The sequence below is a fragment of the Trifolium pratense genome, linkage group LG3, assembly GCF_020283565.1.
Source record: "Trifolium pratense cultivar HEN17-A07 linkage group LG3, ARS_RC_1.1, whole genome shotgun sequence".
Classification (NCBI taxonomy): domain Eukaryota; kingdom Viridiplantae; phylum Streptophyta; class Magnoliopsida; order Fabales; family Fabaceae; genus Trifolium; species Trifolium pratense.
In genome coordinates, this window is record NC_060061.1 from 36,762,980 (window position 1) to 36,892,431 (window position 129,452).

At 33.3% G+C, this 129,452-nt stretch overlaps 10 protein-coding genes across 16 annotated transcripts in view; 6 read left to right on the forward strand and 4 right to left on the reverse strand.

Annotated features, from left to right (window-relative positions):
• Positions 1-255, reverse strand: part of LOC123917450 (VQ motif-containing protein 9) — a 1,576-nt gene extending 1,321 nt beyond the window's left edge. The window contains exon 1 of the mRNA XM_045969177.1: positions 1-255. This exon is cut by the window's left edge and continues 1,321 nt beyond it. Coding sequence (XP_045825133.1) covers positions 1-43 — 43 coding nt within the window. The 5' untranslated portion in view covers positions 44-255.
• A 17,079-nt stretch (positions 256-17,334) lies between these two features.
• Positions 17,335-22,148, forward strand: LOC123918736 (alcohol dehydrogenase-like 2). Of its 3 annotated transcripts, XM_045970874.1 has the most exons (10): positions 17,335-17,554; positions 17,648-17,790; positions 17,996-18,042; positions 18,143-18,468; positions 19,422-19,504; positions 20,271-20,346; positions 20,794-20,858; positions 21,231-21,326; positions 21,442-21,603; positions 21,917-22,148. In XM_045970874.1, the coding sequence occupies exons 1-10, from the start codon at positions 17,497-17,499 to the stop codon at positions 22,031-22,033; spliced, it is 1,173 nt and encodes a 390-aa protein (XP_045826830.1). In that variant the 5' UTR covers positions 17,335-17,496; the 3' UTR covers positions 22,034-22,148. The 3 variants fall into 3 exon arrangements, with proteins under 3 accessions (XP_045826830.1, XP_045826832.1, XP_045826831.1); XM_045970875.1 differs by lacking the exon at positions 21,442-21,603 and having other exon boundaries at positions 17,392-17,554; XM_045970876.1 differs by lacking the exons at positions 21,231-21,326; positions 21,442-21,603 and having other exon boundaries at positions 17,390-17,554.
• Positions 22,149-28,352: 6,204 nt separating this feature from the next.
• Positions 28,353-37,257, forward strand: LOC123918688 (alcohol dehydrogenase-like 1). Of its 3 annotated transcripts, none has more exons than XM_045970806.1 (10): positions 28,359-28,555; positions 28,638-28,780; positions 28,952-28,998; positions 29,082-29,407; positions 30,206-30,288; positions 31,180-31,255; positions 32,767-32,831; positions 36,274-36,369; positions 36,485-36,646; positions 36,940-37,257. In XM_045970806.1, exons 1-10 carry the CDS (start codon positions 28,498-28,500, stop codon positions 37,054-37,056), a joined length of 1,173 nt encoding a protein of 390 aa, XP_045826762.1. In that variant the 5' UTR covers positions 28,359-28,497; the 3' UTR covers positions 37,057-37,257. The 3 variants fall into 3 exon arrangements, with proteins under 3 accessions (XP_045826765.1, XP_045826762.1, XP_045826763.1); XM_045970807.1 differs by having other exon boundaries at positions 28,363-28,555; positions 28,651-28,780; XM_045970809.1 differs by lacking the exon at positions 36,485-36,646 and having other exon boundaries at positions 28,353-28,555.
• A 2,329-nt stretch (positions 37,258-39,586) lies between these two features.
• Positions 39,587-43,983, forward strand: LOC123916400 (serine--tRNA ligase, chloroplastic/mitochondrial). 2 transcript variants are annotated; one of them, XM_045967850.1, is made up of 10 exons: positions 39,587-39,886; positions 39,972-40,120; positions 40,720-40,813; positions 40,901-41,049; positions 41,176-41,268; positions 41,516-41,695; positions 42,022-42,188; positions 42,657-42,791; positions 42,879-42,972; positions 43,425-43,983. In XM_045967850.1, exons 1-10 carry the CDS (start codon positions 39,658-39,660, stop codon positions 43,698-43,700), a joined length of 1,566 nt encoding a protein of 521 aa, XP_045823806.1. In that variant the 5' UTR covers positions 39,587-39,657; the 3' UTR covers positions 43,701-43,983. The 2 variants fall into 2 exon arrangements, with proteins under 2 accessions (XP_045823806.1, XP_045823807.1); XM_045967851.1 differs by lacking the exon at positions 39,587-39,886 and having other exon boundaries at positions 39,984-40,120; positions 40,713-40,813.
• Positions 43,984-44,203: 220 nt separating this feature from the next.
• LOC123918053 (O-fucosyltransferase 7-like) lies at positions 44,204-48,927 on the reverse strand. Of its 2 annotated transcripts, none has more exons than XM_045969989.1 (13): positions 48,735-48,927; positions 48,384-48,619; positions 47,885-47,959; positions 47,250-47,349; positions 47,095-47,162; positions 46,875-46,963; positions 46,608-46,788; positions 46,373-46,501; positions 46,124-46,257; positions 45,815-46,028; positions 45,530-45,714; positions 45,322-45,417; positions 44,204-45,003 (listed from the first exon to the last, which is right to left on the reverse strand). In XM_045969989.1, the coding sequence occupies exons 1-13, from the start codon at positions 48,754-48,756 to the stop codon at positions 44,841-44,843; spliced, it is 1,692 nt and encodes a 563-aa protein (XP_045825945.1). In that variant the 5' UTR covers positions 48,757-48,927; the 3' UTR covers positions 44,204-44,840. The 2 variants fall into 2 exon arrangements, with proteins under 2 accessions (XP_045825945.1, XP_045825944.1); XM_045969988.1 differs by having other exon boundaries at positions 48,729-48,908.
• A 5,319-nt stretch (positions 48,928-54,246) lies between these two features.
• On the forward strand, positions 54,247-57,205 carry LOC123915033. The gene is made up of 7 exons (XM_045966192.1): positions 54,247-54,900; positions 55,284-55,531; positions 55,724-55,843; positions 55,982-56,086; positions 56,269-56,394; positions 56,476-56,712; positions 57,034-57,205. Exons 1-7 carry the CDS (start codon positions 54,247-54,249, stop codon positions 57,203-57,205), a joined length of 1,662 nt encoding a protein of 553 aa, XP_045822148.1.
• A 1,306-nt stretch (positions 57,206-58,511) lies between these two features.
• On the forward strand, positions 58,512-71,251 carry LOC123915034 (the record flags this gene model as incomplete). Its single annotated transcript, XM_045966193.1, has 4 exons — positions 58,512-59,639; positions 60,833-61,522; positions 70,125-70,244; positions 70,763-71,251. Coding segments are annotated over 4 exons (2,427 nt in total), but the record flags the coding sequence as incomplete, so codon positions are not given.
• Positions 71,252-72,476: 1,225 nt separating this feature from the next.
• LOC123915035 (protein FAR1-RELATED SEQUENCE 5-like) lies at positions 72,477-75,407 on the reverse strand. Its single transcript, XM_045966194.1, has 2 exons — positions 74,502-75,407; positions 72,477-74,050 (listed from the first exon to the last, which is right to left on the reverse strand). Exons 1-2 carry the CDS (start codon positions 75,385-75,387, stop codon positions 72,477-72,479), a joined length of 2,460 nt encoding a protein of 819 aa, XP_045822150.1. The 5' UTR covers positions 75,388-75,407.
• A 15,376-nt stretch (positions 75,408-90,783) lies between these two features.
• Positions 90,784-91,479, reverse strand: LOC123916369. Its single transcript, XM_045967821.1, has one exon. The coding sequence runs from the start codon at positions 91,346-91,348 to the stop codon at positions 90,839-90,841; it is 510 nt and encodes a 169-aa protein (XP_045823777.1). The 5' UTR covers positions 91,349-91,479; the 3' UTR covers positions 90,784-90,838.
• A 15,819-nt stretch (positions 91,480-107,298) lies between these two features.
• Positions 107,299-121,076, forward strand: LOC123913761 (isoamylase 3, chloroplastic). Its single transcript, XM_045964607.1, has 24 exons — positions 107,299-107,632; positions 107,859-107,925; positions 108,017-108,079; positions 109,324-109,481; positions 109,904-109,997; positions 111,445-111,681; positions 111,935-112,039; positions 112,152-112,256; positions 112,663-112,797; positions 112,937-113,023; positions 113,974-114,025; positions 114,734-114,797; positions 115,114-115,213; positions 115,405-115,505; positions 116,129-116,180; positions 116,441-116,503; positions 117,130-117,219; positions 117,299-117,371; positions 118,284-118,363; positions 118,955-119,059; positions 119,133-119,231; positions 119,340-119,401; positions 119,608-119,716; positions 120,489-121,076. Exons 1-24 carry the CDS (start codon positions 107,514-107,516, stop codon positions 120,600-120,602), a joined length of 2,334 nt encoding a protein of 777 aa, XP_045820563.1. The 5' UTR covers positions 107,299-107,513; the 3' UTR covers positions 120,603-121,076.
• Positions 121,077-129,452: the final 8,376 nt, after the last annotated feature.

Consider the following 129,452-nt stretch of genomic DNA (forward strand, 5'->3'; position numbering starts at 1 on the left):
TAGTAGTAGAGTCTGAAGAGGATTGTTGACAGCTTTTATCCATTACACTACAAAATAGGATGAGGATGAGGATTACTACAGAATGAATAATACTACTGCTATACCAATTTTTGATGAGTGAGGGTTTGTGTTTGTGTGTGTGGTGATGAATTTTTCTTTCTTTCTTACTCTTATCTCACCAGAGACCGAGAGTAGGGACAGACAATAGAAGATTATATAGAATATTAGGGTGCTTTGTTTTTTTTCAAGGGTTTAAATATCAACTGAGTGGGGAATGCGAACACACATTAATTAACTCAAAAAAAAAAAAAAAAAGATTACTGTACTATTGAGTGAGGTAGTCAATATTTATTAAGAAAATGCTAAACAGTGTCCCGGGGCACTAGTTAAGGATACAAATATAGAAGTTTTATCTCGTAAATTGTGTATTCAATGTTTTAATGATGTGAAAAGTTATTCTCTCTCATCATTAACTTTATCATTTGTTTCCTTTTTTAGTATGCTTAACTAGTGCCCCAGGGGCACTGTTTAGCATGACCCTATTTATTATTGGATTTGGATCATCTTCGGTACTTTGTATTCGGTCCTATTTTTTCCCCTAATTTAACGGTTGTTGATCAATAAAGGAAAAAATGTATGATGTAGAAGAGAGAGAAAGAGATGAGTGAATGACCGAATAATGGTAGGCAAAAAAAAAAAAAAGAAAGAACCGAAGAGGATCCAAATTCATAGTTATCCTTTTGATGAAAAAAAAATGATGAATTAATCAATTTAAGTGGGGACTATTTTGGTTCTTTTAAATATGTAATTAAGGGAACATAACTCATTTGGTTTGGTATGCTGATATTGGCTTGAGACTTAAGAATGACTCCTCCTTAAGGTTTCATGTTCGATTCTCTCTGGTGCCAATTTGGGTGAGGTAACTTAGTTTCTTCAAACAAAAAAAGTAATTAAGAGTACAATTTATGACTCGTGTTGAAAAAATTCGATTGAGAGAAAAAATTGTACCCTTAATTACTATAGGTTTTTTTTAATGTAGATTAATCATTATTGACTACGGTAAAAATTCTGAATCAATATCTTAATAACGTAAAGAAATAAAATGATTAATTATGTATTTTAATTGAATGTTAGTATAAAATAATTTTTTTTAATTGTGTCTTTTAATAATTATTGAGTCAACGTTTATTTGATTTTTATTTATGGTAATAATAAATATATTATATTTTTTTTTGGGTTACCATATTAATAATTTATTATAAATTTATAAACACACTTTATATGGTTGATTTAGTAAAATTATTATTTCTTTTTTAATTTTTTAATTTTTGAGGTAATCTCATTTTTTTTATTTATACATCGTGTTTATCACTAAATTTTACTTTTGACTAAGTTAAATATGAAACCATATTTTTGTAGACCTCGTATATACTACCCTGATCACTCCCACAAAATCACTAAATCAAATTTAATGAATTTATTATATAGTGTTGTTTTTAGTTTTGTACATCTCTTTCACTTCTTTTAATATTGTTTTCTAGAGTCTATAGTTTATTTAGGCTAAAAAGAAGAGATCAGACAAGAATCGCAAAAGAAGGAAAGCCATTGCACTCCTATTTTCTTTTCTTTTCCCTTTTATTTTATTTTTCTCTTTGGGTATATAGTAATAATTTTTTAATATTAGAAAATTTAATTCGGTCTTATCTGCTAGTAGCCTAGTAGTTTGTAGTTTGTACATGTATTAGATTTTCGCTCACATCATATAAAAAAAACCACGTCATCATTAGAATTAAATTATGTAACTTAAATTTATTAAAAAAGATTTAGACAAAATGTTTTTATATCTATATATATAATTCCTAAATAGTTCTCCTAACCCTAATCCACTTAGACCAATCAAATTATTTCATTTAGACACATCATCTATTTAAATCCAATTAAATCACTCTACAATGCCACATCATTTCTACTTATATTATTATTATTATTATTATTATTATTATTATTATTATTATTATTATTATTATTATTATTATTATTGTCATCTCTATACTTTTCATATTCTACATTTATATACTTATGGCTTTTTAATATACACTCACTCAAGCCTTTACTTAGCCTTTACTTTTTTTGGGGAATATAATAACTTTTGCTTATTAAATTATAATAAGGAGAATTCAAAAATACACACTAATTAACTTTGTAACTCCCGGTAATATTTTTTCATCTCTTAATTCACAATTCAATTTTCATCCCTTTGACTCTTCTACCAATATTTTAATATATAGGTTACAATTGTTTTAATTTGAATCTTATTCATATTTTCCTAACTAACCATTACGAATGTTAGAAACAAATATTTTCATCCCCTGATAATTACCATTTGTTTTTTCGGTTAAACGTGAGAATAGATTTTTTCATATCTTATATGTGCAATTTCTCTTTCCATTATCTTGCCTCTTCATCTTTTGTGCATCCGATATAAATACTTATGTTATTTTCTAAAACCATGATTTGTTGTAGTTATTTTATTTTTTTGCAAAAATTAACTTTTTTCATAACAAAAAAATTTAAGAGAATTTGACATTTTTTGTTTGTTGCAGATCATACATTCAACTTTTGTGTTGCACATCCATTTATATGTTTAGTTAAGTGTTACTGTATATGTGTATTCATATTCTATTATGATACAAATTAAATAATATATACTTTATTTTTAATTGAATTATGCAATAGTTGTTTTACTTTCCTTTCCTTTACTTTTTTATTTATTCATTTTTTTATTGATATACTTATTTTTATAATTTTTTATTTTAGGCTTTGGGTCATCATCTCTTACTCAAAAGAACTGAACTGTGAGGTTGATGCTCTTCACATATGTCCCTTTGGAATATTTTTAAAAGGTATGTACCCTTTAATTTTATTTGTTTTATTTGAGTTTTTCTAATTCTGTCACTATTTATATGCCAATTGTGTGACTTAAATTTTGCCACATCTCTTTTCATCCAATCATTTGTGTGTTTTGAAATAAATTTATATGTTGTGCGGAGATATATCTTATTACTCCTGTATATATAAATTTTAGATAGTTATTCTGTTACTCAGGTAAAGTAAACCATAATCCTTAAACCAATAATATTTCTTCATTTAACTACTCACTTACAATGTCACATCACTTCTTCTTGGAAAATAAATCTTTTGAATCTCGGATTCTCTATTTTATTATTATTATTTTGATAATATTTAATGTTTCAGTTTTATGCAATTGTAAAATTAAAACAATCGCATCACACCCGTGCATCGCACGGGTAAGGGTCTAGTTTTAAAGAAGTCAACGATAAATATCGATGAATCTGACCAACACAACAATGAAATTTTAATTCGAATAAGAATACCTTGGATGTTAGGAATCACATAATCTACTTGAACGCCATGATCAGAATATGAATTTCAATTTTTCTATTTTATGCGTGTACATTTTTAATAATTTACCATTTCATTAGTAAAAAAAAAGTACATAATCTTTTTTTTTTCTAAGCAAAAAGAAGTACATAATCTAAAGGCAAAATTACATCGAACGTCCTTCATCTTATTTATTTATAACATTTTAGTCCTTTATCTTTTTTTTATCACATTTAGATCTTTATCTCTTATAAAATGCACATACAAGTCCTTTTTCTAATTTTTTATTAAAAAAACATTGATGTGGCAAGCCACATCAGATAATTTATTTTTTATTTTTTAAAAATTATTAAAAAAAATAAATAAAAAAAAACCAGGAAAAATTATGAACTTCATTATCTTTAACATCTTCCTTTAATCTTCATCCTTAGATCTTCATCTTCTTTCTTTAATAAACAAAAAATGTCTACTAAAATATACTTCTAAACATCATCAATCTATATTATGTTCATATCAATCCTCTTTTAAACACAAAAATAAAAATCCTCAAATTGTCAATAAACCCTAAAATCCCAAATATCATGATTTTACATGGTTTAAGAGTTGGATCCGTTGCGTCAAAAGAAAAAAGTTGGATCCGCTAAAAAATTGTATAAAATTTGACTTTGATTTGAATCAGTTCAATTTTATTCGACATTCTTATTATTTTATTTTTTACAATTTGTGGCGTTTATGTTTGTTCATTATTATAGCTTATCAGTGTTGCTTTAGTTTTTTTCTTAACTGCAAATTTCTGTTGTTTAGTCCTAGATTGTTCTATTATTAGTTAGTTGTGTGGTGCGATAGTTCTTGGTTACAAATTATAAGAATTATACATGAGTGTTTGGTTTTTTTTAATGCATGTTGATGTAGGGAGTTCTGGAGATGATTTAATAATTAACAAATCTTGAAGATGTATTTGTCTGGACAGCGTACAAAAATCATGATATTTGGGGATATGGTTTATTGACAATTTACTGATTTTGAATTTTTTCATTATAACATAACATAAATTTACGATGTTTGAAAAGTATTCAAGAAAGAAGATGAAGATTTAAGGATGAAGAATCAAGGAAGATGTTGAAGATGATGAGGAAGTTCATCATATTTCTGATTTTTTATTTTATTTTTAATAAAAATATTTTAAAAAAATTAAATTATCTGATGTGGCTTGCCACCTCAGTATTTTTTTTTATAAAAAATGAGAAAAATGACTTATATATGCATTTTATAAGAGATAAATGATCTAAACATGACAAAAAAAATAAAAAATTAAAGTGTTACACATAAATAAGATGAAGAACCTCTGGTATAATTCTACCTAATCTAAATGTATCATGCAACTTAAATACTCACAGGAGAGCATAGTCTTGAAAACTCTTTTTTTTTTATTCACTGAAAAATGATTATATTGAAGAAAAAGAAAAGTGGATGTTGAATTGTATAATAAGAGGGACAAATCACGTGGCAGATTTGAAATTGAGTCGTGGTCACTTATGGCTGGTCAAACCTGTTACGGGGTTGCTTTGGCAGTTACCTCCAAAGTTGGCCATGGCACAGAATCTTAAACCATTTCTGTCCAAACTGAATGATGGCACACCCAAAAATAGAAAAACCAGAAAGAGTTTAGCACTTTAGAACAAAACAAAAGAATGAAAAGAAAGCAAAAACACTCTAGTATATGTAAAGTAATCCCTCCGGACATAATTATAAACAAAAAACCACATTTTAGATTCATTGAAAAAGTAATGTATTTGATCAATAATATAGACTGAATACATTATTTTTTCAATGAATCTAAAAAGTGTTTTTTGCTTATAATTATGTCCGAAGGGAGTATTATTTATTATACTCCATCCCACAATGAGTGACCCATTTTAAAAATGTACATTATTCGTATCTTGGTTTGACCATATTTTTTCTACTAATAAATAAAAATAAATATTAGCATGTAAGATGTTGTTGGATTTGTCTTGATGAGTATTTTCAAAATATCAAATTTTTATAATTTTTACTATTATACAATTAAAAATATTAATCGTCAAAGTTATGCATCGGCATACATGAAACAATCATCTAGATCACTCTTTTTGAGACGGAGGGAGCATGTATTATAAAGACATGTGTTAAGGCTAGACAATGTCACACTCACATTTTCAGTTATTCAATTATAGTAGTCCTTTAGAATCATGCGCTAAGTCTAATGTTATAATTGGGATTCGAATAATAATCTTTCATTTTGTGCGTGTTGAATTTTCAATAGTTTGTCATCTTATCTTATCTATCTACTCTATCTGTTCTAATTTGATTGACACAGTTGACTGTTGCGCACTATTCACACATGTTGTTTTGACCTTATTTTTCTACTAATAAACAAAAATACATATTAGCATATATAAGATGTTGTTTGATTCATCTCGATGAATATTTTTAAAATATCAAATTTTTATCATTTTTACTATTATACAATTAAAAATATTAATCGTCAAAGTTATGCATCGACATGCATGAAATAGTCAACTGTGTCAATCAAATTGGGACGAAGAGAGTATTAAAAAAAACATGGGTTAAAAAAATTGTTGATAATGTTCCATTCTCATGAGTTTATAAGTTACTTTTTGCTATTTTAGAGTATCTTTAATAAAAATATTTAAATAAGTTTTGTAGAATAATTAATTGTCCCTGAACTATAATGTAGTAATATGGGTAGTAAATAAGAGTTTGACGCGTGAGTATAACTAAGTTGGTTTGGACATTGCACGTAAAATGTAGAGACCAATGTTCGAACTCTGATACTCATATTATTTCACTTTAAAATGTGAAATTCTAGCCATTAGACTACTTGAACAAAAAAATAAAATAAGAGTCTGACTTTCTCCACAAGTTTAACTGAATTGATAAAAATATCATACTATATAATATAGAGGTTGAAGTCCGGACATTCTATTTATTAATTCAAACAGTATAACATAAAATTAAAGTTAATTTATTTCTATACCACGATTATTATTGATATAGTATCAAACAACAGTATTCTTTATGAGCCATATTTCCGGCGTTGGTTTATTTGTGGTTGTGAGCATTAAGCATTTTAAGCATGCAATTAAAGGGTTGATCACTATTTCCAAAACCTGCTTAAGTAGCTATTCTGGTCAAAAGTTCGTTATTCTTCACTGTATTGTACATTAGTCAGTGATTCTATGAATGTTTTCTTTTTCCAAACCTTTTTTGACCACATATCCATAGGATTAGGAAGTGAAGAAAAATAACATTAAAATCAAATTAAAAGCCGCAAAACCTGATCGATGACCTTATAATAAGTTTTCAATCACTAAATATAAAATTCTTTTCTTTTCTTTTTTGTAGATTTGTCCAACTGTTTTAAACTATTTTAAAAGATCTTTTAAATAGCTCATTACTGTATATTAATTATTTTTATAAAATACTTATTTATATAAGACACTAAAAAACGGTTAAATAATGTTTTCTCCATTATAAATATTTGATCTTAGTTCATAAAATTAAAAACATATAGTGGTTTTTCTCTTCATATTATTTTGTTCCTAATGACCTATTTATATTAAAGTCAACATTTATTTTATGTCCAAGATATATATCCATCTATTATGTCAAGTTATGTCCATATTATGTTCCATAAATATAAAAAAAATGTCAATATCATGTCCATTAGGATGAAAGATGAAATTTTATGAGAACAAAAATATTTTGTTTTTATTTTTAGAATGCGACTAGCACAAAAATTGTTACCCTAACTAAAGTATGAGTCACATTCGTTTGTCATTTAATAAACTTTACTTCAAAACTCAAATGACAATTTAGTGACAATTTAATCGAAGAAATAATAGAGTTAAATTAATAAATTTTAGTAAAAATTATTTCAGCATAAAGAGTACCGTTAAATAATACTATGTTAATAATATGTCAACTTATATGTATTTTCGATGTTATATTGAATGAAATGAGATAAGTCGTTTACAGTAAAAAAAATGTCAACTTACAATAACTCAAAAACAAGCATACTTTACGTAAAAAATAAAATAAATACTTAACTAGAAGAATAAAAATAGATTACAAATTAGGTATCCTAAGATAAACCTGTTCGATCTGACCTCATGTCCACATTTCCGATAGATTGTCTGCTTTGGAGTTAACCCGTCACGGTTTTGTCCTTTGTAGAAAAGGTGTCTCGGTGGTTTGAAAGGTGTGAGTGTTGTATATAAACACTCCTTAGCCTCGATTACCAAGCGATATGAGACTATTTTGGTGTATCCAAAACAGTAGCCTCCAGTCGAGGCTAAGGGGCTATAGGGTGTCGAACCGCGAGTATGTGCGGTTTCGTTTCCCACAGACGGCGCCAATGTTCTGATCCGACCTCAAGTCCACATCTCCGAAAGATTGTTCGTTTTGGGGTTAACCCATCATAGTTTTGTCCTTTGTAGAAAAGGCGTCTCGGTGGTTTGAAAAGTGTGGGTATTGTATATAAACACTCTTTAGCCTTAATTACCAAGCAATGTGAGACTATTTTGATATATCCAGAACAAAACCAACAAGTTTATGCCACCAAGAGTACAACTCTAAAGAAGAATGTAAACTCTTTGTTTCCACCACTAAAAAAAATCATCTACATTTTAGCCAACAAATGTCCAAAAGTTGGCTCTTTATATTTTAAAATTCGAACATTTCTTTTTCTTTTTTTTTAAATAGTTCAAATACAAGTTGACCAAATCAAATGTAAGTATTATATATGTAAAAGTTGAAGTTCGAACATGAAATTTTTAACTTATTCGTTTTAAGGGGTGAATTTTTAATTATTAAACTACTTGACAAAACAAATTTATTTACATAAAATAAATGTAGACATGAAATTTATAGTACTTCCTCCGTCCCATTTTAAATGACTTATTTGACCATTTCACACACTTTAAGAAAAATGCATAAATAAAGGAGAGAGAGTTGTACAATTACTAAACTGCTCTTACCTTTTTCATTACTAGTACTCTAGTAGTAATGATTAAATTGGTTGAGTATGCCACACATAAACAAAGGTCCACATAAAGGGTAAAATTGGAAAAAATGACTTTAAAAGTTGTATAGGTCATTTATTTTGAGACAAATCAAAGTCAAAAAAATGTCATTTAAAATGGGACGGAGGGAGTAGTAATTAGCACAAAACGCTAAAAAATTAAGGATATAGTTATTTTAATACTAGAGTAGTATATCCTTAGTTTTTTTTACTAGTAGTAATCTAGCACTAGGGGTGATCGTATCCGAACCCGTCCAAAAGTAAAACCGCAATCCGAACCAATTCAAACCGAAATCACAAAAAACCGCGTTTAGTTTTAACTGCACGGATCATTTTTCTTCTAAACCGCATGATTTGGTTTGATTTGCGGTTTTCATTTCACAAAATCGAACCAAACCGCAATACTTAACTTAGCTCTATCAACTATTAGCAATCAACCCAAATCGAGTCCATAAAACAATAGGTTGTCAAAACATATCATTTCACGCGATCTACAACTATATTGTTGGTATTAAAAATAAGTTACTACGTATATGCAATTTCTGTATATGTATATTGTATCATGTAAACAATAAAATAAATTAAAATTTCCTATGTTTATTTTGTAACAAGTTGAAAATATTGTCATATTTTTTATATGGTGATAATCGCACAAACCGAACCAATCCTAACCGCATTGGTTTGGTTTGGTTTGGATGACTTTTTAAAAACCAACCGAACCAAACCAAACCATATACATTTTTATCTTGTGGTTAGAATGACTTTTATGCTCAAAATCGAACCAAACTCACCGAAACACCCCTATGCACAATAGTTTAGTCAACAAAGTTTAATAGGAGCTGGCCTATATATCTATGACCAATGACCCATTAGCTAGATTACGCTTTATAATCCGTTAATGGCCACTAACTCTATCAAAGCGATATGCACGAAGAAAAGATTAAGTATATGGGAGCACTTTATATAGACAAAATATTTTTTCTTTTACTTTTTCACTCCTCGTAATTGCTATCTACCGTCTAAAAATCTAATTTGGCCTTATACCAAAATTATAAAACTAATTTGGTCGCTTGCGGGGGAACACTTCTAAATCTTAAAGTTTGTACAGGAATGTTATGTTTTTCAATCTTACTTTTGCCTTCTAATTATGTTAGAATCTTGCATAAGTGAGAATCCATTATTTTTACGAGACGAAATAACAAACGATTGAAAATTCACACACACACATAAAGTGGATGAATCATTGTTTGAATTCCGATGATGATGTTCAACCTGATAATTTCGATATTTCTGTCAATTGAGTTAGAATTTATGGAATAGTGAATATTCATTTTAATAACACACAAAAATGAGACTCAATTTAGACATTTAGTAAACGATTGATCAAACTAAACGGTGCATGTTTTAATTTTTTTTTTAATTATACTAATCCCATTTAAAATTTGGTGAATGCAGAATCTCAATCCAACAGTATGACTGACTATATGAATGCAGAATCCGGAGTACTAATCCCTCCCTCAAATATTTCAAGAGAAATTTGTTGTGGATGAACTTGTTAGTTGGCCCTCTCTATGTGTTGGGTGCCCTTGCTTTTTGGGACTATGATCCCACCATAGATGCATTACATTCACTAGGCAAATGATTAATGAACCGCAATCGGAAATATCTTTTGTTAAAGGTCATGGTTGGTGGGTGGTAATGTTTCTTTATGGAATTAACTCTCATTTCCAAAGCTTTTTGACTGAGAACTAAGAAAGCAACTTACTCCTATACTATTACTACTATTTATTTATTTATGAGTGTTAAAGGTTGCAAGAGTGTTGGAATCTTAGATATGCCACTATTGTGCTTTTTATATTGATTGGTCTATCTAATATCTTTGTAACGACAATGTTGTTTGAACACATTGATAAATGACGTGAGGTTTATGTAACCAAAAAAAAAAAATGACGTGAGGTTTATCTGTCGTTTTCTTCTAAGTTTGGGATCATAAGATCTTAATTTCTTCTTTTTCTTCATGGACCGTTTTGTGTGGTAATGGACTTTTATTGGATAGGCATTCACATAATACACCTAATTAACAACGATATTATAACTTATTAAGAATAAACACTTCTTTCTACCAAATAAAAAAACAATAAACACTTCTAATATTCGTGTAAACTCATATGCAAGCAACGACAGTCTTTTTGTGGAAGGGATTTTATTGTGTTTTTTTCTTTCCCCTTTTCTTTAACCTTTGAATTCTAAGGAAAAAGGTGTTCTGGTTCAAAAAAAAAAAAAGGAAAAAGGTGTTCAAATAACATGGAGTTCGGTTAACCTTTGTTTTAAGCCGTAAATATAGTTTAGTTGTTAATTATTAAAGATATTATTTATAAGAGCTGATATTCGAACAAATTTTCTAACCTTCTTCATATTTAAAATGTGTGAATCAAGTCACCAGATTATTAAATAACCAAAAATTGTTTTAGACATAGTTTTTATTTTTATTAATGAGAAAATAAACAAGAAAAAAAGAAACAACCTAAGGTCTAGTTTTTAATAGACCAATAGCATCGCTCAACAAGGTAATTGATAAAGCAGAAGAGCAGGATTCTCAAACCATTAAACCTTGATCCATGTTAGAGTCATACTTAGCAAGTCAATCAACACAAAAAATTGACTTTTCTCAAGGTATGTTAAAAATAAAAAATACCAAGCATAATTCTTGTAATTTCGAATTGCCTTCTCTCATAGTTTAAGTAGTCAAGTGCTATTCTCAACTAATATTTTTATACATATAAATAAGTATTTAAATCATTTGCTTCAAGAATTTAAATATTTTTCTTTTATTCTCAAAAGACAAAAATATTTTTCTATCATGTCTTTGATTTTTTTAATATAGGATCTCTTTAATGGATGTAGGAGTGAGAATAAGTTGTGTCGAGTTAGACATTGCACGACTCAAATTTTAAGGAATAGATTTAATTTTAGTTTTTTTTTGAAAGACTAGTATAATTCGTGACTGAAAGCGTATTTATACTAATTTTTTCTTAAATTGACTAAATAATTAATAAACCATCAAAATTAAGTGTTACAAAAAAAAAAAATCCAAATTAATGAAATTAGGCTTAAATGCATTTTTGGTCCCCCTATTTTCAAAAAAATGAAGTTTTGGTCCCCCAATTTTAAAAATCAGTTTTTTAGTCCCCCTATTTTCATTTTTTTTTTGAGTTTTGATCCCCCATCCTATTTTGGGGTTAATTTTGTTGATGTGGCCTTGTAACTAATGATGTGGCAACATTCATGTGGACAAATTTAATATCCATGTCATTATATATATTTTTAAATTCAATAAAACTTTATTTATAAAATATTTTCATTATTAGAATTATATATTCAACTGAAATAATAATTGTTAAATCTTATAAAATATGAAATTTGAAATCCTAATTATCAAACCTTCAACTACTAGAATTTTATTCACCGTCAGAGAGAATCCTTCCTTATGGATTTCATCAATCCTATGGTTTCCGTTCAAACTCAACAATTTCTGAATTTTTAAAAACGAAAAGAAATTAAAGATGATTTTGTGTTTTAATAGAAATTACTCATACTCCTTAAAATATCTATGACTTTGGATGAGTTTGAATGAAAACCCAAAAATTGTTTTAAGTTTGAAGTTGAATTCTAGATTTGTTTTATATAAAGTTGGATGATGATGATAGTTGGAGGTTCTTGAAACACAAAACTTGTTTTCAATATGCAATTGTTTGATTTGAATCAAAGAGGGACCATGTCCATGTTGTGATTGTTTGTTTTTTCTTAGGTTTAATAAATTAGAGGTTGTGAATTTTGGAATTTTTTATTTTAACGAGTTTACGATGATGATATGATGATGAAACATGATTATTTTGTTTTCTTGGTTGGTAAGAAGAGTAAGGATAACTGGATAAGTGGATGATGATAATGAGAACTATGGATTGTTTGGTGTGATTTTTGATGTTTTTGAATTATTTTTTGATTGATTTCTTTTTAAAAAATACTATAATTTTAATAATTAAATATTTTATAAAATAAGTTTTATTGAATTAAAAATAAATAATGACATGGATATTAAATTTGTCCACGTGGACGCTGATATGCATTAGTGGCAATGTCACATCAACAAAATTAGCCTTAAAATGGAATGGGGGATCAAAACTCAAAAAAAATTAAAATTGGGGGACTAAAAAGTTGGTTTTTAATATAGGGGGACCAAAACTTCATTTTTTTGAAAATAAGGGGATCAAAATTGCATTTAAGCCATGAAATTAAGTTTCAATTTTATAGTATTTAATATGATATTTTAAATCGAACAAATCACCATTTTGGTCTTTAAATGCATGAGACACTGTTATTATAGTCTTTAAATGTATTGAAATTGCAAACATGTTCCTAATGTATTATTTGTTAGTCATTTTATGGACTGTGTTGATCAACAAAAAACACTCTCAATAACTAAATTGAATAAGTGGAGTGTCTGAGGTTCAAATCCCGACTCTTGCATATATAATGTGATGTCCCTACCAACTGAGTTAAACTCACGAGCACAAGACAAAATTTTATTCAAGCTAACTCCATATATACTCTAACCTTAGTTATCTCATCTCATCTCATCTCATAAATTTTAGTGCTGGTTATATCAACCCTAATGATCTCTTACATCCTTCGGTGCAACATAAACTAAATTCTCCATCATATTTTTTGGTTGAACTATATCTATACTCAATCGTGTTATTCTGGTTATATTTAACCTGCTACTTTTTATATCTCTTTGCATGTTACATGTAGTATTAAAATGTTAGACTTGAATATAGAATCCAATAATATTCACTTCCAATATGATGGAACTCATCAACTCAATGCCTACATAGTCCATCTGTGAAAATTGGTATCTCAGTATCATGTGTGCTACAAAATTGTGAGGGTGTGAGGACCAACTAAGGGGATATAGAATAGAAGTACAAATACAAATAAATAATGATTGAAGGAAACCCCAGGATCAAAGAAACCGAACTGTTGGGCCCATTTGAAAATCGAGAAAAGTTCTTTTTTGGAAATTTTTTTTTCTACCCTAACAATTGTCAATCTACCCGAACATTAATTTTAAATGGACGAATTTACCCTCATATATAAACAAAAACCCTGAAGAAAAAAATTTGGTTACCGAAACACTTTTAAGTGTTCTGATATGTAATTTCTTTTTGTTACCGGAACACTTTGAAAAAAAGTGTTCAGGTATATAAAATTTTTCAAATTTTTTTTAATTTTTTTTACCTGAACACTTTGAAAAAAAGTGTATAGGTATGTAAAATTTTTTCAAATTTATTTTGTTACCTACGCACTTTGAAAAAAGTGTGTAGGTATGTAAAATTTTTCCAAATTTATTTTGTTACCTACACACTTTGGAAAAAAGTGTTTAGACATGTAAAATTTTTCAAAGTGTGTAGGTAACAAAATAAATTTGGAAAATTTTTACAAACCTACACACTTTTTTTCAAAGTATTCAGGTAAAAAAAAAATTAGAAAAATTTTATATACCTGAACACTTTTTTCCAAAGTGTTCCTGAAACCAAAAAAAAAATTTTGAAAAAAAAATTAGAAAAATTTTACATACCTGAACACATTTTTCCAAAATGTGTAGGTAACAAAAAAAATTTGGAAAAATTTTACATACCTACACACTTTTTTTCAAAGTGTTCAGGTAACAAAAAAAATTAGAAAAATTTTACATAACTGAACACTTTTTTCCAAAGTGTGTAGGTAACAAAATAAATTTGGAAAAATTTTACATACCTACACACTTTTTTTCAAAGTGTTCAGGTAACAAAAAAAAAATTAGAAAATTTTTACATACCTGGACACTTTTTTCCAAAGTGTGTAGGTAACAAAATAAATTTGGAAAAATTTTACATACCTACACACTTTTTTTCAAAGTGTTCAGGTAAAAAAAAAAATTAGAAAATTTTTATATACCTGAACATTTTTTTTCAAAGTGTTCCGGTAACCAAAAAAAATTTTGAAAAAAAAATTAGAAAAATTTTACATACCTGAACATTTTTTTCCAAAGTGTGTAGGTAACAAAATAAATTTGGAAAAATTTTACATACCTACACACTTTTTTTCAAAGTGTCCAGGTAAAAAAAAATTAGAAAAATTTTATATACCTGAACACTTTTTTCCAAAGTGTTCCGATAACCAAAAAAAAATTTACATATCAGAACACTTTTTTCCAAAGTGTTCCGGTAACCAAATTTTTTTCTTCAAGGTTTTAGTTTATATATGAGGGCAAATTCGTCCATTCAAAATTAATGTTGAGGTAGATTGACAATTGTTGGGGTAGAAAAAAATTTCTCTTTCTTGCTAGTGAAAATATATTGGGCCTGCGTATTTGTTTTGCATATTATTATTCACAGCCCAATTCTTACTTATATTGTTCGCTGTGAGCATATTTTAGAAACATTAATTAATGAGTTATGTGGAAACCAAAATAATATAGCTAGCCAATTTTTTTTTTCTTTAAATAGTTTAGTGGCTAAAAATTTCAACTTAAAAAAAAATAAGTGTAGTGTCTGAAGTTTAAACTTTAACTTCTGAATATATAATATGATATTATTACCAACCGAGCTAAGCTCATATAGACAATACATCTAGCCACTTTTTATTATGCGTTTCAAGTTCACATCATGGTTTTAGAAATAATAACTTTCTTCATCTCAGTCATACAGTGAAGTAATAATTCCTTTTACTTCCCCTTGGCTTTTTCCATTATTGGTAAGATAAAAAAAATTAGTTTATGACTTATAATTTAAAAGATATTTTTGGTAATAATATTTTTAGTAAATTTTTTTTATAGTTTATCATATTTTTTTTCGTCTTTACACTTATCATCTTTTTGTATAGTTCGTACGTGGACCGCTTCGTGCTGACAGTCGGTGCATACACCTCAAATTACTAGGACTTCTATTTTGTTTTTAGGATTGAATAAGAGTCGGTGTGCTTAATTTTTCATCTTGTTTCTATGGGGTAAGACTTAGTTGCCCCTTGTAATTATCTTATTTTTCTTTTTTATTAATAACATGAGCTATAGGTGGAGAGTGGGAAGGATAGGGTTCCAACTTCATTGGGACGTCTATCTCCACCTTGATATTTAGATGCACTTAATTTATAAAAAAATAATTGTTTTATTAATGAGGGAGTTGTAATTTGTTTAGTTCCCACTTGGATTTCGATCACTCCCCCCAAGTTTTGTATTCATTTTTTCCTCTTTTATATTATTTGTGTGTTGACTTACTCTTTTTTTCCTCTTTTTTTTTTTAAGCAAAAGTGAAGACTCTAGTAAGTTAAATAAAGACATTTCAACTATGTTGTCATCCTTTCATAATTTATATAAATTATATATTAATAAACAAATCTCATTAACTAAATAGGTCCAATTGTGAGTGATTAGTCTCACGTTGCATATGAATAAAAAATGTTAGATATATAAGATATATGACTCATATAACTAATATGTTAAGATTTTTGTTGATGTAATGTCTCTTTCTCTTATGGCCCTAAGCTTTAGCTCATTGTCACTCACAATGCTATTTCAGACTTTCCGACAATTAGTCATGGGTTGCACCTTTGAACTCACGATTTTTACAAATTTATGATTTTGACCCCTTAACTTTTAAAATAACACTTTGACCCCAAGCTCTAGCCCCTTTCGTAAAAGGTCAATATCTCACTATTTTAATCAAATCAACACACACGTGGACAGTGAGCCTAACATTTTTAATAAACATGTCAGACAAGTCCAGACTTAAACACGCCAGGCCGAATGTCCATGTAGGCCGTCTGATCTATTTCCAACCCTAAAAGCGACTCACGTATCATGTTAGTATAACTTACTATATATGCTAATGTGACATGTGAATCACTCTCATGTTACAACCCCCTTACTATCATGTTACAACCCCTCAATCACTTATAGCATCGTTATACATTATCACATGCCTACTTTATACACTTGATGAAGTAACTCGATCTCTATCACCAAATTTATTCAAACCAATTTAACCAATGCTGACACATTACCACATAGTATAGTCATCGTCACATAAAAAAACAAACAAATAATTATAATTTAATATTCATAACATTTCAATTTTATTAAACCTTATATATAACAAAATGCTGCTATTTTTACTAACTACCACAAACATAATATTAACAACAATTTACCAAATGTTAATTGGTTCAGTGGTGATTGATGCTGAACTTGGTAGGAATGACTATAGTTCGACCCCCGCAACTACATTCGGAAGGGGATTGGAACCACTTGATGTTAGAACTCTCCCCGAATTCTGGACTACTACGGCCCCCTTCCCTTAGGAATCAGAAGGTGAAAAAAAAAACATTTTGCATAAAAAAAAAATATTAACAACATTTACCCCTATGGTATAATTTAGACATGTGAAGAAATAAAAAAATAAAGGCTAATTCTTGCGCTTTTATGAAAATAACTCATTTAGAAGTTTCTTAAATACGCTTTTATGATGTAAAATTTTTAATAAGATAGTATGGCTCATTTAGAAATTTTTAAGAGGTGCTGGGTTGGAGGATTTTAGTGCTTATTAAATACTATTATTAAAAAAATTATAAATGAATAATGTGCACACATGAAACTGAGTTAAATATCTCAAAATGAGTAGTTCCATTTTGGATGCTCTAAGATTCCTCACTTCTACTACCTAAAATATGTAGTAATTCTCAACTACTAGCCAATTTGACAAAAAATAATAATAACGTGGTTATATTTTAATCAAGCAATAATTAAACCCACTATAGGAAAAAACAAATTAGTATTACCTATCATCCCTTTTTAAGAGGTCATTGGCAAGACCACTCTAACTCTACATCTACAAAAGAAAGGAAGAAGGATCAACAAATTTACAGAATCGAGATTTTCCAAGCCATCAACAACTGAACTCATTTAATTTGTTGCTATGCCGATCAACAGAAGCATTACAAGAGAGTATATTGGCAAGCCAATAAGATGCAAAGGTACAACTCTTTTGTATATATTATATACTTTAGTGTTTAATTAATACATAAATTATTAATGTTGACTTAATAATTGTTCATGAAATGGAATAGCTGCAATATGCAGAAAATCAGGTGAACCTCTTGTTATAGAGGAAGTTGAATTAGACCCACCAAAATCATGGGAAGTACGGATCAAAATTTTATGCACATCTCTTTGTCACTCTGATCTCACCTTTTGGAAAATGGATCCTTCGGTAAGCACAAAATCACAAACTCAACATATTAATTGTTTTCTTTTGTGCCAAATATTATAAAGCGGATAACAAGTTGCGCCATTAGTTTAGATATTACTATTATAATTGCCAATTATTTATTATAGATTACCAATTTATCAAATAATTATTTGATTATGCATTTTATTAATTACTAGTCTCAATTGGACATTCATTTCTTTTCCAGGTACCTTTTGCCGGGTTTCCTAGAATTTTAGGACACGAAGCCGTGGGGTAAATTTATTTATTTTTAAAAAATTATTATTAATATTTGTAATATGTATAGTTATTTTACATCTATTTATAAACGAAATTTAAACTTCGTCCCTTACAGAGTTGTGGAGAGTGTAGGAAAATATGTGGAAGAAGTGAAAGAAGGCGAATTGGTGGTGCCGGTGTTTCTTCCAAACTGTGGAGAATGTAGAGACTGTGAAAGCACAAAAAGCAACAATTGCAGCAAGTTTGGGAGCAAACCATTCCTTGGCATGCCAAGAGATGGAACAAGCAGGTTTAAGGACATGAATGGAGATGTTGTGCACCATTTGTTGTGTGTCAGCAGTTTTTCTGAGTATACTGTGGTGGATGTAACACATTTGGTTAAAATTGCACAAGATTTTCCTCTTGATAAGGCTTGCTTGCTCAGTTGCGGTGTTTCCACAGGTTAAACTTCTTCTGCATATTCCTCTACTGCCCTTTATATTCTGCCATCTCTGTTGTTCTTCATTTAGTGACTCATAATAAAAGTAACAATTTTAAAGAGAAAGAAAAAATATAAATGGATGGTTGAGATGATGACAACACAAACAAAAGAAGAGAATGGACTGAAATGGATCCAGATCCGAAGGCGAATTTTATCCAATATCTTTAAGGTTGAATTGTACTATCTCCGTCCCTAATTGTAAGACTTTGTTTGACTATTGCACGTACGTCAATGCATAATTTTGATCACTAATATTTTTAATTGTATATTAGTAAAAATTATAAAATTTTAATATTTTGAAAATACTCATTAAAACAAATTGAACAAGATCTTATATACTAATATTTATATTTATATATTATTAAAAAAATACGGTTAAAACAAGATAAATGAATAATACATTTTTATCGAATATGGTCTTATAATTAAGGACGAATGTAGTATTTGACGAGAAATACTTGTGTGGTCTCTTAAAATTTGGTCTCAATTTGGTCACACACACATTGTTGAGAAAAAAGTTAAAGCTGTAAAAAGGGCCTTAAGGGGCCGGCCCTTTAAGGGGCGGACCCACTTATTCCTGATTATTAATTTTATTTAAATTTTAAACAATTTTTTTAGTGTCGTGAACTTATTCTCTTTTTCTTCAATCAGCACTGTCCACGATCGGCACCCTAAAAAAACTGTGTTTAAAATTTAAATAAAATTAATAATCAGGAATAAGTGGGTCCGCCCCTTAAAGGGCCGGCCCCTTAAGGCCCTTTTTACAGCTCTAAAAAAAGTACAAAGAAAAAATAATTAAATAATATGTATTTTATTATAATTAAATGATATATGTTATTATGTGTGTGATCAAATTGAGACCAAATTTTAAGAAACGTATTTCTCGTATTTGACTATTTGTATCTTGTTGTAGGGGTAGGGGCAGCGTGGAAGGTTGCTGACGTAGAAAAAGGGTCCACGGTGGCTATTTTTGGCCTTGGTGCTGTAGGCCTAGCTGTAAGTTTTTTTTTTTTTGAAGGAGCCTCTGTAAGTTATATTCTTATGTATTTGGTTAGTTTATTTAAGAACATTTATAAAAAGTTGTTTATTATTTAATTATATTAAAAATATATATTATTTAATTCAATTTCCTTTCTATCTTTTTAAAATAGCATGTATAAGTACAAAAAATAGTTAGATGAGATAATACGGATATTTTTTAACTTAACTAAGGTCCCAAGTTCAAATACTTTTAGAGAGAATTTGTTATACATTTAGCTCGCACAAAATTTGAGAGGTTAGTCTATACAAATATGTGCAGACGATATCCAATTTACACCAACAAAAATAATATGTAAGAGTGACTCATACATAAGACCATACAAGAATATCTCAAAGTCTAACTTTAGATTAGATTATCCACTCCATTTTTATGCATTAATAATAATTAACAATAGCAATATCATGATGCAATTACAATATCCAACTATAAAAACAAAAAAAACAACACTTTCACTTCTAGAAACATGGTATTTACTGTATTTAAGATATCTTTTTCTTTGTTAAAACATGGAGTTAATCAATAGTACTAGTAGTATTTTATTATTTTGAAAAAGATGATGTAATATAGGATCCAGATCCGCTCCGATATTTGGATGATTTTGTACAATCTCAGTCATTCATCTATAGAGTCAACAACTAAGATCAACACAAGGTGTGTGATAATTTTAGTGCAGAAAACCTATTGATTTAACTAACCTCGAGTTTTGGATTGCATATGCAGGTTGCTCTAGGAGCAAAACAAAGAGGAGCATCAATGATTATAGGCATTGATCTAAATCAGAATAAATTTGAAATAGGTTTTTGTCTAACCTTATTTTTGGTTATATATATTTTTTAATTAAATAGGGAATTTATTATGAGTACTTGGCGCAGGATGAGGGTCTATGAGGGGTACCAACCTAGTTGGAATTCCTTCTAGATCCTTTGTCATTATGCTTTTAGTTCAAAAAAAAAGGGGAATAAATAAAAAATTCACCCATGAAATGACATCGAACATTTACACCATAAAATTTTCAAATAGATAATATAGCCCAATTTTAAATTATATTTATATCGAACATCATTCTAGTAATTTATACTTCATTTGTCCCTAAATTATAAGTTTTCTAATGAGAGAAAAAATATGTCCCTAATTATAACTTATCATTCTCCTCTTTAATGGGTCACCAAACCAACTTTTTATATCCCTAGTATATTTTCCCTTTACTTTTTTGAATCATTGTTATCTTGCTCATCACACACAGGAAAACAATTTGGAGTAACTGATTTTGTGAATCCCTCCACTTGCAAGGAGAAGTCGGTCAGTGAGGTAATTATCAAGTATTATTAACACATGAAGTCATGTTTGTTTAGTTAGTCAACTTAGTTTCTGTCCTTAAAAATGGTTCTTAACTTTACAAAAAAGCTGATGTGTCATTATTTTGCGACACGAGACACGTTGAGTGGACACATCAGTGAGACATGTGGACTGATCAAATTGACAAGGATTGGAGAGTAGGAAACTATTTTGTATTTTGCTTGGAATCATGGACCATGAGACCAAAGTTATTGTTTCCCTTAAGTGATATCTACGTGCACTTAAGTATTAAAATATCAAGAGCTACATTGTATATGCTCTTAGATTCTTAATGTGTGCAGTCATTGACAACAATTAATAGTATAGTTTTTTCCCCTCCATCAGGTGATTAAGGATATGACAAATGGAGGAGCTGATTATTGCTTTGAGTGCATTGGCTTAGCATCACTAATGGAAGAAGCTTTCAATAGCAGCCGAGAAGTTTGTTTTCTCTCTGTTCTAAAACCAAACATGCATTATTTCCACAATGTAATTAATAAATAAATCAATTAAACACTCGATTAACATTAATCAACGGTTGGTATACTATGATCAGGGTTGGGGAAAAACAGTGATAATAGGGGTGGAAATGCACGGTTCACCACTGACTTTGAATCCTCGTACCATGCTAAGAGGCAGAACTATCACTGGATCACTATTTGGAGGCATCAAACCAAAATCTGATCTTCCCCTCCTTGCTCAGAAGTACTTAGACAAAGTAAGTGCTTTCTCAATATAGTCACCAAATAATATGTTCCGCTGCTGTTAGCTCAATCGTAAGAATTTGAACTTGTAAATTTAAGAGACTAAACTCAACTATTGGTTCAAATTCTTTTGATTAAGTAATTCAGTAGTCAGAAATTCCAGCTTCTCTACATATAATGCGATGTCTCTGTATATAATGCGATGTTCTTACCAACTGAGCAAATTGACATAACCGATAGGAGGACAAAAAATTAAACACTTGATTGGTTATATTAAGAATTTACTACAGCAATATGATTAGTTATTGCCATATATTTGTGTTACAGGAGCTTAACTTGGATGGGTTCATAACACAAGAAGTGGACTTCAAAGACATTAACAAAGCTTTTGATTATATGGTGCAAGGAAAGAGCATTCGTTGCATTATAAGGATGGATCATTAATTAACTAATTTATCAATACTAATATTTTCTTGGTTAATAATACTGGTGCTATAAATGCAACATTGTTATTCTGCAAGTGCAACATTGGTAATAATACATGTGTTTTTTTCTTTCCCCTTTTCTTTAACCTTTGAATTCCAAGAAAAAGTGTTCAAATAACATTGAGTTCGGTAGTTATTAAAGATAGGGTCATGTTAACATGTGCCCTAAGGGCACATGATAAGATACCTAAATATAGAAATTTAGCATTTAATGATATAAAATATTAAATGTTAAAAAGTTATTACACGATTTTCAAGAGCATATTTCCACATTTATCTCATTAAAATGTGCCTTAAGGGCACAAGTTAACATTTTCCTTAAAGATATTATTTATAGGAGCTGACATTCGAACAAATTCTCTACTTTTTCATATTTAAAATGTGTGAATTATAAGTCACCAGACTAGTAAACTAAAAAAATTATTTTAGACATAGTTTTTATTTTTATCGGTAAGAAAATAAACAAGGAAAAAAGAAACAATGTAAGATCTATTTTTCAATAGACCAATAACATCACTCAACAGGGTAATTGATAAAGCAGGAGAACAAGATTTTCAAACCATTAAATCTTGATCCATGCTAGAGTCATACTACCTGGCAAGCCAATCAACACAAAAATTGACTTCTCCGAAAGTATGTTAAAAATGAAAAGACCAAGCATAATTCTTGTAATTTCAAATTGTCTTCTCTCATAGTTTAAGTAGTCAAGTGTTATTCTCAACAAAAATATTTTTCTTTTATGCCTTTTTAATATAGGTTCTCTTTAATGGGTGTAGGATAAGTTGTGTCAGGTTAGACATTGCAAGACTCAAATTTTAAGGTATATATCTAATCCTAGTTTATTTTTTTGAAAGGCTGGTATAATTCGTGACTGAAAGTCTATTTAAAAACTTATTTCATATCAACGGTCTTAAATAAATAAATTGACTAACAAATTAATAAATAGGGGTGGGCAAAAAAACCCAAAAACCAAACCGAATTGCCAAACTAGACCGAACTAAACAAAAAAAAACTGAACCATAACAAACGGTTTTAAAACTGAACTGAAACAGTTTGGTTTGGTTCATGATTATCAGTTTGGTTTGGTTTGGTTTAATGGTTCAGTTATTTTTAGTGAAAAATTAGTTATGGTTTGGTTTAAAACCATAAAACTGAACCACTTTAACAGTTTGGTTTGGTTCAGTTCGAAAGACAAACAGTTCAGTTCGGTTCAGTTACTGTGAATTTTGAAAACAGTTTGGTTCAATTCGGTTCGATTTTCTTTCAAAATCGAACCATGCCCACCCCTATTAATAAACCATCAAAATTAAGTGTTACAAAAAAAATCCGAATAAAATTAAGTTATGCTATTTTTTTTATGCAAGTTATATGATATTTTAAATAGAACAAATCACCTTTTTCGTCTCTAAATGTGCAGGACACAGTTATTACGGTCTTTAAAAGTATTGAAATTACCGTCTTTTTATAGTAGGAACTAAAAACATTGACCAAAAAAACTTGAGGGATTAAGAAGTGTGAAAAAAATTTTCAGGGACTAAAATGAACATTCCAGAAAATTATAAGGACAAAAAACATATTTAACCCTAAATGTTTTATTTTCACTTTTAGAAATGAAGATGATTTATCCCCGTAAGCTTAGCTCAATTGGTAGGGATATTGCACTATATGTGCAGGAGTCCGGGTTCGAATCCGGGACACTCCACTTATTCACCCTTTAAGTGAATTTTCTAGCTACTGGACTACTTGACAAATAGAGGTGGGAATAGGCTAGGCCGAGCTAGGCTTTGCCAAGCCTGAGCCTGGCCTGTCAAAAAATCGAAGGTCTGAGCCTGGCCTGTGGCCTATCATAGGCTTAAATTCTAGGCCTGAGCCTGGCCTTTTGAAAGTCTGATGTGGCCTGTTAGCCTGTTTAAAAGTCTATTTCATATGAACATATTTAAATAAATAATTATATTTATTTTGAAATATACTTATGAACTAATAAAATAATGTTCCATTTGATATTTTAGAGAATTTGACTATATATGTCATCATATTTCAATTCTAGTTTATAATAATACATTTATATATGTTAAAAACTAATGTAGATTAATAAACTTAAATTACTTAAAAAGTTAATAGATTTATAATTTAATCAAAGTATAAATTTTAATATATAAATAATAATCGTAATAAAAATATTATTCATGTTAACTTAAATAGGCCGGCCTAGTAGGCCTCAAAGGCTTTTTTAATGGCCTGCGGCCTGGCCTTTTTAGCTAAATAGGCTTATAAAAAAGCATTGGCCTGCTCTATTTAAAGAAATAGGCTGGCCTGGCCTGAGCCTATATAGGCTAGACCTTAAGGCCATGTAGGCCGGCCTGGCCTGTTCCCACCTCTATTGACAAAGAAAGAAAAGAAATGGAGATGATTTACGGTCAGAAAAAGAAACGAAGATGATTTGAACTCGTATTATTGAGTATCACAACAATTATACGTTGTATGTATATGTAGTGACAATTCTAATATAGTATATTGGCTTGATTAATTATTTGCCTTTAAGTAAATAATTTTCATGTTTTTTTATTACTCCATTAAAAAATAATTTATATACATCCCTGATATAAAAAAAGGTTTAACATGTGGATATAATAAGTGTGTACGAGAGGTTATGTATTTTTTTTTTTTATTTTGTTTGTTGAGAGGTTATGTATTTATTTAGTATTTATTTACAACTCATCAAATGATTTGTTGGATCAATAATAGATATAAATATATCAATAATAAAAATATTTTTTCTAATTACACCCTTAAAGCATCCGGTTACACCCAATATATCAAGTTTTTTATCGTAATACCTAAATTGCCCTTAGTCTCAAATTAACTAGAAATCTTATATTTTCATCTTCCAATTTATTCACTTCTCTCTGGCTGACATTCATCTATTGAAGGTTAACAAACTTTTGATAAAATGTTAAAGGTTGAAGTACATAATTTTTCCATTAAAATTACATTGCACAGTAAAGTGAAATTTTAAGCAATTTCATGTATTTTTTTTTTATTTTGCTCTATGCCTGCAAATCACATGTGAATTTAGGTTTTTTTTTTTTTTTTTAAAAATTTAACATACATAAACTTAATTTACGTATGTGTAAGTGAATTGAATTCACGTATAATGTTTTAAGTTGAATTTAGAGTTTTATTACATCTAAGTGAATTAAATTCACGTAAGGAATTTTTAACTTCCTTTGTTCATGTTTGCTACCTGGGTTGTTTTTCCTATTTTACTATGAAGGATTTCGACATGGACACCGCGACACGACACGGACACAGTGACACCGCTAATGTAAAAAATATAAGACACCGACACTGCTACGTATTTATAAAACATATAAATTTAGAATCAAAATATATCCATGTAAATCTAAGTTGAGTCTTAAAAAAAAGTTTTAAAACAAGATATAATAATATTTTACCTTTTATTTATCCATCTACTATCGAAAAAACTAAAAATATTGATCAATAAAAGGTAAAATATACATATTTTACCTTTTTCTTTACCTTTTCGAACATCTTTAACTCTTGTAGATATGTTTGTTATGTGTCTAAAGAGAATATAAGTAAAGAAAAAATAATTTTTTGGGACACTTGTCCGACACGTGTCCTATGAGTGTCTTACAGGTGTTGGACACCGATCAAAGGAGTGTCAAAGTAAAAGAAAAATAAACTTTTTTGGACACCGGTTTGAGCTATCCGACACGTGTCGTAGGAGTGTCATACGAGTTTCGGACACCGACACGTGTCGGACACCGCGACACGCCTAATCATAAAAGTAGGTGCTTCATAAATTTTACTTCATTTGATAAATAAAAAGGTTAAGATAAATGGATAACCAAACAAAATCTACAAAACAGGGTTAATAAAAAACATGATTCAATGGAACCTCCCCTTGTTTCGTTGCTATTTGAGTCTTTTATTCCCTTTCCATAGATGCTTCCAAATCTCCCATATCAGATTCCATAACATGATTCAAAGGAGATATTTAATTTAAGAAATGGAATCGATCGATATGAAGGTTGAAAATGAAATCATAGAAAAATGAAAGGAAAAAAATTGAGAAAAAGAGGAAAGAGAAGACCTAAAGAAATCAGGAATGGTAATTAGTGAAAATTTAAAAAGAAATTAGGGTATTTTTGTCATTTTGGGGTGTAACCTGGAATTTATAGGGTGTAATTAGAAAACATCTAATAAAAAATAGTGGAATGAATATTTTAACTATTTGGTCTTGAATTCGATCGTTGATAAGTGTATATTTGGATATTTTAATCATTTGATCATGAATTTGATCGTTGATAAGTGTATATGGAAAAATATTTGTTAAAAAATATCATTTTTTTAAATAAATCTCAATTATCTCAAGGAAATTAGTCTTTATTGCACATGAAAAATACATTTAATTTTTAAAAAATAAATATTAAACAACAAAAAACAACACCTGAACGTGGCTAAAAAAGTAGAGTAAAAATGGGCTAGTGGTATACTATAGTTGGGGAGGAGATCCTCTCCAGTGTTCAGTTGAGTTCAGTAAAATCTGGACCACATATTTATTTTTGTTACAAACTGTCCATCCAATTAAAAATGCATTGAAGGGCCAGGATTCAAACATTAATCCCTCCCGTGAAAAGTACACGAGAGAGGATCCTTTCCCCTATAGTTGGCCATTGTCCATTGATGATTAACTACAACATTATTACTGTAGTATATATACAATGAGAAAGGTGCTTTGCCCCTTTCCTGAACATTGACTTTCGCAGTATAATGGTATGCCAAAATATATATATTTATGTAGATGTGAATTGAAATGTGAGTGATTAGTTATGTATAATTTATATCAAAAATGTTACATATATAAGAGAAATAATTTAGCTATTTCGTTGGAATCGACATATATTTGCGTATGGTGCAGTTTAATATTAAATTAGTTGGAGGAGAGAGGGGTTGAATAAAGGGTTGAATAAATTCAACCGGTTCTCTCTCATAGAAAAGTGGGAAAGTGGGAGGAAAGTGAGAGACACGTGGCGCGAGCTAAGAGGCAACCTCCAGCAAGTGCACTACACTTGCTCAAGAGGGAGGTGAGTCTTTATTTTATGATTTTTTTTTTAATGTGTGCGCGCGCGTATTTGCATGTGTGTGTGTGTGATATTTTGATTGGGTGCATATATTTTTATTTATTCTAATACTTTCATGGCAATTATTGCATAACATATTTTTTTAAATATTTTTATTTAATAACAAAATTCATAATTTTTAAAATTCTATAAATAGATATATGGTTTGATATACTTTCAAGTTTCAACATAAAAATAAATTCAATTTTACATTTCCTTCTCTAGTTTTTCTTTGTACAATGGATCAAAATAATTACTCGTTTAACAACCAAAACACGAATAATTATTTCAAAAAAATATAAATAATAATAATTATTATACAAAATTAAATAATATAAATAAAGAATAAAGAATGTGAGGTATATGAAAGTGAGTTGGAAGAGAGAGTATTTGGTATAAACTAAACCATTGTAAGAGTGAAAGTTGAATAATAGTTTAATTATTAGGTGAAAGAGAGATAAAATAATGTGAAGTAAAAAAATTGTGATTTAATCCCACAAACATTGTTGATGTACACTTAGTAAAAAAAAAAGTGTTTGTACACTTGTGTTTTTCACATTTTTTTGCAATTTACCTACCGTGTAAATTATAAATGTTTGTTTTCACTCAAACATTTCAAAATTTAAAAATAAAAATATCAACGATAAATTTGTTCTAGTGGAAAGAAATTTAAGTTTTTTATGGAGATGATTATCGATTTGATCTTTGTTTCATGCATATGAAAAAAAATATGGTTGAGATGAGAAAATTTTTCACATGTTCTCTGACGAAAATTAGTCATCTTTTAAAAGATGGTGAAAATAAATACACGCAAAGGAAAAAGCGTGGTAAATCAGATCAAACTCTGGCACCCTCATAAAATGTCACCACAGTGAAACTGTTAGATTGTAACAAAGAAACATGTCATTATTTTATCATTAGACTTGTAATAATTAACAATCACATAATTTCGTAAGAACATTTCAGATGTTCAAACATAATTTTCAATCTAATATTCCTCATTTCTATGTACTTAAAGATGTGATTCTCAACTACTACCAAATTGACAAAAAAGAAATAATAACATGGTTATATATTTTAAGCAACAATTAAACCCACCATAAAAGACAAAATTATTATATTACCTATCAATATCATCCCTTTTCATGAGGTCATTGGCAAGACCACTCTAGCTAACTCTATCTACAAAAGAAAGGAAGAAGGATCAACAAATTTAGAGTATTCTAAATCGATATTTTCCAAGCCACCAACAACTGAACTCATTTAATTTGTTGCTATGCCGATCAACAGAAGCATTACAAGAGAATATATTGGCAAGCCAATAAGATGCAAAGGTACAACTCTTTTGTATATATTATATACTTTAATACATAAATTATTAATGTTGACTTAATAATTGTTCATGAAATGGAATAGCTGCAATATGCAGAAAATCAGGTGAACCTCTTGTTATAGAGGAAATTGAAGTAGACCCACCAAAATCATGGGAAGTACGGATCAAAATTTTATGCACATCTCTTTGTCACTCTGATCTCACCTTTTGGAAACTGGATCCTTCAGTAAGCACAAATTAAATCACAAACTCAACATATTAATTATTTTCTTTTGTATGAATTGAATATTATGAAATACAAACGGACACTGAGCCGTTAGTTAAATAATTATTTGATTATGCATTTTATTAGTTACTACTTACTAATCTCAGTTGGACATTAATTTTTTTTTTCCAGGCACCTCCTGCTGCGTTTCCTAGAATTTTAGGACACGAAGCCGTGGGGTAATTTTTTTTTTTAAAAATTATCATATTAATAATTATTTTTCAAATATTTATAAACGGAATTTGAACTTCGTCCCTTGCAGAGTTGTGGAGAGTGTAGGGGAGCACGTGGAAGAAGTGAAAGAAGGCGAGTTAGTGGTGCCGGTGTTTCTCCCAAACTGTGGAGAATGCAAAGACTGTGAAAGCACAAAAAGCAACACTTGCAGCAAGTTTGGGAGCAAACTATTCTTTGGCATGCCAAGAGATGGAACAAGCAGGTTTAGGGACATGAATGGAGAAGTGGTGCACCATTTGTTGTGTGTCAGCAGTTTTTCTGAGTATACTGTGGTGGATGTAACACATTTGGTTAAAATTGCACAAGATTTTCCTCTTGATAAGGCTTGCTTGCTCAGTTGCGGTGTTTCCACAGGTTAAACTTCTTCCACACGTTAAACTTCTTCCACGTATTTTTTTTATAAGCAAATTTCTTCCATGTATAATTTGCTTAAAAAAATTGCGAATATTGTGTAATAATATATGCCGGAAAAACAACTAAAAGCATGAACATTCGATATTTTCAGATAAGATATAAGATTACATACTCGTTCAGTCCTACGATGAGTGAGACAATTGATTATTATGCACTATTTACACATATTGTTTTGATAATATTTTTCTACGAATAAGTAAAAATAAATATTACTATTATACAATTTTTAGATTTGTCTCGATAAATATTTTCAAAATATCAATTTTTTATAATTTTTACTATTATATAATTAAAATATTAATCGTCAAAGTTATGCATTGACATGCGTATCATCAATTGACTAACTCATTGTGGACCGAATAAGTACCTTTCAAAGAAGAAAAAAAAAGGTTACATAGAAGAAGTCTTATATAAGCACAAACATTTAAGGGCACAAACAAAAGTAAAAAAAATTAAAAATGAAAAATAATTTTGTCAAATCAATACACCTTAAAGGTGAATAAATGGAGTGTTCGGGGTTCGAACCCCAGCTTTTACATATAAAATATGATGTCTCTGCCAACTGAGTTAAGCTCACGAAGACGGCTAATTTCGCTTTTTATCTATTTATTAAACCTCCTGTTTTCATATTAAAGGGCGGAAGATAAATATAATTTGATTATTTGACCAAAGAAAAATCAAATATACACATATAGTGTTGATTTTGTGGTCACCGTATTTATTTGTATCTTCTTGTAGGGGTAGGGGCCGCGTGGAAGGTAGCTGACGTAGAAAAAGGGACCACGGTGGCTATTTTTGGCCTTGGTGCTGTAGGCCTAGCTGTAAGTTTATAGCTGGACTCATTCATGTACTTTAGATGAGATATTCTTCTTCTTGCATAGTCTTATGTATTTGGTGACTTTATTTAAGCACATTTATAAAAAATTGTTTATTACTTAATTATATGAAAAATACATACTATTATTTAATTCAATTATCTTTCAACGTTTTTAAAATAGCATGTAAGAGTAGTAAAGAGCAATTAGATGAAATGACGCGAGTCTCTTTTAACTTAATTAAGATCTTGAGTTCAATATCTGATTTAGACATGCATCAATATTACAAAACTTAAGAGATTAGTCTCTACAATTGCGTGCAGGTGATAGCTGATTTATACAAAAAAAAAAATTAATATGTAAGAGTGACTCATGGATAAGACCATACAAGAATATCTCAATGTCTCACTTTAGATTAGGAGGATTTATAGTATAGGCACACACATAAATGATAAAAAGTAAATCATAAATAATTTAATCACATCAATTTTTTTTTAATTACATCAATTGACATTGACTATTTGATTTATGTTTTAATTTTATTTGAGTTTTGCATGTGTGTCTAAATTTAAATTATTTGTGGTTGTGTTCATAGAAGTGTTCCTCTAAAAAAAACCAGCACGAAGCATCAACCCATATCTTTCACTTCCAGAAACATAGTATTTACTGTATTTTAAGATATCTTTTTCTTTGTTAAATCATTAACACTAGTAATACTTTTATTATTTTGAAAAAGATGATGTAATATAGGATCCGCTCCAATGTCTGAATGATTTTATACAATCTGAGTCATTCATCTATACAATCAACAACTAAGATCAACACAAGGTGTGTGGCAATTTTAGTGCAGAAAACCTATTGATTAAACTAACCTCGAGTTTTGGATTGCATATGCAGGTTGCTCTAGGAGCAAAACAAAGAGGAGTGTCAATGATCATAGGGATCGATCTAAATGAGAATAAATTTGAAATAGGTTTTTGTCTAACCTTATTTTTAGTCATATCTATTTTTTAATTAATTAGGGAATAAATAAAAAATTCACCCATGAAATGACATCGAACATTTACACCATAAAATTTTTCAAATAAAAAAATACCCCAATTTTAAATCATACCGAACAATTTGATCATTCTAGTAATATATTACTTCATTTGTCCCTAAATTATAAGTTTTCTAATGAGAAAAAAATATGTCCCTAATTATAATCTGACGCCATTTTTATAAATTTGTTCCCTACTAATTAAAATTTCTAGGCCCGCATCGACTGATGGGAGAAGTTATTATACATAAGTGTAATCCTTATGCACGGTACATAAGTCAATAACATCCATTAGATTGAGCATCCACATGTAATAATCCTAGCCAATCTCAACTCACACACTCACACCTAATTTCACACCCCCCAAATTTCTCACGTACCCCCCAAATTACTCGCGCACCCCCAAATTTCTCGTGCACCCCCCAAATTTCTCATGCACCCCCCAATTTCTCGCGCACCCCCAAATTTCTAGCGCACCCCCCAAAATTTTTCACGCACCCCCAGATGACTTGTGCGCCCAATTTTTTTTTAACCCCCCATATTTCAAGCCTAAACCATTTTGCTGTGGGAATGGTTTCAAAAATATACACTCCAAAACCATTAAGTGCATAAGATGGTTTTGAAGTACAACCTATAATTAGAATCATAATTGTTTTTTTTTGGTACAATTATAATCATTATTTAAAACCAGTTAAATGGTTTCAGATAGTTATACACTAAAACCATTTGTATTGTAAAATGGTTTTATGTGTGTTTTTATGGTTTCAAAAATTCTGGAAACCATTATGCTGGTTAAATGGTTTCAGATAGTTATACACTGAAACCATTTGTATTGTAAAATGGTTTTATGTGTGTTTTTATGGTTTTAAAAATTCTGGAAACCATTATGTTGGTTAAATGGTTTCAGATAGTTATACACTGAAACCATTTGTTTTGTAAAATGGTTTTATGTGTGTTTATATGGTTTTAAAAATTCTGGAAACCATTATGTTGGTTAAATGGTTTCAAATCACAATTATTGTTTGTATTCTAATTATAGGGTTGTACTCTAAAACCATCTTATACACTTAATGGTTTTGGAGTGCATATCTCTGAAACCATTCCCACAACAAAATGGTTTAGGCTAGAAATGTGGAGGGGACCAAAAAAATAAAATTGGGGGGCAAAAGTCATATTGGGGGTGTGCGAGAAATTTTGAGGGTGCATGAGAAATTTGGGGGTGTGCTAGTAATTTGGGGGGTGCACAAGTAATTTGGGGGGTGCACTAAGTAACTTATGCATGGTGCATAAGGATAGCTTATGTATAATAACCAATCCCTCGACTGATCACTCTCCTTTTTAGTTCACTTATTCGTTCACCAAACCATCTTTATATCCCTAGTATATTTTCCCTTTACTTTTTTGAATCTTGAGAGAAGCATTGTTATCTTGCTCATCACACACAGGAAAACAATTTGGAGTAACTCATTTTGTGAATCCCACCACTTGCAAGGAGAAGTCGGTCGGCGAGGTAATTATCAAGTATAATTAACTCATGAAGTCATGTCTTTTTTTAGCATTCATAGACCAAATTAACTAATAGAGTGTTGCATATGGCTTGAAATTTCGGTAACAAGAAGTCATAAGTTTTCAAGTTGCTATTTTTATCGCCCCAGGCGGAAATTTGTGTGCAGGAAAGTAAAAGTTTCTGTTTTTCCGCCCCAGACGGAATTTCCTGCGCCCCGGGTGTAGGGATGACAATTTGACCCATACCTAGAGGGTACCCGCAAAAATTACCCACAACGGGTAGGGTAAAAACCCGCATTTTGGGTAGGGGTATGGGTATTACCCGCAAAAATGAATAGGTATGGGTGCGGGTACGAGTACCTTAGTACCCACCCCGCCCCATACCCGCATAATATATATATATATTTATTTATTTTATTTATATTATTATATTATAATATATGTAAATCTATTTAAAACAATACAACTCTACTAAACTATTACATATTTTTAATAAAAATGTTTATTTATAACATAATATAAAAATAATGTGAATGTTTAACATAAATATGAACTTTAATATAAGGTTAGTAATAATTTTGTTTATAATTTTCATTAGTCAATATTAAAATCTTTGAAATTTTTTTAATTCTATTAAAATTATATGATATTTTATAATTGATCAATTTATTTTTAGTAAAAATGTGGGTAACGGGTATGGGTACCTAGGTACCCATAGGGTATGAGGATGGGGGCAAAAGTTGTTACCTACGCGGGTATGAGGATGGGTACGGGTATTTTATCAATCCGCGGGTATGGGGATGGGTACTATAGTATCCTACCCATACCCTACCCATTTCCATCCCTACCCGGGCAGAAATATGCGGGTTTGTTGATTTTTTGTGAAAAAAACCTTTTCTTGGAGGGCACTTTGACCTGAATTTGTTTTATTTTAAAATAGATTTGTTACTAGTTTTTTGGCATATGTTTTTCTATAAATAGGGATCACTTTATTCATAGAAAAATTGACAAAGGGAGCAACAATGTAGGGTTTTCAATTAGGATTTGCCGCCGTCACAAGGTTAAGGTTTTAGAGAGAAACAAGAGGGGTTGTCTCTTGGTATAACTCTATGGTTGGGCAAAGGGGGTTGATTATACCTTGAGAAACACTTATCAAATTGAGTCTCTTGGCCACGGGAAGAGATTCGAGATTTGGGTAGAATTAGGATTAATTCTTGTAACTCAATTAGAACTCTTTGTAAAGTTACTCGTTTGATATAGTGGAACGGAGGGGCTGCTCTCTCCCCCAGACTAGGTCATTATTGGACCGAACTGGGTAAACAAATTATTGTGTTCTTTCTTCTCCTTTATCTTGTTTATCAGTTATTATTATTATTATTATTGAGTGTTGTTACCCGGTGCCTCGAAGATAAAGAGTTAATGGAGATTGCGAAGAAGGTCGGCCTGGAGAGACAGTGGTAATAATACTCGACATCAGCCTGGAGAGGCGGTGCTAAGAATATTCGGGTTACTTCTGAAACAACAACTTTATTATTATGTGGAGATGCTAGTGGAAGTTGGGAATCAGTGGAGTGTTGGGTCATGAACTTTGGATGCTCCTATCACGTGTGGTCAAAGAATGAATACTTTGAGACTCTAGAGCTAGTTGAAGGTAGAGTTGTTCATCTTGAAGACGGAAAGCTGGAAGGTTCAAGGTATGAGTTCAGTTTGTCTTACGAAGTTTGACAATCGTGAGTTTCTTTACACGATGTGAGGTATGTTCCTGAACTTAGATGCAAAGATAGTTGGTCATGCATCTATAACTAGTGGTGATTCTCATAATGTGGTTGAGTTGTGGGACTTCGGGTGGACCTGTTAGTGACATGGTTTTAGTTGGACTAGTGAACTAGGTTTACTAGGTGTTGAGCTGAACTGGAATTGTTGGAAACTAACAATAGCTTGAAGTATGTTTCAGAGGAGTTGGAGAGGTCTTGCGTGTTACAAGGTGGAGATCATGGTGGGTATACTTTGGTGGAAACTCAGTTTGAGGTGGAGTCTTCCAATAGTGGAAGACAGTCAACATTAGCTCTTGGCTATCTAATCGGAGATAGGGAGGAGAGTGATATTGTTGAACCAAAGGGCGATGACCATGGAGACCTTGTGGGTTATGTTTCAATTGTGGCTGAAGAAGTGCAAGACCTTGAGAGAATCTTCAGGGAGGAAATTGAAAGCAACAAATGATTAGACTTGGTACCTTGTGAGATTGCTGGAGGTAGTTGGATACAAGGAGAGTTTGATGTTGCAGCTTGTGGAACCGCCTAAAATTCCATGGTTGGTTTGGAGCCAAGCAATACTTCGAGAGGACGGAAGGCATTTCGGGGGTCGAAGGGTGGTGGAGGCTTGTAGGGCTATCCCAAAAATCCATGGATAGTCGGAGGCAAGTGATTCTTCAGGAGGACGAAAAAGGCACAATTCGGGGCTGAAGAGGGGTGGTGGAGCTTGTTGAGCTATCTAAAATGCTGATGATAATGGGGGAACAAGCGTTTCTTCAGGGAGGTACGAAGTTGATCACTTCGGAGTTTGAAGAGGGTGTGGTGAATCTTGTGGGTGCTACCAAACATCCTATGGTAGTGGGAGGCAAGATCTTAATGATAGCGGAAGACATTCCGAGGGATGAAGGGGAGGTACAGCTTGTGGGAAGCAAGTGAAGGATGGTACCTAGGTCAAGATGCAAGTGGGACTTGGACTTAGCCGGTGATCTTGAATGAGAGAGTTCAAGGAGGATGGCGAACATCACAGTGGTTGATGGGATCACCATCGATTTAAAGGCAAGGTGGAGAATTGTTGGATATGCCTTGAAATCTCGGTAGCAAGAAGTCAGAAGTTTTCAAGTTGTTTTTTTCGCCTCAGGCGGAAAGATTTTCGCCCCAGGCGAAAATTTGTGTGCAGGAAAGTAAAAGTTTATGTTTTTCCGCCCAGGCGGAATTTCCTGCGCCCCGGGCGGAAATATGCGGGTTTGTTGATTTTTTGTGAAAAAAAATCTTCCTGCGTCCCGAACTGGGTAAACAAATTATCGTGTTCTTTCTTCTCATTTATCTTGTTTATCGGTTATTATTATTATTATTATTATTATTATTATTATTATTATTATTATTGCTTATTCCGCTTAATAATTTGATTGCCGTTCTATTGCTCCACACATCAAGTTCTTTTATTGGTGTGATTTTACGACGAATTCACAACACGGATCGTAGAGTAAGAGACTATTTTCTATTTTTCTAAATCATGGACCAGTATGACAGCGAGTTGCACTTTTACGACCAAATATGAAGAGCTACATTCTCTTAAATACTAAATGTGTGCGGTCATTGACAACATGAAATCATGTTACGTGTTTTGTCTTCGTATTTTGATTTGATATATGTGTGTAATCAAAATTAATAGTATAGTGTTTTTCCCTCCGTCAGGTGATTAAGGATATGACAAATGGAGGAGCCGATTATTGCTTTGAGTGCATTGGCTTAGCATCACTAATGGAAGAAGCTTTCAATAGCAGCCGAGAAGTTTGTTCTCTCTCTGTTCTAAAACCAAACATGCATTATTTCCACAATGTAATTAATAAATAAATCAATTAAACACTCGATTAACATTAATCAACGGTTGGTATACTATGATTAGGGTTGGGGAAAAACAGTGATAATAGGGGTGGAAATGCACGGTTCACCACTGACTTTGAATCCTCGTACCATGCTAAGAGGCAGAACTATCACTGGATCACTATTTGGAGGCATCAAACCAAAATCTGATCTTCCCCTCCTTGCTCAGAAGTACTTAGACAAAGTAAGTGCTTTCTCAATATAATCACTAAATAATATGTTCCGCCGCTGTTAGCTCAATCGTAAGAATTTGAACTTGTAAATTTAAGAGACTAAACTCAACTATTGGTTCAAATTCTTTTGATTAAGTAATTCAGTAGTCAGAAATTACAGCTTCTCTATATATAATGCGATGTCCTTACCAACTGAGCAACCTGACATAACCGATAGGAGGACAAAAAATTAAACACTTGATTGGTTATATTAAGAATTTACTACAGCAATATGATTAGTTATTGCCATATATTTGTGTTACAGGAGCTTAACTTGGATGGGTTCATAACACAAGAAGTGGACTTCAAAGACATTAACAAAGCTTTTGATTATATGGTGCAAGGAAAGAGCATTCGTTGCATTATAAGGATGGATCATTAATTAACTAATTTATCAGTACTAATATTTTCTTGGTTAATAATACTGGTGCTATAAATGCAACATTGTTGTCCTCAACTTTTTTTGCGAAGTGCTCATGTCACTCCATGTCTTTATTGATATTTTTTTTCTCATCGATAAAAAAGAATGCTGTGAAGCAATAAATAAACCAATGTACGATATCTCATGCATAATATGGATTAATTTAGGCTTAAATGCAGTTTTATCCCCGATTTTGAATAAATCGGAATTTTACCCCTTATTTTAAAATCCGGAATTTTAAACCCCCTATTTTAAAATCCGGAATTTTACCCCCTATTTTATAATTTTTTGAAATGAGTGATTAATAGTACCTTTGGACTAAGTGAACCAAGAAAATATTTTGGCGGCGAACTGTCGAGCTTTGATGTGAGAGTTTCGGCCACCCCACTCGGGCGGTTTGGAGTGCTGTCCAACGGCTCAAAACTAAACCAATCCCTTCTTGGAATACTTCCATAAGGTTTCAAGCTATGAAGCACGGACACAGACACGGACACCGGACACTACACGACACGGACACTGACACGTCGACACCGATAAAAATTTGGAAAAATGACATAATTTAGTGTAATAATAAGTGTCGGTGTCGGACACGGACACCGACACGTGTCCGACACGGACATGCCTAATCTGAGAAATGTATGTGCTTCCTAGATTTCAAGTTCTTTTAGTGTCGATTTGGATGAGCTAATTTAGTTTTTTTTTTTTTTTTAAACAAAAAACTCTGTTGGGTTTAGTAGCAAATTTTTTCCACCACAACAAACAATCAAATACTCCAATTTTACCCTTTTAATTATTTAACATCACCCCTACAATTTTGTTTTTCAATATCTACAAGATTTTCGGAAAACTTAAAATTTCGGTAGCAAGCATTCCAAACCGCAACACTTGGAAAATGTGCTCCGAAAACTATAACGACCAATAATGAGTTACAATATTGAAAAGGTTGAAAAATGAGTTCTAGATAATTTTTAACTGCGGCTAAATAGAAAATTCTAGATAAACTTCTTCAAACCAAGGATGAGTTATAATATCGGAAAAGTTGAAAAATGAGTTCCGGATAATTAGCCACGGTTAAACCGTGGCTAACAAACAAAATCTGGAAAAAACTTCCTCCCACAGTCTAAATGTGCAATACCACGGTAACTCGAGAATTGTGAGATGTGATGTGAAGTGAAGGAGAAGAAAGAGAAGAGAAAAAACACGCAATAATTGATTAACCACACAATAATTCAATAAAAAAATATTAAGACGCAATAATTGCGAAGGTAATCAATTAATTTTTGACAAAAATGACCTGGAAATATTTTTATCGTTGACCGCAAAAAGATTTTGTCTCATAGCTGACTCAAAAGGTGTAATTCGTGAGAAATGGAAATAATTTTTAGATTTCTCCTTTGGTCAAATATTTTAATTATAGTGGAATACAAAGGGAAAAAAGTAGTTCAATCTTAATTGACAGTAATATCACATTTTATATGCGGGTCCAAGGAATGAATCTTGAAGACTCCATTTATTCACCTTTTAAAGTCGAAATTCTATCCATCATACTACCTCACAAAAAAAAACTTATTTTCTAGAATAAAATAATTTTATTTATTCTACTAATAAAACAAATAACAACTTATTTTAAACAATTAGTAAATAAATTTAGCTTTTAAAAAAATAAGTACAAAAAATGTACCCAGCCTCTCTAATCACAAAGCAAATTTGACATTTTTATCGATGTGATATATTCATTATTCAATGTATAAAAAAAGTCAAATTTACGTCCCGAATTTAGCTCAGTTGACAGAATATTACATTATACACCGTATATGCAGGAGGTCGGGGTTTAAACCCCGATTATCTTTTAAGGATGAAATTTACGGTCCTTAAGAAAGAAAAAAAAATCTCCTAAGTTCTAACCCTAGCCGTCACATTTTTTCTTCTTCTTAATTTATCAAAGAGGGGTGATTTCAGGTCAAATCTTGACCTAAAATCACCCCTCCAAATTGTTTTTTCTTTCTCGTTGTTAAATAAGTGTGATTTTTCACATATTTGTTTGGTTTTGTGTTATTTGTTATCCCGTCCTTGTGCGGTGTATTCTGTTGTGCCGTCTCTGTGCGGTGTATTTTGTTTTCCCGTCTTTGTGCGGTGTTCATTTGTTTCAGGTTGAAGGATTAGATCCGATCAAATACAAATCTATCCAATGTCGACTTTTGTGTCATCAACGCTGCAGATCTGGGGGCATGGACATTCCAGACACTTCAATATAGTCATATATGTAGGCTTATGTAATTTGCCGTTTTATGCTATTAACATGGATGCTGTGAGTTTGTTTGCAGATTCATCCTTTTTGTTTTTAGCAAATTTGAATTTGTATTACATCGATGTACTCTATCAGTTTGAATGAATGAATATCCTTTATTTTTAGTCAAAAAAAAAAAAAAAAGAAAGAAAAAAAAAAAGAAGTCAAATTTGCTTAGTATAAAATGCTTGTAACTTTTTGGGGATATCCGCAAGGGCCAAGGAGGGAGCATTTGCCAATTGCCACTGGTTCCACACACACACACAGAGAGAGACATGGATTTAGCTTGTTATCCGAACAAGACAACCTTCAAAACTCTCAAACTCGCTTCCACTTCCACTTCTTCTTCCTCAATTTTTGTTTTTCCTTCGCTTCACAAAACTAAAACTCTAACCATTCATTCCCATAAATTTCCATTTCCACGACTCACTAAAGCTCTCTCCACCTCTCCCACCGCCGTCCAAACTTCTCCGGCCACCACTAACAACATCCTTCAAGACCAAGGTCATTTTCCTCTTCTCACTTTGTTTCTCATTTTCTTAACAACTAAATTGAAGTAAAAAAAAAAACATTGTTATTGGTTTTGTAGGTGGAAAACCTCAATGGAAAGCTTCAATAGACTTCAAGTGGATTAAGGATAACAAAGAAATTGTTGCTGTTAATATAAAGAACCGCAATTCTGATGCTGATTTGGAACATATCCTCCACCTTTATGACAAATTGTTTATTCTTCAGAAGGTTATGTTTCTCTTTTTTTTCATTATTCACTCACATTTGATTTAAATGGTTATGTTTCTCATTTTTGAATTGACTTATTTGAGCTTATCTATTGCATAAGTGCATTTGTGATACTGTTTGGGGAGCTTATGCAAACAGCTTATGATATGTATATAACTTATATAAGGTGTTTTTAGCTTATGGAAATGAGCTATTTAGAATAGCTTATTGGCCCGTTTGGATTGACTTATTTTGAGCTTATGATAAATAGCTTATGCAAATTAATAAGTTTTTATGTTAATTCATAAGTTCTCACTAACCAAAATTGTATCTTCATAAGCTGTTTTTTCATAAACTACCTTGACAAGCTTATGAATAATACATAAAAGCTTATTTATTTGGATAAGCTCAAGAATAAGTCAATCCAAACTGGCACTATAACATTTAGAATAAGCTATTTAGAATAGCCTATTAATGAAAACTGTTTACTTTGTTTATCATTTGTTGTAGAAATAGCTTGTATAATAAATGCTGCTTATGCTATAAGTGCTTATTTAAGTTGTTTTCAAAATTCTTTGTTCTTTTAATGGCTTAGCTAATTTGTTACTTACAGATAGCAGGAAGTTGAGAGGGTTCGTGGAGAGAGAAATGCAGTAGCAAACAAGATGAAAGGAAAATTAGAACCATCTGTACGCCAAACACTAATTGAACAAGGTCATTGCTCTTATCGCAATTTGTCACAATCTGCGTGCGCACACATTTTTAAGTACATTCCTTAAAACTGTAATATTATGTATGCAGGGAAGAATTTGAAGGAGGGACTTGTTGCTTTGGAAGAAGACTTGGTGAAGCTAAATGATGAGCTTCAACGGGAGGCACAGTGTATACCAAACATGACTCATCCAGATGTTCCAATAGGAGGGGAGGATAGTTTCACTATAAGGAAAACGGTATTTTTAATTATTACCAATTCCATTAATTTTTTTCTTCTCTGAGTAAAATGGTTGATTGTTGGTCTTATTCAGGTACCAATTTCTTACCATCAAATATTGATGATGTATTTTGTGATTTTTTAGGCTGGCAGCGCTCCCAAATTTAGCTTTCCTGTTAAGGATCATCTACAACTTGGAAAGGAACTCGATCTTTTTGATTTTGATGCTGCTGCAGAGGTATGCTATGGTTAATTTAATACTACACGGCAACAGGTAAAGGTGAAACAATGCTTTGTCAACACGACTCTGTTGGAACTCACTTACCTGGTACCTCGTATTATTAGGAAAGACAGCGGTGCCTTGGATGTAACATCTTACATGAAAAGTAGCATATGATATTTGATTCAATAAGCTTTGAACTTTTTATAATTAAACGCTTCATATCCTCCCATGCAGCTCATGTATCTAACGTGCTGCTTCACAGGTCAGTGGTTCAAAATTCTACTACCTGAAAAATGAAGCAGTTTTATTAGAGATGGCTCTTCTCAATTGGACACTCTCAGAAGTGATGAAGAGAGGCTTTACTCCACTAACAACACCTGAAATTGTACGGTCCTCTGTTGTTGAAAAATGTGGGTTCCAACCTCGTGCAAACAATACCCAGGTTTGTACGTGTTTGTGTGTGTTTCTTTCTTACCATGTAATATTGAAATATTCTTGGGCTTTATCATAGCATATGATCATGTCTTGGCATGATCGTGTGTTCTTTTTAAGTCTTGTCATCTTCATTTTGTTTTATATTTTGCGAGGCATGAGAACTACAAATTTGTTGGTCTTGTAATGGTAATCATAATGAGGCTAAACCTTGCTTCATGACACAAAGCATTGCAACAACATAATTTTCCCTAAAAATATTGCAGTTTCATGTTTTTTGTTTGATGATTGAAATTCATTGCTTCTATTGATATTTTTATGCCAACATATAAACAGGTTTATTCTATCGATAACAGTGACCAATGCCTTATCGGCACTGCAGAGATTCCTGTTGGGGGACTTCATATGGATTCTATACTTGCTGAGTCAACATTACCTTTAAAATATGTTGCATTTTCTCATTGTTTCCGCACTGAAGCCGGTGCTGCTGGTACTGCAACAAGGTAATTGATTATTTGTAACAAATGTAAAATTGAAAGGATAAAGACAATGGAATTGTATTGAATTTCTGGAAACAAATCCAATTCCACATTGAGTGGAAGAGTACAAGATGTGAAAAGAGTTTATAGGGAGAGAGAATAACAAACTTCACCATTCACATAACTCACAAACTACTCCTATTACACTATTAATAATAACTCATTTCTCCACATAGTTCCATTATTTGGGCTGAAGTTGACTAACTTCTATTTGGGCCTACCAATATGGTGGGTTCATTACATTATTGAGCTTATTTGTTCCTAGGTATTGATTTGACCACAAATGTATATTATCAATAATATTCAACTTTCTGCCGGCAAAAATGTAATTATCAGCTAAAGTTCCTACGCTTAAGTCTCATCTTACATGGCATTGTTGATGTTTATCAGTATTTAGTTCTAAATTTTCTGATATTGGTTACTAATATGCAGGGGTCTTTATCGTGTCCACCAGTTCAGCAAAATTGAAATGTTTATTTTCTGCCGTCCAGAAGAGAGTGACTATTACCACGACGAGCTTATTAAAATTGAAGAGGACATGTTTTCATCTCTAGGGTTACATTTTAAGTGAGAGTTACTACTTGGCGCATCCTTTCTTCATTTTATAACATGATCCCATTACCGTGTTTATTATAACTGTGAGCATTTCTGCAGAACTTTGGATATGGCCTCCGAAGATTTAGGTGCACCTGCTTATCGTAAATTTGACGTGGAGGCTTGGATGCCTGGTTTAGAACGGTTTGGCGAGGTCAGCATTTTATTCCCCTTGGTCTTGGATTACCTCTTTTTTAATGTAATTGGTAAATTATCTTAAATGCAGCCCCACTAAACCAAGTGGTATGGTTCAAGTGATTAACGAAGTTCAGTTAAGGTCAAATCGATCAGGAATAACCGAGTTCAAGCTAGGACAATCATTTGTCAGACTTTTTTTTTTTTGGTCTAGTCATTCGTCAGACTTTAGTCACCTCCTTGTTGAACTCTGGATTACCTGGGGCCCTTACCCCGAAGAACTGAGGGTCAAGAAAAAAAAATAATTCAGCCCCACTGTAGCTGTATGCACTAAGTGATTATAGAAGCTTAGCTTAACCACACTTGAAAAAGCAACTTCATGCTAACCCCTTTTGCAAAATTGTGGCTTTGTGTGTGTGTGTGTATAATCTGCTGAGTCTTGTTTCTTCTTCATGTTTTATATAACTGCAGATCTCAAGCGCGTCAAATTGCACAGACTATCAGAGTCGTCGATTGGGAATCCGCTATCGTCCATCAGAAGCACTTGTCCCAGGTCCAAAAAAATCTAAAGGCAATCTTGCTCCACCCCAGTTTGTTCACACATTAAATGCAACAGCATGCGCTGTACCGCGAATGATTATATGTCTACTCGAGAATTACCAACAAGAAAATGGATCTGTCCTTATTCCTGAGCCCTTGAGGCCATTCATGGGAGGGCGCAATATTATCACAAGAAAATCATCATGATATAGTGTACCATAACATTTTTTTCATTAGAAGGACGCTGTTGCGGCATTAGATTGTGGGTCATAGATGAGTTGAAGCAATTTCATATAAATGAAAGCGACACTGATTAGTTTGTTGTACAAATAATGATAACATCAGGTCAGCTTCTCATTTTTTCTTTCCTTTATAAAATCAAATGTTTTATATAGTTTATGTATAATAACTTAATCTTAGTACATTTTTACTTAATTACTTCTCTATTTAACAAGTACCAATAATAATAAGCGGAGTTTGCAAGAGCTCATTTGATTTTTTCTTATGATTATTTATGCAAAAGTTGAGAAGAAGAAAAAAAATCCAATAATAGTTGATAGAAATTACTTCTATGCATAATTAAAGATGGCATAAGGTAACTGTTCACAAGTTCTATAAAAGTAATTTCTATAAACTATCTTATTGTTTTGATGAAATGATTACAACGAATCAGGACAAAGGGAAGAAACTTAAACATGACAGGAACAAGATAAATAAAATCATGCTTAACATTTTGTTGGCTTCAAATCCAAGGAACAAAAGAATATGTAACTATCTATTACATAGGATTAATCAAAAAGTAGAATTACAATAATGCAATTTACAAAACAAAATTTGCAATAAAGCAAGTGAACTAGTCCCTGGCCAATGGCCATATTCAACAGCTCTACTCTTCCACATAAATAAGTGATTCTCACTCAACTCAATAAATAAATAAATAAATGAATAATTGAATTCCTTCCAAAAGCTCCATCAAAAAGAATCTTGTCACACTTACCAACTTTATGCATTTTCTTCTATCTATCAATTGTGTTTTATTTTTGTTGGAATCAGATTTCCTGCTGTAACTGTGTCACAATTACAGCTATCGGACGTCCGATCAAAATGAATGGATGTGATTGATTCATTTTGTAAAACTGAGTTGAAATATGAACCGTCCAATCTTAAATCAATGACTGAGATCGATTACTGCGTTAAACAGTTTGAATATTCTACAGCTGTCAATCTCAATCCATTTTTTCCTTCTCAATATATCCACTTGGCCACTAGTCCTTATAACACCTTCTTCCAGCTGAACTTTGTTTGAGATTGTGTAATAAGTCATTCTTTCACCAAATATGTTTTAACTTATGAAGGAAAAAGATTTTGCTTAACATGATGAGTAGGTGGTGATTCTGTCCGACATAGACAATCAGGTAAAGGATTTGCATAAAATGTTTCTTCTGACCGAAACCTGTCTACACCCTTTGTTCCATGAATGGGCCCTTTTCTTTTCCTTAATAAGCCAACCCTATCAAACACACAACAAATCATATATCAATTAATAAATCACTTTAATATTATACTAAGGTGTAAAGTAAACATGTTTTAGGCTAAACATCTTAATCAAACGGTCCAGATATGACCGACTGCAGTGCAGTTACCTCTCTCCGACTGCTCTGAATCCCGATCCTTATTTAATACTATTTGTTTTGTATTTTTAGTGTAGATAGTATGAACGATAGGTAAAAACTGATTCTAAGTTTTCTTCTAATAATATTCTAAAATCTGTCATCTCATGCAATGAAAACCAAAAGACATAATTACAAACAAATATCCAATCATATACCTTCCTTTGTGGAGATCATTCACTATATTGGACAGCTTTTTCCCCTCAACCATTGATCCAATTGCCAGTTTATCAAACAAACGAACAAGAGCTTTCCTGTTTAAAAGAAGCAAAGGGAATCATCACAAAGGACAATGAAATTACAAAAATTTAAAAGATAAAGATATAAAGTCATCTGGATAAGAGAAAGAGAGAAAGACAGACTAACCTATCTGGAGATATGGTTCTTCCTCTCCCAAGAAAACGACGATGGCCTTCAACAGCTCGAGCCATATTTCCGGGGTAAGAATGTACAAATACATCACTTTCAACCGATACAATATAGTCAAGAGCAGCCATTTGAGTTGCGTGATTAGAAAATGGTTCAAGCTCCGCAACGGATGCCAACTTTTCCTGATATTAGTTACATGTAAGATTAAATAAAAACCGGTTCAAACAATGGTTTATCAAATTAAAAATCTTCATTCGCCAACAAAGTATAGTAATGTCTAACCTTGCTCATTAAAAATGGATACCGCGATAGCAATTCAGTCATATGCGACTCGCCTCCATATATCTCCCCTGCAGCAATATATATTGGAGTCTTTCTAGGGTATCCAAGAGCACTAAGGAAAATTCCAACTTCCTTTGGAGTTAAGGGACAAAACCCTTTAGACCTCTCTTCATTTGGATCAATGTGCTTTCTTTTCCAATAATTAGTATTCTCTCTATTGGTTCATGATAGTAATTTTCAAACATCAGATATTATATATCAGGAAAAAACACAAGATTCGACAAATTATTATGAACCATCAATAATTACCTGATAATCCGTAGTTCTTCAGCCTCTGAAGTAGATAAACCGTGTGTGCATCCGCTAAATGCAAGCATATCCTTCTCGTAACGTAAGTGTAATGCAATATAAGGACCAAATGATCTCATTCTCTCCACCAATATCTACAAGTACACCAAAAGTATTTAAAAAAATTAGAAAATAATTCCGAAAGAAAAGGTTGTAGTATAGTAGAAAGGAAACAAAGAAGCTAATAAGAGTTAGCTTTTAGTAATATACTTTTCCCATCTGTTCAATGCGAGGAGAGAAACGAAGGGCTTCATAACAAGTGCGACAGCGAAGTTTTTGAATATCCGGTGGTAGATTGTTATTTGCTAATCGAGAATCGGATTTGGAAGCTTTAATAACCTTCAAAGATTGTCGATAATAAGATGATTGCACAATATGTTAGAAGAAACTAAGGTCAATAAATCAAATAATAACATAGAAATTTATACACCAACGGGATACATACTTCGAAATAATCCCAAAGGGTGGCAATCTCATTCTGATAGTAATCCATACCAGACCAGCTTTTGAATTGCTTCACCATTTTGGTTTCATTAGCCAGATCCTTAGGAAGTTTCTTAATGATTTTTATATCATTGGCAAGAGAACTAATAAACCTCTTTTCATCAAAGATATCAGAGAAATTACTGCAAATCAAACAAAAGACTAAAATTTTAACTGTAAAAATCCAACAACAGAAATAAAAAAGCACTCGATAGAATTAAAAAGTCACCTGTTATCATGCCAAAATGACTTCTTATCAAGTTCTGGAATTACAAGGGTGGCGTTTATCATGCGAGCTATAGCTACCATATCACATATCTGCAGTAAAAGCAACAAATTTTCATCTTTTAGCAATACAATACTACAATTAAAGAAGATTCTAATATGATATATAATGAAAATCAAATAAGAAAGACAATTTCAATGTGAAATATGCTGAGAAATCTGACCCCGGTTCGCATTTGGTTGAGTCCACCATTTGTATGAACTAGAAGGTAACCTCGCGTATTCTCAGGAGCTGGATAAACATTTAACAATTCAATTAATTACAATAAAAATACAAACACGAACTTCCAAATTACAACATGTGTTTTAATTTGCTTACTTGTGTAATTAGGGGTAGGCTTTGTGCAGGGTAGAAACCCATGATTTGGTGGTGGCTTCCACAGTTTCTCATAATCTGGATCCTCTCTTGAATCATTTAACTGTCAAAACTAAAGGAGTCAAGATACAAAAAAAGAATCACAGTAACTTTGTGTGTGTGTGTATCAACCACAGATAACAAACTCTAAAATGAGATTAATAAACATTAGCACCAGCAATGAACAAAAACTATGATGCATTGCGGACGCTGGACATGACACTGACACATCCATACTGATAATTGCTTATAAAAATGAATTAATTCAATGTATTCACATGTGTGAGTTTCGTGTTGGTGGCAAACACCAAATACACATTTAGGATAGCTTTCTAACAATCAACGGCACATAAACACTGATCATTTTAGAAAATAGAAGTGATCAAATATAACTATATTGTTAGTTTTGGGTCGGTGTTAGACACCAACATGTGTCAGACACCACTGTTTTATCTAAAGTGTCGGTGCTACATGGATTGTAATAATAAGTAAATTATCTCTTTGCAAACACAAAACCAGTTTAGTTTTAAACAAACATGTCAAAAAAAACCAGTTATTTAGTTAGTTAGTAGTATATAGTAATAGTAGAGACACTAAACCTTAGGAGTAGAGGGTGAAGTCTTAGATAAATGGGGCGGAGCTAGCTCTCGAGTCCAGCTTTGCAGGTCACGAGACTGTCAAATTAACAAACAAACAAACAGATTACTAAGCTATTTAACCTCAACAGAATTAATTTAACTACAATTGTTTTTCAGTGATTGCTATTCCTCCCTCCGCCGCGCATTGCTCACACAAAAATACACCACCGGATGATATCTTCTTCCGGTGGTGGGATTCTGAGCAATTCACTGGAAGAAGAGCAATTACCTTTTTTTCAAGTCCAAATAAGTAATTAATATAAAAATAATAATTACATAAAAAAACTAGTCAAAAACAGAATCCGCCACATAACAAATATTGTTGGAGAAGATCACAGTCTTCCAAAAAAATAGGAACAAACATTGTTCATATGACAAACTCAAAGCTAATAAAAAAAAAACTAACATTTTTTTATTCAATGGTGAACCAAAAACAACGAAAAAAGAAAATGACACAAACCGTATGAATCTTTTCATTGAATTGATTATGATCAGTTGGAGAAGTGGTGGATACATGAACATGAACAAAGAAGAAACAAGTTATAGCTATTGAAAAAACGGTTGCACCAAGGAATCTCCTTAGTAGAATGATCAATGGAACATTTCTACGTTTCTGCATTAAGCCTTTTGGTGATGATGATGATAATGATGCACTGTCACTGAATTCACCTAATAAGTTTATACTTATTTTTCTCCCTAAAAATAGTAATAAATAAATAATTAGATTTTTATTATTATAAGCAAAAAACAAAACAGAAAAAGAAGAAAACAAGATACTAGGTTCGGGAATGTTAATGATGAGAACCTGAACCTCGTACTCTCGGAGTGCTCATGTTAATTAAGAAAATAAAAATGGTGTTTGTTTTGTTTGATGATGATTTTGTTTTGTGAGTGTGATTTATGTATGTTATATGTTGGTATGTGCCACCTTGTTGTGGACGGTTTCTTGAGTTGTGATGTGAGTTGTGAATATTATATTTACTTGTTTGTTACTCACTTCACTTGAGTAATTCCTTTTTTGTATAACTGACTTTCTCTTTAATGCTTCCTACTTCTAAGATTTTGTGTGGCCCATTTTCCTTTTTTATCTCTATTTATTAAAGATAAACACTTATACTAAATTCGGTTTTAAGATTATTAATTGTTACTCCTTAGTAATAAAATATATATCACTTTGCCAGAATTACATAAATTAAGAATTTAATTAATTTTGTATGGAAAAGATAAATTATGAGTTATTAATTTACAAAATTGTTCTTTATTAATGGTATAATAAAGATAAATTTAAAAAGTAATAAATAGTTAAGGGTATAATAGCAAAAATAGCATTAAATGGTTCATTAATAATATAAAATGATTTATAATTTGGTACAAATTTTTTTTCTTCAAAGTGGCATATAATTTGGTACGGAAGGGGTATCTTATTATAGTACTATTATTATTCTTTATTTTATTTTTTTGGTAAATATAGTATTTTTTTGGGTTACTATGATATTGGTACGAAGTTTTTCCCACTGTAAGCGATGATTAATCTTCTTTGGAAAACCTGTGGGACACACAAGGTGGGTTCTCCCCTCCCAATCCAATTTTCTCCATATACATGAACCAGAAATCGAACTCCTAACCATATGCTTAAGAAGACCAAAACCCTTACCACTTGGGTCAATTCATTGTTGGTATATAGTACTATTATTTTTATTATTATTTTTTTCAAATAGCCTAATGGCTAGAATTTCACTTTTTAAATTGAAATAGTGGGAGTACCCGAATTCGAACATCGTTCCCTGCATTTTACATGCAATGTCCCAACCAACTAAACAATATTCACGGGGACTATATTACTATTATTCTAACACTAGCAATTAATTATTACTTATCATGATTATAACATAAATATTTTTGAATTTAATTTATATACACTCTCAGTGTAAAATTATTTTACACATGCGTCCAATAATATAACGATACATCATGTATTGCGTTAAAACACACATGATGTGTCACATTCATTAAATGATGTGACAATACATCATTGGATGCACGTGTAAAAAATCTTTACACTGACGGTGCACAACAATTAAACTCAAAAAAAGTTTAATTGTTGTACATTGTCAGTGTAATTTTTTTTACACATACATTCAATGATGTGTTGCCACATCATTTAATAAATGTGACACATCATGCGTTTTTAAACACAATATACATGATGTGTTAGTATATTATTGGACGCATGTGTAAAATAACAATGTATATAAATTAAATTAAAAAAAAATTACATGACTTTGAACAAAAACTATAGTTTATATCAAATAATGAATATTTAAACATGCTTAAATATTCATTATTTTATCAACTGTTAAATTAAAAAAATAATATTGAAGTAATAAAAATTGGGTGAAGCAAATTGAAGTAAATACTAAGGCACAAATGTTTTTGAAGCAATGTTATTTATTTCTTTTTATTGAATACTCTTAATATTGAGTTATTTCAACAACATATCAAACAATTTTATATTTTTGTAAAAATTAACATAGGTGATTTATATGATATAATTTTTTTATTCAACGGTGGATTTTGTAAAATTTGAATTCGCTAAAGTGTTATTGAGTGGTGTAACATTACTCAAATATTACACTGGTGTAATTTAATCCCTCCAATATATATTGTATTTTAAACCCTCTATTTACTTTGTTGCACCACTCGCTCAATAGACTCAAACAAACATCACTTCACCTATTTTATAAACCCTATTTATTTATCTTTATCTTATCTTATTTACGCCATTAATCTGAATTCAGAATTGGGTTCCGCTAACATGTGCCCTAAGGGCACATTTTAAGGTGCAATTAATGAGCTACTATCTCACTTAATGTGTTTCAAAAATAGTAATAATTGAGTTTATTAATTAAAAAATATGGTCCACAATATTTATTAATTATTTAAATAAATTACAAAGAGAAATCTTGATACTTGCCAACCATGATGTGGTTACACGCGCCTGAGATTGTTAATCCTTAATAATCTATTTTTTTTTCCGTTATTATTAACAATCAGGATGTCAAAAAAAAATCAGCATATATTTGCATCCAAGAGGAGTGCTAGCAACACACTCCAATAACAAACACTCCAATATATGGCTGAAAATTATACTCATATCTTTTTATTTTTAAGTGTTATAAATTATTGCACAAAAACATGATGGTATACATAATCATCTCCTAAATTATCTCCAAAATCAAAGTTTGTATATCATCTACAAAATCAGTAATTTTTCCAATTTGTGTAAAATGGAGGTGTAAAATTCATCGAAGCAAAGATGATATACTTTCTCTTATATAACAGGTACATGTTCTCAAACTTTAATCTAGTGTTTTTTTTTATACTTGCAATAAAAATTTAAAATACACTTTTTATTTACTGTTTCTATTCGTAGATTATAAATAGCATAATGGATAGTGTCAATTTTGATTTGAATGAATGTCCGGTAGAAGATATTTCTCATGAGAATGGTTACTCAAATGCGATAGATATGAATTTTGATTTGAATGAATGTCCGGTAGAAGATATTTCTCATGAGAATGGTTACTCGGAAACAATTGTTGAGCAATTTGATCATGCTATTGTGGCAAATATTATTCCTTTTGTTGGTCAAATTTTTCTTAGTGAAGAAGAAGCATTTGCCTTTTATAAGAGATATGCATATCAACATGGGTTCTCAATTCGAAAAGGTAGATTCATCAATCAAAATGGAATTATTAGCAAGCGTGATTTTTTTTGTCATCGTGAAGGGAGTGTTTCCTTGAAAATCATAGACCCATCAAAAGAACAGAGAAAAAGAGAATCATCAAGGTGTGAATGTAAAGCTCATTTGCGAATTTCATTACAAAAGTCTCTTGATATATTTCCAAGTGAGTGGCGAGTTACAAAGTTTGTTGCTGAACATAACCATGATTTGCTAACTCAACCAGAAGTGTGTTTTTTACCGGCTTATCGAACTATCTTGGAAGAAGATCATGGACGCATTTTCTTATTAAAAGAGGGAGGACTTTCAGTTAGACAAATAATGCGTGTCATAGAACTAGAGAAAAATGTGAAGCATGGTTATCTTCCATTTATTGAGAAGGACATTCGCAATCTTTTTTTGAAAGCCAATAAACAAATTGAAAGAAGTGATGTTATGAATCTTCTAAAGTATTTTGAGTATGCAAAAGAGAGTAGTTCTAATTTTCAGTATGCTTATAGAATTGATAAAGAAGGAAGGTTAGAGCATATATTTTGGTCTCCTTCTTATTTTCAGTATGCAATTTTTTATTCAAGTTTTTTTTTTGGATTTAATTAATCATTTAAGTGTTTTTTTTTTTGTTTCGGTGAATAAGACTGAGTATTATAGTATTATGTTGTGATGGTAACGATTGTTAGTGTTATTTTGGATTTTAAATTGCTTATATATGTACCAAAAAAATAATAGATCATAAGTGTTTTTGCAAAAAAAGATGTTATTGAATTGCTACTATGTACCCGGAATTGACTAATATTGACCCAAAAAAAAAACTATATGTATTACTACTTTTTAATTGCTAATATTGAAAAAAAAAAACAACCTGCTTTTAGCAAGGAGGCGCGTGTCATTTTATTCCAATGGTTGGCAAGGGGTCCGGTTATTATACATAAACAAATACTTATGCACGCTGCATAAGTCCAGCCCACTAGCCGAGCCCAACACGCCTAGCCCAACCCATTCCTTCCTATAACGGCTTCCCACTAACGACGTTAACTCCAAAAGTAACGGTTATCTCGCAACTAACATTTTTCTGTCCAAAACCAACAACAATCGTTCATCATCACCATCGCCGGAATCAACATCATCACCGGAAGCTACATTCATCATCACCGTCACTGAAATCTACAATCATTTCCATCAGAGTTCACTCCTTCATCATCACTGTCACCGAAATCAATCTTCAAAACCAAATACTGTTGATTTCTTACACGCAAGTAAAGGATCATCATCAACGATTCACTTCCAAAAAGCAAAATGAAGAAAACGACACAGGTTTGAACTTCCCTAATGCTTTTGCAAGTGTAACTGTTAGTTGGAAAATGCTTTTGTTTTGTTTGGAAAGAAATTGCATTGGTGTAACCTAAATTCCAATTTGGGGAAAATCATAATCTGAAATGGTTTTGTTTAGTTTGGTTGTTTTGAAAAAGAATTGATGAAACTAAAAGTAGAGATGATTTTGTTTAGTTTGGTTGTTTTGAAAAAGAATTGATCAGTGTCTCTTTGTGATAATTGGTTGCTTTGAAAAAGTATAATTGTACACTTTTAGTGTATCTGAAACCAAAGTAGCCCTCTTGTGGTTTCCATGAAAGAATTCTTACTAGTTTATGTAGTGATATGAGAAAAGTAGAGATGGTTTTGTTTAGTTTGGTTGTTTTGAAAAAGAATTGATCAGTGTCTCTTTGTGATAATTGGTTGCTTTGAAAAGGTATAATTGTACACTTTTAGTGTATCTGAAACCAAAGTAGCCCTCTTATGGTTTACATGAAAGATTTCTTACTAGTTTATGTAGTGATATGAAAAAATAGAGATGGTTTTGTTTAGTTTGGTTGTTTTGAAAAATAATTGATCACTGTCTCTTTGTGATAATTGGTTGCTTTGAAAAAGTATAATTGTACACTTTTAGTGTATCTGAAACCAAAGTAGCCCTCTTGTGGTTTCCATGAAAGAATTCTTACTAGTTTATGTAGTGATATGAAAAAAGTAGAGATGGTTTTGTTTAGTTTGGTTGTTTTGAAAAAGAATTGATCAGTGTCTCTTTGTGATAATTGGTTGCTTTGAAAAAGTATAATTGTACACTTTTAGTGTATCTGAAACCAAAGTAGCCCTCTTGTGGTTTCCATGAGAGAATTTTTACTAGTTTATGTAGTGATATGAAAAAAGTAGAGAATTTAACTTATTATCTGCCATGTGAAACCATACTTACTAGTTTCCTTTGATCCAGGTGAAAAAATCAAAGAACGTACAGGAATTGCCATCCTTCAGTATCGGGCTGACACCGTCAGATGAGGATAAAAGGAATGACACCGATTCATCATCCAGTGGTGGTCAAAAAAATAAGCGAAAAACAGGAGCTGGAAAAGGTAATGAAAAGAAGAATAAAAAAAAGAAGGAACATAAAAAGGGTGATGAAAGCATTGCTTCTCGTGGTCGTAATAAGAAACCACAAATAGAGGCACTAGATTCCGATGAGACAAGTTCGGATGATGAAAATGAAAGGAATGGTAAGAAAGTTTCTTGTGCTGTTGAAAATGTGAAACAAGATATGGTGAAGAAAGATTCTGATGCAGATGCAAGACTGAGGCATAAAATGAGTGTACCTAAGGTCTATGACCTTATGCATTCAGTACATGTCAAAAAAAGGAGAGACGAAATAATTGACCAACTAAACAACTGTGGCTATGGAGGGATGCTACATATCTGTAACTGGACAAGGATCCACACCTTTTTTATCGATTGGGTTGTCAGAAGATTTGAAAAGGAACATATGTGGATAAGATTGAGCGATACGGAGGTCCTAGAGTTGAAAGAGGATGATGTGCATAGAGTCTATGAACTTCCAATGGCTGGAAAGAAGATAGACACTAATCTTTGCTCTGATGGAGCAATTAGAAGGCTAAGGAAGGAATTGGGATTGACTGGAGATTATTCTCCAGTTGTGAAGGTTGCTGAATTAGAAAGGATACTGAAGACTACAGAAAAACCTAAAACATGGGTGAAGGGTATAATTTGTTTCATCATTCATAACATTTTGTGCCCGACTAATAAAGGCAATGTGTCACTGCAGTATGCAGATATTTTAGAAGATCCAGCCGGTGTATCTTCATATAACTGGTGCTCACATGTTCTAGACTATATGAAAAAAGGCCTGCAATCTCCAGGAGTTTTAAATCCATTAGCAGATTTCCACTTCCTAATGGTAATGATGTCCACTCAATGATTTGAATTAAAAGTCAATTTTACAAACACATACTTATTCATATTTTATCCAACACAATCTTATAACTGAAACCATGAGTGTGGTTTAATGGTTTCTCTAGTTTTATATCTGTAACCAATATAGTCCTCTTATGGTTTCCAATAAATATTCATATTTCATATCTCATTTATGTCTTTTATTCTTAATACAATCAACACATACTTGTCACATGCATATTTATTCATTTACTTTTGAGCATGTCTTTCATTTGAGCAATATTTATACAATCAACACATACTTGCCTTCATTCCTATATGTATATTCCTTTTGAATTGAATGTGTCATGTTTCCCAATTTGAGGCAATATTAACTAATTGTTGCAGATTAACTACATGGATAAAATGGGGAAACGAAGCCCATTTTTGACGGGCAAATACAAGCGGCCATCCCTTCGTGATTGGGATGTCAAGGCGGCAAACCAGGAACTTGCCAAGATCCATGATATCATGGGGCTTGAAAATGGATTGACAGCCGGGGTAACAAGTCTGTACAGACCCGCAGAAGGTCCGCTTGTACTGTGTTTTGATGCAGACACATGCCCACTGTCTAAGGTAAATGTTATTGCTCTTATGTTTGGATTATTTAGTTTAAGTTTTTATCGATATTTGTATACCAAATCCTATTTAATGGTGGAAATCGTGAATTATCGATACTCATGTACCGTCTTTTCTTTTCGAATCCTAATTTAACATAAACTTATTATAACTGAGACCAGAAGTGTGTCTTAATGGTTTCACTTGTGTTGTGTCTGAAACCACAATAGCCCTCTTATGGTTTCCAACAAAATGACACCGGAAACAAACAATGTTGGACTCACATTAACACAGGAAACTATCATCAAGTTTCCGGAGTTTTTTGATGGGGCTGAAGCTTCAAACGCAGGGTAAGCAATGAATATGTATGATGTCTCTATTTAAAGGAAACATATTAGTTTAACATCTTAAACAATAACTTTAAAAGTGTTTGCCAATAGTTTTGATATGTGATTTCTGACAAGCAAAATGATGTTTTATGGTTTCAGGTTCGATAAAAATCATTCAGTGTCACAAGGAACAGATTCAGTTACACAGGAAACTATCTCCAAGTTTCCAGAATTTTTTGATGGGGCTGAAGCTTCATATGCAGAGTAAAAATGAATATATGATGTCTTTTAATGGTTTTTATTTGTGATTCTTAAAACTATAATAACTTTGAAGATATTTAAAGGAAAGATATTAATCTAACATCTTAAACCATAACTTTAAAAGCGTTTATCAATGGTTTTGATATGCGATGTTTGAAAACTAAAATCATTTTTAATGGTTTCAGGTTGAATAACGATGATTTAGTGAAAAAAGATTCAGTGCCACAGGAAACATGTTCTGAGCTAGTGTTGGTACCAGATGCGATGCATCAGGAGAACCCTACAAAATCTGACTCGAATGTAGTCATAAAGTAAGAATCAAACAGTGTGATAATTGTAATATTATTTGAATTTTGCAAAAATTAACACTATTATGTAATATTATTTCACAGTGCAACTCCATTAAAGTCAATAAAGCCAGATGAAATAATTGACTTGGACAATGTCACTCCAAAGAAAAGAAAAAAGCATAATATGCTTTATTCTGATAATACATATCCTGAGCGTCGACGGGCGGTGAAGAAATCGAAATACCTTGCAAGCCCATATGATGACGCTGTCCACAAGTCTGCTGCAACGGAGTTGCAGAAAAAATTATCAACATATGCTTGGAACCCGGAGCTTGATAAGTAAGTGAAAATGGTTGTTTTATTTGGTTTTTAAGCTGTTGTTTTGAACAAAATTATTATCTTGGCTGTTTCTTCATTCAAAACCATTTTTCGCAATGAATGGTTTCCAAGAAGTTTCCCTACAGTAGTAAAAAGTTGAACATGATATTTCTCAATTATTAGTATTCTTAAATGGGTGAAACCATTACTAATATTAAATGGTTTCAAGATGTTAGACACTGAAACCATTGGTAATTGGTAAATGGTTTCAAGATCTTTGCTTAAGATTGTTCTAGTAGTTTGTTTGCTTATCCTAAATACTTATACTTAATTATTGTATAGGGATCACATTATGTACTGTTCAGACAACAAGGCTCATTTGTATTCTCTACAAAGGGCTGACTTCTGGACACTTCAAAAGGATGAATGGGTATCATGCTTTGTCATAAACAGTTGGGTTAATTGTTTAAATTGGAATCAGCAGGACAACATTGTTGGAACAAAATTGATTTGAAAATGTTTGCCCCTAAATCTATAAAGGTTTTGATGATAACAAAGTATTAATTAACAAATTGGAAAGACTAAAAATTTATTTTAAGTGCGCAGATATAAGCATCATATAAGCTCTGAGTGAAGTTCAGAGGATGTGAATTCAGAAGTTCACAAGCGCTCAGAAGATGTTGGACTTCAGAAGTTACAACCTTCAGAGGATGAAGTCTTCAGAACTTCTTGTCTGTCTACAAGCTTCATCAAACTCTGAAGATCTCTTTGAAAGCTGTGAAGATTCTCTTTACAAGTCAACTCTTCTACCAATGAAGAAAAGGACCTCTCAAGTCTGATCAGTTCAGCTACCTCTGTTCTGTCTGTCCTAACTTGAGAACGTGGGTCTTCAGTTTTGTTAGCTGAATAAGGAAAGTCTTCTCTGCAGTAGTCAAAGTACCTGAAACTCTTTCTTAGTTTTGGATACAACCAAACTGCATCAAGACAGACTGCTTGAAGACAAAAGGTTATCAACTCCAACGGTTCTTTTTGCAACGACTCTTTTCTAGTGGTATATATACTAGAAGATTCAGCTACAACTATATACAACAATAATCAAGATTTGAACGTGTGCTAAACAAACTCTGAACCTTGTGATATACAAGCTCTGAACCTTTCTTAAGTGTTTTTGCACTTTAGTCAAATACTCTGTACTATTTGTATTTGCTCTCTTTAGGTTCATCTAAGAGCATTTGTATATTTTTATATACTTTATTATTCTTGAGGAAACTTAAGCTTGTGTGCTTAAGTGTGAAACTTAAGCTTGTGTGCTTAAGTGTGAAGTCTTAAGCTTGTGTGCTTGAGCATTGTTGAGAAGTCTCTTGCTTGTGTGCTTGAGCAGGTGTAATCTTGTGTGATTATAGTGAAATCCCTTGGAAGTGCAAGGGGACTGGACTACTCTCGTTTTGTGAGAGGAACCAGTATAAATTGCTTGTGTGATTTCTCTCTCTCTCTCTTGTTATATTGTGTGTTATTTATCCGCTGCTAACTTAGTTAAGTTAAGAACTTGAAAAAGTTTTAACTTAGCTAAAACACAATTCAACCCCCCCCCCCTTCTTGTGTTTTCACACCTTCAATTGGTATCTAGAGCTCTGGTCTGTTACTTTCACTTAACAGTGAGACAGTAAAGATCTTGTGAGAACACTATGTCTGGAGGAGACGATAGTAGCACTAGAACAACCGGTGAAGAGGCCAGTGGAGCTGGTGGTGGTCCTAGAAATGCTTTTGGTTATGACTACTTGAGTAATGAATCACATGAACATAGTGGCAACAGAAAAGCCCCTATATTCAATGGTGATGCATCATTATTTGAGTGGTGGAAAGAGAGATTGTATAGCAATATTACTGCTATTGATCATGAGTTGTGGGATTTGGTTGAGTTGGGAGTAACTTTTGAAAACTTAAATGAACATGGAAGATTGTCCATTGAGCATAGAAAGTTACTCACACCAGCTAACCTAAAAACCTACACTAAGCATCATAGAGTAAAGGACATTGTTGTTGGTGCTATTAGACATGAAGATTATGTCAGAATAGAAAACAAGTCTACTGCTAAATCTATCTTTGATTCTATGTGTGCTACCTATGATGGTAATGAAAAGGTTCAAGAGGCTAAAGCTAGTCTTTTGATAAGGCAATATGAACTATTCACTATGCAACAAGATGAAAACATTGAGACTATGTTTACAAGGTTTCAAATCCTTGTATCTGGTCTTAAAGCTCTTAAGAGAAGTTATTCAACCTATGACCATGTTCAGAAGATTCTGAGAAGTCTTCCTATTGCTTGGAGACCTAAGGTCACTGCAATAGAGGAAGCTCAAAATCTCAAGACTCTGAGTCTTGAAGCTCTGATAAGCAATCTCAGAAGCCATGAGATGGTTCTAGATGCTGACTCAGAAACTAAGAAGAAGTCTAAGTCAGTGGCTTTACAGTCAACTAAGACTACTTCTAAGGCTCTTAAGACTCAGCTTCTTGATATTGAAGAAGAATCTTCTGCTGATGGTCAAGAGGATGAAATGAATGAGGATGAGTTTGCTTTATTCACCAAGTTTCAGCAATGGAACAGATTTAACAAAAGAAATTTCAGAGGAGGTAACAGCTCCAGAAATTTTGTCAGCAAAAAGGATGATCAGAAGAATTGCTTCAACTGTAAGAAGCCTGGACACTTTATTGCTGATTGTCCAGAAATGTCTGCTAAAGAAAAAAGCAAAAGATACAGTTCAAAGAAGCAACAATTCAAGAGTAAATTGAGAAAGAGTCTGATGGCTACCTTTGAAGAGCTATCATCTGAGGAAGAAGTTGAGGAAGAAGAAGAGGCAAATCTAGCCCTGATGGCTTCAACTGACTCAGATGCAGACTCAGACGATGAATCAGAATCAGAATCAGATTCAGAAGTAACTGATGAGGTATTTTCTGACTGCTCTAAATCTCAACTTATAACTGCACTTAACAAGGTCATTGAGAAACATCTCAGAGTGTTGGGTAAACAAAAAATTTTTCAAGAAAAGCTTAACACTCTGACTGAACAAGCAGAACATTTTCAAAGTCTATATCAAGAAACTCTGAATAGAGTAAATGACTTTGAAAAAGGTTGTGCTGTTTGTCACAAACCTATTGATGAGCAGGAAATAGCTCTCCAACAGTTTGTGCATCTCAACCTTGGTAAGAGCAAAGCTGCTAATCTTGTTTATAATGTCATGAGACATAGAGGAGAGGGACTTGGCTATGAATATGGTAGAACATATTCAAAGCTAAAGACCTATCCCAAAAAGGTTGGAAAATCTTGGGTTTACTATGTTGTACCTCAGAGTGAAGAAGGAAAGAATTTTGGTACTCTGGAAGATGAGGACAATAATCTGAGAGATTTGGGAAATGACAACTCAGAGGAACCAAGTTCCTCAGGATCTGGGAAGAAAAGCTCAGAAGATAAAAGCTTTTCAGAACTTGACAGTATTAGTTCAGATGTTCTGAAAGTTTCAAAATCTGAGGCTTCAACTTCTGGAACCAGAGGAATTCTAGTTCATGAGAAAAGTCAACCTAAAGGCTCAGAAGTTCTTAAAAGAAAGTCAAACATCAAACCTCAGAGGCAACATAGGACTAAGGTCATTTATGATTCTAGAGTCAGTAAATATAACCAGTCAAATCAATGGACTGGTGGTAAATACAAACTCTGGAAGCATAAACAATCCAAGTCCTGGAATAATAACAGAACTCAAACTAAGAAACATTTTCAAAAGAGTTATTATTCCAAACCAAAATCTTTCTCTCACACTCAACAACACAGTAAACATTTGTGGACTAACAAGCGTGGACCCAGAAGATGGGTACCAAAAGCTGAAATTATGTACCATTCAGATTTACCAACTAGGAAAGGATATGTCCTACCTAATGTGTGGAAACAAGTCTTGTGCAAAGGAAGAAGGGCTTATGTCCTAGACCAATGGCTGACAAGTTCTCAAGTTAACAATCAGAACTTGATTAATGAAGAGGAAGAATATTGGGATGACTTTATCATTAACTGTGATGAAGAGTTCTATCGCAATGATTAAAGTTGTTTCTCATACAGCCTGCCACTCAAAGAAATATCATGAAACACTCATGGTATCTGGATAGTGGATGTTCGAGGCATATGACTGGTGACAAACAACTATTCTCTAAGCTGACTATGAAAGAAGGAGGATCTGTTGGATTTGGAGGTAATCAAAAAGGAAAAATAATAGGTACAGGTACAGTAGGTAATTCTTCTCTATCTATTAATGATGTTTGGTTAGTTGATGGACTTAAGCATAATCTATTGAGCATAAGTCAATTTTGCGACAATGGTTATGTAGTTGTCTTCAATAAGGAATCATGTACTGTAACCAAACAATCTGATAATTCCATTATATTCAAAGGTCTGAGAAAGAACAATGTTTATAAAATTAATCTTTCTGATTTGAATGAACAAAAAGTGATGTGTCTTTTGACCTTGAGTGAAGAAAAATGGATCTGGCATAAGAGGTTAGGCCATGCTAACTGGAGGTTAATCTCTAAGCTTAGTAAGCTTGACCTGGTCAGAGGTTTACCTAAAATCAAATATCACTCAAACACACTTTGTGGTTCATGTCAAAAAGGAAAGATTACAAAATCTTCTTTTAAACCTAAGAGCATTGTCTCTACCTCAAGACCATTGGAACTTCTTCATATTGATCTTTTTGGGCCAGTTCAAACTGCCTCTATCAATGGAAAGAAGTATGGATTAGTAATTGTTGATGATTACAGTAGATGGACTTGGGTAAAATTCCTAAGAACAAAGGATGAAGCTTATGATGAGTTTAGCATCTTCTGCAAACAAATTCAAAATGAAAAAGGCTACACTATTTTAAAAGTTAGAAGTGATCATGGTGGAGAATTTGAAAATGAACCTTTTGAAAACTTTTGTGAAAAATATGGCATTCTGCATGAATTCTCTTCTCCTAGAACACCTCAACAAAATGGGGTTGTAGAAAGGAAGAATAGAACTCTGCAAGAAATGGCCAGAACCATGATGCATGAAACAAATGTAGCAAAGTTTTTATGGGCAGAAGCTGTAAACACAGCATGTTATGTTCAAAATAGAATCTATATCAGATCTAAGTTGAACAAAACTGCTTATGAATTGTTCAAAGGAAGGAAGCCTGATATTTCTTATTTTCATCAGTTTGGATGTACATGTTATATCTTGAACAACAAAGTCCATCTAAAGAAATTTGATGCTAGAGGCTATAAGGGTATCTTTATAGGATACTCTGAGCGCTCAAAAGCATACAGACTGTATATTTCTGAAACACACACTGTGGAAGAAAGTATGCATGTCAAATTTGATGACAAAGAGCCTGACCAAGTGTCAGAGCTTGTGGAAGGTTTGTCTAGATTTCAGGTATCAGAGGATCAATATTCAGATATTCCAAACTACTCAGAACATCCATTCTCTGAAGTACCTCTGAACACAATAGTTCCTACAGACTCTGAACAACCAAGAACTGAAGCATCTGCTGAACCTGATGTTGATGAGTCTGAAGATGATGTGCCCCCAAGAAATACTTTCAAATACAAATCATCACATCCAGAGGAACTGATTTTAGGCAACAAGGATAGTCCAAGAAAGACAAGATCTCAACTAAGAAATGAGGAATCATTAGTTGGTCTTATCTCAATGATGGAACCTTCAAAGATTGATGAAGCTCTGAAGGATGATGCTTGGATTGTAGCAATGCAAGAAGAGCTGAATCAATTCCAAAGGAATGATGTGTGGACTCTAGTGCCTAAACCTTCACACAAGAACATTATTGGAACAAAATGGGTATTCAGAAACAAGCTGAATGAACAAGGTGAAGTGGTAAGAAACAAGGCTAGATTGGTTGCACAAGGTTATAGTCAACAAGAGGGGATTGACTATACTGAAACCTTTGCACCAGTTGCTAGACTTGAAGCAATCAGGTTACTTCTATCTTATGCTGTTAATCATGGTATAACTTTGTATCAGATGGATGTTAAAAGTGCTTTCTTAAATGGTTTCATTTCTGAAGAAGTGTATGTTAAGCAACCTCCTGGTTTTGAAGATATCTCAAACCCAGAACATGTTTTTAAACTGAAGAAATCACTGTATGGTCTGAAACAAGCTCCCAGAGCTTGGTATGATAGACTCAGTAATTTCCTTCTTGAAAAGGGTTTTGAGAAAGGAAAGGTTGATTGCACACTTTTTAGAAAAACAACCAAAGAAGACATTTTAATTATTCAAATTTATGTTGATGATATTATTTTTGGTTCAACTAATGCTGCTTTGTGCAAGAATTTTTCTAAGATAATGCAGGATGAATTTGAAATGAGCATGATGGGAGAGTTGAAATTCTTTCTTGGAATTCAAATCAATCAGAAGAAGGAAGGAACTTATGTTCATCAATCAAAATACACTAAAGAACTTCTGAAGAAATTCAATTTAGATGACTGCAAGATAATGAATACTCCTATGCATCCAACTACCAACATGGGCAAGTCAGATGATGAAGGAAAGGTAGATCAAAAGGTCTACAGAGGTATGATTGGTTCCTTACTCTATCTGACAGCCTCTAGACCAGATATTTTATTCAGTGTTTGCTTATGTGCAAGATTCCAGTCAGATCCTAGAGAATCTCATCTTACAGCTGTAAAGAGAATCTTTAGGTATCTGAAAGGAACAACTAATCTTGGACTTCTCTATAAGAAATCCAATGATTATGTGCTAAATGGATTCTGTGATGCTGACTATGCTGGAGATAAAATTGAAAGAAAATCCACAAGTGGCAATTGTCAATTTGTTGGTGAAAACCTTATCTCCTGGGCTAGTAAGAGGCAAACTACTATAGCTTTGTCTACAGCAGAAGCAGAATACATTTCAGCAGCTAAGTGTTGCACACAACTACTCTGGCTAAAATATCAGTTAGAAGATTATCAGGTAAGCAGTAACAATATTCCTTTATATTGTGATAATACTGCAGCCATTCATTTATCTAAAAATCCTATTCTACACTCTAGAGCCAAACATATTGAAATTAAGCACCATTTTATCAGAGATTATGTTCAGAGAGGCATTATAGATATCAAGGTTGTTGATACTGAAAATCAATGGGCTGACATATTTACTAAAGCCTTATCTGTTGAAAGATTTGATTTTATAAAGAAACATCTGAACATGTTTTCAATCTCTGAATGAAAATTTTTTTTGGCAATTAAAGTGTAAGAGGTTATGTATATCAGAACTTATGATTCAGAACATCTGAAACACAAGCTCTGAAGTACTTAACTCTGATAGAGAATTTTAAATAACTCAGATGCTCTGAACTATTTAAGTGGGAAACGTTTAGTATTCAGGTGCTGAACAGTTGTCCATTAAAATAGCAGTTACCGAGTAAATTTCTGCACGTGGTCTACGTGTGTCAGGTAGTGGGTGGTTAATGATGATTTTTGGTATTCAACTTTCTGTCAATTAGCGTAACTTCCCAAATTTGCTATTTTCGTGTTAACTGTGTGCATTTAAATAAAACTTACACAATACACTTGCACACTATTCACTCTCACAACCTACACTTTCATATTCTCTCTAAACCTCCAACAAACTTTCTTTCTCTCTCGTTAGTTTTCCAAACCTTACCCTAATCTCCAACAATGGCTGGTGCTTCGTCTTCTTCGTCAAAAAGGATTCCACCGTTCATATTCAAAAATCTTCAGATCGTTGGGAACGAGATGGAGTTTCCAGAATCTGAACTCATTTTTCTTTCAGAGAAGATGGTTGATTTCGACGGTCTACAAGCTAATGGGTTTGATGTTAAAAAGTACTTTATCACTCAGGGATGGGATAAGTACTTTGACATGCTTAATGGTCCCATTTATCCAGATTTGTTGAAGAAATTTTGGATGAAAGCAAAGGTGTTTGATAAGCATGAAGCTAAGAAGGAAGAGCTTGCTGCAATAGAAAGAAATCCTAGTCTGAAGGGTAAAACTAGGAAGGAAATGGGTTTGCTGGATTTTACAGGTGTACAGATTAGGTCTAATATCTGTGGGATGAACATGGCATTCTCGCCTATTCATTTCAATGCTCTTCTTGGTCTACCTAACTCTGGAATAGAGTTAGATGTGTTTGAAAAGGATACAAGATACAGAGATGATCTTCTGCATCTCATATGCACAGATTTCTCTTTAAAAGGGAAAGTAAAGGGTTTGACTGATGAATGCAGAGTTCTTTTCAAGATCATCTTAGCAGCTATCAGTCCAAGAGTTGGTGGGACTGATACAATCTCCTGGACTCATCGTCATCTGCTGTATTTCCTTCTGACAGAAAAGAAGGTTAATCTTGGAGATTACTTCTTTGAACGGATTTGTGAAGCCATTCTTGCAAGTAAATCTCAGAGGAAAACTACTATAGTTTATCCTAGGCTGTTGTCAGACCTTCTGCATCAAGGTCATGTTGTTCAGAACTTGAAGAAATTCCACCCTGAATTGGTTGAGAAGAAGTTTTATCCAGAAATTCTGAACGCCAATTTTTTGTCCAAGATGCGTTTGATTGCATCTAAGCCTGTTGCTCCCCCACAAGAGTTCACTGTTAGGCTTGAGGATCGTCTGTATGTGGATGGATATCCAATTATCTCAGAAGCTGATGCTGAGCACATCATTCAGGACTACTTGGAAGTGCTCAGACAAGAAGGTTTTGTTGTGGACAGGAGTATGGTTCCTCCTGCTCCTGTAAATCTGTATAACCCTAAGAGGAAACCAAAGAGAAAGGCTGAAGCTCAAGCTGATCTTCCTAAGCCAGATCTTCTAGTTCAGAAGAAGATTAAGGTAGAAAAAGCTATGGTTGAGCAAAGGACTAAGAGGAAGCATGAAGAATCTACTACCAAGGCTGCTGAAGGAGCTTCAAAAGAGCCTATTGTTATTGAGGAAGATAGTTCAGACAGTTCATCTGAAGGATCTACATCAGAAGATGAGACTGAATCTGATGAGGAGACTCTTGCTGCTAGTTTGAGGAAAAGACCTGCTCCTACTTCCAAAGATAAAGGTAAATCTACTAAGTATGTCTTCAATGAAAATGAGATTGGAATAGGTTACACCAAACCTCTCAGAACTATTTTACCAACCTCTGATATTCCAACCTCTGATAATCCCCTATCTGAACTAGAAAAACATTTGAGCCCTGACCCTCTCAATAATCACCCTCCTTCTCATGAAACTCAACACAAATCTAGCTCACCTCCTAAACCTAAATCACCTCAACCTCAACCTCAACCTGACATTCCACCATCTGACCCTCAACCAGATATTCCTGTCACTGAACCAATATCTCCTAACCCAACTCCTGAACAAATTGCTCCTGAACCAATCCCTGAACCTAAATCTCCTGAACCATCTCCTGAACACATTCACCCTGAATCTACTTCTGACATCTCATCATCTGAACCAACCCCTGAACCCCATCCTAACCCAAGTGCTGAACATGCTTCTCCTGAGCGTATTCCCACTTGTGCTCCCAAGCCTTCAGAGGCAGAAGTTGTTATTATTGACAACCCTGCTAATGAAACACCAAATCTCTCTACCATTCCCAATCCTTCACCCTCATCATCCAACCCTTTTGGTAATCTATCCACTCAGTTTCATGAAGATTTACTTAGATTATCTACAATAAAGGACAGGTTCTTAGTTTGTCCTTCTGATGTGGACCTAGAGGTTTCAAGCATTAAGGCAAGGATTTGCAATGCTTTGGATGTTGCTGCTGAAGAGATTAAGGCCGTTGTTAGTCAAAGGGATCTGGATGGTATAAGCTTCATGAGGAACAGTTTGGCTAGGGCTGAGTTGAAAAGGTTAACGCCGTTCAATCATGAAGAGCATGAGCGTGCTAAGCTTGTTGCTATAGCTGCTGCTGTGAGGCGTCTGTCTGCATTCAATGATTGATGGGTTGATTCTACTATTTTGCAACGTCTTGAGGATCAAAGGATTGAAACTGAACGTCTGGAAGAAGCTGCTGCTAGGGTTGCTGAGTTGGCACATGAGCTACCTAATGAAGATGTCACACAAGAGGATGTACTGGATGTGCTTGCCTCTCAGAACCAAGAGGATGTGCTGATGATTGACTACCCAGAGGAAGGTGAACCCTCTGATAAAGGCAAGGCACCTTTGGTTGAAGAACAAGTGCCTATAGTTGAAGATCAAGCTCCTACGGTGGCTAATCAGTTGCAGATATTTCAGGAAGCCCTGAGGGAACAGCAAGAAGGTTTAGAACGTCAAAGAGCTGCTCAAGAGACATTGGAAACCAAGGTGGATGGTTTAGTTTCCAATGTGGGATCCTTGAATGACAAATTCGACCAACTCTTAGCCTATCTTAAGAAACCCTAGGATTCTATGCACTTGTTTTAAGCTTTCGTTTTATTTTCCTGTTTATCTTCTGAACACTTTTTCTGGTTTATCTATTTCAGGTTGTTTTGTTTATGTTTTGCTTGCTTACTTCTTTCATGTTCACTTAATATTTATATTTTTTTGATAAATAAGACCATAAGAACACAAGATGCTTTTAAAAATAAAACTTTTATTAATGTTAACCATGTTGAGTACATTGGTAAAAAGAAAAAGAAAAAGTCAACCTAATCCTAATCAGATGGATAAAACTCAGAAGAAATCTCTGATTTCTCCTCAGCATCCTCTGATGAAATTTCAATGGGATCTGGGTGTTGTTCTTCTTCTTCTTCTTCTTGTTCCTCTTCTGGAACATAGCTAGCCAGGAACTCAACATAGTCAGCATCATCTTCATTCTCTTCAGCTTCAGAATCTGAAGAGATGATTATTATCTCAGCTTCTTGTGGTTTCTTGTTGTTTTCTTTATCTTTCTCTTCGTCTTCGCGTTTCTCTTCGTTCTTCTTTCTCTTAAACTCTGCGATGCGTAAGCTAAATCTTTTCATTATTCCTACCTTCTCTTGCTTCACTTGCTTATTCTTGTTTTTACGTGAAGAAGGCATGTTAACTAGTTCACCTTTTATAAAACCTTGAGCGCGTTGGTTTTTGTTTTTGAATTTAATTCGCCTTTTGTAACAACCACTCTTCTTCTTTGACTGTCTTGGTTATCTAAATTTGTTTTACTTTTTGATAATGACAAAAGGGGGAGTAGTTACGCATTAATTGATAAGTGCCAAAACTGAAACCACGCCTTTTATCTCGCTTTTATCTGTTAAATTAAAAGTTGTTACTTTTAAGTTGTTAAGTTGTTTTACGTATTTTAATGCGGAGACTAAGTTAGTTGAAACTAAAATAAATTTCATAAGTAAGGATAAGTTAAGAGTGCAATTTTAACTTAGCCTTATGAGACTCAGGGGGAGAGCTTGCAAACCTCTCACTCTGAAGAAAGACATGAAATTTGTTTTATTTCAAACCATCTTAATCTTATACTAAATTAAAATATCATGGATAAAACATAAAGTTCAGACTTTATGAAGTATCAATCTTAGGGGGAGCTTGCAAACCTCATAAACCTAAGAGAAACATGATAAGTTAATTTAACAACAATTGTCAATTAATACTTATGTTTGTCATCATCAAAAAGGGGGAGATTGTTGGAACAAAATTGATTTGAAAATGTTTGCCCCTAAATCTATAAAGGTTTTGATGATAACAAAGTATTAATTAACAAATTGGAAAGACTAAAAATTTATTTTAAGTGCGCAGATATAAGCATCATATAAGCTCTGAGTGAAGTTCAGAGGATGTGAATTCAGAAGTTCACAAGCGCTCAGAAGATGTTGGACTTCAGAAGTTACAACCTTCAGAGGATGAAGTCTTCAGAACTTCTTGTCTGTCTACAAGCTTCATCAAACTCTGAAGATCTCTTTGAAAGCTGTGAAGATTCTCTTTACAAGTCAACTCTTCTACCAATGAAGAAAAGGACCTCTCAAGTCTGATCAGTTCAGCTACCTCTGTTCTGTCTGTCCTAACTTGAGAACGTGGGTCTTCAGTTTTGTTAGCTGAATAAGGAAAGTCTTCTCTGCAGTAGTCAAAGTACCTGAAACTCTTTCTTAGTTTTGGATACAACCAAACTGCATCAAGACAGACTGCTTGAAGACAAAAGGTTATCAACTCCAACGGTTCTTTTTGCAACGACTCTTTTCTAGTGGTATATATACTAGAAGATTCAGCTACAACTATATACAACAATAATCAAGATTTGAACGTGTGCTAAACAAACTCTGAACCTTGTGATATACAAGCTCTGAACCTTTCTTAAGTGTTTTTGCACTTTAGTCAAATACTCTGTACTATTTGTATTTGCTCTCTTTAGGTTCATCTAAGAGCATTTGTATATTTTTATATACTTTATTATTCTTGAGGAAACTTAAGCTTGTGTGCTTAAGTGTGAAACTTAAGCTTGTGTGCTTAAGTGTGAAGTCTTAAGCTTGTGTGCTTGAGCATTGTTGAGAAGTCTCTTGCTTGTGTGCTTGAGCAGGTGTAATCTTGTGTGATTATAGTGAAATCCCTTGGAAGTGCAAGGGGACTGGACTACTCTCGTTTTGTGAGAGGAACCAGTATAAATTGCTTGTGTGATTTCTCTCTCTCTCTTGTTATATTGTGTGTTATTTATCCGCTGCTAACTTAGTTAAGTTAAGAACTTGAAAAAGTTTTAACTTAGCTAAAACACAATTCAACCCCCCCCCTTCTTGTGTTTTCACACCTTCAATTGGTATCTAGAGCTCTGGTCTGTTACTTTCACTTAACAGTGAGACAGTAAAGATCTTGTGAGAACACTATGTCTGGAGGAGACGATAGTAGCACTAGAACAACCGGTGAAGAGGCCAGTGGAGCTGGTGGTGGTCCTAGAAATGCTTTTGGTTATGACTACTTGAGTAATGAATCACATGAACATAGTGGCAACAGAAAAGCCCCTATATTCAATGGTGATGCATCATTATTTGAGTGGTGGAAAGAGAGATTGTATAGCAATATTACTGCTATTGATCATGAGTTGTGGGATTTGGTTGAGTTGGGAGTAACTTTTGAAAACTTAAATGAACATGGAAGATTGTCCATTGAGCATAGAAAGTTACTCACACCAGCTAACCTAAAAACCTACACTAAGCATCATAGAGTAAAGGACATTGTTGTTGGTGCTATTAGACATGAAGATTATGTCAGAATAGAAAACAAGTCTACTGCTAAATCTATCTTTGATTCTATGTGTGCTACCTATGATGGTAATGAAAAGGTTCAAGAGGCTAAAGCTAGTCTTTTGATAAGGCAATATGAACTATTCACTATGCAACAAGAGACACCATTGGTTAATTATGTATGTATTATATCCCTTTAATATTAACAATTTCAATACTTTTACATAATCTTATTGATTTTTACTCATTTTATATAACCAGTTTGACATGGAAAGAATGCCTCCTGTAACTAAAACAATTGCGCACTGGAGATTCGTTGACAGACTGAAAAATTTTAAGTACATGGATTGGAAGGCCATTGACCCTACAAAGCTAGAATACGTAAGTAAATCAATTTTGTACTGTTTGATTAGTTTGTTAATACATTAAGTATAAATGCATAATCAGTAATCTGCATGTTGGGAGACCATCCTTTAGTAGGTTTCAACTAATGCTATTTCAATACAAGTGTATATATATAACTGAAACCATTTATCAAGAGTAATGGTTTCAGTGTGCAAATTAATGAAACCATTTATCAAGAATAATGGTTTCAGTGTAAAAATCCATCATAGGCTAATAACAATTTGACTTTTTTATGTATACATTGTTGAGTCTCTAACATGTGAGTTGGTGTATGAAGAAAGAATCTGACTTTCACATTGTTGAAAATCAGTAATCTACATAATCTATCATTGTTTCTGGATTTGTACACTGAAACCATTACTCTTGTAAAATGGTTTCATTAATTTGTAATATGTTTGATATGATGATTTAAGTATGATAAATTTAGTTTAGTAATATGATTTTAGACATCGTTTTATTTTAATTTTAATAATATGTTTGACATGATGGAACAGATCATGACACCAGCAATAGCTGGCAATCCAGGAAGCCATTATGTCTGCTTTGTCGTCAATTTTAAAAGCCACAAATTTGAATTCCTAAACAGCTTGACGGGGGGAGGAGAGAAATTGCAGTTACCAAATGGTGAACCTAGCTTATACAAACAGATGTTTGATGTTTGGCTGAATGAGGTGGAAGCATTTATGACAGAATTATATAAGTTATGGAAAATCAAAATGCCTTTCCAATTCACCACATTCAATTGGGATACACCAAAGGTGCCTACTCAAGTTGATTCAGACAATTGTGGAGTGTTTTGCATAAAGTTTCTTGATGAATGGGGTGGTGAAATGCAATCTTTCAAAGGTTGGTCCAAACTTAGGAAACATGGGGACAATGGAAAGATTGCAAAAATTATGGATCTCCGCATTGATCTATGTTCAGCTATATTAACCAACTCTAGCAATTCCAGAAAAGAACAAGTCCTGAAGGATGCAACTTGATGGTTTTTTTTTTTGACAAAGAAGCAACTTGATGGTTAAGCACTACAATTTGTAAAATGGTTTGATGCTTCTCTGTAAAATGGTTAGAAACCATTAGTGGTATTAAATGGTTTCAAGTTGTTGTACAAAGAAACCATTTGGCAACAGGGTTTAGGATGTTTTAAACATTTTAATATTTGTTTACATAACATTTTAGTTTTAATGGATTTTACGTTGTATGGTAAAATGTAGTTGTTTATGTTGATGCTATGATTAACTTCTTATTTAAACTTTATGGTATCCGGAGCGTTGTCGACGAAGTAGATACACTTCTTATTTAAAACGTAATGATTCCAGCATTCAACTAATCAATCTCTGCGTTATTCGTACCATATAATATACACAAATGACAGTGTAGTTTGTAAACCATTCTGCCCAATGAATGGTTCCATACAGTTATCCTACAAAACCATTTGATGTACTTAATGGTTGCAGACAATTATTTGGAAGCTGTGATGTAATTTAGAGTATGTCATTGAGCAATATGAAACAAGCTAAGATTAATGGGTAAAAGTTAATTAGTGGAACGTCAAGTTTTTTTAAGATTAGTTTAAACAAGTGTGTTGAATAGACTCATTGATTCATTGAATTTGATTTATGAATCAAATAAGTCAAATTTGAGCTAAACTTAAATTATATATAGTTCAATTAGTTTGATTCACGAGTTAGCTCGATTATATATGTACTAGTGTATCAGACTGTATTCTTCCTCCTTGGGTGTGTCTTCTGTCTTAATTTATTTAATCTTCTTTGGCCTACGAAACCATTCTGCCCAATGAATGGTTCCAGACAGTTGGCCTACGAAACCATTTGATGTACTTAATGGTTGCAGACAACTATTAGCAATATAACCATTATATTAGGAAGCTGTGATGTAACTTACAGTATGTCATTGAACAATAAAATTTAAAAGTAACATAATAATCAAATATCTCTTAGCAATAAACTTATAGTATGGTTTCCAATAAAATATAGTCGATGGTTATTGAAACCATTTAGCAATAACAATGGTTTCGCTGTATAATATTGGGGAACCATTTGATGTACTTAATGGTTTCAGTGTAGTTAAAATATAGACGATGGTTATTATAATACCAACAAAAAACATGAAATGACCAAGTACGATTAATACAAGTCTAATGCTTCTGTAACAAAGTCTAATACAAAATTATAACATGTAAAAATATCAATCAGCAGACTCTTTCCCCTTTAAATCCTCAGCCCCTCTCTGTTTTCTCTTCCGGTGTATAAGGAATTTCTGGTGTTCTCTAGCCAATTCATAATCACTTTTAAGTCGTTTCTTTGATCTAATTGGATTTGGTCTTTTTTTGAACTTTGGACCAGTCGACTTTTGAGCATCAGATGCTTCACTGACAGCTGTTGTATTGCAAGACTTAGATGGCGTAACGGAAGATGACTTAGGTGGCGTCACGGAAGATTGAACTGTATGAATACCTTTCGAATTAAGAAACTCCTCTGCCTTTCTCCCAGCTTCAAGAACACCATTAAGAAAAATTTGAGAAGCCTCAGGATCTGCACAAACACGTGTACAAAGGTTAACTGTAACAGCACAAATTTGTTGATATCGTTGTGCTTGAGTCGCGCCTTCAGTGGCAACATTGATAGTAGATTTAACAGACTGACGCACATCTCTACACCAACGCTTTAACACATATTCTGCAGGTATTGTCTTCAAACCATGATATTGCACAGAACCACCTAAAAACTCCAATATTTTGAAAATATGTCGACACAAGAAACCCCTGTTCTCAAACATACGACATGTGCAGCTAATACGTTTGGCCCTAATATCAATTGTCACAAGCCGTTCATCAAGTCGATCATGCTTTTCAAAGTTTGGGGAAAGGTTTTCAGCAACTTCTTCATCCAAAACATCACGGTTTGAAGGCCCATCATTACAAGCATCATCATAATTAACACCATCTACTTCCTCAGGTTCATCAACATGTACAATTGTAAAAACTTTGAAAACCTTATCAAATGCAGAAACTTGGGGTGTGACCTCTTCATAAAAGTATTTGAAAGAAAAATCATACTGCCTATGAATGAATGCAAAGCAAGTTGGGGTGTATTTGTTTACAACTAACCGCATCAGTTGACTGTTGGGATAATTGTTTTTTGCTCTAGTGTTTGCAGCCTTAAAGTCTAACTCAGTATGATTATCCCTCATTCTCTGGACCATAATATTAAAATGATTGAAGAATATAACAAGTGAATGATCAGGCTGCAGAAAATGACGGAGAAAGGCATTGAAGGACTCACTTAATTGAGTTGTTTTCAAACCAGCAGTAAAATGATATTTGACCCAAGCTGAAGACCAATGCATACGATTCCTGTAAGTTTGAACAAGCCACTTAAAGTCTGCAGTTGGCCTTCCATCAAAACAGGTTTTCATCATCTGATCCCAATTGTAATCAAAATCTGATTCAGTCTCAACATGTGAAATCAAAATATTCAACTCATCAAAAAAAGCACTATTTGCACGAGACCCGAGATTCTTCTTTGCATTCTCTGCCATATGCCATGAGCAAAGTCCATGAAAAACACCTTCAAAAATATTTGGAACTGACTTCAACAATGCAGTCGCCTGATCCGTGTATATCGATTGTGGTTTTTTATTGGACATACATTTCAAAAATGTTGTAAACAACCAGTCAAAAGTTGCTGCAGTCTCGTCATACAACAGGGCAGCGCCAAATAACACACTTGTACGATGATTGTCAAAGCCCATGAATGCAGCTGAAATGTAAAATGAACCGAATCAGAAAAAAAAAAAAAAAAAACATATATCAAAGTTACAGTATAGCAAAACCATTAGAGTGGTCAAATGGTTTAAACATGTTATACAATGAAACCATAACTGTGGCTAAATGGTTTACCAATGACCTACATTAGAAATTATAAGAAATATATAAGAAAAACACCTCTGATAACATCACAAGACTACAAATCTCATAAGGTACAAATTTGGTTAGATGAAAACAATGATGGAACTACTATTCATATGTTATTCTGCTAGAAACCATTAGAGTGGTCAAATGGTTTAAACATGTTATACAATGAAACCATAACTGTGGCTAAATGGTTTCAATAAGTTCAAATTACCTATACTATTCATGGCAACATAGTGCATAACATAATGATATCAAACCAGTAATTTCAAAACCTGATAGAAGTTCAAAAAACTAACCTAAAGGGCGATACTGATTATTGGTTCGGTAAGTTGTATCAAAGCTTATAACATCACCAAATAAGGCATAATCAAGCTGCATAATCCCATCTGCCCAAAAAATACTAGCTATATCTTCCGCAGCATCAACTTGAATATCATAATAAAAGGATGGTTTCGACAGAGCTTCATTTCTAAAAAAATCTTGAATCACGGTTGCCTCACCAACTAGCATCTCTTTTTGCCGATTTGTCATCAGATAATTCTTTAAATCTGAAAATCGAAAAGGCAAGTTATCTGTTCCTCCAACTCCCTGACCCATGACTTCATAAGAAGTTCTCATCGACATCCCGGCTTTCGAATTTATTACAGCAAGCTGTCCTTGCACTTCATTGACTTGTCTGAATGATCTCAAGTAACATCCATGTTCCGGTTTATGTAACGGATGACAATGGGGCACATCCCATTTGTATATCTTAAAGACATTCAGAGTTTCATCCAACTTCAAAAATATGGCAGCTGTACAACCAACCCTTTCCTCAGGTTTTTCTTTTACTTTCTCAAATTCAACCACAACCGGACTCTCTGATTTTGGCTTGTTCTTCGGATCAAGCAAACTTCCTTTCTTGTAACCTTGTTTGTTACATCCATATCGTAGATAGTGTATTTTATCAGTTCGCTGATTCTGTGAATTGTTTCTTGATTTCAACAAAATCCGAATTGAAAACCCACTTTTAAGTGCATAATCACCATAAAATTTTTCAACCTCTTCAACCGATTTAAAAGCAAGATACTCCCAAGTTTCTTTTTTAGTAGGAGAGTAGCATTGCAAACTATCAGCAAGTGTGTCTGAACTATCAACAACAGGCATTTGGGCAATTCCAGATGAAGTTGATGTCAAATCCATTGAAAACAGAAACAATACCCTATAAACGACAATCATTTAACATTAAATTAACCACTAAAAACACCAAGCAAAGTAACATGCATGCAATAGTATACTTAAAATACCATTTACATACACAAGCGTTGTTCTTTAAACCATTGAACAGTCTTAATGGTTGTACTGTTGCACATCTGGAAACCATTTAACAATAATAATGGTTGCATTTAATTTAAAGCAGATGACAATAATGATGATGATGCTGATAATGATACATTAGAATTAATCCACTAATATGAAGACATACAACCCAAAAATTCATCAACATTACAATTAATTGAATAATAGTAATATGCATCACCAATGACTAAAGCAGCAGTTCATTGCCCTGTATAGAAGCTTGCAAACATAGAGAATGTGATACCATACTCTAGTTACATGATTAAGCAGCAGTTTATGCTAAAAAATACACTAATTACATGATTAATAATTCAGTTACCATACTCTAGTTATACTGAATTCATTTATTTAAATGGTTTCAATGTGTTGTCTCCTGAAACCATTACTAGTGCAAAAATGGCTTATCAATGGCCTCCATGCAAAAATTGTTAAAAACATAAATCCATCAGAAAAAAACACCCTCCCTCTGATAAAATCAGCAGACTAGCAATTTCTTAAACACCCAAACTAGTGATTCTTGTACCTCTTCATGCAAATCAATAAATAACCACAACCATTCACAGATTTAACAAGTACTGAAAAACACATAATAATCAAAATCAGTAGAAAAAAAGCTCATGAAACAACCTCCAAATCAAATGTGATCACTGTGATTTGAACTGTGTTTGAAGTAATGTTGCCGGCGATGTCGATTAATGATGAAATCGATTTCGGTGATGATGATTTCAGCGAATCATGGAATAGGTGACCGTGATGATGATTTGGATGATGATGATTCCGGCGAATGATGCAATCGGTGACAGAGATGATGATTCCGGCGGCAGAAATCGTCTGAGAAGGTTTGATAAGCTCGTGTGAAATCGTTTGAAGAATTCTGTTAATTTTGGTGACGGAATCCGTTAGCTCCTGTGAAAGAGTGTGATTATTACACGTGTCACGTAATCTGAAGGCTGAGGTTCAATTCCTTTGACAGGCTGAGATTGTAACACGTGTAAAAATGACATCTGGTGGTTGTCCTTTACTTATGCACCGTGCATAAGTATCAGGTTTATGTATAATAACTTCAGCCGTTGGCAAGTATCCCATTTTGACTTTGAAATTTATTTAAATAATTAATAAATATTATGAACCATATCTTTTAATTAATAAAGTTAATTATTACTATTTTTAAAACACATTAAGTAGGATATTAGTTCATTAATTGCAGCTTAAAATGTGCCCTTAGGGCACATGTTAGCATTTGCCTTCAGAATTAGAATCCTCGTTACGCCATTAATCTTATCCTATCTTATCTTATTTCTTTAAGCAAATGTTTACCCTAATGTAAGATTTCGTCCTCCTAATGATGTAGCATCTTCCATCATCCAAGTTTGAACGCCAAAAAACAATAATTTTTTTTTTTTGAATAAACATCAAACAACAATAATTATGATGATGATAAATTTTGATTGTGCCGTAAGGACTTGGTAATAGGTATGAATCATGATATATATTAACAAGAAACGGTGTCATTTTCTCTATATTTTTGAATAGAAATGGAGCTATTGCATCAGCAATATATGTGGCCAGAAAATACTTAAGTTAAGGTATAGCATATTGAATTTGATCGATAATGGCGAAGAAGACGCTAATGAGCAATCAACACGACTGGGAATTTGTAGAATAAAGGTGAATGCAATGTGCACGATAACTATAAGTTAATGGGAGAATAAGCAACCACTAAGTTAGAATTTCATTATCATTGATTAAAAAAAATAATAAAAAATTTCATTATCATTATTTAGGAATGGAATATGTGTGGCACATCAACAACACCAACCTACGGTGGTCTCTTGCATTTAAAAATTCCATGTTATCAACGTCAAATTGAAAATTAGCTAGTGATAGTAACGTTTTTTTTTTCTTTTCAAAAATGTTTTTTTAAAGATTAGAAGTTAGCATTAATCAACACATATTGTATACAAGGTTTACTTTCTAAAAGCTCTCCACACTTAAGTGTTGATACTCGTGAAAGACACTTTGATGACTAACTGAACCCGGGATAGACATGCACCCTTGATACTATGAACATTTAGGCGTTCTTGTGCTTATTTGATTTGTGTTTGGATGATATTGGTGTCGTGGTAAATGTGGAGTGAGTTAAGTTTTATGTTGTTTGAAAAGTAATACTTTAAGATTTTGGATAAAGATGTACCGTAGTGTCAAACTCAATTGTGTGGTTGCTTTACTCTTGACTCAATATAGTTATATAGATGATCCCTCCGACTCTTCCGATGACCCAATAGTTCCGAGAGGAATTTGTCTCCCCTCATTTGATTTGATTAGCTTAATTTTCTTGTTTCCTAGAAAATCACAAAGAATAAGAGATGTTACCCAAAGAACCTCATGCATCGCACACTGCATTTCAATTGGGGCGCATCTCCCCTTGGAGATGATAGAATACTATCCAAGAGACGGGTTGGGTTTGTAAAAAAAAATTGAGAAGTGAGTGGGTAGTAAGCGCGAGGGGTGTAGATAGCATTGCCCATTTCAAAGCAGGCTGCTCAAAGTTGCCTTTCCTTTCCTGGCCCATTCTTAAACCTACGCTTTTATATTTGTCTACTTTTTTTTTTATATAAATATTTGTCTGTTTATTACTTCCCCTTCCCCCCTTAATTAACTTTTGCTCACCCAAAGGATTTGTTATTTAATTTAATTTAAAGTTATATTTTTTGAAGGATAATTTAAATTTATTTAAAAAATCGGTTAAATCAATTATTATATTGTGAATAATATCCGTCAAAATAACAACAATATTGTGAACTATAGTACTCATTGATCTAGTTTTAAAGGATGGCTTGTATATGGTTAATAGTTTGTTTTAAACTTTTAATATAAAGATTGTATGTGTAGCCCCGCAACTGCGATTGGAAGAGGCTATAATCACTTGATGTCAAAATTGACCCCCGAACTAGATCAGACAGTCCAGTGAACCAAATACTAGTGGTGAAAGAAAAAATTGTATGTGAAGCATACATGACTTGGTGAAATCAGTTTAAATAGTAAAAAATATGCGTTGAGACGAAAATATTTTTTTCTTCAAAAAGCCAGAAAAAATTATATTAATATAAATATTCAAAATACAAAGATACGTTAAAATTAATATAAAAGAACAAATAATCAACATAAAAATAAAAACAAATTAATCCATAAAAGAAAAACACCAATGTTTCCCCTATTAGTGTCCTTGTTCAGCCACCATCTTCCCATATCAATACCTGTCCTGCAACTTTAACACTCATTATGAATGAACAATCATTCATCACCTACTTAATTAATGTTCGCATTTTTTGTTATTAAAAAAATTTGTTCCACCACTTTGCCTAAAAAATCTGGTACAAATGTGAAAAACACATATCGCTTTATTAAGCATGTTAAAGACTCAATTCAATCGAGAAAAATGTGCTTGCATGCGGCAAATAATTTTTTAAAAGTTATAGTAGCCATTCTCACCCAAATAATAGCGACTATGACAATAACAAAAGATGAAGAGCAGTTTCTATCCTTTGAGGTTTTTTCTTTTAAAATTTGGTAAAAGCAGTTTTTAACGGTTAATAAAAATATGGACTTGTGGAAATTACACCATTGAAGCACCGTTGAAGAGGTTGCGGTTGGCAGTTGCATAGCTGAGAAGAAGGGTGTGAACAAGATTGTGTGTATAAATATTTAAATGTTCTCATTTTTTATTGTGGTATATTGTATGTGCTTCACCGGTGAGTGACTTAATTGAGCACTCACCCTATAATCCACCTAATTTTTTATAATAGTTTATGTTAATTATACAAATAACAATTATTTACACTTGTAATTATTTTTTATAATAGTATACTCTTTGTTCTCTTTTTTTATAAGCAAAAATTATGATTGAATAATTGATTATTTGGTCTATATTAGACACCATGTATATCAATTATTCAATAAGAATATTTGCTTATAAAAAGGTACGGAAGAATGGACGGAGTACATCAAAATTTAGATAAATAATAATTTTTAGTACTTGTGTGTTTCCAACGATGTCTCTTATTTTTTTGTACGTGTGCGAAAAATATAAAACAATAGAAAAAGAATAGATGAAAACAAATGAGCAACAAAAAAATAAGTAATGATTATATTTTTATAAAATAATTATAATATTGCAAAAAATTTCTATTATTTAAAAATAATAAGTTTTCTTTTTTGTAGATAGATGAAATGACGTCTGAACTAGCAATTTCGACATTTCTGTCAATTGAGCTAAGAATTGTTGACATTTAAATATATTTGTGGGTATTTAAATATTATAAGTTATTTGATAAATAATAGATACATAAATTAATATTGTAAAAAAAGATACATAATAGAATAGAGGTTTCGTAAAAATCAATAAAACAATAGGAGTTATAATTTACAATCACCAGGTATTTCAATCATATATAAAATTCAATCTCACATGATATACATGATTTAAAGAGTCATTTAATACGTAAAAAAAAAAGACATATTATTTCTTTACGAGATATATTGATGGGAATAAAGTTGTTGTGTTATTTGTTTTTGAAATGCGTAATTATATTTTTTTTTCTTTTTTTATAAATTAAGAGCATCTGGATGTCAAGGTAGGATATACATCTCAATTTAATTGAAATCCATATCATTCCCCGTCCTCCACCTATATAGCTCATATTATTAATAAAAAAGAAAATAAAAGATATACAAGAACTTGAGGGACATATATGTTAGGACTGGTTAGCTTGTGCCTTAAGAAATGGCTGCAGCCTGAGCCAAGCCATGCCTGCTGGCCTGCAGATGGGCGCGCGCGTGCCAAGCCTGGCCTGCCTTGCCTTGCCTGCAGGCTTGCATAGCCAACTGGTTGGCTTGAGCTGCAAGCTAGTGTACTTTGCCTATAAAAGGCTTTATGATCAATGAAATAGACGAGCTGATTACCCCTAAAAACAACAATTGGTATCAGGTTCTCTACTCTAGGGACCTGAGGAGAGAGAAATTGCAATTTCTAACCAAAATCAGTTACAACCACTTTTGCAACCGTTTTCTGTTACGATTCTTCTTCTTTCTTCCTCATCTGAAGCTTCTTCTTTTCATCAATGGCGGAAGAAACGAAGTACAATCACACAAAAGTTCCTAAATTTGATGGCTATTACGAACATTGGGCAATGCTAATGGAGAATCTCATTCGATCGAAGGAACTTTGGAGCTTAATTGAACCAGGCATTACGGCGGCGCCACCTGATGCTACAGCTGAACAATTGCAAGCAATTGAAGCGCTCAAATTGAAAGACTTGAAGGTAAAGAACTACCTCTTTCAATCCATTGATCGTTCCATTATGGAAACGATTCTTGTTCGCACCACATCCAAAGACATTTGGGATGCTATGAAACGCAAGTACCAAGGATCCACGAAGGTGAAACGTGCTCACCTGCAAGCATTGAAACGTGAATTTGAAGTTCTTGAAATGAAGGAGAATGAATCAGTAGAACAGTATTTTTCAAGAACTCTTGCTATTGCAAATCGCATGAGTGCACAAGGCCAAACTCTGCAAGAAGTTGAAGTTGTTGAAAAGATCTTGCGATCTATGTCTTCAAAATTCAATTATGTGGTTTGCTCCATAGAGGAATCAAATGATGTTACAGCTATGTCCATTGATAGCTTGCAGAGTAGTTTGTTTGTGCAAGAACAAAGGATGAAGAGACAGACTGAAAGTACAGATGAACAAGCTTTGAAAATCTCCAATCCTGAGAAAGGAGCTGGTAGAGGGAGAGGAAGAAACAATGGTGGTAGAGGTCGTGGCAGAGGAAGGCAAAACAAAGAGTTTGTTGAATGCTTCAAATGCCACAAGCTTGGACACTATCAGAGTGAATGCCCTGAGTATGAAGGTAATGTTCACTATGCTGAATACAATAGTGTAGAAGAAATGCTGCTTATGTCTAGAACTAATCAAGATCAAAAGTTAATGCAATTGAACCATGGTATCTTGATTCTGGGTGTAGTAATCACATGATAGGTCATCAAGATTGGTTCATTGATTTTGATGACAGTTATAGAGATTCAGTCAAACTTGGTGATGATTCAAGAATGGCTGTGATGGGAAAAGGTAGTGTGAGGTTAAAGATTAATGATCTAGTTCATGTAATTACCAATGTGTACTTTGTCCCTGGCTTGAAAACCAATCTCATTAGCATAGGACAATTGCAGCAAAAGAGAGTCACAGTTATCTTTAAAGATGATTTTTGCAAGATTTATCATGAAGAAAAGGGTTTGTTGTTCACTACTGCTATGTCTAGCAATAGAATGTATGTGATTTCTGCAACTGTTATCAACCCTAGATGTTTGTTATCTGCAAAACAAGAGTCAACTGTGCTGTGGCATGGAAGATATGGTCACTTGCATTTCAAGGGATTGAATACCCTATCCAAGAAGCAAATGGTTAAGGGACTACCAGAGCTTGAAGAAATAGAAGATAATTGTGTTGATTGCTTGGCTGGTAAGCAATCCAGAGACTCTATCCCAAAACAAGCTAATTGGAGAGCATCTGCAAAGCTTGAACTGGTCCATTCAGATATATGTGGTCCTATTACTCCTCAGTCAAATGGAGGAAGCAGGTACTTCATGACATTCACAGATGATTTCAGCAGAAAGACCTGGGTTTATGTGTTAAAAGAGAAGTCTCTTGCTTTTGAATGTTTTCAATCTTTTAAGGCCCTAGTTGAGAAAGAAGCTAAATGTGCTATACAATGTCTTAGGACAGATAGAGGTGGTGAATACACCTCTAATGCCTTTAGTGACTTTTGCAGTAAGGAAGGGATTAAAAGACAATTAACTGCAGCTTATACTCCACAGCAGAATGGAGTCTCTGAGAGGAAAAATAGAACATTGCTGAACATTGTCAGAAGTATGATTCATGCAAGGAATGTGCCTAAGAAATTCTGGCCTGAGGCAGTGAAATGGGCAACTTATGTGATGAATAGGAGCCCTACACTCAGTGTGAAAGATATGACACCAGAGGAAGCATGGAGTGGGAGGAAGCCATCTGTGCATCACTTTAAAGTCTTTGGATGTGTGGCTCATGTACACATTCATGACAGTCAAAGAAAGAAGTTGGATGACAAGAGCAAAAAGTGTGTTTTGCTTGGTGTTAGTGAAGAGTCTAAAGCATACAAGCTTTTTGACCCTATTGAAAATAAGATCATAATCAGTAGAGATGTAATATTTGAAGAATCAAAAAGCTGGAATTGGAGCAAGCCAAAGAAGCCAGCTAAAACTGATAATGAATGGGAAGAGATTGATTCAACAGATGGAAGTAATGATGAGGATCCAGTTGGTACTGATGAGCAAGCTACAGCTATCAACAATGAAAATGTGGTCAATGAGACATCTAGTGATAGTGAAGCTGAGAGAAGTTCACCACTTGGTCCAAGAATAAGAAAACCATCTGTAAGATTGAATGACTATGTAACTGGTCAAGCTGCAGAAGTTGATGAGGATGAGTTGGAACTGCACAATCTTGCAGTGATCAACACTAACAATGATCCAGTTTCATACAGTGAAGAAGTGAAACATGAAGTTTGGAGACAGGCAATGGATGTTGAGATGGAGTCAATTAAGAATAATGATACTTGGGAGCTCACTACTCTACCAGCTGGCTGTAACTCCATTGGTGTGAAATGGATATACAAAACAAAATTTAATGAAAAGGGAGAAGTAGATAAGTACAAGGCCAGATTAGTAGCTAAGGGCTACACACAGAAGCATGGCATAGACTATCATGAAGTCTTTGCACCAGTGGCAAGATGGGACACTATCAGATCCATTCTAGCAGTTGCAGCTAATAATGGATGGAAGATATTCCAACTGGATGTTAAATCTGCTTTCTTACATGGTGAATTGACAGAAAATATCTATGTAAGTCAGCCATTAGGGTATATCAGCAAAGATAAGTCCATGGTGTATAGATTGAAGAAGGCCTTGTATGGATTAAAGCAAGCTCCAAGGGTTTGGTATAGTAAAATTGAATCTTACTTCAGTGCAGAGAAGTTTGAAAAATGTCCATATGAGCATACCTTATTTGTCAAGTATGGTATGAAGAATGAAATTTTGTTGGTAAGTTTGTATGTGGATGATTTGATCTACACTGGAAACAATCAAGGATTGATGGATGAATTTAAGTCATCTATGAAGAAGAAGTTTGCTATGACTGATTTAGGAAAGATGAGATTCTTCCTTGGTGTGGAAGTTAATCAAAGTAACAATGGAATCTTCATTACTCAGCAGAAGTATGCAGCAGAAGTCTTGTCTAGGTTTGGCATGGAACATTGTAATCAAGTAAGCAGCCCTATAGTCCCTGGTTGCAAGCTTGTTAGAGATGAAACTGAGCAAGGAACGGATGTAACTGTCTATAAGCAAATGGTAGGGTGTCTAATGTATCTACTTGCCACAAGGCCTGACTTGGCTTATTCAGTTTGTTTGGTGGCAAGATTCATGGAAAGGCCAACTGAGATGCATGTCACTGCTGTAAAGAGAATTATGAGATATCTGAAAGGTACTTTAGGGTTTGGAATTTTGTACAAGTCTAAATCCAATTCAGGTCTGTGCTTGAAAGGGTGGTGTGACTCAGATTATGCTGGTGATTTGGATGATAGGAACAACACTACAGGTTTTGTGTTCATGTTGGGAGGTGGTGCTATTTCTTGGTCTTCTAAAAAACAGTCAATTGTGACTTTGTCAACCACTGAAGCAGAGTATGTGTCAGCTGCAGCTTGTGCTTGTCAAGGAATTTGGTTGAAGAATGTGCTGAATTACTTGAAGATGAAGCAGTCTGAGTGTACTTTGATCTATTGTGATAACAGCTCCTCAATTAAACTTTCAAAGAATCCAATTATGCATGGAAGATCAAAGCACATTGATGTTAGGTTTCATTTCCTTAGAGATCTCACTAAGGATGGAACTATTGAGTTGGTTCACTGTAGAAGTGAAGAGCAACTAGCAGACTTACTCACTAAACCCTTGAAATTGGAGTCCTTTTGCAAGTTAAGGGAGGGCTTAGGCATGTGTGATGTTAATAGCTTAGTATATTGAACATTTGTTTTGTTTTTGCTGTGTTTGTTTTGTGTTTGTATATGTTCAATTAAGAGAGGGTATGTTAGGACTGGTTAGCTTGTGCCTTAAGAAATGGCTGCAGCCTGAGCCAAGCCATGCCTGCTGGCCTGCAGATGGGCGCGCGCGTGCCAAGCCTGGCCTGCCTTGCCTTGCCTGCAGGCTTGCATAGCCAACTGGTTGGCTTGAGCTGCAAGCTAGTGTACTTTTCCTATAAAAGGCTTTATGATCAATGAAATAGACGAGCTGATTACCCCTAAAAACAACAATATACCGAACCAGTGCGTCCACACAAGCGCGTAGAACAATCAAAGATACCAACTTCTACTTATGGGATTTCGATGCTTGAGAAAGATACTAGCGGAGGAGTGGGTAATGTGAACTCACCGCCGCCCAAGAAATATGATGGTTCCCCGGAGAAAGCTACTGATGGGAAAGGAAAATCACCGTTGATAGGGTCTCCTGAAAAAGCTTCTAATGGGAAAGAAAAATCACGGTTCATATGGTCGCTGGAGGTTGGAGAGAGCTTAAGACCTTTGCCGGAGATACGAAATGCTATTGAAAATGGTGGTGAGTTAAGGATTGATGTCAAAGAAGACAATGCTAATGTTCCTGATGATGCTTCGAAATTAATTGTTAATCCTACTGGTACTGCTAATCCAGTTCGGGAAATGATAACAACAAACGTACGAAACTGGCTTAATAATCCAAAGTACAGGAAGTATAGAAGAGGTGTTATCGCATTCTTAGGTTTATTCTTGGTAAAGTTTTTTTTTAATTTATTATTATTATTATTATTATTATTATTTATTATTATATTTAGTTTTGAAGGGTAATGTTGTCATTAAGAAAAGTCAACACCATATATGAGAGGGTAAATGTGGAAATAATAAAAATCCACACCAAATTGGGATATCCCCTTTATATTATGTATAGATTTATTTCTAATTTCTTTTATTTAATTTTTGATAAAGTGTTGTTTGTTGTAGATTTTGAATTACCTGCCACCCTTCGTAAACAACCTTGTGCAACTCTATGAAAACATTAAGAAACTTTTTAGAAAGTGATGACTGAGCGTGGAGTATTGATGATTGCAGTTTATTATTATAGCATATAAATATGTTTTCTGTGCTTTTCTCATTCAGGTTGAATAATGACGATGATGTAGTAGATAAGATTGATCCCAATAACATTGAAGCACTAGACTGTGGAAATTACACCATTGAAGCACTGTTGAAGAGGTTACAATTGGCAGTTGCACGGCTGAGAAGAAGGGTGTGAACAAGATTGTGTGTATAAATATTTAAATGTTCTCATTTTTTATTGTATTAAATCTTAGCCATCGAATAAATCTAATGGTATATTGTATGTGCTTCACCGGTGAGGGACTTAATTGAGCCCTTACCCTATAATCCACCTAATTTTTTATAATAGTTTATGTTAATTATACAAATAACAATTATTTACACCTGTGATTATTTTTTATAATAGTATACTCTTCGTTCTCTTTTTTATAAGCAAAAATCATGATTGAATAATTGATTATTTGGTCTATATTATACACCATGTATATCAACTATTCAATGAGAATATTTGCTTATAAAAAGGTACAGAAGAATGGACGGGGTACATCAAAATTTAGATAAATAATAATTTTTAGTACTTGTGTGTTTGCAACGATGTCTCTTGTTTTTTTTGTACGTGTGCGAACAATATAAAATAATAGAAAAAAAATAGATAAAAACAAATGAGCAACAAAAAAAATAAGTAATGATTATATTTTTATAAAATAATTATAATATTGCAAAAAAATTCTATTATTTAAAAATAATATAAGTTTTTTTTGTAGATAGACGAAATGACGTCTGAACTAGAAATTTCGACATTTCTATCAATTGAGATAAGAATTGTTGACATTTAAATATATTTGTGGGTATTTAAATATAATAATTTATTTGATAAATAATAGATACATAAATTAATATTGTAAAAAAAATACACAATATAATAGAGGTTTTGTAAAAATCAATAAAACAATAGGGGTTATAATTTACAATTACTAAGTATTTCAATCATATATAATATTCAATCTCACATGATATACATGATTCAAAGAATCATTTAATACGTAAAAAAAAGAAGTGACATATTATTTCTTTACGAGATATATTGATGAGAATAAAGTTGTTGTGTTATTTGTTATTGAAATGCATGACTATATTTCTTTTTTTATAAATTAAGAGCATCTAGATGTCAAGGTAGGGACAAACATCCCAATTTAATTGAAATCCCTATCATTCCCCATCCTCCACCTATATAGCTCATATTATTAATAAAAAAGAAAATAAAAGTTATACAAGAACTTGAGGGACATATACCTAACTAGTGCGTCCACACAAGTGCGTAGAATAATCAAAGATACCAACTTCTATCTAATCATAAAAGACAAAATAGGAAGTCTAATAATGGAGGCAAATGGACCGACCGCCAACACGAAAACAGTCCACGTACCCAAATTACTCCTTGCGGCAAGCATCAAGCGATGATACTTTTTCACGCAATACAGTCCGAAACCAATTAATGATACGAATATTGAAATGCATGACTATATATATATAGTTCATACTTAACTAATGAGAATGAGAAAAAATAGCGTGAATTATCTAATATTTAAAATTTATTTCTATTTAAATTAATAATATATTAATTTTGTCATATTTTCTTTAATTAATATTCATAAATTTTTAAATTTAAAATAAAATTATTAATGTCATATTAGTATTATGTTCAAAATTAAATAAGTTAAAATATATATTATATATATATTTATTGTGAGAAACACTTGCTTAGGCACACCCATTTGGGCACAAGCTTTAGGCACACACATACAAATAAAAATAAATTAAAATTGTCACATCAATTCCACTTTAACCATTTTATCTTTATTTTTTAAAATTTTTTGTGAGTGTGCCTAACACATATAATTTATGTTTGTGTCTATAGTAGACATTCTCATTTATTGTAATATGAGGTAAACTCTACGAATTTCCGAGTTGAATTTACATTTTAATTTCACGTGACCAAATCGAGTTGATGTAAAAACTAAATTCCGAAAACTTTAGGATTATTATAGGGCAATATCAAGATGGCTTCAGTGGCGGCAAAAATTGAGACAAAGCGACAGAGATATGAGAGATGGGTTCAGTCAGCAACAGAGAGATGGGTTCAGCAACAGAGAGATGGAGTCGGTTACATAGAGAAGGAAATGTAAAAGGGAAAAGAAGAAGTGAGGGTCTCGTTGATTAGTATTATTGCACATGTCACTCATCTAACAAATGAGCTAGAATTCTATAAAAACCAGAGTATATAGAACTAGAGCAGATATAAATTCAAATATCCCACCATGCATGCTGCAAAAACAACATAACAATTAACCGAATACAATCTGGACTGGTATAGGTCGACCAGATAAAGAAATAAACGTCTACACCTTAACTGGCTAGACGCTTAGGGGACTGTGGAGTGGTATAGGTCGACCGGATAAAGAAATAAATGTCTACACCTTAACTGGCTTGACGTTTGGGGGACTGTGGACTGATATGAAGACCATATCATGAAATAATATTACAGTTTGACCATACAGGTCACCGTGAGCTTAACTCCTACATGCACGTCATGAGTTCCACTCCTATGTCACTAGTTCAACCACATCATGAGCTCTATCTTCCCGCTAGCTCATCTCCACTATGAGCTCTATCTTCAGGCCTAGCTCATCCCCACCGCCACGTGATCTACACGGACGAATGACGTGAGCTAAGTTTGTTACGTCTCCACGTGATACGCACAGACAGGTGACGTGAGCCACGTGAGTTCTAATTCCACGCATCCTGTACGGACAAGCTGCTTTTGGATCTCAATGTCATACCTATTGGGCCTGGATTCTTCAAAACAAGAGAAGATCCATTGGGTCAAGGGATGTTTAGACTATAAAAGGAGACACTTAGGAGGAAAAAAGGAGATTGATTCTAGGTCAAACAGTACATTGTAATAGTTATTCTCTTGAGTGCTATAGAACTCTTTAGGGCAGCTCACCTATTATATTCATAAATGTGAACACAATCTCATCAAACTAAAATGCATAGACTACCAAATTTATATATTGGTTGAATACGCAACTGACTTAACTGCCGTTAAAAAAAAATGACAACTTAAAACTGAAACCTTTTTGCATGATTTTTTAACCAATTTATTGACAAAATCTTAATATATACTCACAATATCCAATATGTTTCACATTACTCTCTTAATCTTGATTAAATATTGCACGATTTCATGATTTTCAAATAGTCTAGATAATAGTCCAGATAATAAAAAATATATATACTTTAGACGCTCTCTCAACACACACACCACTCCCCCATCAAAGAATGTACTATTAAAGAGTACGTTGTTCACACCTTTATAATATATTTTTCTTTAGCTTTTTAATTTTTGAATAGTATAAAATTAATATTTTTCGTGTACTAGAATTTTCGGTCTCCGAAACTGCCGTGAAGATTGGATCTAGCTATTCTTTCAGCATTTGCTTAATATTTTTCTTTTTTTTAATCAAGGGTTTACTATTCTTCTAGATATGTGATAACATTAATTAATTTTGGCTCTGTGGTGCCAGGTCATGCTGTTTAATTGTTTGAACTTTACAACGCATACAAAGAAAATTTTGAGCAGAAAATATGCAATGGATGGACCCATGAGTATTTATGCCATCACGTTGTGTAGGGTTTGGTATTTAGGCCTATTTGCATGCTAAAGAACAACGAGCAAAAAAATGAAAACAAGAAGATACTAAGAAACTTCAAAGTCTACGTACCCTTGTACCAAACAACCTAAATTGCAATCCATGGAAAATTTCATTGATGTTGCAAAATACTTGGATTTATGACTTGAAAAGTTCACCGATCGATAGAACCCGCCATTTTTTTTTATAGGTTTTCTTATAATTAAAGTGTGTTGGATACTAATAATTTTTGGAGCCAAGTCGTGCCAGGAATATACTGAATTGAATATTCCATTTCCATATGACTTCTACTCTTATTTTTACATTTTTTATATAAATAAATCTATATAATCTTATTTTAGATCCACGACCGTGCCAGATCATTACATATATGATATATAAAATTATAAATTTTAAGAATCAATCCAAAAGGAATAATTTCTGGCATACCGATCCTTCCAACGTACAGTTACCGTACGTATATTATATACACAAAAATCATATATTATGTATTTTTCATGATCCAAAAATTGTGCATTGATTTATGGAAAGACTTTGAGTGTGCTCTGCTGTTTAAGAAAATATTGTTTTTTTTAATAAATAAAGTGATAAACAAATTATCAAAATAGAAAAATAGTTGATGGGTGAATAACTTTCTTTTAAGTTTTTACAATTTTTATTGTCATTTTTAAAGTTCCTAAAATAAAACCATCTTTTGGACATTGAAATTGATTGGAATTTTTGTTTAATATATATTATTTTTTTACGAGATTGTGTGTCAATTTTTTTTATATTATAGTATTTTATATTAATTGAAATAAAATAAAATAAAATATTGGTAGAAAAATAGTTTTTTTTCTCATTTGATATATTGGTTTGTTTTTTTTTTTTTTTTGGTAGAAGTATATTGGTTTGTTTTTATCGAGCCCAAATCAATAAAAGTTATATGTTTTTATTGAATTGATTTTAAATATATCCAATTTATATAATATGATCATGTAAATTAATCCGATTAAGATTACATTGTTATCCGACCCTTCTACATGAGAAAGGTATATAAAGTCCCCATCATGGAACCAATGTCATTAGTTGTCGAAATCGAATAGCAGTTGAAAACCCGTCAATTTCAAAATTAAAATTAAAATTAAAATTCAAGTCCTATGTTATAGTTTTTCAGCCGTTATTCAATTCCGACAAAATTATATTTCGAAATATTGAAATATTCACCTATAAACAAATAAATAAATAAAATGAAAATACGAGAATATTATTAATTTCTTTCTGCTTTAAATAAATATTGGAAAGATGAACTATGAATGAAAGAATCACTAATCAATTAGAAGAAAAAGAATAATTAATGTTGATCGATCAAAGTGTACACTATGAGTTAGCTAGCTAGCTACAGTCACCGTTTCTCTTACAGAACTTGCACGAACCATCTTAAAAATGTTCTTATCTTCCACCATTTTCTTGCTCTTAGGATGAAACAACTTAAACCAAAACCCACTTTTCTTACTACTATAATCATTTTTCTCACTATCTTTCCTTTTTCTAGGAACAACAGTCATCGACTTACTCTTCACAAGTCCATTATGTTTTTGAAACAAAAAGATAGTCTTTCCCTTAGTAGAGAAAGATCTATCATCATGCATTGGAGGAGAAGAACAAGAAGAAACCGAAGACGAAGAGTCGTACGATGAAACCGAAGAACACGAAGAAGAACCAGAAGCAGAGTTTGTTTTTTGAAAACTAGAACTAGAAGATGTAGATAATTGATAAAGTTTATCTTTCAAACAAAGAGAACACACACCGGGAGATTGAACATGTTTAGGATGTTTTTTACAACGACCAAATTTGTAGTTATCTTTGTCTTTGGAATAAGGTCTATGTAGATTTGCCATATTGGAAAATTAATTATAATGTGAACAAGTTGGTTTTGGTTTGATATATATATAAAGAGAGATGAATATGAGAGGGTGTGTTTGATGAGTTTCCTTGATAGTTCGTGAGTGTTTCCTAAAAATGGTCTTTTTGACGCTTTTGCACAAAGTTGAAAATTAGACTTAGAATTGTTAAGAGGAATGTTAAAATGGACGATGGTGATGGTGACATGTGGATTGAGTCGGTGGTTGTGATTTGAGTATGTGGAAAAGACCAAACCTTTTTCTGTTGGGCGGCGTGGAAATTCTCAAGTTTGTAAACACGGGTTGCCGTCGACAAAATCAAAGCTACCCAATCAAACAAGAGTTTAATTTGTATCCACGGTCAGTTTAAAATTTTTTTACACATGCATCTAATGATCTGTTGACACATCATTTAATGAATGTGATTTATCATGTGTATTTAAACACTATACATGATGTATTGGTATATTATTAGACGCATGTGTAAAATAACTTTACACTGACAGTGTATATAAATTAAATTCATCAAACAAATAAAACGTAGTCGTTTTGTATTACTATAGTAGTATTTCCCAATTCCTTTTTTTTTTTTAACAATATTACTATATTTCCCATGCTAAAGAGTGCTTTAAATAAGAAAAAAACAATTTTTTTGACTTAAATGGTGTGTAATGAAATTTGGTGGAAATTAAGCATGGAATCGGTCACTATATTGAAGTTGAGATATGACCGTGACTTAAAATTTAAGTACCGTTGGAAATATTAAAAGAGTAAGAAGAATTATATTATATTGTGATATTAGATAATATCATGACACGTATCTTTTAGATTCCAGAGAACGGTAACGCTATGTGAAAGGAGCAAACATGAGAGGAATGACCACTCGTATTGTCGTTAGTGTTTCAGAGAGTTGAATTTAATTTTATGTTGTAAACGTTTGATGAAATAACATTTAATTATAACCGAATAGTTGGGGGCAGTGACCTCTCATTAGACTTAACTGAATTGTTCAACTCATCACGATTCATTCAGAAACAAGAGACAAATTATATAATTCATTAATATTAGGTAAAAAAAAATCGTCTTAAAAAAAATAAACTTGGACAAAACAAAAGTAAACTTCTTAAAAATACTCTTAAAGAATAAGTAAATTGTCTTAAAAATAATTTTGTTTTTTGGGTCAAGGTCTTAAAAGTAATTTTAATTTGTGGTAAAAAAACAATAAAAGTAATTTTAATTTCTTATTGAGGTGGTTAAAATTTTTAGGATTAAATGGTAGGGAAGGACCAGCAAGTACTCCCCCCGGCCCATTTTATAAGACCTTATTTGACTAAATGCACTATTTATATGTTTTGTTTTGACCGTATTTTTCTAAAAGTATATAAATATAAATATTATCATATAAAATTTTGCTTGATTTATTTCAATAAATATTTTTAAAATATCAAATTTCTATAATTTTTACTAATAAAAAATTAAAAATATTCATAATTAAAATCATGTAGGGCATACATACGGTGGTAAAAAATGTCTTAAAAGTTGGGACGGATGAAGTAGCAATCTATAGTTGTAACTGGCGTGTGGCTAGCTGGAATCTTTCAGTACACCAATGGTACGTTGCCATGCCTTGAGATACGGCGTGTTTGTAAGGTTGATTCGTGACAGGTGTAATTTTTCAACCAATATCATTCGCTCCAGCCAATCATACATTCTTTTTTAATTCATTTGGCCCAGCTACATCACAAGAGGGAAGTGTTCTTTCCGTACCACAAAGGCTTGTTTGTAGTAATTTATTTGAGAGGTGGGAACTTGGCTACCCATTCTATAAGATTGGGTCAGGTAGTCCATCCTAAGTGTCTTAAGTATATTGGTCTACAAAAATGTGATTTATAATATTATTAAACTATAATTAATTTTCAATTGTTACCACATAATTTTTAACAATTGCAAATACACTCATCTTCTAATTCGAATTCATATTTTGTATCCTTCTCTTCCATTTTTTTTTTTGGCATATTATTCATCATTCTCTTCCATCTTCTTCCTCTTGATATGCAACTTAAGTATTCTCAAAAATCTCTTTTTATTTCTTCTTCTCTATATGCATCTTTTTCTTCTTACCAAAATTCTTCTCTTACATAATGTGTAATATGATTTAGGTATCAAATTTGGGTATTTTCTTCAACAAATTTGAGTAGTTCTTTAGCAAATATGAGTTATTTGTTCTTCATATTTTGTAAGATTTTGATTTTAGTATTTGATTTAACACATTTTTAATTGAAATTAAAATCAGAAATATATTATAAATGATTTGTATGATGTTTATGGGTTATTAATTGTGATTTTTTTATGATAAAATTTGCCTGCAACTACTGGATCTAAATCTGTGGCGGCTAGAGGTTGAAGATGAACGGCCATTTTTTCCTGTTGTTGCTTCTAACGTGTATATATATATTAGGAAACTAATTAAAGCCATAATAATGATGCCTGGTGCAGTGGTTACACAGTTCCTTATGTAAGTAATAGGTTGTGGGTTCAAGTCTTCTTGAAGCCATTTTTTTTATATGGTAACATTATTTTATTTTTGAAATTATTGGCTTTGAGTTCAAACCTTTGGTTAAACATTTTCTTTTGTTCAATTTTATTAATTTTTTTTCTAAAAAAAACTAATTAGATTTGCTCTTTTTTTTTTTACCAAAAAAACTAATTTGGACTGGCCATAAATCTTAGTTCAATTGGAAGTAATGTCGAGATCTCTAGTGTCGAATGCTATGATCGGGGTTTGAATTTCGGACCCCTCCACTTTATGTGTGTGTGAGTTTTCGATGGTTTACCATTTCGTCTATCTACAAAAAAAAATTAACTAATTTGGACCAACAATTAATTATATATTTGAATTTTAAATTACCGAGATTGAAATGTCCGATTGTCAAAATTCAAATGTTTAATCGATTGCTTGTCCGTTTAGGTAATATATTAAACGGTCTAGATCGTCTCATGAATTTTTTTGAATTTCTTTATCATATTAAAGTTAGTTTAGTCTATACATAAAAATTAGAACAAAACATCAATCGTTAGTTGGTTTACTGTGATTGGCGCTGAATTTGGTAGGGAGGACCCCTGATCGATCCCCCGCAACTGCAATTGGAAAGGGACTAGAACCACTTGATGCCAGAACTGATCCTCGAACCAGATTAAATTAAATTGGTGGTGAAAACCAAAAAAATAAAAAATAAAAAATAAAAATTAGAACAAAACAAAAACAACAAAAATATTTTAAAAAGTTTAGTCAATAAAAAATATCTAAATAAATTAAATGTTTTATATTAAATAAATTAATTTTCTACCATAATATAATAAAAAACTTAAATTTTTAATAAAAGTCAATGACCAGTGATCTTATAAAAAAAAGGTCAATGACCAGTGTGAATGCAAGGGTCTTTAAACTAGTTTTTCATAATAAAAAATATACTATTAACTATTACTCCCTCCGTTCCTTTTTCTTTGTCGTTTTAGAAAAAAAAAATCTTTCAAATTGTTTGTCGTTTTGATAATTTAAGGTTATATTTTGCCTATTATACCCTCATATAAATTCCAAATATTTAGGAGTAGTTGTTGAAACCGTAAAAGATTTATGAAAAACTAGTTTAAAACTAAATTTATAATAATATATATTTGAAAAACTAAAGTTTTTTTGGTACATAACATATTAATTTTTTTTGGTACATAATATATTAAATTTTTAATATCTAAATAAATTAAATGTTTTATATTAAATAAATTAATTTTCTACCATAATATAATAAAAAACTTAAATTTTTAATAAAAGTCAATGACCAGTGATCTTATAAAAAAAAGGTCAATGACCAGTGTGAATGCAAGGGTCTTTAAACTAGTTTTTCATAATAAAAAATATACTATTAACTATTACTCCCTCCGTTCCTTTTTCTTTGTCGTTTTAGAAAAAAAAATCTTTCAAATTGTTTGTCGTTTTGATAATTTAAGGTTATATTTTGTCTATTATACCCTCATATAAATTCCAAATATTTAGGAGTAGTTGTTGAAACCGTAAAAGATTTATGAAAAACTAGTTTAAAACTAAATTTATAATAATATATATTTGAAAAACTAAAGTTTTTTTGGTACATAACATATTAATTTTTTTTGGTACATAATATATTAAATTTATTGGGAAGATAAAGTGTGTGAAAATAAAATAAAATTTATTGATGAATTAAAATAAGGGTATAATAGGAAGATAAGGTGCAAAAATACATTTTCTTAATTTATTGTTTTTTTTCTAAAACGACAAAGAAAAAGGAACGGAGGGAGTAGTAAAAAAGAGAATAAAATAGCCAATAAAAAAATTATAGAAAAAATAAGATGAATATGCATAAAATTAGGAATATAGAAATAGAAACATAAACAATATTTATATCAAAAAAGAAATATAAACAATATTTTTCATAAAGAAAAAATATACTATTAACTATTATAATAATAATAATATAATAATACAAATTTATAATTAATTGTTAGTCCAAGTTAGTTAGTTTTTTTTTTTATAGATAAACGAAACGGTAAACCATCGGAAACTGCCACACATAAAGTGGAGGGGACCGAAGTTCAAACCCTCATCATAGCGTCCGACATTAGAGATCAAATGAGACGATCTAGACCGTTTAATATATTACCTAAACGGACAAGCAATCGATTAAACATTTGAATTTCTAAAATCGGACATTTCAATCTCGGTAATTTAAAGTTCAAATATATAATTAATTGTTGGTCCAAATTAGTTAGTTTTTTTGTGTGTAGATAGACGAAATGGTAAACCATCGGAAACTCACTCACATAAAGTGGAGGGGACCGAAATTCAAACTCCGATCATAGCGTTCGACACTAGAGATCAAATGAGACGATCTAGACCGTTTAATATATTACCTAAACGGACAAGCAATCGATTAAACATTTGAATTTCTAAAATCGGACATTTCAATCTCGGTAATTTAAAATTCAAATATATAATTAATTGTTGGTCTAACTTAGTTAGTTTTTTTGTGTAGATAGACGAAATGGTAAACCATCAGAAACTCACTCACATAAAGTGGAGGGGACCAAAATTCAAACTCTGATCATAGCGTTCGACACTAGAGATCAAATGAGACGATCTAGACCGTTTAATATATTACCTAAACGGACAAGCAATCAATTAAACATTTGAGTTTTGACAATCGGACATTTTCAATCTCGGTAATTTAAAATTCAAATATATAATTAATTGTTGGTCCAAATTAGTTAATTTTTTTTTTGTAGATAGACGAAATGGTAAACCATCGGAAACTCACACACACATAAAGTGCAGGGGTCCGAAATTCAAACCCCGATCATAGTATTCGACACTAGAGATCTCGACATTACTTCCAATTGAACTAAGATTTATGGCCAGTCCAAATTAGTTTTTTTGGTAAAAAAAAAAAAGAGCAAATCTAATTAGTTTTTTTTAGAAAAAAATTAATAAAATTGAACAAAAGAAAATGTTTAACCAAAGGTTTGAACTCAAAGCCAATAATTTCAAAAATAAAATAATGTTACCATATAAAAAAAATGGCTTCAAGAAGACTTGAACCCACAACCTATTACTTAGGTAAGGAACTGTGTAACCACTGCACCAGGCATCATTATTATGGCTTTAATTAGTTTCCTAATATATATATACACGTTAGAAGCAACAACAGGAAAAAATGGCCGTTCATCTTCAACCTATAGCCGCCACAGATTTAGATCCAGTAGTTGCAGGCCAATTTTATCATAAAAAAATCACAATTAATAACCCATAAACATCATACAAATCATTTATAATATATTTCTGATTTTAATTTCAATTAAAAATGTGTTAAATCAAATACTAAAATCAAAATCTTACAAAATATGAAGAACAAATAACTCATATTTGCTAAAGAATTACTCAAATTTATTGAAGAAAATACCCAAATTTGATACCTAAATCATATTACCCATTATGTAAGAGAAAAATTTTGGTAAGAAGAAAGAGATGCATTTAGAGAAGAAGAAGTAAAAAGAGATTTTTGATATTACTTAAGTTGCATATCAAGAAGAAGAAGATGGAAGAAAATGATGAATAATACGCATAAAAAAAATGGAAGAGAAGGATACAAAACATGAATTGGAAGATGGGTGTATTTACAATTGTAAAAAGTTATGTGGTAACAATTGAAAATTAATTATATTTTAATAAAATTATAAATCACATTTTAGTAGATCAATATACTTAAGACACTTAGGATGGGCTACCTGACTCAATCTTATAGAATGGGTAGTTAAGAATTTGCCTATTTGAGATATTATTATTGATAGATATGAATATTTTATGTGTATAAATGCAAAATTACATGAAAAATACCTAAAATTTGAAATTTAGAGTGAGAAGATGATGCATTGGTCTAAGATGAAAACTTTGTCACATATGTTAAGTTGTGGTTAATCTTTTATGAGATTTACTGAGGGGTTTTTTAAAAATAAAGTATGAGTTATGTTGAACAATATTATACTAAAAAATAAAAATAAAAGATAAAATTAATATATATATATTTTTTGAAACAGTCAAAATGATATATATATATATATATATATATATATATATATATATATATATCTGAATAATAATCTTCCCAGCACAAGACGTGCCAGGAAAGACTAAGTAAGGTTACAAAGAGCCGAAAAACGAGAACCCAAAAAGAGGCTAAACAAGGCCCAAACAAAGCATAGGACTAGACCACCAACTATGGCAGTTCAAAGCTAGATTAACATTCGTCGCTTTCAACCACCGGTAGGAAAAAGTCTTGATCTTGTCCAACATATGATGCACTGAATTTGCTGAGCCTCTGAACAATCTATAGTTTCTCTCGGTCCACACCACCCACACCACAGCAAGCCAAATGAGCTGCAAGAAAGAACGTCGAGCTCGGAGACCACCTGCTGAATCAGAAAACTGTACAAAATGATCCGAAAGAGTCTGAGCAGTCACCAAAGGAGAGCCGATCCAGGAGCTAACAAGGGGCCAAAGGACACCGAAAGTACTGCATGAAAGGAACAAATGCTGAACTGTCTCAATCTCTCCGCAACCAGAAACACAATGATGGTCCGCCTCGGATAAAATCCCTCGAGTAACCAGGTTTTCTTTGGTAGGTAACCTGTCCCGTAAGAGTCTCCAGGCACAGATGGAAACCTTCAAAGGAACCTGGCGGTGCCAAATGAGATCTGACGCAGCATCCAAGGTGACCGCATCCTGAGAAGTCAATATCTGATATGCACCACGAACAGTATACTCATCGTCCAAGTCAGACTGCCACTGCCACCTATCTGAATCATGATCCTGCAAAGAAAGGGTAGAAAGTAAAGACTGACACTCTCCCAGCAGCTCCTCCTCCCACGCCCACAATCTACGCCGCCACACCCACGCCACCCCTCCAGCCTCCCAACCCTGCATAAACATCTCAGCCACAGTAGCCGATTTGTTTTCTGCCAGGTCAAACAACCGTCCAAACCGCTCCCGCAAAGAGGTCCCATCCACCCAAAGATCAGTCCAGAAAAAAGTATCAGACTCATTCCCTACCTTTCGCAAAACATGCTCACTGAACCACCCTCCCCCTACCTCACCTCCTCCATCCCGAATACGTGCCAACTCCCTCCACCACGTAGACCCACGCGCTCCGCCCTCACACAATCTGCCTCTCTCAACCCCATAACGACCTGCCAACACTCTAAACCACAAACCCTCCCTATCCACTAGCATCCTCCAACACCACTTGCCTAACAAAGCTAAGTTAAACTCCCTCAAACTCCGAACCCCCAAGCCCCCATACTCCTTACGTAAACAAATGGTATTCCAGTTAATCCAAGATATTTTCCTAAAACTCTCACTTCCCCCCCAAAAAAATTTAATCAAAATAGATTCAATAGCAGAGATAGTACCTGAGGGAGCTTTGAAGAAGGAAAGAGCATAAACAGGCAGAGAGGTCAAAACAGATTTAAGCAGAACCAGACGACCACCAAAAGAAAGGAAACGACTCCTCCAACCCGATAAACGATTCTTTAAACGGTCCAAAACCGGTTCCCAAAAACCTAAACGCCGCGGATCACCCCCAATAGGAAGGCCCAAATAAAGGAAAGGGATCTTTCCCACTTTACAACAAAGAACAGACGCCGCCTCGCCTAACCAAGAATCAGGGATGTTGACCCCTACCAACAAACTTTTATGAAAGTTAACCAGCAAACCCGACATGTTTTCGAACAGCACAAGGACAGCCCGCATAGCCCGAACATTCGCCCAGCTTTTGGTCCCCATCAACAACGTATCATCAGCAAACTGAAGGTGCGACACCGACATCGGTGATAGCTCCCCAACACTGTATCCCGTGAACAGATTGCGCTTAACCATGGCCTCCATCAACACATGAAGACCCTCCGCAGCCAATAGGAAAAGAAAAGGAGATAACGGATCCCCTTGCCTTAAGCCCCTCTCGAGAGGGAACTCATCGGACGGACTACCATTGACTAAGACGGAAGCTGTTGCCGTACAAACACATTCTTTAATCCACTTCCTCCAAAGATTCGGAAAACCCATCTTTCCCATGACAGCATCTAAATAACCCCAGTCAACCGAATCGTACGCCTTCTCGAAATCAACCTTAAAGAGAAGAAGCTCCTTCTTAGACTTACGAGCCTCATCCACTACCTCGTTAGCAACAAGAATGCCATCAAGTATCTGACGACCCTGAACGAAAGCCGTCTGAGATGCAGAAACCACACTCCCCATCACTAGACGCAACCGGTTCGCTAACACTTTTGCCAAGATCTTATAGAGGCTGCCCACGAGCGATATAGGCCGAAAATCGTTCAACCTTTGGGGACTATCAACTTTAGGTATTAGCGCAATAAAAGTGGCATTCAAACCCTTAGTCAAACGACCATTGCGATGAAAATCCGAAATAAAACGCATAACATCTCCTTGCATTTCAGCCCAAAAATCCTTAATGAAGCCAAAATTAATCCCATCGGGACCCGGACTTTTGTAACTATCACAGTCCCACACCGCAGCCTTTACCTCGTCCGAGGAGAAAGGCTTGATCAAACTACTAACTTCCGACGCCTGCAACCGAATAAAAAGAAGATTTTCTAACCCAGGGCGTACCACGTTAACAGCCTTGAAATGAGACGCAAAGTGAGACACGACCGCATGCCTAATAGGAACCACACCCTCCACAACGGTATTATCCAGTTGCAGGGACGTAATAGCATTACCCCTCCGGCGACTCGCAAGAATTGAGTGAAAAAACTTGGTGTTAGCATCCCCTTCCTTGAGCCACCGCGAGCGTGACTGCTGCCAACATATACTAGCATTCAGCCGGGAAAGCGAATGAATATCCGACGACACCCCATGAAACTCAGCCAACTCAGAATCAGATAAAACCACTTCCCCTCCCTTCTCATCAAGCGCGTCGAGTTGAACCTTCAAGGCCTCAATCCGACTAGGCAGATTCCTGGTGTGTGTTGTATGCCACTCTTTCAAAGCTGTCTTAATCCCTTTAAATTTCTCTTTAAGTACAAAACCTCCCCAACCTTCAAACTGAAAAGAATTCCACTTTTCGCGCACAAACACTTTGTAACCAGGGACATCTCTCCAGCACTTCAACATCCTCGAGGGGCGGGGTCCCCAATCCTCCTCATCCGCTGCCAGCACCAAGGGACAATGATCTGATAGCCCTCTCATTCTAGCTACTTGAGTACAATTAGGCCAAGATAAACACCAATCCCCAGAAAGCAGAAACCTATCCAAACGACTCATTGACCGCCCGTCCCCTTTATACCAAGTGAACTTGCGGCCACCCAACGGTAAATCGATCAAGGTGTTCTCCTCGATGAACCGGTTGAAAGGAACAAGGTCCGAGGAGCAGACCCCGTCTCTTACCGAAAGACGTTCATCAACGCTTCTGACAGCATTGAAGTCCCCGCATACGCATACCCTAGCCCTCCCCAAAGCCTGGATTTTCAAAGAAAGCGAGTCCCACAAAACTTGCTTCGCCCGTGAATCGCACGTCGCATAAACATTTGCTACATAAAACTCCTCTCCAGACCTTACAAACCGACCATGGCACCACAGAACGGACTCGCAGCTCTCAGACGACCACACCTCCACCTCAACGGTATTCCACAAAGTTAACAGTCCCCCCGACGCACCCACCGAGGGGCGGTAAGAAAAAGCATTAGGAGAATTACCCCACAGAGACGAACACAGAGAATCATCGCAAGATTGCAATTTAGTTTCTTGGAGACACAACAAAAAGGGGTGCTGCTGCCCCACCAACCTACACACCTCCTGCCTCTTCGCCAACCCCCCCAAACCCCTAATATTCCAAGACACAATCTTCATCGAGCACAACCCACTCCCTGCGTCTGCCCCGATGCCGTCTTCTTCGATTTGCCTTTCCGGGAAAGCGCGCTAAACATATTCTCAGCATCACCTTTGAGATGCACTCCTATCGCCTCCCCTACCTCTCTAACATCATCCGCCACCACCTTCTCACTACCCTGCATAACCACCCAATGCTGCCAATCATTAGTAGCTGAAGCCGTCGAAGATGACATGGTAGGCGAAACTTGATGTCTCACACCGCACTCCTGGGGTACTCCAACCCCGACTTTACGGCGCCTCTCCTTTTTATTCAAAGCTTTAAGCACCTCGGCGCGATCGTTGCTAGGCATTCTCGCTACTTTTTTAAGGCTAGAAAGCGTGTGCCGAAAAACGCCTCCTCCTCTTAACTTTTTGGGATCCTCCTCACCACTAGACTTGCGACCACTGCTGCGGCACTCCCCTTTACGGGGCCGCATTCCAGCAGAGCAGATTACCCCGACTTCCCCTTGATACATATCGTGCAGCCATTCCACACTCCATGGCCCCGATAACACAGAGCGATTCGCACATGGTGGACATGATGCTACCCGTTTACTACCACTTTGAGTCGGAAGAGGCCCAACTTGCCCAACGTCGCCACCAGAACGTCCATGAACGTCAACTGGCGAGCAAATTGAAAAACTGTCCTGCCCTGCCGACGAAAGGGAATTAACACCTAGCCCGGATACACGACCAGTACTTTGCACAACAAGATTCACACCCAAATCTGGGCGATGTTCACCATCCTCGCTTGCAGCTTGGCTATCACCCTCCAAGCCCCCTCCAACATTGAAAGGTTGGAAATTCTCGTGGGACCCGATTTCATCTTCCGCCTCCATAACTTTCGCAAAATTCTCAACTATAGCATCGACATGGCGTCGAGCTTCAGGATCGCCCTGGCCCTGGTCATGATCCGATTGGGACGACTCCGAGGTACCGTCATCCTCAAATAAACACATGTCATCCCCAAGGGTATAGCCCCATTCCTCCACGATTCTAACCGCCACCTGAATTCCGTCCACCAAAACAGTCTCAACTTTGTTGACAACTTCCAAATCTGACGTCGCTATCAGAACGCGAGCAAAATCAAGACGGCCCTTATCCATAGAACAATCATCCAAGCGTAAGAACCTGCCGCTCTCCATCACACAAAGCTTGAAAAAGTTCAAATTCCAGGCTTGCAGCGGGACACCATACAAACGAACCCAAGCTCCTCGTCTATAGGGTTCTACAAGGCTACCCCATCGTGTCCAACTCGAAAAAATAAGTTGAAAAAAATCTTTAGCATCAGTTACAACTGCCAAGACGTCAACTCCTGACAAACTTCGGACAAAAACCTTGTCAGCCCCCATAGGGATGAGAGCCACATCACTGAAGCCTGCGTCCGTTAATCGACCCTGCACGACTGAAACCGCCTCTCCATTAGTAATTGTCGCCACTAATCCATTTTGCGCCCATTTCTCATCTATAGGCTTAGTCTTGTAGCTCCGCATAAAAACCTGACAATCCTTCTCCCTAATAACTGCTGCCGGCATAGTCGAAACGTTAGGGGTGGGCCCTTCCTCCTGCGCCTTGTCCTTATGGCGCGTCATTTTATCTATACGCACTCCTAAGGAAACCTCAATATCACCCACCCGCACAGCTCCCGGGTCTCCATGATTTTCTTTAGCTGGAACAACATCGCTAACGGCTCCTTTCTTAGCTTGCGTTTCCAAAGAGACATGCTGGACGCCGTTTCCTAAAGAACTCACTGATCGCGCTGACTTATCTAAACCCTTTACCAGTCCTAAGCTCTCCGTCCCCATCCTCGGTCTCGCCGGTATATCACTACGATCAAAGCTCGCCACTCTAGCGCGAACACAGAAATTGCCAAACCGGACGTTGTTTAAAGCACGTAGCAACTTAGAAACGTCCCTAACGTTAGCGAATTTGACGAAACCAAAAGGTTGGCCACGCTTATTTCTCTTATTGGGAACAAAAACGTCATCCAAACTACCACAAACCTCGAAACCCTTCCGAAGATAGAAGTTTGATAAAAGGTACGGGAAATTCGTAAAATAGAAGGATACATACCTCCTTAAATCAGTCCCTAGCTTGGCTTTTTTGTCAATAACGTGTTGGTCCTCTCCTTCTCCACCAACACAGCCCCCTACCTTAGAATTTCCCTGCTTTTTCACCGAGTATCAAAGCTATGGCTATACACATTATTTTGTTCTTGCCGACGCGAAACATTAACGTTCCTATAAACACTGTCTTTACTCCGCTGCCTCTGCTTGTGATCAATATGCCGGCGCCGTCGATTAGGGGTACCAAGCCGCCGCCGAACAGCCTTATTCTACCACCGTCCCTCATGATGTCCTCGGAACTGAGTCGGATCGCGATTAGAACGAGCAGAGAACGATCTCCGCCGCTGAAAGCTTGTTGATCGCCGGCGATTACGGTGGTGTTCGTTGATGAAACGCGATTGAAACCTCACAGGTGAAGCGTAATCTCGTGCGTGGTTGGTGGTTGCAGGTTGATCGCCGTCGAAAGAATGAAAACCAGGAGAAGAAAACGATCGCTCTGTTCCTTGGTAACACAGGTTCTGTTTTGATCTTTCATGACCTCCATCTACCTCTCGCAACGCTTTCAGTTTCCGACGTCGATAAACCACCTCAGTCCAATCCCCGCTATCCACCGACTCTCCCACCCGTTTGTGCCTTGCTTCCGGTGAAGGCGGTGACCGGTGTGGCTGCCCTAAGATTGCCCTAGGAGCAGCGCTTCTCACTCTCTCTCTACCTCTCTCTCTCATAAATTATTTAAAATTTATTTAATACCTTCTTGAAATTGTTCATTTTGAATTTTTTTATTTTTTTTTTCTTGAAGAAACAAGATAAAATTTAATATTAATTATAATAAGATAACATTTTATACTTTTAAGATAATAAATACATAAATTTTAAAACATAATTTTCTTAACTAATAACCCGAATATACTATTTAGCATTTTCCACAAAATAATACTTGAATTTGACTCTAAAAAAGTTGTTATTTTCGATAAAAGAGTGCTTATGCTTATAATATATGGTTGGACTAAAATAAAAAACAATGGAACTAAGCATATGACATTGACACCTTTGCAAGAGTGTGAGTAACATGATTGTATTCGAATAAAACCAACATTAAAGTTTTGCAAATAATTTAAAAACTTCTTACACTTTTTAATATTAGTGTCATATTCGACTACATTTGTGAGATTTTTAATGACTCCATCGACTACTGATTTACAATCAAGTTTGATTGTAACACGTTAAATATCCAACTCCTTTGGCTACAAAGTTTGGTATAAATCAATATCTTCGACCTCTTAAGGCGGAATACTTGCCTCTTTTCTTTTCCATAAAGTTTAGTCCCAATTAAATTTTAATCATAATTTTAATCTTTTATAATATTGATTTTTTTCATATTGCAGTTTGTACAAATAATTAAAAACTTTTTACAAAAAATAAATATTTTTAATCTCTCAAACAAGTTGCGATAAAATGCAAATAAGAACTAAAAAAATATATTTTAAAGAACTAAACTTAAAAACTCAAATATACTTTTTTTTAGCAAGTTAAAATAAGATATATATTACCACAACAGCCTCCCCAGCACAAGACGTACCGAGATAGACTACAAAATTTTACAAAGAGTCATAGAAACAAAATCATAAACAAATCATACAAAGCTCAAACAAAGCATAGGACTAGACCACCAGCTATGGTAGTTAGAAGCTAACGTAATACTCGTCGACTTCAACCACCTAAAAGAGAAAACCTTGATCTTGTCCAATAAAATATGGGGCGTGTATGCTGATCCTGTGAACAATTGATGGTTTCGCCCCGTCCATACAACCCAAACGCAAGCAAGCCAAATGAGCTCCAAAAATGATCGACGCGCGTGAGAACCACCTGCTGAAAATGCAAACTGAACAAAATGGTCACACAGAGTAGTGAAATCCACCAAAGGAATACCAATCCATGAGCGCACTAAATCCCAAAGAGAACCAATTGTGCTGCAGGAGATAAATAAGTGATGGGCTGACTCGGCCTCTCCACATCCAAAAACGCAGGAGTGAGCTATAAAAGATAAAACACCTCGAGTAACCAGATTTACTTTCGTGGGCAACCTGTCACACAATAAACGCCACGCGAAAAATGGAAACCTTCAAAGGAACCTGTGAGTGCCAAATGAAGTTATCTGGATCATCCATAGTAACCGATGCATGAGAAGTAAGAAGCTGTTATGCTCCTCGAACGGAATAACCTATGATAGGATCAGGGCGCCACTGCCACCTATCAATAGAATGAGCCTGTAAGAAAATGTTACGAAGTAAAGACTGACACTCCCCAACATCTCCTCCTCTCATGCCCTCAACTACCGCCGCCACTCCCACGCCTCTCCACCCTCACCCCACACTTTAAACATCTCTGCCACCATACACGATTTGGTCTCCGCCAACTAAAACAGACGCCCAAACCGTTGACATAAATGAATCACATCCACCTAGGGATCAGTCCAGAAAAAGTATCTGACCCATCCCCATCCTCTTCAAAACCTGCTCCCCAAACCAACTGCCCCCTGTCTCACTCTCTCCATCCCTAATGCGCACTATCTCCCTCCACCATGAGGACCCTCGCCGACCTCCATCTCGAAGTCTACCTCCCTCAATCTCATACCGAGCTGTCAACACTATAAACCACAACCCCTCTATGTCCACTAGCATCCTCCAACACCATTTATCTAAAAGAGTATGGTTAAACTCCCTCAACCTCCTGACCCCCAAACCTCCACTCTCCTTACTTAAGCAAATAGAGTTCCAACTAACCCAAGAAATTTTCCTAGAATCCGTCTGGTTAATTCCGTCTGGGTCGGAACTTTCATAACTATAACAATCTCACACCGTTGATTTCACCTCAACCTCTGTAAATGGTTTGGTTAAACCAACACTATCCACCTGGTTCAACCTTTTAAACTGAAGTATAAGTCTTGCTGGCTTTTCCTTCCAAAAAAAAGTCTCGCTAACTTGACAGATACTCCATTCGTCCCGAATTATAAGAGAAAATAAAAAAATCACACTTATTAAGAAAAAGTAAAACATGATAATTTGAAATATGTTTTTGTGGGTTTTCCTCGGAATAAGTTGCATAAAAAGATGTAAAAACAATGTTTATTGGTTGTTGTTTATTGAGAAAATGATAGAGAGAAAAAATTAAATGCAATTTGCATTTAATTTTATGAGAATAAGGGAAAAACATTCTTGAAAATAACTTTCTCCCTTATAATTTGGAAAAAAAAAAAGAGTTTTTTTCCTTTATAATTTGGGACGGAGGGAGTATTAAGGAACTTAAAAAATAAACATTTTATATTAAAAAAATAAAAAAATTTAGTCTCTAAAAAATTAAATACTAAACTTTAAAAATTAAAATTAAAACATGTACCCTTCCTTATCATTTCTATCTGAGATATTTTGCCGGCACGTGTAGAGGTCGATACTACTCGACAGACTCACTCACCGCTCTTTTCCCAAACCAAAATTCACGTGGCACCCATGAATATCGCATTACTCGCTTTTAACCATTTCACTCCACTTCAACTCAACACTCTCACTCAATGTAAACAAAACACAAAAATTCAAATAACTAAAAACCAAAATAACACTTCAACATGCTTCACCACCCATTACTCTGCGCTTCAACAACCGCCACTCAATCCACACTCTTCGCTCCCGTTTTCTCCGGCGCCGGCAACATTCCTCGACGCAATTTCTCTCCCCGTCATGTCTGGTAATAATACTTCACTTTCAATTTCACATCAATTAGCTATTACTACCTCTAGTCATTTTTATAACAGATAATTTACTTTTTAGATCAATCCAATACCTGAATATTCGATGAATCAGATACATCAGTTATTCGATGAACCAGATTATCCGTCAATGAATCTAACAATAATAGTACTAAATTTAGTAACTAGCTAGTACAAATTGTTTAACATTGATCTTATCATTAGGTTGAAATTTAGTATGCAAGTATCTGGAAGCAAATCGAGTAATAGTGGACATGGAATTTATAGTGAGGTATGTAACGGTAATAATGTATTTAAGTAGTAATTTGAGTGAGTTCTTATAGATGTTGTGAATTTTGATTGAGAATTTTGGCATAGGTTAGACAAGAGAAGGTTCCAAGCTTAATGCGAGTGCTTATGGTCGTGCTCAAGAAGAGGTTCTTAAGGTATTTATTTATGTCATTAATAGTAAGAGACCATGAATAATTGGAATAGTAAGAAATGCAACTCAATATTGAACCTCTTTGAATTTTCGTTATTAATATGATTGTTTCTAAGATGAAATTGGAAGTTCAATTTCCCTACCCTAGTAGTAAAAGCAAATTAAGAATTTTAGAGGGATAGAAATGATGCAATTAAGTGTCAGCCTATTTCAACAAGCGTACGGGATATTGTATATTATATAGGTTTGATAGCCAGCCTAAAATTGAGCACCTGTGTCTTGGAAAATATTTTAAGTTTGCGAAAATTCATTAATGCAATTTGATATGGTGAAGAGAAGGCTTGCAGATCAAGTCTAATACACATTCTGGTTAACCCTGAAACATATATATCAATTCCTCCTCTGCCCTTGAACTAATTAGATTATTAAAGAGATGAATTTAGAAAAATCCATGTGTATTTAAGACAGACAGGTTTTTGTGTCTGTTTATGATGGATGAATAACCAAAAAGTGTATGTCTTCAAATAAAAATATTCATTGCCAACTAAAGGCTTTGGAGCCAGAAAAATTGGATTGTTGGCAATTTTGCTACTCATGAGGTTGTACAGTTAAATTAGACGATTTTTCCTCTTGAGCCATTAAACATGTTCTTATTTATTTACTACTTCTAGTTATAGGCCATAGCACACTTGTGGCTAATGATCAAGTTGGGATGGGATGCCATTAGTTGCAATTTATAGTCATGTTTATAACACAATTGTAATGGTTTTCGAAGATGCAACTGTTTAGTTTGGTATCTAGAAATTGGAGTAAAAGCTCATGAATCTTTTACGTTATTAGTAGTTTATAATTATGCCCCTTACTAAATATTGGAAGATCAATGATGAGAGCACTTGCTCCAAACTTAACTAACAAAATTAGACTCTTATTTTGTGTGTGTGCTTTTTAGCTGATTGAGAAAGGCAGTATCACCTTATTTTTAGAAATTGTCATCCATCATCTTCTTGGTCAAGACCCTAGCTCATATATGGCTTCCATGTGTTGGTATTTTACAACTCTGAATGTTGGTCCTTTCGGTTATGCTACAACTTATTTTGAAGATTTAACATCACTTTATTCTTCAAAAGTCTTGCTTATGTTTACAATTGTGCTTTTTACTGCAATGTTAACTGACACTTTGCATATCTGTTGTGAAAGAACATCATTTACTCTACACGCGTTGCAATGTCTTACCTTTGGCTTTTTTAGGAAGAAGCTTTCAAAGTGAATGAAAACAGACCATCATGGGAAATTTCTCCAGGCCAAACATTTCCGTTGGGTGTATCACAAGTTGACAATGGGATCAATTTTGCTATTTTTTCACAGCATGCAACTACTGTCACACTATGTTTGGTCCTTCCTGAAAGGTAAATTTAGATATCCTTTTTGTATGTCGGTTTAAACTATATATAAAAATATATGTTTGAAATAAATCTATGTCAATAAAGGCCCTGGTACAATGATCAAGGGGATTCAGGCTGCTGCATCTTTCTGATATTTCATACTTCATATCTTCTGGTCATTTTTAACTTTAAAACAAATATATCTTTGGTGTGCAACATACATTCAATAAATTGGAGTTCTCTTCTGTGGCATGACTACATGTTGGGCTTTGTAGATGGGATGCAAAGTGATTTTGCAACATGACTATATTTCGTGTTCATGTACTTCCTTGATTGCACTATTTTGGAATTGTGCTGCTACAATCCCCTGGATAATATTTCCATAAAAATTATTGGCCCACTTTTGTTTCACACACGTTTTCCTCTGTTTTTATAATGTATTTTAGGGGAAGCATTGACACACTGGATGGTGGTATGATAGAACTGGCTTTGGATCCTCATTTAAACAAAACAGGGGACATTTGGCACATACGTATTGAGGTGCCTGATATCTGTCCTTTCATGGATTTTGGCTGAAATTGTGTTATATAGTCTGTAACTTATTTAAAAAATACAATACGTGTGCAATTATTGAGTACCTTTCATAATTGCATAGGTAAATAACATTTCTTTTCTGTGTATTTGAGCATAAATTTTGTATATATCATTATATGCATTACTTTCCAGTGTATTATTAATCTCGTGTCAAAAATGTCTTATGGCTAGCCAAATATGAATTTTATTTACCTGCACTCTTATGTTATAAAATATTGACAATGATGGATGGAAGTATATAAGATGTCTCATGTCGGTGTGTTGAATATTGATGCACACCTCATTAAATGCTTTGAAAGTAATTGGAATGAATGTATCAAATTTGATGCAGTTTTACTATAATAACTATATAGATAAAATTTTCCATTTTAAATTTGACTAGCATTTTTTTTCACCTTTATGATATTAAACAGAAACCCTGCATGGGTAAAGGAATGTCATTGAAGAAGAAATTGCTTATTGAAATTGGAAAACATCAATTTCTGTAATAGTGTCTTCCATTGTGGAAGATATCTTTACCTGAGCTGCTATTAGTTTTACCTTGCACAAATTGTAGATAATGCTGTTATTTGTTTTAGAGACTAGTGTTGATGCCAGTTGAGCTTAAATCCTGTTAGCTCCATATTTTCAATTCTTCTATTATATGTGAGTTCAATATTGCTCCTATTGCGGAGAGTTAGTACATGTTTCTTTCCATTTTTTTGGGATATTTCGAAAGCACTGTTACAAAGCTCCCTAAACTCTCCTCCCCTCAAATGTGTGGGTATGCAGCTCGCTTATCATGTACCTATTGTATAGGATCATTTCTCTCCTGGCTAGTTAAGTTAGTTACAACAGTGACACCTGTGCATATAAATTGACTTCTTTTGTGGTTACTTTTAAATTTTTCACTTGGTGAAATAATATTCCATCCTTTACTGGTCAGGGTTTTTTCTGCCAACGGTTTGCCCCTTTGGATTGCCTTTCTTTCGTTTTTCTTAACTTTTCTCTGTTGAGTTAGGTTCACGTCCCCTCAGGTTTTTATGTTTTTTTTTTTTTTGTTGCTTTCCATTAATAAAGTTGCTTGTGGTTTGTCAGTTTGGGTTAGTGGTGTCAACCTAGTTGGGATGACTATCCTTCTTTGACGCTGCTTGCTTCTTTGCCTTAAAAAAAAAGTTACAGCAGTGACAACTGTCATATGCTGACTGTATTAGTTTATTAGTTGACTGTATTAGTTTCTTAGTGTTTGCCAAGTTTTTAGAATAAAAATCCGAGGCTCATCTCTTGTAACAAGAATTCATTTCATCGACAGTCAATAAAATGAATTCTGACTCTCTAATTCAAACACTAAACAAGCTATTCAAAATGCACATTAGACATTTAGTTATTTTTTTTTCCATCTTTCATTGTGCAGGATCTTCCTAGGAGCAATGTTCTGTACGGATATCGGATAGATGGACCTCAAGACTGGGGTAAGGGGCATCGATTTGACAGAAGCATTGTGCTTGTTGATCCTTATGCAAAACTAATTGAAGGTCGAAGATATTTTGGGGATATTAGCATGAAGTTGTCTAAGTTTCTAGGCACATATGATTTTGACAGCTTGCCTTTTGACTGGGGAGAAAATTACAAGCTTCCAAATATTGCCGAGGTATTTTCCTGCATAAATGATAGTTGCTCGAAAATGATATTCATCAAAATGTTTTCCCTAAATCAAGGCTTCATACAAATTGCTTTATGCATAAAACTATATGCAGGGTTTGTATTCTACCTTTTCTTTATATGCTTTTACACTGATCTCTAATGTTGTTTTCATTTGATGAGAATATGACTGCCTATTGTGTGTTTCTAGATGAAGTAAGTCCAATTTATGGATTCATTATGCTCTGTTATTGCGAATGCAGAAAGATCTTGTTATATATGAGATGAATGTCCGTGCATTTACAATGGATGAATCTAGTGGGTTGGATAACAACATTCGGGGAAGCTATCTTGGTGTGATTGAGAAGGTAACATCTGTGCTACCATTGGGTATATAGCTGTTTATTCGTTACTCTATGCTTGATACTTATTGTTTATGGTATTGCTTTATTTAAACTCTTTTTATTGCCTACCTATAAGATCCCACACCTTCTAGAGCTTGGTATCAATGCAGTGGAGTTGCTGCCTATCTTTGAGTTTGATGAGTTGGAATTGCAGAGGCGTCCAAACCCCAGAGATCACATGGTAAATTAAAAAGTATTATGTTCTATTTTGATGTCAACTTTTCATAATGGACTTCTTCACTGTGTACTTCCCCAATAAATAAAGGAATAAATCTTCTCCATTTCTATGGTTTTGGGAGTTTATATATGATAATGTGATATCAGATGAGCTTGAAATGATCTCTATACACCCCAAAACTACAGTAATAGAAAGGAGAAATAGAGAGAATCTATTCCTAATAAACAAATATATAAAAACAATTTTATACTTTGTGGCTGTATATACAGATCTATTTTTATTTGATGACCGGAGGGATTAAAGTATGTAATGTGTATTTTTCTTTGATGATCAAAGAAATCAGAGTATGTAACTTTGACTTACTAAGTGGCATTATATGATACTGACAGCTGTATTTTTGCTTTCCAAGATTAATACGTGGGGTTATTCAACAATAAATTTCTTTTCCCCTATGAGCCGCTATGCCAGTGCTGGTGGAGGACCAGCTAATGCTTCTCAAGAGTTCAAGAAAATGGTTAAATCCTTACATTCTGCTGGCATAGAGGTAATGATATTAGTATTTTACTGTCACAAGTCACAACCATAGAGTGGTAGCATGCTTAATATTTTGATCACCCGATTCTGTCTTACTTTATATAATTTCAAGATTTGTTTATCTTGCGATAAATCTTATCCATGCATAGGTTATTTTGGATGTTGTCTACAATCATACCAATGAGGCTGATGATGCCAATCCTTACACTACTTCATTTCGTGGCATAGATAATAAGGTAATCTCTGATTTGTAATTCTATTTTTGACAGACTGTTATTTGTACGTCAGAATACTTCCGGTGCCTTTATCTTGTTCTGTATGGTTTTAATGTTCCTACAAATTAGCGTATATCACAATGCTATAAATCCTGTAATGCTGCATGAGATTGAATATTGGGCAATAAAGAGCTAAATAAAATAAAATAAACACAGTGGGCTGAAGCCCTGTTCGTTCACCAAAAAATAAAATAAAATAAACATAGAATCACAAAGATGAGAATGCTAAGATGGAATGGATGATGGTCACAGAAGACATGATAGGATTAAGAAAATAATCATTAGAGATAAAATTGGGGTAACACCCATTGTAGGAAAGATTGTGGAATCTCATCTAAGATAATTTGGACATATGCCCAGAAGAACTATTGAAGCACTAGTGAAGACATTGACTAGATAAAGGATAGTCTAATAGTTAGAGGTAGAGGGAGACCAGAAAAACTATAGGACACTCCTTAGATAGATTCAGCGGCAAATGATATATCTGATAATTCAATATAACGTAGAGACTTGTGGCATTGTATGATTCATGTAGCAAATCCCACCTAGTGAGATATCTCTTGAATGTTGTTGACTGTTATATTGAACTTTGATACAACTGCACAATAGCATGACATAAGCTATGTTTATATGTTAATTCAAAATGAAGTTATACACCCACACACAACAGACTCACACCCACTGATGAACATTTTTTTAAAAAATCACCTTCAAGTAATTGATGAATTCACCTCCTTTTAAATTTTACAAGTATAGCGCCAACTTACTCTCAAGTATTCACATGCTGCTAGAAACATTATATATGGCTTTAGTATCGTCTATTAACAAATGCTTTGTCATATATTTTAGTTAGGTAGAATGTTGTCAAATTATTTGCTTTTTCTGTATGTAATCTTTCTTCATTTCTATAGGTTTATTACATGCTAGACGACAAAGGACAATTGCTGAACTTCTCTGGCTGTGGTAATTTTATCTTTTTCTAAACCTTGAGATTCTATTCTAACAGCTTTGTTCATATGAATTTATAATTGCACAGCAAATAGATAATGAAACAAAAACTTGAAAATAACCCTCTAATTAATAACTTGAAATTGAGGGCTACAATATTCAAAAGGAAAATACCCCTCAGCTCCAAGAGTTATGAGGCCAAACCAATTGCAAGTTTTCCCATAATTATGATGCTGACTATACAAGTCATGAAACCAAGTAGTATAATGCCCTTAAATTTAAGAATAAGTTGAAAAATGTTTCTTGTTTTTGACAAAACAAATTAGCAGCTCCATCACGCGGAGCTGTGCTTTTTTTCACTACAGAGAATATTTTATTTATTCTTTTTGAGAGGAAATATTTAGGGTGAGGGATGGTGCCCTAGTCCAAGATAGGGAAGACTTTAGCGCTCATAGAACACTTACAAAGGTATTTACGTTTACCTCCCTCCAAGAGCACTAGTGTGGCTCGAACCTATAGGACCTCCCAGATCCAAGCATGTCTTTTTACCACTAGACCAAACCCTTGGAGTTACTTCAGAGGATATTTAATATGCAGCATTTGATTCAAATTTTATTTACCACCAACCAAATTTCAGTTTTCACTAAAAAAGAAAATCAAATTTCAGTATATTGTATCAATATTTAAGTTCTCTTCTCTCACTTGGAGATTGTTCATCCTCAGGAAATACATTGAATTGTAACCATCCTGTGGTCATGGAGCTAATTCTTGACAGCCTAAGACATTGGTATGGACTACTTGTATTTATATGATTATTGATTGTATATACCTTGATTTATTTTGTTGAATTGACCTAATAACAGCTTTTCCTTGTTCGTCTGTATATTTGTATCATATAGACTTGGTACTTAAGAATTTGTAGTTTACTGGTTACTTAATGTTTGATTATCATTACTGTTTATTTAAAAGATAATAATAATGAATTGAATTGTGATGCCACTGGAAGTACTAAAAATATCCAAACTGACCAATATCATGGTTTTGTTTGAAATTCCTAATTTGCAAGTACTATTTTCTGTGTTTTTTGTTTCACTTTATTGTAGGGTCACTGAGTATCATGTGGACGGATTTCGATTTGATCTCGCAAGTGTACTGTGTCGAGGAACTGATGGTTCCCCCCTCAATGCTCCTCCACTCATTAGGGTAAAAAATATACTCACTTTATTTCAGGAACACTTGGTATGAGCGTTTATCAGTTTGGTTCAGTTATTTAGGATCTCAAATCGTCTGAAAACAATCTTAGATTTGTGTTGGATATTCATGTCAGACATAATTGCAACACTTCAAAAATTATGGACATTTTATATTTTCCCTGTGTTCCAATGTCTGTACAGGCAATTGCTAAAGATGCAGTTTTGTCAAGATGTAAAATTATTGCAGAGCCTTGGGACTGTGGAGGTCTCTATCTTGTTGGAAGTTTTCCAAATTGGGACCGGTAATACTTTTGATGATCTTTAAGGAAATATCTTTATTTTATGAATAATCTTTGTTTTTTTTTTTTGAAAAGAATAATAATCTTTGTTATAATCATGAAAGTTGATGAACTTAATGCCTGATTGAAGGCAAAAAATTATGCCTATGCAGTCTTCATGATCTATATGATTTTGTTATTGTGTAGAGGTTACTAGTTCAGTATTTGAATCAGTGGCTCGTTATCATAATACTGGGATTCCTTCATCGTGTTTATATTGTGTGATTACCATAACTGACAACTTTTCCAGTGATTAAGTATGAAAAGTACCCAAGTATTATGGCGTGTAGATCAACATGAGAATTACTCGTAATTCTATTTCTGCTATTGAATTCATTAAGGTCGTGGAACTTTGATACTTTTTTTGCTTTTCAGCATGAATGGTCACTCTAGCATATGATTTTAATGCCATCTTATGAACCACATCAAATATGATTTTATTTAAAATTTCAACAAGATTATTTTTGAGGATATATATTTCTTGGATATTAGTTCATCTATGGGGAAATTAATGTATGCTAAAATGAAAAATGGGTTTCCTCAATCAATATTCAGACCAGTTTGCATCATATTTGTCTTTGATTTAGGTGGGCTGAATGGAATGGGATATATCGCGATGACGTGCGGAAATTTATCAAGGTAATTTTAAGAGTAAAAGATACTTAATATATATGATCCAGATTGTGTTTCTATTTGATGGCGAGTTGTAGTATGATTTGCATAAGATGGATGGCATGCTAGTAAAAGGCTGATAGAAATCAATTGTTATTCCTATTAATAAAATATGCTGTATGGGAAGTAAGAAACTCATGAAAAACTGATTTTGTAATGTGCTAGGATTTGATTTACAACTTGTTTGATTTATTCTATTCTATTGTCTCCTTTAATACATGTCATAGGGCGATTCTGGTATGAAGGGGAGCTTTGCAACTCGTGTTTCTGGATCTTCTGATCTTTACAGAGTATGCATAACTACTTATGACACTTCATGGTTGCTATCTTTATGGTTTTTACACCGATTCAAATACCAACTCTTTAAGCTATTTACTGGTGGTTTGGGAATGACGTTTTATATTTCTAACAGCTCTGAGTTGAACTAGTGGGTCTACAATATTAGATTAAACTAGTCTTAATTATTGGCAATTATCATTTATTATCACCTGCTCTTTATTCGAGGCCATCAGAGTTTAAGGTCATTCTGAAACTCATAATGCAAGAATCATCAATCCCCCCTCCCCTGGTAAACTATGTTGGTCAAGTGAGTCTATTCGTTGAATCACATGAGTAAATAAAGACTGGTAATTATTATGTTGCAGTCAAAATATGCTGTGTCCAGCACTCCAGCTGCTAAAGATTTGTGGTTGATCTCGAGTTCTTTCTTATGGCTAATGGTTCTGGTTGTAGGACTCATGTGGTGTTTCATGTTAACAAGATGGAATTAATGTTATTTTTGTTCCACTCTATTAATGTGTTGAAATAATGGGTCTAAGATTTACTATAACTGATTTTCACTTATCTCTATTCTGCTTTATAAATTATAAATAATTTTATAACAGTGACTTCTTGCCTTCATTTGTTTCTCTTTCAGGTGAACAAGCGTAGACCATATCATGGTATTAATTTTGTTATTGCACATGATGGATTCAGCTTGCACGATCTTGTTTCATACAACTTCAAGGTAGCTCCTCCAAAGTTTGTCCTTCAATTTTGAATTGTTGAGCAAAACTTGACCTTTTCTTTGATTCCTGAATTTGTAGCACAATGAAGCTAATGGGGAAGGTGGAAATGATGGATGCAATGATAACTTTAGTTGGAATTGTGGTTTTGAAGGTAGCCTTTGAATTGCAATGCTTTATTTACTGTAGGTTGTTCACCTATGCTTTTGGAAATGATGTCTTCTCTATTAATTAATATTCTGTAGGAAAATTAGGAGATATCATATAGGAGTATCTCCCTGATCAGAGAAATCGGCAATAAGATTTCCATTTATTTTGTTTTTTTTAAAATTATCCTATCATTCCTTGAGCTGAGGATTATACTTTAATGTAAATGTAGTGCCTAGTTAGACTTATTGCTATTGCTTTCTACATGGTATCAACAGTCCTAGGTTTACCGATATAGGAATTCCCACCCTCTTCACTCATGGCATGCACAAACTCGTGGAAGCATGCTCTTACTGGCGCTGCCAACAGCACAGACACAGTGACCAGAGGCAAGGATGACTGATGGCAGAAGCTTTGATACCACAATTGAAATTGATATTTGAAAAAATTAGTGCCGTGTAATGACGTTTTATATTATTATTCAAGTAGGAGAAGTCTGAATGTACAATTACAATATTGTATACTCTAGTCTTAACTTATCTATCAAGCTATTAACTGAATGTAATGTAACAGATTCTGACAGAGACTAGTTGACTTAAGCACTAGATAACGGCTATACTATTCAATAACATTAACATAATGCACCACATATAAAAACTGTGTAGCAAAACACCTGAGCTGATGTAAACAAGCATAAGCAATACTAGGCATTACCATAAGCATCACACAACACAACTCTATCAGGAAATGTGGACCTTGGATTCTTGGAACCTATGTCTTTGCTTAACTTTAACTTCCAGAGTAGTGACAGGCCACAGATACAAATATGATCACCTTCACCCATGTTTAATCATTTGTCAAGGATTATAATTCATTGTCCTTTTACTGAAAATTGATTGTTATCTGTATTTTTTGACAGGTGAAACTGATGATGCTAGTGTAAGAGCTTTGCGGTCGAGACAAATGAAGAACTTTCATTTGGCATTAATGATATCTCAGGTACATAATTGAGATACATTTTGGAGTTTTTTTTTCTTCTATAAACGAAAGACATTTTGGAATGATTTTGTGTTACAGACTTTTATTAGAATGCAAGTAACCCCTTCAACTTTGACTATCTGGCAAATAGCCCCGTGCGGTTTCAAGTTTAAACATATGGAAAAGTCCTCAGAGAAACAGTTAGTAAATATATAAACTTCAATTGAAATACGGTTTACATAAGTTCAATAGTAATCTTGAAACATACTTGTTGAATTAAATTTAACAAAATATATACTTAGTGAATCCAATTTCCGTAGTTTCTTTCTCTTCTGAATTGCCGGTGGCTTGTTGAAAGTTTAAGCATGTTAAGTACAAATTTAGAGCTACTGGGGGCCAAGTGTCAGGCTCAAAGTTTTAAGGGAAATTATTTTCATTTTGACCTTTTTTTATCAACTACATTGCAGTTTAGGTGTTTATATTATACAGACTTTTCAATTAATTTTCCTTTTCAAATGAAAACTTGAAGATGCTATTGCATGAATCCATTTGTTATCATATGCTGCCACTGATATCAGAATATCAATTGTAAATTTTGTAATGTATGACCAGGGCGCACCAATGATGCTAATGGGGGATGAATATGGCCATACTCGCTATGGAAATAACAATAGTTATGGGCATGATTCTGCTATTAATTTTTTCCTGTGGGATCAGGTAAATTTGTAACACCCCTTTTGGTAGATTACTGGGGATTATTTCTTAACAACCTATTCTTTTTGCTGAATAGTTGGATGCAAGGAAGGGTAACCACTTTAGGTTTTTCTCCAACGCGATAAAGTATCGGCACGAACATAAAATATTCAGTCATGAAAATTTTCTCAGTGAGGTGATTGCTTCACGCTTTAATAAACTAATCCTGAAAACACAATGCCATTTTTCCATCAAAAAGGAAAAACACTGCCATATGTGCTTATGCAACAGTTTATTTTTGCAGAATGAAATAACATGGCATGAAGACAATTGGGCCAATTATGAAAGCAAATTTCTTGCATTTACGTAAGTATACATATTTTAATTGGAATTAAGAGAGAAACACATTGCAATTTTTGCAGCACTTTCACGTAACGAAGCACCTAAACACTATATTGAGACATCATCTTGGTCATGGAGTAGCAATGTTCAACTCCTTCCACCAACGTAAAACAAACTATCAACATTCGACGTTTAAAAAAGATGACAACTCTGTTTGTGTATGCATGCAGCCTTCATGACAAAAGTGGTGGAGATATTTATATAGCTTTTAATGCACATGACTACTTTTTGAAAGCTCTGCTGCCCACACCCCCAACAAATAGAAAGTGGTTTCGCGTGGTAAGATTTTCCTTATTCTTTGGGACATACAAAAAATCACCTTTTCAGTGTTGCATTGCATGCATATTTTAAATCTATGGAGCACTGTGAAGGCAACTCCTCCCCTCCCAAAACTACATGGTTCCTATTATAGTGTTATTAGGAAACATGAGTAAATCATCTCGTCCACCCTTAAGAATTCGCAGATTTGACTAACTGTCCTAGCAGAGTGAGAATGGCCTTGTATGTTTGTTACGATCAGTTAGCTCAACCTAATTAGCCAAACTTGTTGATATGAGTAGGACCCCAGAATAACTAAGGCACAGTTAAGAGAAAGAAGACATGCCAGGCAGTGAATTATGGCCAAGCGAGGGAGAGAATGAAAATGTTTCCACTATGCAACTAATTGCTGAGTTGGCAGTTGGGAGGGTATATATTTGTGGATTTGTTTTAGGAGCTAACATAACAAAGTAGCATTATGTTGTGATTTAATTAATTACATATGTAATAAAATATTGTATTACCATTGCATAGTAATTAATAGATATGTCGGATGCATTTTTTGTTTTAACCCTCCAATTCTTAGGGGAAGGGGTCCTAGAAATACTGAGTTCAGCAAGGAGATAAATAAAGTGCAATTGTTTTAGATAGGATTCAAACTTGGATTCACCCGAACGATTTGTCTTTAACTAAAACTCATTAACCACTTTGGTGATATGTCAGATGCATCTCTCTTATTTCGAAATGTTCGGTATTAAATTATTAATTTAACTTGAACTCTGGATATTTACAGGTGGATACTAATCTTAAATCTCCCGATGACTTTGTCCTCGATGGTGTCCCCGGCATAGAAAAAACGTACAGTATAGCTCCATACTCCTCCATTCTTCTTGAGGCAAAGGTTTGATTGCAGAAGCTGTGGTATAGACACATCCATAGAAAAATAAAACAGGAAAATGTTGTTGTATACACGTGTCTTGTGTATGTAATGTTAATCTTATTTGCTTTTTAAGGCAGATGGATGGAATTTATGCTCTGAATTAGGTCCTTGGCCTAGTATGGCCTGAAGACTGAAGTTACAGCTTAGTATTGGATGACACGTGTACTAAGTAGAAGATAAATGCATCTGTATGTAAATGTGTTGTAGGGAATAATCGGAGATGAGGGAAATCTGAAATCATGTCATTTTCAGAATGCTGCAGTGCAGGGGATATATGCAAGGTACAAGCTTACTTGAGGGTGGTCCTACAAATTTTGGATACCTTGTATGTTATACTTGTATATGATTGTCTCTATATATACCGAGATCTTTATATATTGTTCTACTGTAAATTTGGCTTGAATGGAATATATGCCATAAATTTATATCTTTAGTAGCTTATATTCCCTTCCACGATTTCATAATATGTTCTGAAATAGATATCTTCTTTAATGAGGGAAATTCAAGGTGAATTCAATCATCTATAGAGAAAGCAATGAAATTCGATTCATTCATAATAGAGTTAAACTTAATGGGGGTATGCCGTCAGTGTATAGCAGTGAGATTTAGGCATTTATCCTCCGAAGCATGGGTACTTATAAAATGACAAAGTACCTCTTACGAGGTATGTACACCGTAGGTACTTGTCTGATACTCTCTGTTTTTTTTTCTTTTTCCCTTCATTATTTTGTTGCGAGTGAAATTTATAGTCCACATATATTCTTTGTTCTTGTAACAAAACACAATTTTTAATTTTTAATTGTGATGCTTTTGTTGTAAATTGAATAATTTCTTTTTTTTTTTTGGTTACAAAGTAAATTGAATAATTTAACTCCGTATTATATCATAAAAAATTGCACATCCTAGCTAGTTGCCTGGCACTTGTAGGAAGAATTTCGTTGAATAAAATTTCCATATAATAGTTTTTTTTTTTTTTGAATAAGCTAAATTAGCCCACTCAAATTGGCACCAGTGAGAATTGAACCTGAAATCTTAAGAGGAGCACACTCTCAGGTCTCAATTCAATACCACCAGACCAAACCCAAGTGGGTTAAATTTCCATATAATAGTACTCCCTCCGTCCTATTTTATAAGACCTCATTTGACTATTAATATGTCTTGTTTTGACCGTATTTTTCTACCATTATTTATTGAAATGTAGCTTCCATGAACATGTGTCTAGCATAGTATTGAAATGTAGCTTCCATGAACATGTCTACCATTATTTATTTTTGACCCAAAAAAAGGAAGACATTGTCTCCTAGCAAGTATGAGAATTGATCTAACAGTGCTTATTATTATACGCCTGCAGTATTATACAATATGAATTGCAGAGTTCCTATTTGATGATGGAAAGTCATGTTGAATATGTGGCGTGTGGATTTCCTGCTGTTAATATTGACGCAGTTTTCACGCGGTAGTCATTTATGACCGTTTGATCTGACATGTACGGTTGTGATTATTTTCACTGAGTTTATTACTTTATCAATTTAAACCGTCTGATCAACAATCAACGGCTGAGATAAAAAAACCGCGTGAAAACTGCGTGCTTTTCGACATAGCAAATCTCAATCCGAATATGTGTGCAATGCAAAAGTACTTAACAACAGTATTTGAATCCGTGGGTTGAAATCTCATACATTGTCCCTTGGCTCCATCTATTGGATTGGTTGGAATGAGCCTTCTATCAACGGTGATATCCTGATTTTGGAGTTGAAAGAGCATAAAGTTTGGAAGTAGTGGTGTATTCATGTATCTTTGTCAACATCAATTGCTTAATTTTACGTAGTTTGTTTGGTCAGGTTCATTTTCAGCGCAACAGCCACCGGTTTGGAGATGCTTTTTCATGGAAGGAAAAAGTTACTTTGACCAAAGGCTTTTGAAGGACTCGAAGGTTTATTTTTCATTCCCACGAGTTAAATAATTGGAACGTACACCCACTCATTCAGCATTGTCCTCAAATAATTTGTTACGACTTAAACACATGAGAATAGTGAAATCTGAAAAATTAGTCTAATAGCTGGAACTGTGGGAGGATTTCATAACTTAAAAATATCTGTTATATCGAGCATTTTTATCTATTCAATGCGGGACTCGTAACATAATTAAGGTCAGCGTTTGCACATTTTAGACAACACTGATATTCAACTTAACAATTATTGCATCACCGTGATTTTTTTGGTATAAGAGAGGGCCGAAGCCCAAAAGAAACAAACTACAAAGTTAGATGGTAAATATCACTATGGTTTTTTTTAATGCTTAATTGTATATTTGGTGCTTAAGTTTATTTTAAATTTCAATTTGGTTCTTAAGTTTCAAATTAGTCCTTTTAGAAAAATTTCTACTTAAATCATCCACATAAATAACATATTTGCATACGTGGACAACTTAGAAAGATGTCACGTAGAAGTTTAAGATGAAATTAACTCAAAATTTAATGGAAAGTTAGATGAAATTAACTCAAATCTACTTCTAATATAATAAAATTGATTACTACTAGATTTAATAATTTTTTCTTGTCCACTTTAATAATATTTTAAATGAATCTATCCATAAAAATATAAACAAAAAAATAATATTAATCTAAGCATAAAAATAGGAACAAAACAAAAACACTAAAAAGATTATAGGAACAAAACAAAAACAACAACATTATAGAAAGAGTAAGATGAATATTATTAATAGGCATAAAAATAGGAACATCTACTACTAAGCTACTAACTATATATTAAGAGCCCGTTTGGATTCAGATTATTTTTGAGCTTATGAAAATAGCTTATGCAAATAAATAAAATTTTCTCTAACAAAAGTTATATTTTTATAAGTTTTTTTTTTTGAAGAAATATTTTTATAAGTTGTTTTCTGATAAATACCTTGAAAATTTTATAATAATGCATAAAAGCTTATTTATTTGCATAAGTTATTTTGCATAAACTCAAAAATAACTCAATTCAAACGGGCCCTAACTGATTATAAGATTTTAACATCTACTATTAATCTACCAAGTCAACAAAAAAAATCTACTATTAATCTACCAATTTTTTTTTAGACTAATTTATACCAAATATGATAACATCAAATAAATTATTCTATAAAAAAATCGAATAATTAGAATAGATTAACTATAATTTTTTAAAAAATATACACTGGACGATAGCTTTACTAAAACAAATTTATTGATTTAATTATAAAAAAACAAATTTATTAATTGAATAAGTTTTACAAATAGAAAATAAAAAGATTTTAACAATATTTTATATATTTTGTCAAAAAAAATATATTAAAAAAAATATTTTATAACAATTTTTTAAATATTTAATTCTAAATAAATTTGCTAACTTAATATAATTATAAACTTATGACCCATTTGGATTAACTTATTTTTGAGCTTGTGCAAACAATTTGTGCAATTTTTATGTGTTACTAGTTTAAAGACCCGTGCATTCGCACGAGTCCATTGACTTTTATTTGATATCTAAGTTTGTCGTTATATTAAGGTAGAAAATTTATTTAGAATTCAATATTTAAAAATTTATTATATGATATTAGAAATAAATATCTAAAATATTATTATATAGTAGTGTTAAAATATATGTTGAATTATTTCTTTTGTAAATTTATTTATTCAATTTTTTATGTTTCAGTGATAAATAATGGTCCCGTGTATATTTTTAATAAAAAATTAAAAATTTTATTAGGAACATTTAGAGTAATTTAGTAAGTTTGATAATAATTAACTTTATTATTATTAGTGGTTAGTAGTAAACTTGATTGAAATCACTTTATGTTTTTTTTTTTTGTGAAAAATATTGTTTATGTTTTTTTTATAACGTATTGTTTTTTTATTAATTATTTTTATATTCTTATTTTTATGCGATTTCTTCTTAATTTTTCTATATTCTTTCTATAATTTTTTTTATTTTTTTTTATTGACTAGACTTTCTATAATGTTTTTTTTTGTTGCTATTTTTATGCGTATAGATTGTTATGTTTTGATTCTATCTATAATTTGTTTTGTTCCTACTATTAAGCATATCATTTTTTTGTATTTATCTTATATTTTTTCTATATATTTGTTTTTTTGTATTTATCTCATATTTTTATATATTTTTTATTGAAATTACAATGAAGGATATAAAACGTGCAACGTGGTTAAAAGTAATAAGGATAATTTCGGACTTTGGTGGTAATCGATTTTAACATATTAGTAATAGATTATAAGTTTGTAAAGGTAGTTTATGATAAAATAGTTTATAAAAATATAAGTTTTACTAGTGTGAACTTATAAAATAGCATAAAATCTAATTTAAAAAAGCATAAAACCTAATTTATATTGCATAAGCTCTATAATAAGTTAATCCAAACGGGCCCATAAACTAGTATAAAGAGCCGTGCGAATTACTTTTATTTGATATTTAAGTTTGTCATTATACTAAGATAGATTTATTTTTAGATAAGCTAAGAGCATCTAGGCAGCAAGAAGTGAGTAAAGATCCAACTAAGTTAGGACATATAAACACTCTCATCTTATACCCATAGCTCATAAAAACAGGGACGGATCCAGAAACTAACCAAACGGGGGGCTGACCATTTTTTTAATAAATATTACATAAAATTTAATTGTAATTTATATAAATAGGGATCAAATTATACCGATATAAAACTATTTTACATTGATTTATTTATCAGAATTAATTTACACTATGATTATACATAGAAATTATAGTCTATTAATAATAATTATGTGTAAAACAACTTTAAATATATAGTATATACAACATTAAGGGTGGGAGGGAGGGGCCAAAGCCCACCCTTGCCACCCCTTAAATCCGTCCTTGCATAAAAATAGAAAAAGAAAAAAAAAATGTACATGGGAGGGACTAGACTTTATCCCAAAAGAAACCAAAATAAATGTAGTACAAAATAAGGCTTAACTATACATTTGGTCCCTTACGTTTATTTTAAGTTTTAATTTGGTCCCTTACGTTTAAAAAGTATCAATTTGGTCCCTTACGTTTATTTTAGGTTTCAAGTTGGTCCTTTCCGTCAATTTTGTCACATGTGGCAATCAATTTGCATACGTGGACTGACACGTGGCACTTGGACACGCTGACATGTGTACTGTTCAAATGGTGTTAGTGACAAAACTAACGGAAATGACTAACTTGAAACTTAAAATAAACGTAAGGGACCAAATTGATACTTTTTAAACGTAAGAGACCAAATTGAAACCTAAAATAAACGTAAGGGACCAAATATGTAGTTAAACCTACACCCCTACACAGGGAAATCATAAAAGAGCTCCGACTGATGGTTTGCTAACCCCCCTCCCGTAGAGCGAGTGTTATAAGGTTGCCTTCTGCTCCTAGCAAGTTGTTTGATCTTCTTCCGTCGACTTTTATTAATAGCAGTAATGAATTTCTCACATTTTTCCGCAGCAGCCCAAGCTTATTATAAGGTAGAAAATTTATTTAGAATTAAATATTTAAAAAATAATTTAAGTGAAATTATTGTGTTTTTTCTTGTAAACTTATTTATTCATTTTTTTTATATTTCAGTGACAAATAATGGCCCAGTGTATATTTTTAATCAAAAATTAAAAATTTTATTAGAAATATTTATGATAATTTAGTAAGTTTGATATCGGTAGTAATATTGTTTATGTTTATTTTCTTGTTTAAGTGTGTTCGTATGAACTGCTTCAAAAAAAAATTTGTTTGTATTAATATGTTTTGTTGCTATTTTTATGCGTATAGATTGTTCTCCTTTGTTGCCATCTATAATTTGTTTTGTTCATATATTTATGTATATCATCTTTTTATCGTATTTACCTTATATTTTATATATATATATAGGGGGCTGCTAATTTAGACCCAGTTGGGTCTAAATTAGCAAAGTGCACCTTTTCAGTTGGTCCAAAATACCCATTCTTTTTAATTAATTAACCAAATTACCATCAATGGACGCGGATCCAGTGTCGCGCGCGTACCGCAGGACCATGGTTACAGGCCGTTGATTTCCATCAGACAGCCAAGATCTGATCTCATCAAGACTGTCTGATCAATCAGACAGCCCATATCATCCGAATCCATCAGATTCCAGCGCGTGCACCACACTGGATTACACCTTGGAGAGAAGAATCTACTTTTTAAAAGCAGGACACGTGTCGCTGTCTGATTGGCTGGGCGTGATTTTTTTTCTATTTAATACTTTGAACTCAATTATTTCGTTGTAAATTAATTTTTTATTTTTTTTTATACCAAAATTCATAATTTTTTTTTCTCTACAAATAGAGACTTGGTTCGTTTGATTTGGACACAGAAAAAAAAACCCAATTTTTCACTACCTTAATCTCATTTTTCACTACCTTACATCAACTCACTGAAACCATTCTACCAGGAAAATGGTTTCAGAGTACAAATCTCTGAAACCATTCTACCAGCTAAATGGTTTCAGAAGCAAACATAATTAATAAATTACTCACTGAAACCATTCTACCAGTAAAATAGTTTCAGAGTACAACAATGTGCAACCATTCTACAAGCTAAATGGTTTCAGAAGCAAATAACTAATAATCAACTTACTGAAACCATTCTACCAGCAAAATGGTTTCAGATTACAACTCTCTGAAACCATTGTACCAGATAAATGGTTTCAGAAGCAAACACAATTAATAAATTACTCATTGAAACCATTCTACCAGTAAAATGGTTTCAGAAGCAAACATTAGTTTTTAATTACCGTTTTATCTCATTTAATTAACTAAAAATAGTTTCAGGTCTCCAAAAATTTCATAAAATATACCAAAAGTTCCAGAATATTATCTACTATTTTCCTGGTATAATGGTTTCAGTGAGTTGGTTGAGTGGTGCGTGTTAAATTACAACACACAAGTAACGTATTTAGTAGACAAAAAATGAGATTAAGATAGTGAAAAATTGCATTTTTTTTTCGGTGTCCAAATCAAACGAACCAAGTCTCTATTTGTAGAAAAAAAAATATTATGAATTTTGGTATAAAAAAAAAAAAAATAAAATTAATTTACAACGAAATAATTGAGTTCAAAGTATTAAATGAACAAAAATCACGTCCAGCCAAGCATTGTGTGACACGTGTCCTACTTTTAAAAAGCAAATTTTTCTCTCTCCAGGGTGTAATCCAGTGTGGCGCACGCGCTGGAATCTGATGGATCAGGATGATCTGGGCTGTCGGATTGATCAGACAGTCTTGATGAGATCAGATCTTGGCTGTCTGATGGAAATCAACGGTCTGTAACCATGGTCCTTCGGTACGCGCGCGACACTGGATCCGCGTCTATTAATGGGTATTTTGGTTAATTAATTAAAAAGAATGGGTATTTTGGTCCAATTGAAAAGGTGCACCTTGCTAACTTAGACCTAACTAGGGTCTAAGTTAGAAAACCATATATATATATATATATATATATATATATATATATATATATATATATATATTTTAGTGTAATTACAATGAAAAATACAAAAATTACAACGTAGTTAATTAAAACTAATAATGATAAATTAGTAAATTTAGTGGCAATCGATTTTAATATATTAGGAGAAGTAAAATCAATCGACCCGTACGAGACAAAACTCTACTATTTTTTTTATATTTTTTTCAAATAATAATCTCTAATGTTTGTTAAGGAATCTCTACCATCTTTATCTTCTTTTTTTTTTTGGGTACATTCTACCATCTTTATCTTTATTAAGGAAATAAAAGTGAAAATAGCAATATAATAAAAAATAATAATAGCCCCCAAATAATAACAAGAAACTAGTAAGACAGAACAAGAAAGTTTGTTAAAGTGAGAGAGAAATCAAATTTTGAACGGTAAAAAAAAATCTACTCCCGAATTTTTCTCCCAATAATAATAAACAACAACCCTTATTGTCAAAAAAATAAAAATAAATAATAAACAACAACCCTAATTTTTCTCCCAATCCTAATCCTAATCAACAAATTATGGAAATCGTTTTACCAAAATAGAAATCGTTTTACCCAAAAAGGAAAATATTCGCCGCTTATTAGTTCGAAAACTTTTCTCCTCCTCACCTCTCTCATCACATTCTTCCATATAAATACACATTCCCTTTCTTTTTCCCATTACTATATTTTCCTTTTGTTTCTTTCTTCTCAAAATAGCAATAGCAGAAAAAAAATTCAAATCAAAATCATCAACAATGTCTTCTAACATTGTAACCGTTTTCTTCCTAATCTCTTTACTCGCAACCACCGCTTTCGGCGAAGCACCATCAACCTCTCCAACCGCCTCACCAAAATCCTCTCCTGCTCCTTCCGGATCAGGATCAGCATCATCACCAAAATCATCATCCGCCACTTCACCAAAATCATCATCACCAAAATCCTCCGCCACTCCACCAAAATCATCATCCTCCGGCGCCACTCCTCCTTCATCATCACCAAAATCATCATCATCCGCAACTTCTCCAACCGCATCTCCTCCTGAAGCGACTTCATCACCACCTTCTCCAACACCAACCGATTCCTCTACCTCTCCATCTGAATCTCCAGTCGATTCTCCACCTGCTCCTGAATCTCCATCCATTTCTCCAACCGCTTCCGAACCTGTTAGTGATGCACCTGTTGAGTCTCCTACTGGTGCTGCCAGTCACGCTTCTTCACTCAGAGTCTCCGCCGTTGGTGGATCTGTTTCCGCTTTTCTCGCTGCTGCTGTTTTGCTGATGTAGATCTGTGATGACGTGGCGGCGTATTTGTTAGTTAGGGTTTAATTAT

Bases quoted from the DNA above. Each gene is read 5' to 3' on its own strand.
- LOC123918736 (XM_045970874.1), top strand. From the start codon at position 17,497: ATGCCGATCAACAGAAGCATTACAAGAGAGTATATTGGCAAGCCAATA. The intron at 17,791-17,995 runs GTAAGCACAAAA...TTTCTTTTCCAG, and splicing joins TTTGGAAAATGGATCCTTCG to GTACCTTTTGCCGGGTTTCC. The intron at 20,347-20,793 runs GTTTTTGTCTAA...CATCACACACAG, and splicing joins TCAGAATAAATTTGAAATAG to GAAAACAATTTGGAGTAACT.
- LOC123918688 (XM_045970806.1), top strand. From the start codon at position 28,498: ATGCCGATCAACAGAAGCATTACAAGAGAATATATTGGCAAGCCAATA. The intron at 28,556-28,637 runs GTACAACTCTTT...GAAATGGAATAG, and splicing joins CAAGCCAATAAGATGCAAAG to CTGCAATATGCAGAAAATCA. The intron at 29,408-30,205 runs GTTAAACTTCTT...ATCTTCTTGTAG, and splicing joins CAGTTGCGGTGTTTCCACAG to GGGTAGGGGCCGCGTGGAAG.
- LOC123916400 (XM_045967850.1), top strand. From the start codon at position 39,658: ATGGATTTAGCTTGTTATCCGAACAAGACAACCTTCAAAACTCTCAAA. The intron at 41,696-42,021 runs GTTTGTACGTGT...ACATATAAACAG, and splicing joins CTCGTGCAAACAATACCCAG to GTTTATTCTATCGATAACAG. The intron at 42,973-43,424 runs GTCAGCATTTTA...ATATAACTGCAG, and splicing joins GTTTAGAACGGTTTGGCGAG to ATCTCAAGCGCGTCAAATTG.
- LOC123918053 (XM_045969988.1), bottom strand. From the start codon at position 48,756: ATGAGCACTCCGAGAGTACGAGGTTCAG. The intron at 46,029-46,123 runs GTAATTATTGAT...ATGAACCAATAG, and splicing joins GAAGAACTACGGATTATCAG to AGAGAATACTAATTATTGGA. The intron at 45,004-45,321 runs GTATATGATTGG...TGTGTTTGATAG, and splicing joins AATGATCTCCACAAAGGAAG to GGTTGGCTTATTAAGGAAAA.
- LOC123915033 (XM_045966192.1), top strand. From the start codon at position 54,247: ATGGTGAAGAAAGATTCTGATGCAGATGCAAGACTGAGGCATAAAATG. The intron at 55,532-55,723 runs GTTTGGATTATT...AAACCACAATAG, and splicing joins GTAAATGTTATTGCTCTTAT to CCCTCTTATGGTTTCCAACA. The intron at 56,395-56,475 runs GTAAGAATCAAA...ATTATTTCACAG, and splicing joins GACTCGAATGTAGTCATAAA to TGCAACTCCATTAAAGTCAA.
- LOC123915035 (XM_045966194.1), bottom strand. From the start codon at position 75,387: ATGGATTTGACATCAACTTCATCTGGAATTGCCCAAATGCCTGTTGTT. The intron at 74,051-74,501 runs GTTAGTTTTTTG...TTTACATTTCAG, and splicing joins TAATCAGTATCGCCCTTTAG to CTGCATTCATGGGCTTTGAC.
- LOC123916369 (XM_045967821.1), bottom strand. From the start codon at position 91,348: ATGGCAAATCTACATAGACCTTATTCCAAAGACAAAGATAACTACAAA.
- LOC123913761 (XM_045964607.1), top strand. From the start codon at position 107,514: ATGCTTCACCACCCATTACTCTGCGCTTCAACAACCGCCACTCAATCC. The intron at 109,482-109,903 runs GTAAATTTAGAT...AATGTATTTTAG, and splicing joins TGTTTGGTCCTTCCTGAAAG to GGGAAGCATTGACACACTGG. The intron at 115,506-116,128 runs GTAATACTTTTG...TCTTTGATTTAG, and splicing joins AGTTTTCCAAATTGGGACCG to GTGGGCTGAATGGAATGGGA.